This window comes from Zea mays, chromosome 2 (genome assembly GCF_902167145.1).
Source record: "Zea mays cultivar B73 chromosome 2, Zm-B73-REFERENCE-NAM-5.0, whole genome shotgun sequence".
Classification (NCBI taxonomy): Eukaryota; Viridiplantae; Streptophyta; class Magnoliopsida; order Poales; family Poaceae; genus Zea; species Zea mays.
Genome location: NC_050097.1, coordinates 197,746,166 through 197,890,344, shown reverse-complemented (window position 1 = coordinate 197,890,344; position 144,179 = coordinate 197,746,166). Strand labels below are relative to the sequence as shown.

The window sequence follows — 144,179 nt, the reverse complement described above, 5'->3', positions numbered from 1 at the left end:
GCCCGAGGCCAGGCACTCCCTCTCAGCACTCCTCTCTGTCAGTCTGCTCTCTGAGATCTCTCCGACGATCTCCACCCCTCTCTCTCTCTCGCCAGCGACCTTCCACCGCCGACCACCGTGCTCCGGCGACCTCCAATGCTTGTGCCTGCCCTCCTCCTCTCGGTGAGCACCTCCCTCCATTGTATTCCCTCTCTCTCTCTCTATTTCTCTGGTCAGTGAGCCTGAATTCCACCTCTTTGATCCAATCTCAAATTCTTGTGAATTCCTGTGAATCCATGTGGTTGGAGGTGTTCCTATGTGCTTCTTGAATACCCCAGCAGGTTCCTAGCTCCTTCGGGAGGGTTTCACAGTCCAAAATGGTCATATCTCCAAAAACCTAACTCACCGCATACCACGTGTTCGGTGAAATGCCCACACCAGCCAAAAATTCTCCAATCAATCCCAAATTTTTCAGGCACCTTCACAACACCTCCAGTAACATATTCGCCAAATTTCACGCCAATCCAATATACCAGGCTTCAATTTCACTCAAATCCCCGTTTCGAGCGATCAATTCCGAGCCAAGTGCCCAAATTCCATTTTCTTCGCCTCAAATCAAACCAAGCGCACACTTCACTCATATTTACCCATATAAACCTATTTGTGAAGTATTGGCTCAATTCCATGTCATTTCATACCTCAATTCGAATTTCAAACCTCCTATGACACTATTTCTCGTTCAAACGTCGTTTGCGTGTCGTTTGACCTCTCGATCGCCATATCTCTCGTTTTCTGTGCAATAATCCTCTGTGTATGTATTTATTCACATTTCATATACTTATGACTATGTGACTAATACGTGCTCACCTCTTCTGTCATTTCAGTGACCTTGCCTGCCCGTGAGCCGTCTCCTGTCCTGCATGGATTTTCATCTCTCGTGTGAGCTTTCCAGGTAGACATCCACTCTTTTGACATTCTATCGGCTGTTATCGACTTGTGCTTAGCTTCGCTCTCTCACTTGCAGTCGTCAGGTCAGGATGCCGCGCACGAAGAATGTGTCGGCGCAAGGGGGAGGAGATGACGAGGATCCTCCTCGCCCCTTCAGGCAGGTCAAGGGAAAGACCAATTATTTGGAGCAGTAGGAAGGCCGCAAGAAGCGGCGTCTGGACAGAGCAGTCCGAGCAGCGGCATCAGCCGCTGAGCAGGCAGAGCAAGGAGCTCAGTTGCAGATTCCTTCAGATCAGATTGCCTATCGAGTTCGTCGCCTCGCCTCTCGTCCTCGCTCCTCCGCTCCTACCACTCCCACCACTGCTACCACTCCTCCACCCACTTTGCCTGCCCCCGTCACTCCTGCGCCATCCACCACCTCAGCCATACCCACCACCTCCACTACTCTAGCTTCCACTGTTCCTCCTCCCGCTTCCGCTCCTCCTATCCCACCTGCTCGCTTTCGGGAGCGTGATGAGACAGAGGTGCGACCACTTGCTACAGATCCCAGGCTGTTTGATCTTCAGCGGGCTACAGCGGCACGAGTACGTCGGTTCAGATATGTACCTGTGGAGTCTTGGTTACCTGCACAGAGAGACCCTGCAGCGGCAGATCCATTCAGCAACAGGATTCAAGATTCTTTCTACAGAGCACAATTGTCAGCTTAGATTGCTCTGCGAGCGCACCGGCTCTTGGATCTCCCTGCCTTCCTGCTAGCAGCTGGTGCTGACTCTGAAGTTCACCTCTCCTATCTGCCTGGACTTCTCACTCTTTTGACCACCAGCGATAGATATGTTGAGGAATGGGTCCGAGTTTTCTATGCTACTGTATGGATCGATCCTGATCACCACTGGATGAGATTCCGATTTGAGCGAGAGGATGTTACCATTCATGCCAGTCAGATTCGTCAGGTGTTTGGATTCCACGAGTCATCGACTCGTCTTCACAGCATGTGCTATGGCACCTCTGACCCTCTGATAGTCGCCTAGAGGGGGGGTGAATAGGGCGAAACTGAAATTTACAAATATAAACACAACTACAAGCCGGGTTAGCGTTAGAAATATAAATGAGTCCGCGAGAGAGGGCGCAAAACAAATCGCAAGCGAATAATGAAGTGTGTGACACGCGGATTTGTTTTACCGAGGTTCGGTTCTTTCAAACCTACTCCCCGTTGAGGAGGCCACAAAGGCCGGGTCTCTTTCAACCCTTCCCTCTCTCAAACGGTCCCTCGGACCGAGTGAGCTTCTCTTCTCAAATCAAAGCTGGGAACAAAACTTCCCCGCAAGGGCCACCACACAATTGGTGCCTCTTGCCTTGATTACAATGGAGTTTTGATCACAAGAACAAGTGAGAAAGAAAAGAAGCAATCCAAGCGCAAGAGCTCAAAAGAACACGGCAAATCTCTCTCGCTAATCACTAAAGCCTTGTGTGGAATTGGAGAGGATTTGATCTCTTTGTATGTGTCTAGAATTGAATGCCTAGCTCTTGTAAGTGGTTGAGAAGTGGGAAAACTTGGATACCATGAATGGTGGGGTGGTTGGGGTATTTATAGCCCCAACCACCAAATGTGGCCGTTGGGAGGCTGTCTGCTCGATGGCGCACCGGACAGTCCGGTGCACACCGGACAGTCCGGTGCCCCCTGCCACGTCATCACTGCCGTTGGATTCTGACCGTTGGAGCTTCTGACTTGTGGGCCCGCCTGGGTGTCCGGTGCACACCGGACAGGTACTGTTTGCTGTCCGGTGTGCCAGCATGGGCGCGCCTGACAACTGCGCGCGCTGTGCGCGCATTTATTGCGCCGCAGGGAGCCGTTGGCGCGGAGGTAGCCGTTGCTCCGGAGTCGCACCGGACAGTCCGGTGCACACCGGACAGTCCGGTGAATTATAGTGGACGAGCCGTTGGTTTTTCCCGAAGCTGGCGAGTTCCTGAGGCCGACCTCCCTTGGCTCACCGGACACTGTCCGGTGTACACCGGACAGTCCGGTGAATTATAGCCGAGTCGCCTCCGGAAATTCCCGAAGGTGGAGAGTTTGAGTCTGAGTCCCCCTGGCACACCGGACATGTCCGGTGGCACACCGGACAGTCCGGTGCGCCAGACCAGGGGTGCCTTCGGTTGCCCCTTTTGCTCCTTTGTTGAATCCAAAACTTGGTCTTTTTATTGGCTGAGTGTGAACCTTTTACACCTGTATAATCTATACACTTGGGCAAACTAGTTAGTCCAAAGATTTGTGTTGGGCAATTCAACCACCAAAATTATATAGAAACTAGGTGTAAGCCTAATTCCCTTTCAATCTCCCCCTTTTTGGTGATTGATGCCAACACAAACCAAAGCAAATATAGAAGTGCATAATTGAATTAGTTTACAAAATGTAAGTGTAAAGGTTGCTTGGAATTGAGCCAATATAACTACTTACAAGATATGCATGGATCGTTTCTTTCTTATTTAATATTTTGGACCACGCTTGCACCACGAGTTTTGTTTTTGCAAATTCTTTTGTGAATCCATTTCAAAGATCTTTTTGCAAATAGTCAAAGGTAAATGGATAAGAGTTTGCAAAGCATTTTCAAGATTTGAAATTTTCTCCCCCTGTTTCAAATGCCTTTCCTTTGACTTAAACAAAAACTCCCCCTAAAGGAAATCATCCTCTTAGTGTTCAAGAGGGTTTTGATGATTCAATTTGAAAAACTATTTTCTCCCCCTTTTGAACTCAATAAGATACCGATTGAAAAATACTCTTGGAAAACACTGAGTTTTTGAAATTGGTGGTGATGCGGTCCTTTTGCTTTGGGCTCATAATTTCTCCCCCTTTGGCATGAATCGCCAAAAACGGAATTATTAGAGCCCTTGAAGTGCTATCTTCCCCTTTGGTCATAAATGAATGAGTTAAGATTATACCAAAGATGAAGTCCTTTTCTTTGATGCTCATTTCTCCCCAAAGAATAGAGAGTTGCTTGGAGTGATGGCGAAGAATGAGTTACGGAGTGGAAGCCTTTGTCTTCGCCGAAGACTCCAATTTCCTTTCAATATACCTATGACTTGGTTCGAAATACTCTTGAAAACACATTAGTCATAGCATATATAAAAGAGACATGATCAAAGGTATACTTGAGTGCTATGTGTGCAAACTAGTAAAAGAAATTTCTAGAATCAAGAATATTGAGCTCATGCCTAAGTCTGGTAAAAGATTGTTCATCAAGTGGCTTGGTAAAGATATCGGCTAATTGATCTTTAGTATTAATGTAAGAAATCTCGATATCCCCCTTTTGTTGGTGATCCCTAAGAAAATGATACCGAATGGCTATGTGCTTAGTGCGGCTATGCTCGACGGGATTGTCGGCCATTTTGATTGCACTCTCATTATCACATAGCAAAGGGACTTTGGTTAATTTGTAACCGTAGTCCCGCAGGGTTTGCCTCATCCAAACCAATTGCGCGCAACAGTGACCTGCGGCAATATACTCGGCTTCGGCGGTAGAAAGAGCGACCGAATTTTGCTTCTTAGAAGCCCAAGACACCAAGGATCTTCCCAAGAACTGGCAAGTCCCCGATGTGCTCTTCCTATTGATTTTGCACCCTACCCAATCGGCATCCGAATAACCAATCAAATCAAATGTGGATCCTCGAGGGTAACAAAGCCCAAACTTAGGAGTATAAGCCAAATATCTCAAGATTCGTTTTACGGCCGTAAGGTGGGATTCCTTAGGGTCGGATTGGAATCTTGCACACATGCAAACGGAAAGCATAATATCCGGTCGAGATGCACATAAGTAGAGTAAAGAACCAATCATCGACCGGTATACCTTTTGATCCACGGACTTACCTCCCGTGTCGAGGTCGAGATGCCCATTGGTTCCCATGGGTGTCTTGATGGGCTTGGCATCCTTCATTCCAAACTTGCTTAGGATGTCTTGAGTGTACTTCGTTTGGCTAATGAAGGTGCCCTCTTGGAGTTGCTTTACTTGGAATCCTAAGAAATACTTCAACTCCCCCATCATAGACATCTCGAATTTCTGTGTCATAATCCTACTAAACTCTTCACATGTAGACTCGTTAGTAGACCCAAATATAATATCATCAACATAAATTTGGCATACAAACAAGTCATTTTCAAGAGTTTTAGTAAAGAGTGTAGGATCGGCTTTTCCGACTTTGAAGCCATTAGCAATAAGGAAATCTCTAAGGCATTCATACCATGCTCTTGGGGCTTGCTTGAGCCCATAAAGCGCCTTAGAGAGCCTATAGACATGGTTAGGGTACTCACTGTCTTCAAAGCCGGGAGGTTGCTCAACATAGACCTCTTCCTTGATTGGTCCGTTGAGGAAGGCACTTTTCACGTCCATTTGATAAAGCTTAAAGCCATGGTAAGTAGCATAGGCCAATAGTATGCGAATTGACTCAAGCCTAGCTACGGGTGCATAGGTTTCACCGAAATCCAAACCTTCGACTTGGGAGTATCCTTTGGCCACAAGTCGAGCTTTGTTCCTTGTCACCACACCATGCTCATCTTGCTTGTTACGGAAGACCCATTTGGTTCCTACAACATTTTGGTTAGGACGTGGAACTAAATGCCATACCTCATTCCTAGTGAAGTTGTTGAGCTCCTCTTGCATCGCCACCATCCAATCCGAATCTTGAAGTGCTTCCTCCACCCTGTGTGGCTCAATAGAGGAAACAAAAGAGTAATGCTCACAGGAATGTGCAACCCGAGATCGAGTAGTTACCCCCTTATGAATGTCGCCGAGGATGGTGTCGACGGGGTGATCTCTTTGGATTGCTTGGTGGACTCTTGGGTGTGGCGGCCTTTGCTCTTCATCCTCCTTATCTTGATCATTTGTATCTCCCCCTTGATCATTGCCGTTATCTTGAGGTGGCTCATTTGCTTGATCTTTTACTTCATCAACTTGAGCTTCATCCTCATTTTGAGTTGGTGGAGATGCTAGCGTGGAGGAGGATGGTTGATCTTGTGCATGTGGAGGCTCTTCGGATTCCTTAGGACACACATCCCCAATGGACATGTTCTTTAGCGCTATGCATGGAGCCTGTTCTTCACCTATCTCATCAAGATCAACTTGCTCTACTTGAGAGCCGTTAGTTTCGTCAAACACAACGTCACAAGAAACTTCAACAAGTCCTGAGGACTTGTTAAAGACTCTATATGCCCTTGTGTTTGAGTCATATCCTAGTAAAAAGCCTTCTACAGTTTTAGGAGCAAATTTAGATTTTCTACCTCTCTTAACAAGAATAAAGCATTTGCTACCAAAAACTCTAAAATATGAAACGTTGGGCTTTTTACCGGTTAGGAGTTCATAGGATGTCTTCCTGAGGATTCGGTGAAGATATAACCGGTTGATGGCGTAGCAGGCGGTGTTAACCGCTTCGGCCCAAAACCGGTCCGGTGTCTTGTACTCATCAAACATGGTTCTTGCCATGTCCAACAGAGTTCGGTTCTTCCTCTCCACTACACCATTTTGTTGTGGAGTGTAGGGAGAGGAGAACTCATGCTTGATGCCCTCCTCCTCAAGGAAGCCTTTGATTTGTGAGTTCTTGAACTCCGTCCCGTTGTCGCTTCTTATTTTCTTGATCCTTAAGCCGAACTCATTTTGAGCCCGTCTTAAGAATCCCTTTAAGGTCTCTTGGGTTTGAGATTTTTCCTGTAAAAAGAATACCCAAGTGAAGCGAGAATAATCATCCACAATAACTAGACAGTACTTACTCCCGCCGATGCTTATGTAAGCGATCGGGCCGAATAGATCCATGTGTAGGAGCTCCAATGGCCTGTCACTAGTCATGATGTTCTTGTGTGGATGATGATTGCCAACTTGCTTCCCGGCTTGGCATGCGCTACAAATCCTGTCTTTCTCAAAATGAACATTTGTTAGTCCTAAAATGTGTTCTCCCTTTAGAAGTTTGTGAAGATTCTTCATTCCAACATGGGCTAGTCGGCGGTGCCAGAGCCAACCCAAGTTAGTCTTAGCAACTAAGCAAGTGTCAAGTTCAGCTCTATCAAAATCTACCAAGTATAGCTGACCCTCTAACACTCCCTTAAATGCTATTGAATCATCACTTCTTCTAAAGACAGTAACACCTACATCAGTAAATAGACAGTTGTAGCCCATTTGACATAATTGGGATACGGAAAGCAAATTGTAATCTAATGAATCAACAAGAAAAACATTTGAAATGGAATGGTCAGGAGATATAGCAATTTTACCCAAGCCTTTGACCAAACCTTGATTTCCATCCCCGAATGTGATCGCTCTATGGGGATCTTGGTTTTTCTCATATGAGGAGAACATCTTCTTCTCCCCTGTCATGTGGTTTGTGCACCCGCTGTCGAGTATCCAACTTGAGCCCCCGGATGCATAAACCTACAAAACAAGTTTAGTTCTTGACTTTAGGTACCCAAATGGTTTTGGGTCCTTTGGCATTAGACACAAGAACTTTGGGTACCCAAACACAAGTCCTTGACCCCTTGTGCTTGCCCCCAACATATTTGGCAACTACTTTGCCGGATTTGTTAGTCAACACATAAGAAGCATCAAAAGTTTTAAATGAAATAGCATGATCATTTGAAGCATTAGGAATTTTCTTCTTAGGCAACTTAGCACAGGTTGATTGCCTAGAGCTAGATATCTCACTCTTATACATAAAAGCATGGTTAGAACCAGAGTGAGACTTCCTAGAATGAATTTTCCTAATTTTGTCCTCGGGATAACCGGCAGGGTATAAAATGTAACCCTCGTTATCCTGAGGCATGGGAGCCTTGCCCTTAACAAAATTTGACAATCTTTTAGGAGGGGTACTAAGTTTGACATTGTCTCCCCTTTGGTAGCCAATGCCATCCTTAATGCCAGGGCGTCTCCCATTATAAAGCATGCTACGAGCAAATTTAAATTTCTCATTCTCTAGGTTGTGCTCGGCAATTTTAGCATCTAATTTAGCTATATGATCATTTTGTTGTTTAATTAAAGACATGTGATCATGAATAGCATTAATATCAACATCTCTACATCTAACACAAATAGAAGTGTGCTCAACGGTAGATGTAGAGGGTTTGCAAGATTTTAGTTCTACAACCTTAGCATGCAATATTTCATTCTTACTTCTAAGGTCGGAAATAGTAACATCAAAATCTTTAGTCTTAGCAATCAAATTTTCATTTTCTAATCTAAGACTAGCAAGAGAAATGTTCAATTCTTCAATCCTAGCAAGCAAATCATCATTATCATTTCTAGGGTTGGGAATTGAAACATTGCAAACATGAGAATCAACCCTAGCTAACAAATTAGCATTTTCATTTCTAAGGTTGTCTATTGTTTCATGGCAAGTACTTAGCTCACTAGATAATTTTTCACATTTTTCAACTTGTAGAGCGTAAGCATTTTTAACCTTAACATGTTTTTTATTTTCCTTGATTAGAAAGTCCTCTTGGGAGTCCAAGAGATCATCCTTCTCATGGATGGCACTAATTAGTTCATTTAATTTCTCTTTTTGTTCCATGTTAAGGTTGGCAAAAAGAGTACGCAAATTATCTTCCTCACCACTAGCATTATCATCACTAGAAGACTCATATTTAGTGGAGGAGTTGGATTTAACCTTCTTCTTTTTGCCATCCTTTGCCATGAGGCACTTGTGGCCGACGTTGGGGAAGAGGAGTCCCTTGGTGACGGCGATGTTGGCGGCGTCCTCGTCGTCGGAGGAGTCGCTTGAGCTTTCGTCGGAGTCCCACTCCCGACAAACATGGGCATCACCGCCCTTCTTCTTGTAGTACCTCTTCTTCTCCTTTCGCCTCCCCTTCTTGTCGTCACCTTGGTCACTGTCACTAGATATAGGACATTTAGCAATAAAATGACCGGGCTTACCACACTTGTAGCAAACCTTCTTGGAGCGGGATTTGTAATCCTTCCCCCTCCTTTGCTTGAGGATTTGGCGGAAGCTCTTGATGACGAGCGCCATTTCCTCATTGTCGAGCTTGGAGGCGTCTATTGGTTGTCGACTTGGTGTAGACTCCTCCTTCTTCTCCTCCGTTGCCTTGAATGCAACGGGTTGAGCTTCGGATGTGGTGGCATCATCAAGCTCGTTGATCTTCCTCGAGCCTTCGATCATGCACTCAAAACTCACAAAATTCCCGATAACTTCCTCGGGGGTCATTTTAGTATATCTAGGATTACCACGGATTAATTGAACTTGAGTAGGGTTAAGGAAAATAAGAGATCTTAGAATAACCTTAACCATCTCGTGGTCATCCCACTTTACGCTCCCGAGGTTGCGTACTTGATTCACCAAGGTTTTGAGCCGGTTGTACATGTGTTGTGGCTCCTCCCCTTTGCGAAGCCAGAACCGACCGAGCTCCCCCTCGATCGTTTCCCGCTTGGTGATCTTGGTGAGCTCGTCTCCCTCGTGCGCGGTTTTGAGCACATCCCAAATCTCCTTGGCGCTCTTCAACCCTTGTACTTTGTTATACTCCTCTCTACTCAGAGAGGCGAGGAGTATTGTTGTTGCTTGAGAGTTGAAGTGCTCGATTTGGGCTACCTCATCCTCATCATAGTCCTCATCCCCTACTGACGGTACCTGTGCACCAAACTCAACAACATCCCATATACTTTTGTGGAGCGAGGTTAGATGAAACCGCATTAAATCGCTCCACCTAGCGTAATCTTCACCATCAAAAGTTGGTGGTTTGCCTAATGGGACGGAAAGTAAAGGTGTATGTTTGGAAATGCGAGGGTAGCGTAGGGGGATCTTACTGTACTTCTTGCGCTCTTGGCGCTTAGAAGTGACGGAGGGCGCATCGGAGTCGGAGGTCGATGTTGATGAAGTGTCGGTCTCGTAGTAGACCACCTTCCTCATCCTTTTGTGCTTGTCGCCTTTCCGATGCGGCTTGTGGGAAGAAGACTTTTCCTTCTTCTCTTTGTGGTGAGAAGAGGAAGACTTTTTCTCCTTCCGTTTGGAGGAGTCCTTTTTCTTCTCCTTCCTCTTGGTGCGGGACTCTTCCGATGAAGTGCTCCCGTGGCTTGTAGTGGGCTTTTCGCCGGTCTCCATCTCCTTCTTGGCGTGATCTCCCGACATCACTTCGAGCGGTTAGGCTCTAATGAAGCACCGGGCTCTGATACCAATTGATAGTCACCTAGAGGGGGGGTGAATAGGGCGAAACTGAAATTTACAAATATAAACACAACTACAAGCCGGGTTAGCGTTAGAAATATAAATGAGTCCGCGAGAGAGGGCGCAAAACAAATCGCAAGCGAATAATGAAGTGTGTGACACGCGGATTTGTTTTACCGAGGTTCGGTTCTTTCAAACCTACTCCCCGTTGAGGAGGCCACAAAGGCCGGGTCTCTTTCAACCCTTCCCTCTCTCAAACGGTCCCTCGGACCGAGTGAGCTTCTCTTCTCAAATCAAAGCCGGGAACAAAACTTCCCCGCAAGGGCCACCACACAATTGGTGCCTCTTGCCTTGATTACAATGGAGTTTTGATCACAAGAACAAGTGAGAAAGAAAAGAAGCAATCCAAGCGCAAGAGCTCAAAAGAACACGGCAAATCTCTCTCGCTAATCACTAAAGCCTTGTGTGGAATTGGAGAGGATTTGATCTCTTTGTATGTGTCTAGAATTGAATGCCTAGCTCTTGTAAGTGGTTGAGAAGTGGGAAAACTTGGATACCATGAATGGTGGGGTGGTTGGGGTATTTATAGCCCCAACCACCAAATGTGGCCGTTGGGAGGCTGTCTGCTCGATGGCGCACCGGACAGTCCGGTGCACACCGGACAGTCCGGTGCCCCCTGCCACGTCATCACTGCCGTTGGATTCTGACCGTTGGAGCTTCTGACTTGTGGGCCCGCCTGGGTGTCCGGTGCACACCGGACAGGTACTGTTTGCTGTCCGGTGTGCCAGCATGGGCGCGCCTGACAACTGCACGCGCTGTGCGCGCATTTATTGCGCCGCAGGGAGCCGTTGGCGCGGAGGTAGCCGTTGCTCCGGAGTCGCACCGGACAGTCCGGTGCACACCGGACAGTCCGGTGAATTATAGTGGACGAGCCGTTGGTTTTTCCCGAAGCTGGCGAGTTCCTGAGGCCGACCTCCCTTGGCTCACCGGACACTGTCCGGTGTACACCGGACAGTCCGGTGAATTATAGCCGAGTCGCCTCCGGAAATTCCCGAAGGTGGAGAGTTTGAGTCTGAGTCCCCCTGGTGCACCGGACATGTCCGGTGGCACACCGGACAGTCCGGAGCGCCAGACCAGGGGTGCCTTCGGTTGCCCCTTTTGCTCCTTTGTTGAATCCAAAACTTGGTCTTTTTATTGGCTGAGTGTGAACCTTTTACACCTGTATAATCTATACACTTGGGCAAACTAGTTAGTCCAAAGATTTGTGTTGGGCAATTCAACCACCAAAATTATATAGAAACTAGGTGTAAGCCTAATTCCCTTTCACCCTCCTTGTCGCCCTCACGGCGGAGTTGCTCCTGGTACAGCTCACGTCGCGACTTTGTTCTGACCGCCCTTCTCAGATGGGTCGCGACGTTCTCCAGCAGACTTCACCACAGCGGCCAGGTTTCTATATCAGCTCATGAGACGGACGCTTCTGCCACGGATGGGTTACAGGGAGGCTGCCACTCATATTCAGCTTTGGCTCCTTGGTGCCCTTATTTCTCACTCAGAGTTTGATGTTGTGGATTTTCTCATTTGTGAGATCGAGGACACCGTACTGGATGGTCTACGTGCTCGTCGACAGCTGCCTTATGCTCACTATCTGTATCACATCTTTGCTCAGGTGATTCGGCCCACACAGTTCCAGGGTACTCTTGAGGCCTCTCGCCTCATCTTTGGGTCATAACGTCCAGCTCCAGAGGATCCTGTGCCGGCACCTGCTCTAGTGATTGATACTCAGGCCGAGGATACCACCTTCCATCAGTTTGAGACTCCGGGCGCAACAGTCCATGATGATGATGATGATGATGACTTTGGGGTTCCACCTTCGCCTCCGCCTCCTATGCCTCCACACACTCATGATCATGAGACTGGGAGTTCCAGTGATGCTGCCCCTGCTGCCATTGACCCTGCTCTTGCTGCGATCCTCTAGACTCTTACTCAGTAGGCTCACTTGGCAGTCGAGCAGGCCCGTCAGGCAGTGGTCTAGCAGCAGATGTCCGAGAGGATGCTCTCGATGTTTCAGACGATTCAGGACAGGCAGGATACTTTGCAGCAGCAGCTTCTTCAGGACTAGGCTGAGAACAGGGCATTCATGACTCTCATGCTTCAGCATACTGGTGTACCGATTCCCCCAGTTCAGTCAGCACCGCCTCCACCTCTTCAGGCTCCTGTTGTGCCAGCTATTCAGCCAGGACCCCCTATGCCTTCAGTTGGTCCTTCTTCCTCCCCGCTCCGGCCGGTCACCCTGGTTTTCACATCACCAGTCATCAGCTCCGTCAGCCCTCAGCCGCCAGTGCCACCAGCTTCTGCTGTTACCACTGCTGCTGTGGCGGTGTCTGTGACTTCTTTGGCTCCGGTAGCTCCTGCAGCGCAGCCTCCATCTGAGTCAGTACCAGCTCTAGCTTCTACAGCAGATCCTAGATCCGAGACTGACTCTGACCCACAGCTAGCGTTCGCTCTACTGCCTCGACCACGACCGGATGCGCCCCCGCCACCTCCTCCCTCTTCTGATGTGTAGGTTCGGGTTCCCTTTTGGTGTTTGACGCCAAAGGGGGAGAGATATGAGTTGTGAGAGCTAGGGGGAGTTAGGGAGTTAGTAGAGAGTCATTTTGATATAATATATGTGCTTGTTACTCTCAGTACTAGCTCCACTTTTGTATGATGCTTTTGGCTCACAAACTCTATTATATACTCTCGATGCTTATGTTGACTGTGTGTGTATTATGTTTCACCTTATATGTTATCACCAATCTTCTAGTTCTTGTTCATCGATTTGATTTCACTTTTATATATGAACAAGAAACTTACGATGTGTATGCGCTCATTCATATTATTATGTTACACACTTTTTCTTTCAAAGATTACTGAGTACAACTAACCATCTTCTCTATTGACAGAAATTTCAAAACAAACTACTCTCACAAAACTTGTAGGGTTGTCATCAATCACCAAAAAGGGGGAGATTGAAAGCATCTAGGCCCCTGGTTGGTTTTAGTGATTAATGACAATGTAATGTTATATGTGACTAACGTATGTTTTGCTGAGACAAATGATAAGTTAGGTCGCATTACAGGTAGAAGCACTACAACGGTGAAAACAATGAACTCGAAGCGACGGCTAAATCGACGAATCGAAAAGTGAAGGTCTACGTAGTCCGAGTGTCAAGGAGTTGTGGACACTCGTGATTTAGTTAGGTCTTTTATTTTGTTTTAGCCGTACTATAAAGAGGGGTTGTCGATTAGTAGTTTGACCAAGAGAGTTCTAGTGTAGTGTTGGTGCATATTCACACTCACATATAGTGCTAGGTGACACTCTAGAACACACTCACAAGTTAGAACGAAAACCAATTTGAAAAATAGCATAAAACAGAAAATAGGGTTTCTGGCCTTGGGGCACCGGACTGTCCGGTGCGCCCTCTGCCAGGTGGGGCCAGTCTGGCCCAGGGGAAGGGTTTCCCCACGCAGAAACCCGAGAGCGCAAGGTTCTCGAGTGGAATTTTAGTGGCGCACCGGACAGCGCATCGGACTATCCGGTGTGCACCGAACAATGGCTGTTCACTGTCCGGTGTGCCATCTGCCCAACGGCTAGCTGTCAGAACTAGTCGTTGGAGTCGACCGTTGGCGCACCGGACTGTCCAGTGCGCCCATGCGCAGAACAGTGCTGGTAACGGCTAGTTGGTGGGTGAGGGCTATTTATACCCCCTCCACCCACCATATTCAATGTCTTGCTACCCACATTAATTCCAGCACATTGGTAGAGCATTGCAAGCACCAAAATCCTAGTGAGGAGATTAGAGAATCTTAATCCCGCATTTGGTCCTCATTAGCGCTAGCGAGAGCCACCTAGAGCACACACCACTTGCATTAGGCTTCTCTTGGTCAAGCGAAAGTCTATAGCTTGTTACTCTTGGTGATCGGCATCACCTAGACGGCTTGGTGGCGTTGGGAGCTCGATGATCACCGTGGAGATCTTGTTGGTGACCCGACTTAAGTTTGTAAGCGGTCGTGAGGGATCCACCGCGCCGGAGTGGCAAAGAATCATCTCGTAGTGAGCACTTGGTTCTTACGAGGACCAAGGGGGAGCGATACCCTTGCGCGGGTGCTCCAACGAGGACTAGTGGAGAGTGCCGACTCTTCGATACCACGGAAAAAATTAGAAGAGTCTTCTAAACCTTATTTTACATTCCGCACTTAATTCAAGCATTTTACATTGTGTATTTGTTTAGCAAGTATTTGAAGTATTGACTTAGCATTGTTGTATTTCTAGTATTATTCTCTTAGTGCTAGTTGTTGGGGTGAAGTTGGGCTCTTGCTTAGGGTTTAATTAGTGTTGATTTTTAGAAAAGCCCAATTCACCCTCCTCTTGGGCATCGTGATCTTTTCAGTTCCGCTTTTTTTATGTGCTCTATACTTCCATCTAACTTCCTTGAGTCACTCTTTCCACGTATTTCTTAGTGAAAGTTTTGACATCATCATTTTGCTAACAAAGGAAAAATAACGGAATATAACATTGTTCAGGCCAAGGATTGTGACTCAAATCTAACTGCTTTCATGGTGGTGTCCTAGGCAAGGAATAGGTTCCTATTGTCGAGGCTATGATCAAAACACAGAAAGTATCGACTTTTGATATATTGCATGTTCTTAGTTCACCAATCCATCGATCGATGCACTTCTACGAGAAACTCTTGGCAACACAATAAATATCGTTTGATTTTTGCCACGAGAGGAAACAAACGTGGTCATAGCACGGTCAACGACACTGCTATGGAGAAACATGGGGTCAGTGACGATTTCATGATTTGATTGACCTTGAGGTATTAATGGACGTTGGCACAATGATATGGCCGGTCATGACTGCTTCATACAACAGTGGCTCTGGTGAACATGGATAGCATTGTGATGAATTTAAAGATGTTTTAGGTATGAAAGATGACTAAGATAATCTAAATTTTAAATTTACAAGAGGTAGAAAGTGGACAAAAGAAGAGTTGGGAGAGACGATAATAGTTTTAAGGTAATGATTTGAGGTGCATGGAGGGAGTAAGATTACATTTGAACACATAAGTGAAACTATTTACAAAAAAAATTTAAAATCTCAAACATAGCAAAAAAATCTAGCTACCTGGTGCTATTTGTGTGAGCCGTCTTGCTAGTGTACACTATCTGACAAGTAGATAAGGATGTGAGAATACAGTAGCTTTTTGGTAATTTATTAAAAGCCCTTATCTTGTTGGCAATTACTCCTGTGTAAAGTGTTAGATTGTAATTGAATTTGTTTTCATATCTATGAAAGATTGTCATCAATTGCCAAAAAGAGCCTAAAAGTGAGCCTAAATCCACTCTTTTCTTGAGTGAAAAACTACTTGGGATCGGATCTCTAGCACCCCAACAAAGCATGAGTGCCTGATCATTCTACTTTAGGCCAGTGTTATTAAAAATATGCTTAAACGATGTTTAAACTACGTTTAAACGTTAAAACTTTAATTAGAAATTGAAACTGTGTTTTAGCGTTTTGACGTTCTAAACTGTAAAACATAGTGTTTCATGCGTTTTAGACCATTAGCTACTTTTGGGTCCAGCCTGTTAGTTACTTTTGGGGTCCAATTTAGTTCATGGTGAAGTTTTGGTAAGCCACTAACCTTTCTGTTTTGATATTTAACTTGTTATTGTCTGAAATTATGATATATTGGTATTTTTCTATGTTGTTTAAAACTATGTTTAAACTTTGTATAAACGTTTAAAAGTTAAAATTTCACACATGAGCATTTCAACATTTGTTAGATAGATCGGAGATATACTCCACTGGGACACCCTAATAGACAATCAAACGTAGTTGTTTATGGTTGTTAAAGTGATGCATGTGTCTCTTTGTGACCCAAAACATTTTGCTATGATCAAATGCATTAATGCATTATGGTGTCAAAGAACTCAAAAAAATCTTGCTTCTGTAATGAGTTGTATGGATTTTTTTTCGAGGACATATATCCGGTGTATATAAAAGTTTAGTGTATATGGTGCACATATTAAATCATCACTATCCATCTTAGGTCAAATGTCTCTGGTTGATCATTATAATTTGTAAATAACATACCTCTTACCACTACAACCCACCACGTCGGAGGATATCCTTAGCAAAATATAACAAACAACTATAGATCTTAGATATAAAATGAGGGATGTTGATTTAATATGTGCATCATATATACTAGATATGTTCTCTCTTTTTTTCACCTGTGTGGCAACTGGCAACGCACTTGCAAAATACTAGTAGTAGTGCCATAATTTTACACGTTATACTGATGGCCGGGTGCAATGGGAGTACTTAAGAAGCTGAAGGATCTCAGAACCAGCCACGAACCCGTCTCCCCCGCGTCGGCCGCCCAGGGGCGGCACGGGCGGACCTGCACCTGCCGCCCCAGCCCTCCATCGCCGGCCTTCCCCGTCCTCGCCGCCGCCCGAGACCGTGGCTGGGATGCCCACGCAGAGGGCAAGGACGGCGGCGGGTGATGTGCGTGCTGCTGGGTCCTTTTCGCCGGTGCCCGTGGGGGCCTGCTTCGAGATCCCTTGTCTGGATTAGTCCGGCACTGGCGCAGATCTCGCCTCCATGGCTGGGGTGGGGGCGTCTTTGGTGGTGCGGCGCGGCAGCTCCCGGCGGCGCTTTCCGGTGGCAGACAGTCGGTTGGAGACCAGTTTCGTGGCCTTCCTCGTCTTCCATGGCTGTGGTGGACGGTCCGACGGTGCTGGTGGTGAGCGGCGGGCTGGTGGTGCGGGTGTTGCTGCTGGCGCCAGTGAGATGCGCGGGCTAGATCTGGGGCAGTGGGTTGGTGCTCGGCTTGCCCATCTGTGCTCCGACCTCCCTTCCCGTGGGCACGTTCCGGCGCCGGCATCTTGGCGGATCCGGCCGAGGAGGATGACGAGGGTGTCGCTGCCGGGGGCAGGCACAACGGCGTGTTTGGCGGGCCGCAGGTTAGCTCGGCGCGCGGCCATGGATGCGTCGGCTTGGAGCGGCGGTGGGCCAGCGGGGTGGCCCCTGCGGCGCCTGCTGTGGTGCGCTCGCCAGCACCTTAGATCCGCCGCGTCGCAGCTGCTCCTGTCAGATCTGACTGACGGGGGTGCGGCGCCATTTGTCGTTGGCGGCGAGTTGCGTGACACTCACGTCTAGCGTCTGCTTGCTTCGGGGCCACGTCTGCCAGGGCCGGCAACGGTTCCGGTGCGTGGCAGTGTGTTGCTCACGGCTCGGTGGTGCTCGGTTTCTGTGTGCCTTAACAGAGGGGATGGTGGCCGACGGAGGTGTGCGGCTGCTGCGCAGTCGGCGCGTCGATGCCCCTCTGCAAGGGTTTATGTGGGGTTTCAGGACAATGACGATGTCGGAGGTCGCTTGCTTTGATCAGGGTCTTGGCCTGACATTGTGCTAGGGGCTTTTTGGGTAAAAGACTTGACGACGGTGACGCCCGTGGGCGCCGTTGCCCTGTTGAGGGCATCGCATTCTTCAGCACTGTTTTCTATGGGCGAAAGCCTGGTCCATCTCGGACATACGATGGTGGCGTCCCCAACGTCACTCCCTTCCTGAAGGCGTCGCTTTTGTCGGCCACGACGTCGCCCTCGGTTTGTTGCTTTCGCTTCTCGGCACCTGGTAGGCGGGTGAAGGTGCGGGCTTGCAGCATGAAGTCGGAGCTGTTACGTCAGGGCATGTGGCTCGGCAACGATGACGTGCGGCGATCCCCCCTTCTTCGTGAACTGGGATGCTTCGGAGGTTGGGCGTCTGTCGGGGGCGAAGCAGAGGATCTTGTTTGGAAGTCTCGTTGGTGAAGAATCGAAGCTACTCCGCGTGGGGTGTCTCGAGGCTTGGCAACGACGGCGCACCGCGGTCTTCCTCCTCCTGTGTTGGTGTTGTGGGTTTAGACGTCGTCGGCTTTCCTTTGGTCATGTGCTGCCTGTCTTGGGGAGTCGGAGCTGCTCGTTCTTTGTGTTGAGCTCGGCAACGATGACTTTAGAGGGGCTCTGTGTGTGAGGCTGTTGTCGTCTGCGTCGCTTGTACATCCTGTATAGGTTTTAGGCCCGGTTTTACCTTAAAATTGAATCATTTCTACTCTTCTTAATTGAAAGGTAGAGCTCCTGCCAACGTTCAAAAAAAGCACACAACGACGACAATATGTCCATGTAGAGCAGGCTAGGGATGGTAATATATCGAAATCTAAATATTTCTTTATAATAAATTACTCTTAATTAATTTTAGTTCAAAAATAAATAAAAATATCCTAATTCGATTCGATTCTAAATTTTATATATAGCACATTGTCAGGTGTCCTAACTCGCTTATGTTTGGGCGACAGTGGGCTTGATCCCTATATATGCGGCTAGGCAGTGCAAGCAGCTGCCTTGCTACGACAGTTGTCCTTGTCCGGATATATTTTCGTCATTTCTATCAGACCCTGTTTAAAATCATAAAGCTAATAGTTAACCAGCTAATAAATTATTATTAGTTGTGTTAAACCACCTAATGAATTAATCACTACAGTAAACGGAAGAACTTTCGACGGCTAAAGTCGTCGGACATAAGCTTTGGACCGTCGGAGATAGGTTATGTCCGACGGCATTAACCTATCTCCGACGGCCGCCGTCGGACATAAGCTATCTCCGACGGCCCCATCGGACCGTCGGAGGTAAGGCGTGGCAACCGTTTTAACCGTCGCCTGTGGGCCCACTGTTGTTATGTCCGACGGTTTTAAGCCGTCGGACATAACATATACCTTATGTCCGACGGTTTTAAGCCGTCGGACATAACATATACCTTATGTCCGACGGCTTAGCCGTCGGACATACCATATTTCAGAAATTGCACAAAATTCTGAATTTTAAAAAATCTGACATTTGCAAATATAATACAGATTTCATACACATATACACATTCACAATCACAAATATACTCACATAAGTATACACATTCACAAATATAGTCACATAAGTATTCACATTCACAAATTTAACATAACGACATATAGTTCCAATTGGTTGCAACAAGTGTTTACATCAACATAGTTGTCCAAAATCCAAAATGAACATTGTTCGACGGATAGTCTTTCACATGAAAGGTTGCAACAAGTGTTTTACATCATTATCACTCATATCCATCGCCACCTCCTCCGGCTGGACTCTGCGTGTTGAAAAGGTTGTTCACCCACGAATGTGTTGTGTCGTCTTTACCAGACCCATCTCCAGGTGCGGCAACTGAAGCGGGTGGTGTCTGAAATCCCTATAACACAAGCACATGAAATAGTAACCACTCAGTTGTTCATTTAAACACATAAGACATCTATGAACATGTCACACACACATATTTGTACATACCATAAGGAATTGTGACGGAGGCGGAGGTGGAGGCGCCAACATTGGCATTGGCAGTGCAAAGTCCGGAGGCGGCATCCCATATGTCGGCATCGGGACGCCCGCTTGTTGGGCTAGTTGCTACAAATTATATACAAGTCATTGTTGAGCAAATAAGATACACATCATGTGTTTTGCAAAATAAGCTACAAAATGTTACTTCAACTTACCGAGAGAAGAGCTTGATTTTGGGCCTGGAGGCTTGCATAATACTCATCCCTCTTCTTCTGATACTCGACTTGTTGTCTCTGGTATTCAGATTGTTGCCTCTGGTACTCCAATTGTTCCCTCAAGACTGATTGATGGTATTCTGCCTGTTGACGCAACACTTCAAGCTCTATCTCATGGGCGGATGATCGTGAACGGGACGACTGTGAAGACGACGATGTGGATTGTCGTCCACGGCGTCTCAGCTCTCTGGAATCAGTCGTAGAATCAAAAATACCCAACCTACAAGAGTGAACCATGCACTTAGTATAGTAACTCATGGCTCAGTTGAATCGCAAGCATATGATGACAATTTTGAAAACCAAATCAAATAATCTCACCGTCCATGGGCTTGTCCTCCTGCGCTAGCATATGCTGCCTGAGGGTCGATTGGCTGACTCCTCCAATCGTACTCCTCCCCATGGCGTTGAACCATCTCCTGCTCATACGAAGCCTGGAGGCAAACAATATCAAATATAAGTGCATAACCCCTATGCCCTTGCAAACAATATCAAACACATAATAGAGTATCAAAAACTCACTAGACGGTCGGTGGCCGTCTGAGTGCATAACACATCAGGATTCTGAGGATCAGAACCCCTATGCCCTTGCATATACACCTCCACATCCATGGGCGTACGACCGGATTTGACTTCCTGTACATAAAAGTTATAATGACACATTTCTATGTGATTCAAAGTTACGACAAACTGTGACTTACCATTCGCTTAGCCAAGCGCACATGACCATCACCGCCGTAGTTGTGGAACGACTCAGTCCCACGGTTTCCCCTGTTCCTTTCGGAAATGGCACGAAACTCAGGGGAAGCCCACCATCTGCACAATGCCCGATAACCGTCTGATCGGGTGGCCATCCACGGCACCGACACCTACATGAAATTTTTTAAATAAAGCAAGAAAATACATGGCTTCGTGCGATATGAGAGGCAACAACCTGTTTACCTCTAGGTATTGCTCCTCCGTCAAGTAAATTGATGACCACTCGGCCTTGGTATTTGGCATCGGTCGATCATCACTATTTGCTCTGTACCATGCCTTTATAGCCTGAATTCGTGCATAGTACATTGCATCTGCAACGACATCGTTCGCGTTATACTCAAACACGTAACGAGCGTTCATATCATATGATCCATCGTCCGACAACTTGTACCGTTTCTGCAAAAAAATAGTGTTATCATAAAAGCAAACATATATGGAATAACTAAAATAGTATAAACAATTCATACCCAGAATGCATCCCAAACTAGTGCCTGTGTGTTGCCAAACGTTCTACAGACACCATAGCGATAATGCTCCCAAGTGGTGGCGGGGATAGACTCGCCAGTAGGCAAAGTCACAAGACCAGGCCAATGCAGACGAACAAGATTACCAAGGACCATGTTCATCTGCCTGTAGTGTCCTATGCCTGTGAACGAGTCGTCGATCCAAGTCCTGCAAATAGAAAACAATGTAGAAATTAAAACATAACTTTCAATAACATTTAAGCAAAGATATGTCACTCACTTTCCACTAGGCTTTATCAAAACCCGAGATTCGGGTGGAAGCTCTGGAGGTGGTCCAACAAAATGCAGCTTCCTCGTTCTCCTAACTCGAGAAGTTCCAGACCCAGCTGCGGAATCTCCACCAGCCCTAGAATCCCCAGCCCCAGAATCCCCACCAGCGTCGTCTCCAGCATCATCTCCCACATTATCTCCACCATCATCTTCAACATCATCTCTTGCATGATCCTCTACCACTGGTTCCTCAATTTCAGCATCCTATGAAACAAATAACTTACATCATACAATATTAAGTAACTCAAATAATGTAATTTAACAACTAACTTACATCTTGTGGAGGCAAATGTTCTGTCAGCGCTCTCCGTCTGCTCATGGTAGAACCTGTGCCCTGAAAAACTGAATCCTCACCCCTCGAGCTGCTCCTCGAGCTACTCCTCGTCCCAAGCAAACTACGAGCAAAAGACTTCATTTTCTTTGACAGCATATTTTAACAAAAACAAGTTAGTACATAAATCGACAATAAAATAATAAAATATGCAATAAAATCATAAAATATGCAATAAAATCATGATCCATACTCGTCAATCGTAATCGTAATCAAAATCAGGATCTAGTTGCTTTCGTCGATTTAATGGACGCCAAGTAGCTTTCTTCTTTCTCGTCACTCGTTTTCTTTTTGGAGGAACCTCTACATCATTTTGATCGCCTAATAAAGATTCTTCCAACATTTTAGTTTGTACATTAAACGTGCTTGTAAGTTCTTCGTCTTGGAAAATCTCAGCAGCCCCCACTTCCTGCTCGATTTGACTTTCAACATAACCAGCATCACCAGGAGCATATAGTCGTTCACGAGGATTAACTTTGTACACCACCCTCCAATCAACCAAACCGTTTTTCTTAGATGGATATGTCATATAATACACCTGCTCGCATTGGTGGGCAAGGATTATAGTGTCGTGGCCTTTTAATCTATCGTTGTGTTTGACTTCCACCATGCCATATTGATTTTCTCGCGTTGTATTTGGAGAAAACCAATCACAATCGAAGAACACCACTTTGAGTTGTTTATCTCCAAAAAACTTGTACTCGATTATATCATTAATGACTCCATAATAATTAGTCACCTTCCCTTCATCATCGACAACTCTAGTTACAACTTCGGAGTTTGTTGTGGCTGCTAGAGGATGATCATCTTCGAACCTTGTGGAACGGAATCTAAAACCATTGACATCATACCAACCATAACATCTGCCAGTTACTGCTCCTAGGGATAATTGTCGAAGGTCCGGGTGTATATTGTCATTTTTACCTACATAATCTCGAAACCAACACAAGAATATAAGTCCCCCATCTTTTCCCTCTCGACGAATCTGGTCACGTTCACAGCCAGAGATGCAATTTTGAGAATCAAATTCCCTGTTAGTACAAGGAAACAAACCTTTTAGTATCACAACAAAAATTCTAGCGGCAATGACTAAAATAAAGTTTACACTTACAGGAGAAACTGACTCATCTCTTCCATGTTGTTATACATGTAGAGTAAAGCAGTCTTCCATTCATCGTTGGTGAAACAGTATGTTGTGCTGGGTCCTACAGTTTTGCCCCTCCATTGAAAAATTTCAATATCACTAATAGGGGGCTTGTCGACATGATACCGTAACGTATGGGCATTGACATTGTGTTCCTCTACAAAGTACAGGCCCGTGAACGATGCTATCTCTTTGTATTTGAGTTCTTCAGCGATGCACCCTTCAACTCGTCTCTTATTACCAACCATTGCACGTAGCTTCTTTAGTGTCCTTTCGATGTGATACATCCATCTATATTGCACAGGACCTCCTACCTTAGCTTCGTATGGTAGGTGAACAAGTAGATGTTGCATCGGATTGAAGAAACCTGGTGGAAATATTTTTTCAAGTTTGCATACCAAAATCGGTATTTGTTGCTCAAGCTTCTCCATCATCTCTTTCTTTATTTCTTTGGCACAAAGATGTCTATAAAAGTAGCTTTGCTCCGCTAATGCTTTCCAGACATCATTTTTTACAAAACCACGAAACATAACAGGAAGGAGTCTTTCCATTATTATGTGGTAGTCATGACTCTTCAACCCAGAAAACTTGCCCGTCTTCAAATTCACAGACCTTCTAAAGCCCGCGGCGTAACCATCTGGGAACTTTAAGTTTTTCAACCATTTCATCCTTTTAGGTTTAATACTGAAAGGAGCATGTGGCTTCTTCTGATTCTCTCCTATCTCCATAGTTGGTCTTCTACAGATTAAGGCCAAGTCTTTCCTTGCCTTAGGGTTGTCTTTTGTTTTGTCAGTGATATTCATGCAAGTGTTGATAATGCTTTCACCCATATTTCGTTCCTGGTGCATGACATCAATGTTATGCATTAAAATCAAGGCTTTCATATAAGGGAGATCCCATAGACCACATTTGTGAGTCCAATTATGCTCGATTCCATAACCTTCAAAACGATTTCCATGTTCGTTTAGTTTCAAATCATTAAGTCTCGCGAGAATCTCTGGACCACTTAGACGCTTGGGTGGTCCCCTCGTCACAATCATGTCCTTTTTAAAAGCGTTCCTATCGAACCTGAACGGGTGATCCTCTGGCAAAAAAACATCTATGGCAATCGAAGTAACATATCTTTCCACCAAACTTTAGTCGAAAGCATAAAGTGTCTTCAACGCATATCGGACATGTCAAAATCCCATGACAACTCCATCCAGCAAAGATACCATAAGCCATAAAATCATGAATAGACCATAAAAACGCGGCTCTCAGGTTGAACTTCTGTTTCTTGTAACAATCGTATGCCTCGACTCCTTCCCACAAAATTTTCAATTCTTCAATCAGGGGTCTCATCATCACATTGATCTTTGTTCCAGGATGATCCGGACCAGGTATTACAAGACACAAGAAAATAAATTCATATTTCATGCAAAGAGCTGGTGGAAGGTTGTATGGAACAGCAAAGACGGGCCAACATGAGTAGGACATTGCAGTTAGATTGAATGGTGAGAAACCATCTGTTGCCAAACCGAAGCGGACATTCCGCACTTCATCAGCAAAGCTGGAATCAAAAGCATCTAGTGCCTTCCATGCACCTGTATCAGCTGGGTGCACCATGACATTTGGATTCTCACGTACCTCTTCTTTGTGCCACCTCATGTGTCTGGCTGTATTCTTGGAGATGAACAAACGTTTCAACCAAGGTATAAGAGGCATGTAACGAAGCTGCTTACGTGCAATCTTCGTAGTCACGGTCAAACCATCGTCATTTTCAACCTCAACGAATCTACGCTCACCACATACAGTACACTTCTTCGCACCCGCGGTCTCCTTCCAGAAAAGCATACAATTATTTTCACAGACATCGATTTTTTCGTAGTCCATACCGAGCCCAGATAACAACTTTTTAGACTGATACATGTCCTTTGGCATCTTGTGATTCTCCGGAAGTACATCACTGATCAAGTTCAAAAGCTCCTTGTAACAGTTGTTTGAGAATGCAAACTTAGACTTAATAGCCATAAGTCGAGTCACAAATACAAGGACGGTCACTTTTGTGTGCTCATGCAACGGCTCTTCGGCAGCTTTAAGGAGCTCGAAGAACTTCTGAACCTCAGGTGTAGGTGGATCCTCAAACTCGGTGGGTTGACCGGGGTTCTCCGAATCGACGGTTAGAAGCTCATGGCGTACATCGTCAAGCATCTCTTCCATCCTATCGTAGTCCTCCTCTTCATGTGACTGAACTTCCGATACAATACGAGGAGGTGGGTCCTCACCGTGGTGCACCCACACCTCATAGCCTGGCATATAACCGTTCTTGCAAATATGTATTGTCGGCCTTTCGACCCCGGGGGGTCCCTGGACCGACGAGTAAATTGTCGCCACGTGCCCCAGCCCAGATGGGTCGGCGCGAGACGGAGCGCGAAGGGGGGAAGATGCCGGAGGGAGACAGGCGTAAAAGGGGAAACCCACGGCCTTCGTGTTTGTCCCGCGCCAGGTCGGGTGCGCTTGCAGTAGGGGGTTACAAGCGTCCACGCGGGAGGGAGCGAGAAGCTTACGCGAGCGCCGTCCCGTCCTTCCCCGCGCGGCCAACCCTCTGTAAGAGGGCCCTGGACCTTCCTTTTATAGACGTAAGGAGAGGATCCAGGTGTACAATGGGAGGTGTAGCAGTGTGCTAACGTGTCTAGCGGAGAAGAGCTAGTGCCCTAAGTACATGCCGTCATGGCAGCCGGAGAGGTTTTGGCACCCGGTTCGTGTGGTGTCGTGGCTGTCGGAGGAGCGCTGGAGCCTGGTGGAAGGACAGCTGTCGGGGCTGTCGAGTCCTTGCTGACGTCTCCTTGCTTCCGTAAGGGGGCTGAGAGCCACCGTCGTCATGGAGCATGCGGGACGCCATCATTACTTGTTTATCGGGGTGAGCCAGATGGGACGTCGGTCTTGTTCCTCGTAGCCTGAGTTAGCTTGGGGTAGGGTAATGATGGCGCCTCCTGTGACGTGGTCGGTCCGAGCCCTAGGTTGGGTGAGGCGGAGGCTCCTCCGAGGTCGAGGTCGAGTCTGTCTTCCGAGGCCGAGGTCGAGTCCGAGCCCCTGGGTCGGGCGAGGCGGAGACTGTCGGCTGAGGCCAGGGCTGAGTCCGAGCCCTGGGGTCGGGCGAGGCGGAGTTCGTCGTCATCCGGGGCTGAGCCCGAGTCCGAGCCCTGGTCGGGCGAGGCGGAGTTCGTCGTCTTCCGGGGCTGAGCCCGAGTCCGAGCCCTAGGGTCGGGCGACGCGGAGTTCGTCGTCTTCCGGGGCCGAGCCTGAGTCCGAGCCCTGGGTCGGGCGAAGCGGAGTTCGTCGTCTTCCGGGGCCGAGCCCGAGTCCGAGCCCTAGGTCGGGCGAAGTGGAGTTCGTCGTCTTCCGGGGCCGAGCCTGAGTCCGAGCCCTGGGTCGGGCGAGGCGGAGTTTCTTATGGCGCCTGAGGCCGAGCTTGGCTGCTGTCAGCCTCACTCTGTCGAGTGGCACATCAGTCGGAGTGGCGCAGGCGGCGCTGTCCTCTTGTCAGACCGGTCAGTGGAGCGGCGAAGTGACTGCGGTCACTTCGGCTCTGTCGACTGAAGGGCGCGCGTCAGGATAAGGTGTCAGGCCACCTTTGCATTAAATGCTCCTGTGATACGGTCGGTCGGCGTGGCGACTTGGCCAAGGTTGCTTCTTAGCGAAGACTGGGCCTCGGGCGAGGCGAAGGTGTGTCCGTTGCTTGAGGGGGCCCTCGGGCGAGACGTGAATCCTCCGGGGTCGGCTGCCCTTGCCCGAGGTTGGGCTCGGGCGAGGCAAGATCGTGTCCCTTGAGTGGACCGAGCCTTGATTTAATTGTACCCATCAGGCCTTTGCAGCTTTGTGCTGATGGGGGTTACCAGCTGAGATTAGGAGTCTTGAGGGTACCCCTAATTATGGTCCCCGACAGTAGCCCCCGAGCCTCGAAGGGAGTGTTAATACTCGCTTGGAGGCTTTTGTCGCACTTTTTTGCAAGGGGACCGGCCTTTCTTGGTTGCGTTTTGTTCCGGTGGGTGCGCGCGAGCGCACCCGCCGGGTGTAGCCCCCGAGGCCTCGGAGGAGTGGTTTGACTCCTTCGAGGTCTTAATGCGTTTCGCGATGCTTCGGCCAGTCTGGTTGTTCCCTCATGCGAGCTGGCCATAGCCCGGGTGCACGGTCGGGTCCTAAGTTCTCGGGCTGGTATGTTGACGCTGTCAACGGTTTGGTCGGAGCAGGGTTTGCGAGAGCAGCCCCCGAGCCTCCGCACAGAGCGAGAGGACGGTCAAGGACAGACTCGACTTTTTTACATACGCCCCTGCGTCGCCTTTCCGCAAGGAGGAGGGGGGAAAAGCGCCATGTTGCCCTTGGAGGGCGCCGAACATGGTGTCTCCAGTGAGCTGCTAACGGGTAATCCGAGTGGACGCCCATGCCCCATTTGTTAGGGGTCGGCTAGAGGCCCGGAGGCGCGCTCCAAAAGTACCTGCGGGTGATTTGCCGGACCCGGTCCCCTTTTGACGGGGTCCGAGGGCTCGATGCCTCCCTCTGATGGGATTTCGTTACAAGATCGTTCCCGCTGGTCTCGAAAATGTCCTAGGGTACCTCGGGAGCGTAGCCCGAGCCTTGGTTATGTATCGAACGTACCCAGGGTCATCCCTCGCTCTGCGTCTGAGGCGGCTGTGAACCCTTTGAGGGCCAGCCTACGAACCCCTGATCAGTAGTGGGCACGGAGCCCGAGTGGCCTGAGGCGACCGTTGAACCCTTCCGAGGGGCCGGCCTTCGAACCTCTGACCAGTAGCGGGCGCGGAGCCCGAGCGCTCTGAGGCGGCTGTTGAACCCCTTCGAGGGGCCAGCCTTCGAACCTCTGATCAGTAGGGGGCTCGGGGCCCGTTTCCTTCGCGGAGAAGGATCCCTTTCGGGGTATCCCCTTTCCTGGTCCCTGTTGTAAGAGAGAGAAAGAGGAAAAGGAAAAGGATGCGAAATTGAATGATGTGGCGCACCTTTTTTGACGCGGTCATTATGGCGAAGGCGAAGCGTCGCCCGCTTCTCCTTCCAAAGGTGCCGCTTGTCCTGCCGCAGAGTTAATGCGACGGGACGAGTGGTTCGCGGGGCAGCCGTTGCGCGTGTGCGAGCCGTTGGAGGAACGGAACACGGGCGCGCCGTCTTCACGTCGTGAGAGAGGGTTCTCTCACTGCCCCAGGAGTGGACGTGAGCTTGGCTGACGACTTGACCGCCGCTTCCGTTCGCCTGCCACCGCCATTACTGCCCGCCCATTTTTGGCTGTATCGTCCGTCGCGCCTTTTCCCATGGCAGACTGACCCGTGACCGATGTGCCTGGCTGGCACTGTTGGGTCATACACAGGGTTGCCTCGAGTCGCGGTACTGGTTCCGCTATCGAGGAGGCGCGGTAGTGGCGCGAGTGGCGGTGCAATTTCTTGCACGTAGCAAACGGCGCGCCGGTTGCATGACGTGTGGGCCTGGGCCCCCATGCTGGATGCGTTGGAGTCGAAAGGGCGTGCTCACTTGGTGCGGTTGCATGCCGCCTGCATGGCGGTCCGCCCTTTCACCCGCTGGTCTGGGCGAAAGTGGAGGAATGCTTGTAACCGCTGGGCAGTTGCGCGCACCGAGCGTGGCGGTTTGGCTTCTTCTGCCCTGGGCCAACTTGCATGACGCGTGGGACCCAGCCCCCGTGTCGTAGGGGGAGGACCTTGGAGCGTGTTGGAGAAGACTTAGCCCATGATGGCTGAGGACGCAAGTGGGGAGAGTTGCCTTTAAAAGGAGGGTGACCCCCTTGAAAGGCAACCATGTCCTCGCGCTCCCCTCATGCATCGTGTCTTTCCACCTTCTAAGCCCCCGGATGGGGGACAATCGCAGTTCTTCCGCCTTATCGTCGGAGGAACGCAACTTCGTGGAAGTTGGTACCTTTCAGCCATCGTTCGGCTTCAAGGATTTTCATCAGGCAGCCTGGCCGCATCCCCTCGCCGGCGGTCACCCAAGACGGTGACCACCAGTTCGGTGGTGGGGAGAAGCGAGCCGGGCTGCGATCTCTGCCCCTCCCTCAGCTTCAAGGATGTTCATCATCAGTGCTGGGGAGGGGAGTGCGCCGAGTTGGGGTCGGTCTCCGCGCGGGCAGCGGCCCGCTCCTTCCCTCAACGATCGGGGGGAAGGGCGTTCGCCGTTCGTGGCGCTGGCAGCTGCCGCGTGTCTGGCTCTCCGATCCGGGTGGCTTCGGTGCCGCTTCCGGTGCCACCTTCCGCCGCGGTAGCCGGAAGAGGTTTCTCCGCCGACGAGATAGTCGTTGCCGCCCGCGGACTGACCTCCAACTCTACGGCCTTCTGCTCGTCCTCGCCTCTCGAGTGAGGACGTGGGCGAGGGCCTTATGGCAGCAGCATCCGCCCTGAGGTCATCGCTGCTGCTGTTCGGTCCCTCGTAGCAGAAGTCGTCGTCATCGCTGTTGGAGCGGGCGGCGGCGAGCCATCTGTCGGCCTTCTGTTGCTCCGCAGGCCCTCCAATCGTGTGGGGTTGTTCGTACCTGCGGAGGTGGAACCGGAGTTCCGTTTGTAATGGCACCTTGAGTGCCGGTGTCTTGTTCATTGTGGCTGTCGGGGCCTGAACATGTATGTATTTTTGGCACGGAGCCGTGTCTTTTCCTTATTTCGAGCACTAGGACTCGCCTGTCGGCTATCTGAACCGCTTCACCAAGCGTGAGTTGCCTCGTGCGAAGGTGACGAGTGAGGTATTCGTATCCCGGAGGCGTAGGAGTCCCTCGGCTCGGTCGGCCTTGCTGCTCGAGGCTTCTCTTGCTTAGTTAAAGGAACCCTCGGCCGCTCTTCAATGAGCCGAAGCCGGGAGCAGCGGTGTCAGCACGGACAGAGGCGGAGTTGGCTCGAAAAGAAGACTTCGTCGGTCGGAGCCTGGCCGGGCCATCCACTGGCGGGACCAGCGCCAGAGTCGAGTTGTCGAGGCCACGAGCCGGGCTGGTGTCCTTGGGGGACAGCTGGCTGAGGCTTCGGGGTGGCCGGCCGAGCCGTCTGCTCGGGCCTGATTCCTGGAGAAGACCCTAGCGGCGATGGCCCGGGGCGTGGTGCTGATGTCGTCCTTCGGAGCGAAGATCCTTCGACCGCGTTGCCGTCCGAGGCTAGGTCGGACTTCGCCGAAGGTTTAGTTGACGCCGAGGGTGCCGCTACTCCCTTCAACTGTCAAGGTCCGAGCCTGCAGGATCGGTTTGTCTTGTAGTGTGCGTATGTTTTCCGCGGCCGCCGAGGCCCAAACACACTGTCGTCATGTTGTAAAGCTGTGTTTCTTTTCCTCTTGTTTCGAGTATCTGGACTTATTTATCGGTAACAGAATTGTTTGTCCGAGCGAGAGTTACTTTTCACGGAAGGTGATGAGTGAGGTATCCGTATCCCAGAGGCGTAGGAGTCCCTCGGCTCGGTCGGCCTTGTCGTTTACGTGTACTCTTACTCGTCCATAAGGTTCTGCTATCGATATAGTCGAGAAGGCCCAAAAAATCGTTTCGGCAGAAGAGTTTTCGAGCGTGAAGACTTGTTCGGTCCGCGGAATCACTTATCCGAGTGTGAGTTACTTATCGCAGAAGGTGATGAGTGAGGTATCCGTATCCTAGAGGCGTAGGAGTCCCTCGGCTCGGTCATCCTTGGCTGCTTACGTGTACTCCGTCGTTTTCAGGATCCCACTTTCGAAGTAGTCGAAAAGCACGAAAGATATTCTGGCAGAAAAGATCTTTTTCCGAGGAAAAATTTTGGCGCAGAGGGGGTTCCCCCCTTCTAGCCCCTGAGGGAGGGTCGGGCTTTGTCGAGGCAAGGCTGACCCTTCCTTGATGGTTAGACTTCGTGTGTGAATGAGGTGTACGAACAACTTGAAAGCATCTTAAGGGTAGAAGCGACGTAGCTGTCGGATGTTCCAAGCGTTGCTGTAGACCTCGCCTTGACTGTTGGCCAGCTTGTACGTCCCGGGCTTCAGAACTTTGGCGATGACGAACGACCCTTCCCAGGGAGGCGTGAGCTTGTGCCGCCCTCGGGCGTCTTGTCGCAGCCGAAGCACCAAGTCGCCCACCTGGAGGTCTCGGGACCGAACCCCTCGGGCATGGTAGCATCGCAGGGACTGCTGGTACCGCGCCGAGTGTAGTAAGGCCATGTCCCGAGCCTCTTCCAGCTGGTCCAATGAGTCTTCTCGGTTAACTCGATTGCTTTGGTCATCGTAGGCCCTCGTCCTCGGGGAACCGTATTCTAAGTCTGTGGGCAAGATGGCCTCGGCCCCATAGACTAGAAAGAACGGTGTGAAGCCCGTGGCTCGGCTCGGCGTTGTCCTCAGACTCCAGACCACCGAGGGGAGCTCCTTCATCCATCACCTGCCGAACTTGTTGAGGTCGTTGTAGATCCGAGGCTTGAGCCCTTGCAGAATCATGCCATTGGCACGCTCTACTTGCCCATTCGTCATGGGGTGAGCCACGACGGCCCAGTCCACCCAGATGTGGTGATCCTCGCAGAAGTCTAGGAACTTTCTGCCAGTGAACTGGGTGCCGTTGTCGGTGATGATGGAGTTCGGGACCCCAAAACGATGGATGATGTTGGTGAAGAATGCCACTGCCTGTTTGGACCTGATGCTGTTTAGGGGTCGGACCTCGATCCACTTGGAGAATTTGTCGATGGCGACCAGCAGGTGCGTGTAGCCCCCGGGTGCCTTCTGCAAGGGGCCGACGAGGTCTAGACCCCACACAGCAAACGGCCAGGTGATGGGTATGGTCTGCAGAGCCTGAGCGGGCAGGTGTGTCTGCTTCGCATAGAACTGACACCCTTCGCAGGTGCGGACAATTCTAGTGGCGTCGGCCACCGCGGTCGGCCAGTAGAAACCTTGTCGGAAGGCGTTTCCAACAAGGGCCCGAGGCGCTACGTGATGGCCGCAAGCCCCTGAGTGTATCTCTTGTAAAAGCTCCTGGCCTTCGGCGATGGAAATGCATCGCTGGAGGATGCCCGAGGGGCTGCGGTGGTAGAGCTCCTTCCCGTCTCCCAGTAAGACGAACGACTTGGCGCGCCGCGCCAACCGCCGAGCTTCAGCTCGGTCGAGGGGTAGCTCTCCTCGGTGGAGATATTGCAGGTAAGGGGTCTGCCAGTTTCGATTAGGCGTGACCCCACTCCGCTCCTCCTCGACGCGCAGTGCCTCACCTTCGGGGGCCGAGGGTGCCTCGGGCTGGGCCGAGGGTGCCTCGGGCTCGGGCGTGTCGTCGGTCATGACGGAGGGTTGATGCAGGTCTCGGGAGAAGACGTCCGGGGGAACCGTTGTTCGCCCCGAGGCTATCTTAGCCAGCTCGTCTGCAGTCTCGTTGTAGCGTCGGGCGATGTGGTTGAGCTCGAGCCCGTAGAACTTGTCCTCCAGGCGCCGAACCTCATCGCAGTAGGCTTCCATCTTCGGGTCACGACAGTGGGAGTTCTTCATGACTTGGTCGATGACGAGCTGCGAGTCACCGCGAGCGTCGAGGCGTCGGACCCCTAGCTCGATGGCGATGTGCAACCCGTTGACCAGAGCCTCGTACTCGGCCACATTGTTGGACGCCGGGAAATGGAGACGTAGCACGTAGCGTAGGTGCTTCCCGAGGGGCGAGATGAAGAGCAGGCCCGCGCCTGCTCCTGTCTTCATCAGCGACCCGTCGAAAAACATGGTCCAGAGTTTCGGTTGGATCGGAGCTGTTGGGAGCTGGGTGTCGACCCATTCAGCCACAAAGTCCACCAAGACCTGGGACTTGATGGCCTTCCGAGGGGCGAACGAGATCGTCTCGCCCATGATTTCCACCGCCCACTTTGCAATTCTACCCGAGGCCTCTCGGCACTGGATGATCTCCCCCAGGGGGAAGGATGACACCACAGTTACCGGATGAGACTCGAAGTAGTGTCGCAACTTCTGCCGCGTCAGGATCACTGCGTACAGTAGCTTCTGAATTTGTGGGTAGCGGATCTTGGTCTCGGACAGTACCTCACTTATGAAGTAGACTGGCCTCTGGACGGGCAATGCATGCCCCTCTTCTCGTCTCTCAACCACGATCGCGGCACTAACCACCTGAGTGGTAGCGGCGACGTAGATCAAGAGGGCTTGTCCAGCGACGGGAGGCACCAAGATGGGCGCGTTCGTGAGGAGCGCCTTCAGGTTCCCGAGGGCTTCCTCGGCCTCAGGGGTCCAAGTGAAGCACTCGGCCTTCCTTAAGAGGCCGTACAAAGGCAGGCCTCTTTCGCCGAGGCGTGAGATGAAACAGCTCAGAGCCGCAAGATATCCCGTGACCCTCTGTACGCCTTTCAAGTCCTTGATGGGCCCCATGTTGGTGATGGCCGCGATTTTCTCCGGGTTGGCCTCGATGCCCCGCTCGGAGACGATGAAACCCAAGAGCATGCCTCGGGGGACCCTGAAGACACACTTCTCAGGATTGAGTTTTACGCCTTTCGCCTTGAGACATCGGAATGTCACTTCAAGGTCGGAAAGGAGGTCGGAGGCTTTCCTCGTCTTGACTACGATGTCATCGACGTAGGCCTCGACCGTTCGACCAATGTGTTCGCCGAACACGTGGTTCATGCACCTTTGGTATGTCGCACCCGCATTCCTCAAACCGAACGGCATGGTAACATACACTACTACAGCACACCTCTGTACAGGCGGTCTGGTTCGCCACTACACAGGCGGTTTCAGGAACCGCTTGTGGTGCACCGCCTGTGATGTAAAACAACATCACAGGCGGTCAATCAAAAACCGCCTGTGAAAAACACAGATCACAGGCGGTCCAGTTCAACGGAACCGCCTGTGATAGACACACATCACAGGCGGTTCAGTTCAAAGGAACCGCCTGTGATAGACACACATCACAGGCGGTTTTAATTATAAGCCGCCTGTATTTCCCAGATTCATATACAGAAGCAGATTCATATATATTTTCCAGATTCATATATAGAAACAGAATTAATAACAGATTCAAACACAGATTCAAACACATATTCATCATACAAAGATTCAAACATCCCCATATATAGCAGGTTCCATACACAGATTCATCCACATATATATCAAGTTCCATCATACACAGATTTATACACATCAAGTTGCATAACAACTCAACATCTCAAAGTTCCATAGACATCTCAAAGTTCCATAAACATCTAAAGTTCCTAACTAAAGACCTAAACACTGTGTGATATTGTGTACAAACTTAGTTCTGGGAATTTTTGCAAATCTCCATTTACATTGTAGAATAGCCCTTGTTGATGAAGAACTTCACGGCGCATAAAGTAAAGCAAGTCTCTTACAACCTTAGCCACGCCGGTGGAAACCATATCTCTTTCTAACCATTCAGCATTGATCTTAGATTTAGGAACCTGCAATGAAAGCAAAAAGCAATCGGTGCTAAGAGTAATGTGATGAGCAACAATATAACATAAAAATTGCAATATAGACAATGATAGCGAACTTACATCCTCACGATTGACCATGTAATGGAAGGTGACACAACACCATTCGCATACATAATAACCGCACAGGACAGTACCCAGAGGTTGTTTGTCACCATATGGAAATAATGATATTGACAAATTAGGCTTGTCCTCTGGATGTTCGCCGCCAAGATCTTTCCAATAAAAACGATATGCACTGCATATAAGAATAGCATTGTGAGATTAAGAATACATTTGTTAAGATGTAATAAGTACAAGTGTGCAATAATAATCATACTTCTCTAAAATCTTCAAGAAGTCATTATACGTAGCCTTTTCCATTCTCAGTGAGTCGAAGACCACGACTTTACCATCCTTTGGCCAGATCATGATACAAATGTAGTGGTCACTATATAGACATAGACGAAAACACATGTTAATATCACGATTGCCATAATTTATAGTTCAAAATTAAACCATGTCGATAACTTACTTAAAGTGGTGCGGAGCTATTATTAAGTCCTTGCCATGTTGTACATGATTGTACATGGCTCGTCCAATGTATGTCGCCATTACCTTCATTTTCTTTCTCTGATTCTGTTTGACGGCTTTCTCAAATTCAGCATCGTCCAAGTCTTTGTATTCTTCTCCTTGCCTCCGAGCAACTACTTTGTAGCGAGCTTGGGATATCATCAACGGGTCAAGAAACCCTGTCTTAAGTTGTTTCTTCTTATCATCCATGTATTGCATCCTACGTGTAATAGTGTTAATCGTTAGACTCTCGTTTATGTGTGAGTGTACAAAACTAACAAATATGAAAGTTTAGAGGTACTTACAAGCAAAAGAGGGTTAAGTAGTTCGTTTCCATCCTTTGTCGGTGGTACAACGACCAGAGATCGTCAAAGAATAAATGCCGCACAGGATTTATATGATCATTGCTCCAAAATGCATCTTCTGGCACAACAAATGTGAATTCCTCGAGTTTGTATTTGTTGCTAGCCACCATGTACCACTCATTCATTCTAATCTCCGGAGTCGACAACTTAGAATGTTGCACCGTCGTTAAGAACGGCCACCCATTCACAAATTTAGGAGGAACATCCTCCTTCTTGTATACCGAGATATTGGTTTTAAGACGTAATGATTCTCGAGTATGAATCATTCCATCTTCTTCCCATACTTCGAAATTGTCTATTTGGGCCGGCCGTGTGCCTACTCCATGAGATGTTGATACTGCTTTTGATTGATTAGTCATAACTCTCTGCAATTTATGCAGGTAGCGTGCCACTGATTCTGACGGTTTCTTGACATCGTCTGTGGCGATTCGCTTATGAATCTTCTTTGAAATAGTTGGCCCTTCAACATTGGTGCCAACCTTTGGTTCCTTTTTTATGTTGACGTCGACATTCTGAGGAACAATTTTGTCTACGCCCCCCTCGTCGAGTTCCTTCGCAAGAGGCGATATGATTGTTTCAACAATTTTTTTGGAGGTCGGTGTCATATCTTCCTGCACCATGGGGTGTGGAATGATCGAACTAGCTTTTTGTTGCATTGGTGTTGAATTCGGCTCATCACCAAACTTGATGTCGCGTCGATGCCAAAGGACCAACTCGTTAATTGCCTCATGCAAAGTTATGATCCCCTCAACTGGAAAATCTATCTCCCAATCTTCACAACCATTGTCTGTGATTTCTAGAACTTCGACCACAGCATAGTGTGGCGGGACAGGATTGTCCTTGTAGTTAACAAGTCCTGGTTTTACCAAACCAGTAGCAGCTTGCTTTGTTTTTGTCCCAGATTGATTGATTGGAATATGAAGAAAGCAAGGCTTGTCCTCAACAATATCGTCTACAGGGTACTTGGTCAAGTCTTGCACAGATCCAACGCTGCTAGGGACTATAGGTGGACTCATGTGGCTTGGCTTGAGTTCAAATGATATGCATTCTGTTTTCTTCATTTTGTTCATCACGTCATTAATAGCCTTTTGTACCCTTTCATCAATAGTCTCTTCAAGGGTCCTTTTCGACTTCTCGTGTTTCCTATATGACGACGCATACTCTGGAAACGCCTCTCTCCAGGAAATCTTAGAAGAGATTCCCCGAGCCCGTCCAGTGTGTTCAGGATTGCCTAGGGCTGCAGTTAGTATGTCATTCTCCCTCCGAGGCTTAAATTCTCCTTTTTTCTCTTATCTGCATATTCTTGAATTTTTGACGAAACTTCGCCTACCAATTCTGGATGCACAAGTTTGCCGTCCTCACTCAAACCTGCTCGACCTAAGATCCAACGAATAGCTCTCTCATCGATATCTTTTAATATTGGGTCCAAAGTGCCGTTAGTTATAGCTTCCTCGATAATCTTGTTCCACTGCACAACTTTATGGTGATATCCGCTTGACCCCAGGCGATGGGGGTGTTTGTTCATCTTCGCTCTCTGAGAATTAGTTTCGCCCAGTTCTTTGGCCTTCAGTTCGGTCTTCTGACGAACAAATTCCTCCCACTGAGCTTGAGTGATTTTCCCCATTTTCTTGGGCGGAGGAACCTTATTCTTCTTAACAAAGTCCCTATTCATCTCCGCCTTCCACCCACGAAACATCTTGGCCATAGCAGAGAGCATCGACTTCCTTACTGCATCCTCTGTGCCTTTTGGGAACTTGAATGACTCAGACAACTTAGCCCATAGCTTGTTGCGGGTGTCTTCATCTAAATCCTTCCATTTTTGAAGTGTGATTGGCACTATATCTCTAACAGTAGCCCCGCAGGAATTTCGAAACTTTGTAACCACGTCAAGTGGTTCTTCAGGAAATCCCTCTGCATTTAGTTTTGTTACATACATAACTGCACCTTCTTTCATCTGATTTGGACCTCGTCGCCCTCGTTTCCGCTTATGTGAAACGGATGATTCAGGCATCGGAGCATCCTCCGTGTTTTGTGTAGAAGATGCATCCTCTTTCTTCTCTTCATTTGAAATCTATATAGTGAAAAAATTAATGGCCTTTCATATATGAACATTATTTTACAATATAGTCGACATATTTCTATTTACCTCTTCATCGTTGGGAATATAGTCGGCATCAAGCTCATCTGATGTTTTTTTCTTCCTTGGAGGTATAGGAGTACAAGGATTGTCGTCACTAGAACTATCCTCCCCGCTCCCTTCACTGGAGCTGCTCGTTGTCTGCCATTCAAGTTTGGTCGCGTCTTCATCAACTTTGTTAGACGCACCGGTGCAGACCACATCCATACTAGGCTGCTCGTTGTCTGCCATTCAAGCTGGTTCCATCGATAAAGGGATATACTGTTAGTCTGATATACTGGTTCCATCAATAAGGGAACTTGGAGAAAAGGCACTTTCCAATGCAGTTAGACAGAGAAGGCATGGCTGTGATGTTATAATGCTGAAGGACCCCAAGAAGAGATTATGCCCTATAGTCTACCACCTCTCGTTATTTGTGGGCTTCACCGAGGGCGAGAAACATTTGGTGACATCAAACGACCTTCGGGCTGGGGACGTCTACGAGCTTGTTAAGGGGCCAGACGATGGTGAGCCGTTGTACGATGTCCGGATGTGTGGTCACAAAATTTAAAGCCGCCCCGGCTTCATCTGTGCGCTTCTCTTCTCTTATGTCGGCTACTAAGATCACTTAGCACCCCACCTAAGAGAAGAGAAGCACACACATGCAGCCGGGGCAGCTTTTAATTTTGTGACCACACATCCAGACATAGTACACCGGCTCAACATCGTCTGGCCTCTTAACAAGCTCGCAGACGTCTTCAACCCGAAGGTCATTTGCTATCACCAAATGTTTCCAGCCATCGGTGAAGCCCACAAATAACGGGAGGTGGTAGACTACAGGGCTTAATCTCTTCTTGGGGTACTTCAGCATTATAACATCACAGCCATGCTGAAGGACCCCAAGAAGAGATTAAGCCCTGTAGGACCCCAAGAAGATATTAAGCCCTGTGGACTACCACCTCCCGTTACTTGTGGGCTTCACCGAGGGCGGGAAACATTTGGTGACATCAAACGACCTTCGGGCTGGGGGCGTCTGCGAGCTTGTTAAGGGGCCAGACGATGGTGAGCCGGTGTACTCTGTCCGGATGTGTGGTCACAAAATTTAAAGCCGCCCCGGCTTCATCTGTGCGCTTCTCTTCTCTTATGTCGGCTACTAAGATCACTTAGCACCCCACCTAAGAGAAGAGAAGCACACACATGCAGCCGGGGCAGCTTTAAATTTTGTGACCACACATCCGGACATAGTACACCGGCTCACCATCGTCTGGCCCCTTAACAAGCTCGCAGACGTCTTCAACCCGAAGGTCGTTTGCTATCACCAAATGTTTCCAGCCATCGGTGAAGCCCACAAATAACGGGAGGTGGTAGACTACAGGACTTAATCTCTTCTTGGGGTCTACACACTTAAGATTGTAGGAGCTAGTGCTCAACTACTAGCATCTATAGATATGGACACAAGTCCAAATTTGGTGCTACTCGGCACCATCGATATCACTAGAAAAAAAATACATCAAAGAGATACACTTCCCAATAGTACTCGAAGATAGTTCATTGACTTGACACTCTCTAAGAGGTTCATACAAAATACATTATCTCTAAGAGTGAAACCTACGATACTCATATCGTGTTGTTTAGGACTAAACATCAACAACCCCTTGACTGGTCGCTATCATACTCAATTCCAAAATATTTTTCCAATATGTCGGCTTGAGTAAGGAGATCTGGGCTTGGGAGTTCCTCCAAATCATCTGCAGCTTCATCATCTTCAGCATATTGCAGGGCTTCATCTTGAATAATTTTAGCCCTCTTGGAGTCAGCATACTTTTTGATGGACAGAGCACACTTCTCAAGCATGTCGCATACATCTCCAATTTGAAACAAAGTGGTCTTAAGTGTGTACACTGATTCCGGTTCACTAGTATCCACAACCCCATCAGTCACTAGACTGCGAATGATGTCAACATGTGTCTCGATGACTCGAACTGAGCTCTCAACCATGTCAAGTGGCTCTTTTTCCATCTCTAAAACTGAAAATGGCCAAGCCTCACAATCAACATTGAGATCGCAACAAAGGCAGGGATCAGAGGGAAAACAAGGATGTGGCTTATAGGTCAAAAAGAGGGGTCCAAATAACATTGTCATGGCTATGAACAAGTCAAAGATGGGAGATAAGAACAAGTCTTATAACATAGGGTTGGGAAGCAAAGATAGGTAGTCAAAAAACTAAGAAGGGAGATAAGAACAAGTCTTATAACATAGGGAGATAATAACATTGCCATGGCTATGTACTTCCATGATGTATGTGGCCATAAACACTAAAAATAGACTTGTTTCCCCAATCACTATGGAGATTTTCTACCAAGAAGGGGTCCTAGTAGTTGCATCAACTATCCATGACAAAATTCTTCATAAGCATAATTACCAACATTTAATCACAAGGGATACAAGCTACTAAAGCAAAAATGATGACCTTAACAAAATATGTAAGTGAAAACACCAACAATATAAGCATAATGACCAACATTAACAATATAAGATTAACAATAATTAAGGCAGGACTAGCAAAAACAAGTAATCAAGGCATGAATTTTTAACAAGTAATTAAGGCATGATCAAGGAGTGCACCGAGGGCTCGGAGATGGGCACGGCGGCGCACTCGGCGCTCGGGCTCGGCGGCGCTCGGGCTCGAGGACGGGGACGACGGCGCTTGGCCTCGGAGACGGTGGCGCTTGGGCTCGGGGACGGGGAAGGGGACGGTGGCGCACTCGGAGATGGGCACGGCGGCGCGCTCGGGCTCGGGGACGGGGAAGGGGACGGTGGCGCACTCGGAGATGGGCTCGGCGGCGCTCGGGCTCGGGGACGGGGAAGGGGACGGTGGCGCACTCGGAGATGGGCTCGGCGGCGCTCGGGCTCGGGGACGGGGTGGAGGGCGCCTCGGAGACGGTGGCGCTCGGGGACGGGGACGGGCGCTCAGCTCGGAGACGGTGGCGGTTGGGCTCGGGCTCGGCGACGGCGTGGAGGGCGCTCACGGCTCGGAGACGAGGACGGGAACGGCGGCGCAGCAGCCTAGCGGCGTAGTATCAGCTCCGGGCGAAAACACTAAACCCTAAGCCACCGTACCGACACTTTTATATAGTAAACACATCACAGGCGGATTTTAAGAAAAACCGCTTGTGATGTATAACATCACAAGCGGTTTTCTATGTCGACCGCCTGTGATATGTAAACATCACAGGCGGTCGGAATAGAAAACCGCTTGTGATGTTATACATCACAAGCGGTTTTTTTTAAAATCCGCCTGTGATGTGTATGTAGTATAAAAGGCTCGGTTCCAGCGCAGGAACCCTAACTTCCGGAGCCCGACGCCGCTAGGCTGCACACTACTGTAGCGGCGGCGGATTTTTTTGATCTACGGGGAGAAGGTTTTGTTTTTGATTTTCGGGCTTGATTTCAAGAGTTTATGCATATATATGATCTCCGTTTGTTTTATTTCTTATTTTGATACGATTTTTTGCCTCAATTTTGTAATATAGACCGGAATTGAAGAAAAACTCAGGAATTCCAAGATTTAGACTTGTAGTTGATCTGATTTAAAGATTTTTTTTGAAGAGTTGTCTCACCTCAAGGTACCTATATTGCTGCAATCTTGTTTCATTTTCATGCACATTAATTCGTTCATGATTTAGGGATTAAATTCAATTAATTAGGGATATTTTAAAAAAAATTGTCTTATGTACTAGGTACATCTCGATATGATCTTGTTTCACTTTCATGAACATTTATTTTTCATGTTACATCTCGATATTGACGTTAATCAATATAGGGATAGGTAATGGCGGACCGAGGTTGGATGTACAATGTGCCAAGACCACATCCGTCGTACATTCGAAATTTGAGAAGCTTTATTGAAGCGGCCAACAAGCACGCGAATTTGCGAAAGAGCAAGGAGATATTATGTTTGTGCATCGATTGTGATAATAAGATAGCTTGGAGAGATATAGGAGTAATCCAATCACATCTGCTAAAAAGAGGGTTTAAAAACAATTACACGATATGGTCAGAACATGGTGAGTTGGATCCGTGTGAAGTGTCTGGTAATGACGAGAGAGTTGTCGGAATTTTAGATCTTAAAGTTGATGGTGAAGTGGATAATGTGGATGCTAATCAAGAATTTGAAGAATTTGATTGTGAAGAGATGTTGCGCCATATGGAACCAGAAATGTTAAGTTCTGTGGGATCGCAGAAAGGGCTATCTAAAATGGAGGGACTGGAAAGTGCCTCAAAAGAACCTTTATATGATGAATCAAAGGGTTGTGACAAAGAGTTTACTACACTGCGTACAGTTCTAGAACTTCTGAAGTTGAAGGCTAGCGCCGGATGGTCTGATACTAGCTTCACAGATCTTTTGAATTTTCTGTCTCAATTACTACCAAAACCCAACAAACTACCAACAAGCACTTATAAAGCGAAGAAGCTTATATCTCCCATAGCTCTGGGTGTGCAAAAAATTCATGCATGTCCGAACCATTGTATTCTGTATCGTGGCGATTTTGAGAACATCAAGATGCCCAGTTTGCAATGACAGCATCATTGGAACCTTGTTGGGCATGCCGAGTAAGACAAAAGACGGACTTAAATCACGCAATGATCTAGTAGATCTTCAAATCAGACCGGAACTCCATCCAGTGGATAGTGGCAAAGGGAAGCCTTACCTCCCCCCAGCTAGCTACAACTTGTCAGTTGAGGAGAGAACAAAGATTTGCAAATGTTTGCGTGGGGTCAAAGTGCCCACAGGTTTCTCATCCAATATCAGCAGACTAGTCAGGATGAAGGACTTGTCTCTATTTGGCTACAACTCTCATGACTGTCATGTGATGATGACGGTGTTCCTCCCAATTGCGGTAAGAGCCCTCAAAACAGAGCATGTCAAAGTTGTCATCACACGCTTGTGTTACTTTTTCAATGCGGTTTCACAAAAAGTAATAGCTTTAGAAGACTTGGACTATCTAAAGGCATACATCATCGAGACTATGTGCAAGCTTGAAATGTGTTTTCCTCCATCATTTTTTGATATGCAAGTACACCTAATCATACATCTCGTGGATCAGATAAAAATATTAGGGCCACTATATTTACATCATATGTTTCAGTTGGAGCGATACCTGGGAGTATTAAAAGGTTATGTGCGAAATCGCGCTCACCCAGAGGGTTCAATCATGGAGGGATACACTACAGAAGAAGTGATTGAGAGCTGTATAGATTACATCAGTGACGAAACAATGATAGGTGTGCCTGTACCTAAACATGAGGGTAAACTATGTGGGAGAGGGAGAATGGGCAAGAAAACTTTTCGCGTTGAGGATTACAAGCTAGTACATTGTGCTCATGGTAGTGTACTACAACATCTCACGATAGCCGAGCCTTACATAGAGGAACACCTGAATGAGCTTCGTAAAGAAAATCAGAACCGCACAGAGGACTGGATCATGAGGGAGCACAAACATCGTTTCAGTGAATGGTTAATGGACAAAAACATCCCATTCGGAGACTCTTCGGATGAGAAAACAATGAAGAATTTGGCTTCTGGGCCATCGTGTTTTGTGACATCATGGCAAGCATATGACATCAATGGGTACACATTCTACACTAAATCAAAAGACATGAAAAGTGTTGCACAAAATAGCGGTGTTCGTATCGATGCTTTTGACCTACATGGACAGAAGACCACATATTTTGGATTCATAGAGGAAATATGGGAACTTGATTATGGCCCAAGCATGAAAATACCCTTGTTTAAGTGCCAATGGGTACAACATCCCGTGGGGGTGATAGTGGATAACTACGGACTCACACTGGTAGACTTAAAGAAAGTAGGATATAAAGATGACCCGTGGGTTCTCGCCGAATGTGTTGCACAAGTGTTCTATGTACTCGATCCAGCAGATGAGAAGATGCATGTAGTTATTTCTGGAAAGCAAAAAATTGTTGGAGTTGAGAATGTGGGAGACCAAGATGAGGAATACAATAAGTATGAAGAGATGTTCGTCTTTAACGGTCCAGAGAGAATCAAGCGTGTGGAAAAGAAAATTGATAAGAACTTAAAGCCATACATGCGGAAAAATGGTAGTTCATGAAAAATTGTATGAATCAAATTGTATTTGTTATCATGTATGATCGACTATGAATTGTGGTTGCCAATTAATTTAAAATCTCTCTAGTTATCTATGTGTGCTATTATATTTCATTTAAATTGTATTTGCATATTATTGTTAAAAATTAAATATTAATTCATTTAAATTGTATTTGCATATTTCTGTTAAAAATTAAAATTATTTTCATATTTAAATTGTATTTTCATAATTTTACAATCACAGGCGGTTTTGTCTTAGGGTCCGCTTGTGAAAAGGATAGAGCATCACAGGCGGTCCTAAACAAAAACCGCTTGTGATACTATTACATCATAGGCGTACTAAACCGCCTGGGACATCACAGGCGGTTTTCTAACCGAACCGCCTGTGATGTAAAAATCCTACCGCTTGTATAGAGCCAAATTGTACTAGTGATAGTAGTACATGCCGAAGGGTGTGATGAAAGAAGTCGCGAGCTGGTCAGACTCTTTCATCCTGATTTGGTGATACCCTGAGTAGGCATCGAGGAAAGACAGGGTTTCGCACCTAGCAGTGGAATCCACGATTTGATCGATGCGAGGCAGAGGGTAGGGAACTTTTGGACATGCTTTGTTTAGACCAGTGTAGTCTACACACATCCGCCATTTCCCTCCTTTCTTTCTGAAAGGGAATTAGGCTTACACCTAGTTCCTAATTGATTTTGGTGGTTGAATTGCCCAACACAAATAATTGGACTAACTAGTTTGCTCTAGTGTATAAGTTATACAGGTACCAAAGGTTCACACTTAGCCAATAAAAAGACCAAGAATTGGGTTCAACAAAATAGCAAAGGGATAACCGAAGTGTGCCCTGGTCTGGCGCACCGGACTGTCCAGTGCACCACCGGACAGTGTCCGGTGCACCAGGAGACTTCACGCTGAACTCCTCACCTTCGGGAAAATCCAGAGGTGCTCCGCTATAATTCACCGGACTGTCCGGTGTACACCGGACAGTGTCCGGTGCTCCAAGGAAGAGCGGCTCTGGAACTCGCCAGCTTCGGGAATTCACAACGGCTAGTCCGCTATAATTCACCGGACATGTCCATTGTACACCGGACTGTCCGGTGTGACATCGAAGCAACGGATATTTCGGCACCAACGGCTACCTGCAGCGCATTGAATGTGTGCCAGCGCGCGCAGAAGTCAGGCACGCCCATACTGGCGCACCGGACACTCTACAGTACATGTCCGGTGCGCCACCGGACATCCAGGCGGGCCCAGAAGACAGTGCTCCAACGGTCGAATCCCAACGGCTTTGGTGACGTGGCTGGCGCACCGGACTATCCGGTGCACCATGCGACAGACAGCCCCACCAAACGGCTAGTTTGGTGGTTGGGGCTATAAATACCCCCAACCACCCCACATTCAAGTCATCCAAGTTTTCACACTTCCAACCACTTACAAGAGCTCTAGCATTCAATTCTATACACACTCAAGAGATCAAATCCTCTCCAATTCCACACAACGCCCTAGTGATTAGAGAGAGAGATTTGCTTGTGTTCTTTCGAGCTCTTGCGCTTGGATTGCTTTCTTCTTTCTTGATTCTTTATTGCGATCAAACTCACTTGTAATTGAGGCAAGAGACACCAATCTTGTGGTGGTCCTTGTAGGAACTTTGTGTTCCAAGTGATTGAGAAGAGAAAGCTCACTCGGTCCAAGGGACCGTTTGAGAGAGGGAAAGGGTTGAAAGAGACCCGGTCTTTGTGACTACCTCAACGGGGAGTAGGTTTGCAAGAACCGAACCTCGGTAAAACAAATCCGCGTGTCACACTCTTTATTTGCTTGCGATTTGTTTTGCGCCATCCCTCTCGGACTCATTGTTATTTCTAACACTAACCCGGCTTGTAGTTGTGATTATTTTTGAGAATTTCAGTTTCGCCCTATTCACCCCCCCTCTAGGCGACTTTCAATTGGTATCAGAGCCCGGTGCTTCATTAGAGCCTAACCGCTCGAAGTGATGTCGGGAGAACAAGCCAAGAGGGAGATGGAGACCGGCGACAAGCCCGCTACAAGCCGCGGGTCGACTTCATCGGAAGAGTCCCGCGACAAAAGGAGAAGAAAAACTCCTCCAACAAAGGGAAGGGGAAGGAGAAGAAATCCTCCTCCCACAAGTCGGATCGGAGAGGCGACAAGCACAAAAGAATGAGGAAAGTGGTCTACTACGAGACCGACTCTTCATCACCATCGACCTCCGACTCTGATGCACCGTCCGTTACTTCTAAGCGCCAAGAGTACAAGAAGTATAGTAAGATTCCTCTACGCTATCCCCATATTTCAAAACGTACTCCTTTGCTCTCCGTTCCATTAGGCAAACCACCGGTTTTTGACAGTGAAGATTATAATATGTGGAGTGACAAAATGAGGCATCATCTAACCTCACTCCACACAAGCATATGGAATGTTGTTGAGTTTGGTGTACAGGTACCATCCGTAGGGGATGAAGACTACGACTCGGACGAGGTGGCCCAAATCCACCACTTTAACTCCCAAGCAACCACTATACTCCTCGCCTCTCTAAGTCGAGAGGAGTATAATAAGGTGCAAGGGTTAAAAAGTGCAAAGGAAATTTGGGATGTAATCAAGACCGCGCACGAAGCGGGAGACGATCGAGGGGGAGCTCGGTCGTTTCATGCTTCACCAAGGGGAGGATCCACAAGCTATGTACAACCTCTTGAAGACCTTGGTGAACCAAGTGCGCAACCTCGGGAGCGAAAAATGGGATGACCATGAGATGGTCAAGGTCATTCTTAGATCCCTTGTATTTCTCAATCCTACACAAGTTCAATTAATTCGAGGTGATCCTAGATATAAGCTAATGTCTCCCGAGGAAGTTATAGGAAAATTTGTAAGCTTTGAGCTAATGATTAAAGGCTCAAAGAAAATCATCGAGCAAGGCACCTCCTCCACACCCGAAGCACAACCGGTCGCATTCAAGCCGACGGAGGAGAAGAAGGAGGAGTCTACATCGAGTAGACAACCCATCGACGCTTCCAAGCTCGACAACGAGGAGATGGCGCTCATCATCAAGAGCTTCTGTCAAATCCTCAAACAAAGGAGGGGGAAGGACTACAAACCCCGCTCCAAGAAAGTGTGCTACAAATGTGGTAAGCTTGGTCATTTTATTGCAAAATGTCCAATATCTAGTGACAGTGATAGGGGCGATGACAAGAAGGGGAGAAGAAAGGAGAAGAAGAGATACTACAAGAAGAAGGGCGGCGATGCCCATGTTTGTCGGGAGTGGGACTCCGACGAAAGCTCTAGCAACTCCTCCGACGACGAGGACGCCGCCAACATCGCCGTCACCAAGGGTCTTCTCTTCCCCAACATCGGCCAAAAGTGCCTCATGGCAAAGGACGGCAAAAAAAAGAAGGTTAAATCTAAATCCTCCACTAGATATGAGTCGTCTAGTGATGAAAATGCTAGTGATGAGGAAGATAACTTACGCATTCTTTTTGCCAACCTCAACATGCAACAAAAGGAGAAACTTAATGAATTGGTTAGTGCTATTCATGAGAAGGATGATCTCTTGGACACCCAAGAGGACTTCCTTATTAAAGAAAATAAGATGCATGTTAAGGTCAAGAATGTTTACGCTCTAGAAGTAGAAAAATGTGAAAACTTTCTAGTGAGCTAAGCTCTTGCCATGAAACTATAGACAACCTTAGAAATGAGAATTCTAATTTGTTAGCTAAGGTTGATTCTATTGCTTGTAATATTTCAATTCCCAATCTTAGAAATGATAATGATGATTTGCTTGCTAAGATTGAAGAATTGAATATGTCTCTTGCTAGCCTTAGGATTGAAAATGAAAAGTTGCTTGCTAAGGCTAAAGAACTAGATGTTTGCAATGTTACAATTTCCGACCTTAGAACTAAAAATTATATATTGCATGCTAAGGTTGTAGAATTGAAATCTTGCAAACCCTCTACATCTACCGTTGAGCACACTTCTATTTGTACTAGATGTAGAGATGTTGATATTAATGCTATTCATGATCACATGACTTTAATTAAACAACAAAATGATCATATAGCAAAGTTAGATGCTAAAATTGCCGAGCATGAACTTGAAAATGAAAATTTTAAATTTGCTCGTAGTATGCTTTATAGTGAGAGACGCCCTGGCATTAAGGATGGCATTGGCTTCCAAAAGGGGGACAATGTCAAACTTAATGCCCCTCCTAAGAAATTGTCTAATTTTGTTAAGGGCAAGGCTCCCATGCCTCAAGATAACGAGGGTTACATTTTGTACCCTGCCGGTTATCCTGAGAGCAAAATTAGGAGAATTCACTCTAGGAAGTCTCACTCTGGCCCTAACCATGCTTTTATGTATAAGGGTGAGACATCTAGTTCTAGGCAACCAACCCGTGCTAAGTTGCCTAAGAAGAAAACTCCTAATGCATCAAATGATCATGACATTTCATTTAAAACCTTTGATGCATCTTATGTTCTAACTAACAAATCCGGCAAGGTAGTTGCCAAATATGTTGGGGGCAAGCACAAGGGATCAAAGACTTGTGTTTGGGTACCCAAAGTTCTTGTATCTAATGCCAAAGGACCCAAAACCATTTGGGTACCTAAAGTCAAGAACTAAACATGTTTTGTAGGTTTATGCATCCGGGGGCTCAAGTTGGATCATCGATAGCGGGTGCACAAACCACATGACAGGGGAGAAAAAGATGTTCTCCTCCCATGAGAAAAACCAAGATCCCCAACGAGCTATCACATTCAGGGATGGAAACCAAGGTTTGGTCAAAGGATTGGGTAAAATTGCTATATCACCTGACCATTCCATTTCCAATGTTTTTCTTGTAGATTCATTAGATTACAATTTGCTTTCTGTTTCTCAATTATGCAAAATGGGCTACAACTGTCTATTTACTGATGTAGGTGTCACTGTCTTTAGGAGTGATGATTCAGTAGCATTTAAGGGAGTGTTAGAGGGTCAGCTATACTTGGTAGATTTTGATAGAGCTGAACTCGACACTTGCTTAATTGCTAAGACTAACATGGGCTGGCTCTGGCATCGCCGACTAGCACATGTTGGGATGATGAATCTTCATAAGCTTCTAAAGGGAGAGCACATTTTAGGATTAACCAATGTTCATTTTGAGAAAGACAGGATTTGTAGCGCATGCCAAGCAGGAAAGCAAGTTGGTGCCCATCATCCACACAAGAACATCATGACGACTGACAGGCCACTAGAGCTCCTACACATGGATCTATTCGGCCCGATAGCTTACATAAGCATCGGCGGGAGTAAGTACTGTCTAGTTATTGTGGATGATTATTCTCGCTTCACTTGGGTATTCTTTTTGCAGGAAAAATCTCATACCCAAGAGACCTTAAAGGGATTCTTGAGACGGGCTCAAAATGAGTTCGGCTTGAGGGTCAAGAAAATTAGAAGCGATAATGGGACAGAGTTCAAGAACTCTCAAATTGAAGGCTTCCTTGAGGAGGAGGGCATCAAGCATGAGTTCTCTTCTCCCTACACTCCACAACAAAATGGTGTAGTGGAGAGGAAGAATAGAACTCTATTGGACATGGCAAGAACCATGCTTGATGAGTACAAGACTTCGGATTGGTTTTGGGCCGAGGCGGTCAACACCGCCTGCTACGCCATCAACCGGTTATATCTACATCGAATCCTCAAGAAGACATCATACGAACTCCTTACCGGTAAAAAGCCCAATATTTCATATTTTAGAGTCTTTGGTAGCAAATGCTTTATTCTTGTTAAAAGATGTAGAAAATCTAAATTTGCTCCTAAGACTGTAGAAGGCTTTTTACTAGGATATGATTCAAACACAAGGGCATATAGAGTCTTTAACAAGTCCTCCGGACAAGTTGAAGTTTCATGTGACGTTGTGTTTGATGAGACTAACGGCTCTCAAGTAGAGCAAGTTGATCTTGATGAGATAGGTATTGAAGAGGCTCCATGCATCACACTAAGGAACATGTCCATTGGGGATGTGTGTCCTAAGGAATCCGAAGAGCCTCCAAGTGCACAAGATCAACCATCCTCCTCCACGCAAGCATCTCCACCAACTCAAAATGAGGATGAGGCTCAAGTTGATGAAGTAGAAGATCAAGCAAATGAGCCACCTCAAGATGATGGCAATGATCAAGGGGGAGATGCAAATAATCAAGACAAGGAGGATGAAGAACAAAGACCGCCACACCCAAGAGTCCACCAAGCAATCCAACGAGATCACCCCGTCGACACCATCCTCGGCGACATTCATAAGGGAGTAACCACTAGATCTCGGGTTGCATATTTTTGTGAGCATTACTCTTTTGTTTCCTCTATTGAGCCACACAGGATAGAGGAAGCACTTCAAGATTCGGATTGGGTGGTGGCGATGCAAGAGGAGCTCAACAACTTCACTAGGAATGAGGTATGGCATTTAGTTCCACGTCCTAATCAAAATGTTGTAGGAACCAAATGGGTCTTCCGCAACAAGCAAGATGAGCATGGTGTGGTGACAAGGAACAAAGCCCGACTTGTGGCCAAGGGATACTCCCAAGTCGAAGGTTTGGATTTTGGTGAAACCTATGCACTCGTAGCTAGGCTTGAGTCAATTCGTATATTATTAGCCTATGCTACTTACCATGGCTTCAAGCTTTATCAAATGGACGTGAAAAGTGCCTTCCTCAACGGACCTATCAAGGAAGAAGTCTATGTTGAGCAACCTCCCGGCTTTGAAGATAGTGAGTACCCTAACCATGTTTATAAACTCTCTAAGGCGCTTTATGGGCTCAAGCAAGCCCCAAGAACATGGTATGAATGCCTTAGAGATTTCCTTATCACTAATGGATTCAAAGTCGGAAAGGCCGATCCTACGCTCTTTACCAAAACACTTGAAAATGACTTGTTTGTATGCCAAATTTATGTTGATGATATTATATTTGGGTCTACTAACGAGTCTACATGTGAAGAATTTAGTAGGATCATGACACAAAAATTCGAGATGTCTATGATGGGGGAGTTGAAGTATTTCTTAGGATTTCAAGTAAAGCAACTTCAAGAGGGCACCTTCCTAAGCCAAACGAAGTATACTCAAGATATTCTAAGCAAGTTTGGAATGAAGGATGTCAAACCCATCAAGACACCCATGGGAACCAATGGGCATCTCGACCTCGACGAGGGAGGTAAATCCGTCAATCAAAAGGTATACCGGTCGATGATAGGTTCTTTGCTATATTTATGTGCATCTCGACCGGATATTATGCTTTCCGTATGCATGTGTGCAAGATTCCAAGCCGACCCTAAGGAAGCTCACCTTACGGTTGTAAAACGAATCTTGAGATATTTAGTTTATACTCCTAAGTTTGGGCTTTGGTATCCTAGGGGATCCACATTTGATTTAATTGGTTATTCGGATGCCGATTGGGCAGGGTGTAAGATTAATAGAAAGAGCACATCGGGGACTTGCCAGTTCTTGGGAAGATCCTTGGTGTCTTGGGCTTCAAAGAAGCAAAATTCCGTCGCTCTTTCTACCGCCGAAGCCGAGTATATTGCCGCAGGCCATTGTTGCGCGCAATTGCTTTGGATGAGGCAAACCCTTAGGGACTATGGTTACAAATTAACCAAAGTTCCTCTTCTATCTGATAATGAGAGTGCAATCCACATGGCGGATAATCCCGTTGAGCACAGCCACACTAAACACATAGCCATTCGGTATCATTTTCTTAGGGATCACCAACAAAAGGGAGATATCGAGATTTCATACATTAATACTAAAGATCAATTAGCCGATATCTTTACCAAGCCTCTTGATGAACAAACCTTTAACAAACTTAGGCATGAGCTAAATATTCTTGATTCTAGGAACTTCTTTTGTTGATTTGCACACATAGCTCATTTATATACTTTTGATCATGTCTCTTTCACATGCTATGACTAATATGTTTTCAAGTCTATTTCAAACCAAGTCATAGGTGTATTGAAAGGAAATTGGAGTCTTCGGCGAAGACAAAGGCTTTCACTCCGTAACTCTTCCTTCGCCATCACTCCGAGCAACTCTCCATCTTTGGGGAGAAACGGACTCCATCTTTGGTATAATCTTCACTCATTTATTTATGACCAAAGGGGGAGAGAGTAATTCAGGGCTCTAATGACTCCGTTTTTGGCGATTCATGCCAAAGGGGGAGAAAGTATCAGCCCAAAGCAAACGGACCGCACCACCACCCAATTTTAAAAATGATTTTCAATTGGAAATTTCTCATTGGTATCTTTTGAGTTCAAAAGGGGGAGATAGTAGAATTTTCAAAATTGATATATCAAAACCCTCTCGAACACTAAGAGGAATATTTCATTTAGGGGGAGTTTTGTTTAGTCAAAGGAAAAGCATTTGAAACAGGGGGAGAAAATTTCAAATCTTGAAAATGCTTCGCAAAATCTTATTCATCTACCTTTGACTATTTGCAAAAGAACTTTGAAAAGGATTTACAAAAGAATTTGCAAAAACAAAACATGTGGTGCAAGAGTGGTCCAAAATGTCAAAAATTGAAGAAACAATCCATGCATATCTTTTAAGTATTTATATTGGCTAAATTCCAAGCAACCTTTGCACTTACATTATGCAAATTAGTTCAATTATGCACTTCCATACTTGCTTTGGTTTGTGTTGGCATCAATCACCAAAAAGGGGGATATTGAAAGGGAATTAGGCTTACACCTAGTTCCTAATTGATTTTGGTGGTTGAATTGCCCAACACAAATAATTGGACTAACTAGTTTGCTCTAGTGTATAAGTTATACAGGTACCAAAGGTTCACACTTAGCCAATAAAAAGACCAAGAATTGGGTTCAACAAAAGAGCAAAGGGATAACCGAAGTGTGCCCTGGTCTGGCGCACCGGACTGTCCGGTGCACCACCGGACAGTGTCCGGTGCACCAGGAGACTTCACGATGAACTCCTCACCTTCGGGAAAATCCATAGGTGCTCCGCTATAATTCACCGGACTGTCCGGTGTACACCGGACAGTGTCCGGTGCTGCAAGGAAGAGCGGCTTTGGAACTCGCCAGCTTCGGGAATTCACAACGGCTAGTCCGCTATAATTCACCGGACATGTCCGGTGTGACATCGAAGCAACGGATATTTCGGCGCCAACGGCTACCTGCAGCGCATTGAATGCGCGCCAGCGCGCGCAGAAGTCAGGCACGCCCATACTGGCGCACCGGACACTCTACAGTACATGTCCGGTGCGCCACCGGACATCCAGGCGGGCCCAGAAGACAGTGCTCCAACGGTCGAATCCCAACGGCTTTGGTGACGTGGCTGGCGCACCGGACATGTCCGGTGCACCATGCGACAGACAGCCCCACCAAACGGCTAGTTTGGTGGTTGGGGCTATAAATACCCCCAACCACCCCACATTCAAGTCATCCAAGTTTTCACACTTCCAACCACTTACAAGAGCTCTAGCATTCAATTCTAGACACACTCAAGAGATCAAATCCTCTCCAATTCCACACAACGCCCTAGTGATTAGAGAGAGAGATTTGCTTGTGTTCTTTCGAGCTCTTGCGCTTGGATTGCTTTCTTCTTTCTTGATTCTTTATTGCGATCAAACTCACTTGTAATTGAGGCAAGAGACACCAATCTTGTGGTGGTCCTTGTAGGAACTTTGTGTTCCAAGTGATTGAGAAGAGAAAGCTCACTCGGTCCAAGGGACTGTTTGAGAGAGGGAAAGGGTTGAAAGAGACCCGGTCTTTGTGACTACCTCAACGGGGAGTAGGTTTGCAAGAACCGAACCTCGGTAAAACAAATCCGCGTGTCACACTCTTCATTTGCTTGCGATTTGTTTTGCGCCATCCCTCTCGGACTCATTGTTATTTCTAACACTAACCCGGCTTGTAGTTGTGATTATTTTTGAGAATTTCAGTTTCGCCCTATTCACCCCCTCTAGGCGACTTTCACTTTCTCACAAGCACGGGGTTGGCAAGCCATTCGGGATGGAATACCTCTTTGATGAACCCCACCGCCATTAGCTTGTGAATCTCCTCGCCTATGGCTCTATGCTTTTCTTCGTCGAATCGGCGCAGAGGCTGCTTCACGGGTCGGGCTCCAGCTCGGATATCCAGCGAGTGCTCGGCGACATCCCTCGGTATGCCAGGCATGTCCGAGGGCTCCACGCGAAAACGTCGGCGTTTGCGCGGAGAAAGTCGACGAGCACTGCTTCATATTTGGGGTCGAGCTCGGAGCCGATCCGGATCTGCTTGGAGGCGTCGTTGCTGGGGTCGAGAGGGACGGACTTAACCGTCTCCGCTGGCTCGAAGTTGCCGGCGTGGCGCTTGAAAGGGAATTAGGCTTACACCTAGTTCCTATATAATTTTGGTGGTTGAATTGCCCAACACAAAACTTTGGACTAACTAGTTTGCTCTAGTGTATAAGTTATACAGGTGCCCAAGGTTCACTCTTAGCCAATAAAAAGACCAAGTGTTGGGTTCAACAAAAGAGCAAAGGAGCAACCGAAGGCTCCTCTGGTCTGGCACACCGGACTGTCCGGTGTGCCACCGGACTGTGTCCGGTGCACCAGAGGACTCCAACTCCAACTCGTCACCTTCGGGAAAATCCAGAGCCGGCGTGCTATAATTCACCGGACTGTCCGGTGTACACCGGACAGTGTCCGGTGCTCCAACGGGACGCGGCTCTAAACTCGCCAGCCTCGGGATTTCACTAAGGCTGCTCCGCTATAATTCACCGGACATGTCCGGTGTGCACCGGACTGTCCGGTGCGTCTTCGAAGCAACGGCTACTTCGCGCCAACGGCTACCTGCAACGCATTAAATGCGCGCGCAGAAGGCAGGCGCGCCCATACTGGCGCACCGGACACTGAACAGTTCATGTCCGGTGCGCCACCGGACATCGAGGCGGTCCCAGAAGTCAGAACTCCAACGGTCAAATTCCAACGACACTGGTGACGTGGCTGGGGCACCGGACATGTCCGGTGTGCACCGGACTGTCCGGTGCGCCATCGAACAGACAGCCTCACCAAACGGCTAGTTTGGTGGTTGGGGCTATAAATACCCCCAACCACCCACCATTCATTGCATCCAAGTTTTCCACTTCCCAACTACTTACAAGAGCTCTAGCATTCAATTCTAGACACACCAAAGAGATCAAATCCTCTCCAAATTCCACACAACGCCCTAGTGATTAGAGAGAGAGATTTGCTTGTGTTCTTTCGAGCTCTTGCGCTTGGATTGCTTTCTTCTTTCTTGATTCTTTCTTGCGATCAAAACTCACTTGTAATTGAGGCAAGAGACACCAATCTTGTGGTGGTCCTTGTGGGAACTTTGTGTTCCAAGTGATTGAGAAGAGAAAGCTCACTCGGTCCGAGTGACCGTTTGAGAGAGGGTAAGGGTTGAAAGAGACCCGGCCTTTGTGGCCTCCTCAACGGGGAGTAGGTTTGAGAGAACCGAACCTCGGTAAAACAAATCCGCGTGTCTCACTCGATTATTCGCTTGCGATTTGTTTTGCACCCTCTCTCGCGGACTCTATTATATTTCTAACGTTAACCCGGCTTGTAGTTGTGATTATTTTTGAGAATTTCAGTTTCGCCCTATTCACCCCCCTCTAGGCGACTTTCAATTGGTATCAAAGCCCGATGCTTCATTAGAGCCTAACCGCTCGAAGTGATGTCGGGAGATCACGCCAAGAAGGAGATGGAGACCGGCGAAAAGCCCACTACAAGCCACGGGAGCACTTCATCGGAAGAGTCCCGCACCAAGAGGAAGGAGAAGAAGAAGAGCTCCTCCAACAAAGGGAAGGAGAAGAAATCTTCTTCTCATCACAAAGAGAAGAAGGAGAGATCTTCCTCTCACAAGCCACATCGGAGTGGGGACAAGCACAAGAGGATGAGGAAAGTGGTCTACTACGAGACCAACACTTCATCAACATCGACCTCCGGCTCCGATGCGCCCTCCGTAACTTCTAAACGCCAAGAGCGTAAGAAGTTTAGTAAGATCCCATTACACTATCCTCGTACATCTAGACATACTCCATTACTTTCCGTTCCATTAGGCAAACCGCCAACCTTTGACGGTGAAGATTATGCTAGGTGGAGTGATTTAATGAAATTTCATCTAACCTCACTCCACAAAAGTATATGGAATGTTGTTGAGTTTGGAGCATAGGTACCATCCGTAGGGGATGAGGATTATGATGAGGACGAGGTGGCCCAAATCGAGCACTTCAACTCCCAAGCCACAACCATACTCTTGGCCTCTCTAAATAGAGAGGAATACAACAAGGTGCAAGGGTTGAAGAATGCAAAGGAAATTTGGGACCTCCTCAAGACCGCGCACGAGGGTGATGAATTAACAAAGATCACCAAGCGGGAAACGATCGAGGGGGAGCTCGGTCGCTTTCGACTTCGCCAAGGGGAAAAGCCACAAGACATGTACAACCGGCTCAAGACTTTGGTGAACCAAGTGCGCAACCTCGGGAGCAAGAAGTGGGATGACCACGAGGTGGTTAAGGTTATTCTTAGATCACCATTTTCCTTAACCCCACTCAAGTTCAATTAATTCATGGTAATCCTAGATATACTCAAATGACCCCCGAGGAAGTTATCGGGAATTTTGTGAGCTTTGAATGTATGATCAAGGGCTCCAAGAAGATCAACGAGCTTGATGAACCCTCCACGTCTGAAGCACAACCGGTGGCATTTAAGGCGACGGAGGAGAAGAAGGAGGAGTCTACACCGAGTAGACAACCAATTGACGCCTCCAAGCTCGACAATGAGGAGATGGCTTTAATCATCAAAAGCTTTCGCCAAATCCTCAAGCAACGGAAGGGGAAGGATTACAAATCCCGTTCCAAGAAGGTTTGCTACAAGTGTGGTAAGCCCGGTCACTTTATCGCTAAATGTCCATTATCAAGTGACAGTGACAGGGATAACGACAAGAAGGGAAAGAGGAAAGAAAAGAAGATGTACCACAAGAAGAGGGGCGGCGATGCCCACGTGTGTCGCGAATGGGACTCCGACGAGAGCTCCACCGACTCCTCCTCCGACGAGGACGCCGCCAACATCGCCGTCACCAAGGGACTCCTCTTCCCAAACGTCGGCCACAAGTGCCTCATGGCAAAGGACGGCAAAAGGAAGAAGGTAAAATCAAGATCCTCCACTAAATATGAAACCTCTAGTGATGAGGATGATGCTAGCAATGAGGAGGATAACTTGCGCGTTCTTTTTGCCAACCTTAACATGGAACAAAAGGAAAAATTGAATGAGCTAATTAGTGCCATCCATGAAAAGGATGATCTCTTGGACTCCCAAGAGGACTTCCTAATCAAGGAAAATAAGAAACATGTTAAGGTTAAAAATGCTTATGCTCTAGAGGTAGAAAAATGTGAGAAATTATCTAGTGAGCTAAGTACTTGCCATGACACTATTACCAACCTTAGAAATAAAAATGCTAGTTTAAATGCTAAGGTTGATTCACATGTTTGTAATGTTTCAATTCCCAATCTTAGAAATGATAATGATGATTTGCTTGCTAAGATTGAAGAATTGAACATTTCTCTTGCTAACCTTAGAGTAGAAAATGAAAGTTTAATTGCTAAGGCTAAAGAACTAGATGTTTGCAATGGTGCAATTTCCGATCTTAGAGATAATAATGATATCTTACGTGCTAAGATTGTTGAACTTAATTCATGCAAACCCTCTACATCTAATGTTGAGCATGTTTCCATTTGTACTAGATGTAGAGATGTTGATATTAATGCTATTCATGATCACATGACTTTAATTAAACAACAAAATGATCATATAGCAATGTTAGATGCAAAAATTGCCGAGCATAACTTAGAAAATGAAAAGTTTAAATTTGCTAGAAGTATGCTCTATAATGGGAGATGCCCTGGCATCAAGGATGGCATTGGCTTCCAAAGGGGAGACAATGTCAAACTTAATGCCCCTCCTAAGAACTTGTCTAACTTTGTTAAGGACAAGGCTCCCATGCCTCAGGATAACGAGGGTTACATTTTGTACCCTGCCGGTTATCCCGAGAGCAAAATTAGGAAAATTCATTCTAGGAAGTCTCACTCTGGCCCTAATCATGCATTTATGTATAAGGGTGAGACATCTAGCTCTAGGCAACCAACCCGTGCTAAGTTGCCTAAGAAGAAAACCACTAGTGCATCAAATGAACATGGCATTTCATTTAAGACTTTTGATGCATCTTATGTTTTGACTAACAAATCCGGCAAGATCGTTGCCAAGTTTGTTGGGGGCAAACACAAGGGGTCAAAGACTTGTGTTTGGGTACCCAAAGTTCTTGTATCTAATGCCAAAGGACCCAAAACTGTTTGGGTACCTAAAGTCAAGAACTAAACTTGTTTTGTAGGTTTATGCATCCGGGGGCTCAAGTTGGATACTAGACAGCGGGTGCACAAACCACATGACAGGGGAGAAGAAGATGTTCTCCTCATATGAGAAAAACCAAGATCCCCAACGAGCTATCACATTCGGGGATGGAAATCAAGGTTTGGTCAAAGGATTGGGTAAAATTGCTATATCACCTGACCATACTATTTCCAATGTTTTTCTTGTAGATTCTTTAGATTACAATTTGCTTTCCGTATCCCAATTATGTCAAATGGGCTACAACTGTCTATTTACTGATGTAGGTGTCACTGTCTTTAGAAGAAGTGATGATTCAATAGCATTTAAGGGAGTGTTAGAGGGTCAGCTATACTTGGTAGATTTTGATAGAGCTGAACTCGACACTTGCTTAATTGCTAAGACTAACTTGGGTTGGCTCTGGCACCGCCGACTAGCCCATGTTGGAATGAAGAATCTTCATAAGCTTCTAAAGGGAGAACACATTTTAGGACTAACAAATGTTCATTTTGAGAAAGACAGGATTTGTAGCGCATGCCAAGCCGGGAATCAAGTTGGCACTCATCATCCACACAAGAACATTATGACTAGTGACAGGCCACTGGAGCTCCTACACATGGATTTATTCGGCCCGATTGCTTACATAAGCATCGGTGGGAGTAAGTACTGTCTAGTTATTGTGGATGATTATTCTCGCTTCACTTGGGAGTTCTTTTTACAGGAAAAATCTCATACCCAAGAGACCTTAAAAGGATTCTTGAGACGGGCTCAAAATGAGTTCGGCTTAAGGATCAAGAAAATTAGAAGCGACAATGGGACGGAGTTCAAGAACTCTCAAATTGAAGGCTTTCTTGAGGAAGAGGGCATCAAGCATGAGTTCTCTTCTCCCTACACCCCACAACAAAATGGTGTAGTGGAGACGAAGAGTCGAACTCTATTGGACATGGCAAGAACCATGCTTGATGAATACAAGACACCGGATCGGTTTTGGGCCGAAGCAGTCAACACCGCCTGCTACGCCATCAACCGGTTATATCTACATCGAATCCTCAAGAAGACATCCTACGAACTCCTCACCGGTAAAAAGCCAAATATTTCATATTTTAGAGTTTTTGGTAGCAAATGCTTTATTCTTGTCAAAAGAGGTAGAAAATCTAAATTTGCTCCTAAAACTGTAGAAGGCTTTTTACTAGGATATGACTCAAACACAAGGGCATATAGAGTCTTTAACAAGTCCTCAGGACTAGTTGAAGTTTCTTGTGACGTTGTGTTTGATGAGACTAACGGCTCTCAAGTAGAGCAAGTTGATCTTGATGAGATAGGTGAAGAACAGGCTCCGTGCATCGCGCTAAGGAACATGTCCATTGGGGATGTGTGTCCTAAGGAATCCGAAGAGCCTCCACATGCACAAGATCAACCATCCTCCTTCACGCAAGCATCTCCACCAACCCAAAATGAGGACGAGGCTCAAGTTGATGAAGGAGAAGATTCAAGAGATGAGCCATCTCAAGATGACGGCAATGATCAAGGGGGAGATGAAAATGATGAAGAAAAGAAGGATGAACAACCAAGGCCTCCACACCCAAGAGTCCACCAAGCAATACAACGAGATCACCCCGTCGACACCATCCTCGGCGACATTCATAAGGGGGTAACTACTCGATCTCGTGTTGCTCATTTTTGTGAGCATTACTCTTTTGTTTCCTCTATTGAGCCACACAGGGTAGAGGAAGCACTACAAGATTCGGATTGGGTGATGGCGATGCAAGAGGAGCTCAACAACTTCACGAGGAACGAGGTATGGCATTTAGTTCCGCGTCCTAACCAAAATGTTGTAGGAACCAAGTGGGTCTTCCGCAACAAGCAAGACGAGCATGGTGTGGTGACAAGGAACAAAGCTCGACTCGTGGCCAAGGGGTATTCACAAGTCGAAGGTTTGGATTTTGGTGAAACCTATGCACCCGTAGCTAGGCTCGAGTCAATTCGCATATTATTAGCCTATGCTACTTACCATGGCTTCAAGCTTTACCAAATGGACGTGAAGAGTGCCTTCCTCAATGGACCAATCAAGGAAGAGGTCTATGTTGAGCAACCTCCCGGCTTTGAAGACAGTGAGTATCCTAATCATGTCTATAAGCTCTCTAAGGCGCTTTATGGGCTCAAGCAAGCCCCAAGAGCATGGTATGAATGCCTTAGAGATTTCCTTATTGCAAATGGCTTCAAAGTCGGCAAGGCCGATCCTACTTTATTCACTAAAACTCTTGACAATGATTTGTTTGTATGCCAAATTTATGTTGATGATATCATATTTGGGTCTACTAACGAATCTACTTGTGAAGAATTTATCAGGATCATGACACAGAAATTCGAGATGTCTATGATGGGGGAGTTGAAGTATTTTCTAGGATTTCAAGTCAAGCAACTCCAAGAGGGCACCTTCATTAGCCAAACGAAATATACTCAAGACATTCTAACCAAGTTTGGAATGAAAGATGCCAAACCCATCAAGACTCCCATGGGAACTAATGGGCATCTCGACCTCGACACGGGAGGTAAATCCGTCGATCAAAAGGTATATCGGTCGATGATTGGTTCATTACTTTATTTATGTGCATCTCGACCGGACATTATGCTTTCAGTTTGCATGTGTGCAAGATTCCAATCCGACCCTAAGGAATCCCACCTTACGGCCGTAAAACGAATCTTGAGATATTTGGCCTATACTCCTAAGTTTGGGCTTTGGTACCCTCAGGGATCCACATTTGATTTGATTGGTTATTCGGATGCCGATTGGGCGGGGTGTAAGATTAATAGGAAGAGCACATCGGGGACTTGCCAGTTCTTGGGAAGATCCTTGGTGTCTTGGGCTTCAAAGAAGCAAAATTCGGTTGCTCTTTCTACTGCCGAAGCCGAGTATATTGCCGCAGGCCATTGTTGCGCGCAATTGCTTTGGATGAGGCAAACCCTGCGGGACTACGGTTACAAATTAACCAAAGTCCCTTTGCTATGTGATAATGAGAGTGCAATCAAAATGGCCGACAATCCCGTCGAGCATAGCCGCACTAAGCACATAGCCATTCGGTATCATTTTCTTAGGGATCACCAACAAAAGGGAGATATCGAGATTGCATACATTAATACTAAAGATCAATTAGTCGATATCTTTACCAAGCCACTTGATGAACAATCCTTTACCAAACTTAGGCATGAGCTCAATATTCTTGATTTTAGCAATTTCTTTTGCTAACTTGCACACATAGCTCATAAATATACCTTTGATCATGTCTCTTTCATATGCTATGACTAATGTGTTTTCAAGTCTATTTCAAACCAAGTCATAGGTGTATTGAAAGGGAATTGGAGTCTTCGGCGAAGACAAGAGGCTTCCACTTCGTAACTCATCCCTCGCCGTCACTCCGAGCCGCTCACTATCCTTGGGGGAGAAAGCAAAACAAAAGGACTCTTACTTTGGTATAATCTTCACTCTTTTATGTATGACCAAAGGAGGAGAAAGTAATTTAAAGGGCTCTAATGATTCCGTTTTTGGCGATTCATGCCAAAGGGGGAGAAAGTATGAGCCCAAAGCAAAAGGACCGCACCACCACCAATTTCAAAAACTTAGTGTTTTCAAAGAGTATTTTTCAATTGGTATCCTATTGTGTTCAAAAGGGGGAGAAAGTAGTATTTCAAAATTGATTCATCAAAACCCTCTTGAACACTAAGAGGAGGATTTCATTTAGAGGGAGTTTTGTTTAGTCAAAGGAAAAGCATTTGAAACAGGGGGAGAAAATTTCAAATCTTGAAAATGCTTTGCAAACTCTTATTCATTTACCTTTGACTATTTGCAAAAGAACTTTGAAAAGATTTACAAAAGATTTTGCAAAAACAAACTTGTGGTGTAACCGTGGTCCAAAATGTTAAAAATAAAGAAACAATCCATGCATATCTTGTAAGTATTTATATTGGCTCAATTCCAAGCAACCTTTGCACTTATATTATGCAAACTAGTTCAATTATGCACTTCTATATTTGCTTTGGTTTGTGTTGGCATCAATCACCAAAAAGGGGGAGATTGAAAGGGAATTAGGCTTACACCTAGTTCCTATATAATTTTGGTGGTTGAATTGCCCAACACAAAACTTTGGACTAACTAGTTTGCTCTAGTGTATAAGTTATACAGGTGCCCAAGGTTCACTCTTAGCCAATAAAAAGACCAAGTGTTGGGTTCAACAAAAGAGCAAAGGAGCAACCGAAGGCTCCTCTGGTCTGGCACACCGGACTGTCCGGTGTGCCACCGGACAGTGTCCGGTGCACCAGAGGACTCCAACTCCAACTCGTCACCTTCGGGAAAATCCAGAGCCGGCGCGCTATAATTCACCGGACTGTCCGGTGTACACCGGACAGTGTCCGGTGCTCCAACGGGACACGGCTCTGGAACTCGCCAGCCTCGAGATTTCACTAAGGCTGCTCCGCTATAATTCACCGGACATGTCCGGTGTGCACCGGACTGTCCGGTGCGTCTTCGGAGCAACGGCTACTTCGCGCCAACGGCTACCTGCAACGCATTAAATGCGCGCGCAGCGCGCGCAGAAGGCAGGCGCGCCCATACTGGCGCACCGGACACTGAACAGTTCATGTCCGGTGCGCCACCGGACATCGAGGCGGGCCCAGAAGTCAGAACTCCAACGGTCAAATTCCAACGACACTGGTGACGTGGCTGGGGCACCGGACATGTCCGGTGTGCACCGGACTGTCCGGTGCGCCATCGAACAGACAGCCTCACCAAACGGCTAGTTTGGTGGTTGGGGCTATAAATACCCCCAACCACCCACCATTCATTGCATCCAAGTTTTCCACTTCCCAACTACTTACAAGAGCTCTAGCATTCAATTCTAGACACACCAAAGAGATCAAATCCTCTCCAAATTCCACACAACGCCCTAGTGATTAGAGAGAGAGATTTGCTTGTGTTCTTTCGAGCTCTTGCGCTTGGATTGGTTTCTTCTTTCTTGATTCTTTCTTGCGATCAAAACTCACTTGTAATTGAGGCAAGAGACACCAATCTTGTGGTGGTCCTTGTGGGAACTTTGTGTTCCAAGTGATTGAGAAGAGAAAGCTCACTCGGTCCGAGTGACCGTTTGAGAGAGGGTAAGGGTTGAAAGAGACCCGGCCTTTGTGGCCTCCTCAACGGGGAGTAGGTTTGAGAGAACCGAACCTCGGTAAAACAAATCCGCGTGTCTCACTCGATTATTCGCTTGCGATTTGTTTTGCACCCTCTCTCGCGGACTCTATTATATTTCTAACGCTAACCCGGCTTGTAGTTGTGATTATTTTTGAGAATTTCAGTTTCGCCCTATTCACCCCCCTCTAGGCGACTTTCAGCGCTTCACGTCTGGCACCTCCTTAGAGAGGCTCTCCAGGTCGGCGATGAGGGCCTCAGATTCGGCGAGGGCCTCGGTGTACTCCACGCACTCCACGTCGTATTCGTACGCGTGTCGGTACGTGGGGCCGACGGTGATGACCCCGTTGGGGCCCGACATCTTGAGCTTGAGGTAGGTGTAGTTGGGGATGGCCATGAACTTGGCGTAGCATGGCCTCCCCAGCACTGCGTGGTAGGTTCCTCGAAACCCGACCACCTCGAACGTGAGGGTCTCCCTTCGGAAGTTGGAGGGGGTCCCAAAGCAGACCGATAGATCGAGTTGTCCGAGGGGCTGGACGCGTTTCCCGGGGATGATCCCGTGAAAAGGCGCATTGCCTGCCCGGACCGAGGACAGATCGATCCGCAGGAGCCCGAGGGTCTCGGCGTAGATGATGTTGAGGCTGCTGCCTCCGTCCATGAGGACCTTGGTGAGCCTGACGTTGCTGATGACGGGGTCGACAACGAGCGGGTACTTCCCCGGGCTCGGCACGCGGTCAGGGTGGTCGCCCTGGTCGAAGGTGATGGGCTTGTCGGACCAGTCTAGGTAGACTGGCGCCGCCACCTTTACCAAGCAGACCTCCCGACGCTCTTGCTTGTGGTGCCGAGCCGAGGCATTCGCCACTTGCTCACCGTAGATCATGAAGCTGTCGTGGACCTCGGGGAACTCTCTTGCCTTGTGATCCTCCTTCTTATCGTCGTCGCGGGCCCTGCCACCTTCCGCAGGTGGCCTGGCCTTGTGAAAGTGGCGCCGAAGCATGGCGCACTCCTCAAGGGTGTGCTTGACGGGCCCCTGATGATAGGGGCACGGCTCCTTGAGCATTTTGTCAAAGAGGTTGGCACCTCCGGGAGGTTTCCGAGGGTTCTTGTACTCGGCAGCGGCGACAAGGTCTGCGTCGGCGGCGTCGCGTTTCGCTTGCGACTTCTTCTTGCCTTTCTTCTTGGTGCCGCGCTGAGTGGACGCCTCGGGGACGTCTCCCGGCTGGCGGCCCTGGGGCTGCTTATCCTTCCGGAAAATGGCCTCAACCGCCTCCTGGCCGGAGGCGAACTTGGTGGCGATGTCCATCAGCTCGCTCGCCCTGGTGGGGGTCTTGCGACCCAGCTTGCTCACCAGGTCGCGGCAGGTGGTGCCGGCGAGGAACGCGCCGATGACATCCGAGTCGGTGACGTTGGGCAGCTCGGTGCGCCGCTTTGAGAATCACTGGATGTAGTCCCGAAGAGACTCTCCCGGCTGCTGGCGGCAGCTTCAGAGATCCCAGGAGTTCCCAGGGCGCACGTACGTGCCCTGGAAGTTGCCGGCGAAGGCTTGGACCAGGTCGTCTCAGTTGGAGATCTGCCCCGGAGGCAAATGCTCCAGCCAGGCTCGAGCGGTGTCGGAGAGGAACAGGGGGAGGTTGCGGATGATGAGGTTGTCATCGTCCGTTCCACCCAGATGGCAGGCCAGCCGGTAGTCCACGAGCCACATTTCCGGTCTCGTCTCCCCCGAGTACTTTGTGATAGTAGTCGGGGTTCGGAACCGGGTCGGGAACGGCGCCCGTCGTATGGCCCGGCTGAAAGCCTGCGGGCCGGGTGGTTCGGGCGAGGGACTCCGATCCTCCCCGCTGTCGTAGCGTCCCCCACGCCTGGGGTGGTAGCCTCGGCGCACCTTCTCGTCAAGGTGGGCTCGACGGTTGCGGTGATGGTGCTCGTTACCGAGGCGACCCGGGGCCGCAGGCGCTGTGTTGCGTGTGCGCCCGGTGTGGACCGAGGCTTCCCGCATGAATCGGGAAGTCGCGGCGTGATGTTCCAAGGGGTACCCCTGCCTTCGGGAGGCAGAGCTTTCGGCCCGTCGGACCGCGGCATCCTCCAGGAGATTCTTGAGCTCTCCCTGGATACGCCACTCCTCGGTGGTAGATGGCTCCGGCATCGCGCGGAGAAGTATTGCCGCTGCAGCCAGGTTTTGGCCGACCCCTCTAGAGGCCGGTGGTGGTCTTGCCCTGGCATCATCGGCGATGCGGTGCTGGGTGCCCTGGGGTAGATGACGTGCTTCCCCGGCCGGAGGTTGGCCTGCCCATTCCTGCCCGATGTGCCGGCGGAACGGCTCAAGTGTTCCTGCTCTCTCGTCGAGCCTGGCCTGCATCTCGCGGATTTGCTCGAGCTATGGGTCATGACCCCCCGTCGGGACGGGGACCACAGCTAGCTCCCGAAGGATGTCAACGCGAGGCGCAGGCCTAGGGGGATCACCGTTCTCCGGTATACCAAGATGGTTGCCTTTGTCGGGACCCCCTAGATCGGCGTGGAAACATTCATGACTTGGGCCGCAGTCCTCGTCGCCGAGGCTGCGGCTACCGTCGGAACAGTCGGAAAGGCAGTAGTCGCATGCGGTCATGAAGTCCCACATGGCACTGGGGTTGCCAAGTCCGGAGAAATCCCAACAAAAGTCGGGCTCGTCATCTTCCTCGGAACCTGAGGGCCCGTAGGTCGAGACGGCTGTCAGCCGGTCCCAGGGTGACCGCATACAATTCCCCGGAGGGTTTGGACTTGCCTCTATGAAAGCGTCACCAAAGCGAAGTCGCTTGGTGGGTCGAGGCTGAATCCAAAAGGCATGAGATGGGAATCGGTCGGTACCTCTTGGTCGACGGGCGGTGACGAAGTCGCGTCAGGGGCGGACTGCACCGTCGTCTCAGGTACGAGGGTGACGCCCAGCAAGTCTTTTGCGAGCGTGCCGGCGTCGTCCGTTTGCTTGGAGTTGGCGTGTTGCGGGGAGACAGCGCTCGTCTTCGTCTCAAACGCGAAGTCGATGCCCCACGTGTCCCCCGTTGGGGCGCCGGCGCCGTCGACTTGCTCGACAGCCGATGAGGTGCCGCCTCCTGCTTGGCCTTGGTTGCCCAGCCTCCTCCTCCGTCGGCGGGGGAGGCGACGGGATAAACCCGAAAGTCGTTCTTCCGCCACGTGGGGAAGACGTCGTCGATTCCGCCGCCGTCGGGCGGGTTGTTGGCCGCCATTGTCGCTGTCGCACGGCAGGGAAAGGAGTATCATGTCGTAACTGCCGTCGAGGGACATGAACTCAAGACTCCCGAAACGGAGCACCGTCTCGGGCTGGAAAGGTTGCCGGAGACTGCCCATCTGGAGCTTGACGGGAAGCTGTTCGTCAACACGCAGCAGGCCCCTACCTGGCGCGCCAACTGTCGGCGTTTCGACCCCGGGGGGTCCCTGGACCGACGAGTAAATTGTCGCCGCGTGCCCCAGCCCAGATGGGTCGGCGCGAGACAAAGCGCGAAGGGGGGAAGATGCCGGAGGGAGACAGGCGTAAAAGGGGAAACCCACGGCCTTCGTGTTTGTCCCGCGCCCAGGTCGGGTGCGCTTGGAGTAGGGGGTTACAAGCGTCCACGCGGGAGGGAGCGAGAGGCTTACACGAGCGCCGTCCCGTCCTTCCCCGCGCGGCCAACCCTCTGTAAGAGGGCCCTGGACCTTCCTTTTATAAACGTAAGGAGAGGATCCAGGTGTACAATGGGAGGTGTAGCAGTGTGCTAACCTGTCTAGCGGAGAAGAGCTAGTGCCCTAAATACATGCCGTCGTGGCAGCCGTAGAGGTTTTGGCACCCGGTTCGTGTGGTGTCGTGGCCGTCGGAGGAGCGCTGGAGCCTGGCGGAAGGACAGCTGTCAGGGTTGTCGAGTCCTTGCTGACGTCTCCTTGCTTCCGTAAGGGGGCTGAGAGCCGCCGTCGTCATGGAGCATGCGGGACACCATCATTACTTGTTTATCGGGGCGAGCCAGATCGGACGCCGGTCTTGTTCCCCGTAGCCTGAGTTAGCTTGGGGTAGGGTAATGATGGCGCCTCCTGTGACGCGGTCGGTCCGAGCCCTGGGTTGGGCAAGGCGGAGGCTCCTCCGAGGTCGAGGTCGAGTCTGTCTTCCGAGGCCAAGGTCGAGTCCGAGCCCCTGGGTCGGGCGAGGCGGAGACCGTCGGCTGAGGCCAGGGCTGAGTCCGAGCCCTGGGGTCGGGCGAGGCGGAGTTCGTCGTCTTCCAGGGCTGAGCCCGAGTCCGAGCCCTGGGGTCGGGCGAGGCGGAGTTCGTCGTCTTCCGGGGCTGAGCCCGAGTCCGAGCCCTAGGGTCGGGCGAAGCGGAGTTCGTCGTCTTCCGGGGCCGAGCCCGAGTCCGAGCCCTGGGTCGGGCGAAGCGGAGTTCGTCGTCTTCCGGGGCCGAGCCCGAGTCCGAGCCCTGGGTCGGGCGAGGCGGAGTTTCTTATGGCGCCTGAGGCCGAGCTTGGCCGCTGTCAGCCTCACTCTGTCGAGTGGCACAGCAGTCGGAGTGGCGCAGGCGGCACTGTCCTCTTGTCAGGCCGGCCAGTGGAGCGGCGAAGTGACTGCGGTCACTTCGGCTCTGTCGACTGAAGGGCGCGCGTCAGGATAAGGTGTCAGGCCACCTTTGCATTAAATGCTCCTGCGATACGGTCGGTCGGCGTGGCGACTTGGCCAAGGTTGCTTCTTAGCGAAGACTGGGCCTCGGGCGAGGCGAAGGTGTGTCCGTTGCTTGAGGGGGCCCTCGGGCGAGACGTGAATCCTCCGGGGTCGGCTGCCCTTGCCCGAGGCTGGGCTCGGGCGAGGCGAGATCGTGTCCCTTGAGTGGACCGAGCCTTGATTTAATTGTACCCATCAGGCCTTTGCAGCTTTGTGCTGATGGGGGTTACCAGCTGAGATTAGGAGTCTTGAGGGTACCCCTAATTATGGTCCCCGACATGTATCGACATAGTCCTCCTGTCAAGGAAATTAATGTTCCGACACTTGCTACAAGGGCACCTAACATCGGTTCCAGACTCTGACCGAGCAAAAACATGGTCGAGAAAAGCATCAGTCTTGGCAACCCACTCACTTGATAGAGCACCTCTTTTCTTCCAACCTTCATACATCCATCGACGATTCTCCTCCTTACTAGATACGAGACGTTAACTTAATTAGTTATGATTACTAATTAACCACACTAATTGTCGGGGACCATAATTAGGGGTACCCTCAAGACGCCTAATTCTCAGCTGGTAACCCCCATCAGCATAAAGCTGCAGAGGCCTGATGGGTGCGATTAAGTCAGGGATCAGTCCATACGAGCGACTCGATCACGCCTCGCCCGAGCCTAGCCTCGGGCAAGGGCAGCCGACCCCGAGGGGTTTCCGTCTCGCCCGAGGCCCCCCTTTAAACGGCGGACACATCTCCGGCTCGCCCGAGGCCTTGCCTTCGCTAAGAAGCAACCCTGACTAAATCGCCGCGCCGACCGAGTCGCAGGAGCATTTAACGCAAAGGTAGCCTGACACCTTTATCCTGACGCGCGCCCCCCGGCAGAGCCGAAGTGACCGCCGTCACTTCGCCGCTCCACTGACTGGTCTGACAGAAGGACAGCGCCGCCTGCGCCACTCCGACTGCAGTGCCACTTGACAGAGTGAGACTGACAGGCAGTCAGGCCTTGCCAAAGGCGCCATAGGAAACTCCGCTCCGCCCGACCCAGGGCTCGGACTTGGGCTAGGCCCCGGAAGACGGCGAACTCCGCTCCGCCCGACCTAGGGCTCGGACTCGAGCTAAGCCCCGGAAGACGGCGAACTCCGCTCCGCCCGACCCAGGGCTCGGACTCGGGCTAGGCCCCGGAAGACGGCGAACTCCGCTCCGCCCGACCCAGGGCTCGGACTCGGGCTAAGCCCCGGAAGACGGCGAACTCCGCTCCGCCCGACCCAGGGCTCGGACTCGGGCTAAGCCCCGGAAGACGGCGAACTCCGCTCCGCCCGACCCAGGGCTCGGACTCGGGCTAAGGCCCCGGAAGACGGCGAACTCCGCTCCGCCCGACCCAGGGCTCGGACTCGGGCTAAGGCCCCGGAAGACGGCGAACTCCGCTCCGCCCGACCCAGGGCTCGGACTCGGGCTAGGCCCCGGAAGACGGCGAACTCCGCTCCGCCCGACCCAGGGCTCGGACTCGGGCTCAGCCCCAGAAGACGGCGAACTCTGCTTCGCCCGACCCTAGGGCTCGGACTCCGCCCTGGCCTCTGCCGAACGACCTCCGCCTCGCCCGACCCAGGAGCTCGGGCTCGGCCTCGGCCATGGAAGACAGACTCGACCCCGGCTTCGGAGGAGCCTCCACGTCGCCCGACCTAGGGCACAGACCCGCCACGTCAACAGGAAGCGCCATCATCACCCTACCCCGAGCCGACTCGGGCCGCAGAGAACAAGACCAGTGTCCCATCTTGCTAGCTCCGCCAGATAGGCAATGATGACGCCCCGCTAGCCCTGTGACGACGGCGGCTCTCAGCTCCCTTACGGAAGCAGGGGGACGTCAGCAAGGACTCAACCGCTCCGACAGCTGTCCCTCCGCCAGGCTCCGTTGCTCCTCCGACAGCCACGACATCACACCAGCAGGGTGCCAAGATCTCTCCGGCTGCCACATTGGCATGTACTTAGGGCGCTAGCTCTCCCCCGCTAGACACGTAGCACTCTGCTACACCCCCATTGTACACCTGGATCCTCTCCTTACGCCTATAAAAGGAAGGACCAGGGCCTTCTTAGAGAAGGTTGGCCGCGCGGGGACGAGGACGGGACAGGCGCTCTCTTGGGGCCGCTCGCTTCCCTCACCCGCGTGGACGCTTGTAACCCCCTACTGCAAGCGCACCCGACCTGGGCGCGGGACGAACACGAAGGCCGCGGGATTTCCACCTCTCTCACGCCCGTCTCCGGCCACCTCGCTTCCCCCCTTCGCGCTCGCCCACGCGCTCGACCCATCTGGGCTGGGGCACGCAGCACACTCACTCGTCGGCCTGAGGGACCCCCCGGTCTCGAGACGCCGACACTAATACAATAGCCACTAATTAACCAAACTAATACAATAACACTATAAAAAATTATTTCACGGGACCCTAAATCAAATAAAACAACCTTATTTCCGAGAGCTTAATAATTACCCTCAGAAATTAAAAGTTTAAATTATATAGCCACTAATAAATAAATTAAAACAAGCTAATTTAATTGCATAATTAAATTAAGCCGTCGGACATAACAAAACTAAACATTGCTACTAGTAAACAATATATATTTATACATAAAACTATACTAAAAATTTTAAAATTGCTCACTTTGCCGGACGATGAGCCGGTGAAGCGAGCTCCGGCGGGGTCGGGGCGGGCGCCGGTGGCGTCGGGGGACGGGGGCAGAGGCTCCGACGGCCGCGGGCTACGTCGGGGCGGCTCCGGTGGCGTCGGTGGCGTCGTGCTCGGGCTGCGCGTCGGGGCGGGATGGGAGGTCGTCGGGCACGGGCTGTGCTTGGGCGGTGGTGGAGCAACCTTGCAGCGGCGGCGGCGGAGTCACGGCGACGAGACGGCTACGGTGGCGGCGGCGGCGACTTGGCTGCATGGGCTGCGCGCGGTAGAATGAAACGATGCGGGCTCGGGGCGTCGGTTAAAATTCCTTATTTCCGACGGTGCCCTAGGAGGCCGTCGGATATAGGGTTATGTCCGACGGCTGTCAGACGGGCCGTCGGACATAAGCTTATGTCCGACGGCTAGTCTGACAGGCGTCGGCTGTTTATTATTATTTTCGACGGCAGCACTTGACCGTCGGACATAACCTTATGTCCGACGATTGCCTAGGGGGCCGTCGGACATAACGTGGCCGTCGAACGTTTCCTTTTTTACTATAGTGAATTGTTAGGCTAATAATTAGCTACAATATTAATTGATAGTGTTTGGAACCTAATAACTAATTTTTAATAGTTAACTATTAGTTTTAGAGGTTTCAAACGGAACCTTAATGGCCAGACATCTGATTTCTAGCTTCTTTAGCTATCTCACCGCCTCAGCTTTTCTCCCTCTCCTCTATATAAACACAAGCGAACGGCGGCACCTGACGCCCCACTAACAGACTGCAGCTTACTTGTGAGGCCGAGATACTCCAGCACCATACGTCCATACCGGTGCGGGCGGGGAGCCCGGGGGGTAGGTCTACGTAGTCGTGGGACGACGATGATAGGGTGGGGCGACGTGTACAAGGTGGTGGCGGCCATGGCGCCGCTCTACTTCGCGCTGGGGCTCGGTTACGGCTCGGTGCGGTGGTGGAAGCTGTTCTCGCCGGACCAGTGCGATGCCGTGAACCGCCTCGTGGCCTACTTCGCCGTGCCCTTCTTCGCCTTCGACTTCGCCGCGCGCATCGACCCCTTCGCGCTCAGCTACCGGGTCCTGGCCGCTGACGCGCTGTCCAAGCTTGCCGTCGCGCTCGCTCTCGCTGCCTGGGCCACCGCAGCAGCGTCCGCGTCCGCGCGCCGTGGCGGCGGCGGCAAGGGCAAGGACAGAGCCCTGTCGTGGTGCATCACGGGGTTCTCGCTCGCCACGCTCAACAACACGCTCGTCGTGGGCGTGCCGCTCCTGGACGCCATGTACGGCAAGTGGGCGCGCGATCTCATCGTGCAGATCTCCGTGGTGCAGATCATCGTCTACTTCCCCGCTTTGCTGCTCGCGTTGGAGGCCAGGCGCGCCGGCAAGCTGGCCGTCGTCGCGGAGGAAGCTGCAGGTGACGCTGACGAAAGCGGCGGCGGCGGCTCGGGTGGCGGGACGACGGCGGCTCAGTCGTTATGGCCGCTGGTCACAGCGGTCTGGAAGAAGGTGGCGAGGAACCCGAACGTCTACGCGGGCATTCTTGGCGTCTCGTGGGCTTGCGTCACCAACAGGTTCGCGTCATTTACGCAGGCACACACACGGACACACCTACGACCCGTTCCATGCATCATTTGCGCTGTGACGTAACGTGCATGGGACTGCTCAGTGCTCACTGCTCTAAATTAAAAGAACTTCCTGCCATTTCCATTGAAATCTAGCTAGGCTCCCCCAGTTCATTGTTTGTGGTGGATGTCGAAGACTTCTTTTTTTTCAAATTTATAGGAACAAAATCGACCTAAAATTTGTGGAGACCTATTAGACCACTAGCTTTACTTTCTTGGGCAACTAACTTTGTTTACCCTTGTACTAGCAGCTAGTCCGCTCCAAACAAGGTTGAAATCTGAAAGAAAACAGCGAATGATATTCGCCGTGCAGTGTAGTGGATGCCGCACCACCAATTAAACCGGCCAAAGTGGGAAAATGCCTTCTAGCTTGTTAGCGGAACGACAGTACAACACTACCAAAAAACAATATGGAATTAAAGCACATCGATGATTGATCATTAAGCATCCGCCTTAGGGCTACTTTGGGAACCTTAAATCCCCTTCGGAGTTGGAGGGGATTGAGGTAGAAATAAACTAATTTCTCTTTAATTCCGAAGGAGGTTTGAGTTTCCAAACTAACTTTTATTGTTTAACTTTAGCATACATTGAATCTACCAGTGAAATGTCTAGAGCATATTATACTCTGAATGATATAGTGCAGTCATGCATATCTATACTTCTATTAATCCACATGTTTAAATTTTATAATATCACGCCCCACACTCATAACCTCTACTAAATCCAACGAACAAATTGCACTTAAACTTAATATATCATTAAAATCAATGATTCAGATCGCTGAATAATCATTTTTCTCTTACTCACTTAAATTTAATCACTTAAATCTAATTAAATCTAATAAACAATATTATCTCTTTCCCAAAATATAATTCGTTTTAGACTAAACATACATCGATTAGTTAACTAATGAATATAGTTTGCATGTATTTCTATATTTATTGTCATCCATTCAAATGTGAACCAGAAAAAGAAAAAGGCTAAAAAGAACTATATTTTAGAACAGAGAAATTATTATTTAGATATCTCTTATTCCTCTCTCTTGTCTAGTGACCCCGTCGCCCTAGCCCCAACCCCTTCGAGTCTCTGACCTTGTCTTCCCCTCCGATCAGTCGCGCCACCGCCGTCGTCAACTCCTCTTTCTTTCCTGGCCCATCCCTGCCTCAGTCAAGCCATCGCCGTCGTCTCCTCTCCCTCTTTCTTTCCGGGGAGCCACTTTGGCTTTGGCATAAAGTTGGTGGAATGTCTGTCTGGTGCACTGCAGACAAAGCAGTTAAGCTCGGCTCTGCCGTTCTTTTCCGTTGCTCGATCAGTTCTCTCTTCAGGAGCCGTTCTTTTCCGCTCTGCTTAGTCCTGTTCAGGAACGGCACTAGCCTCTGTCTCTCCCTGAGCTCTGTTACAGCCACACGCCACTGGACTCTAGAGGCATGCTAGCTGTTGTTAGTCAAGTACTGGTGTTGCTGCGTACCGCGCAGTGCCACTTGCCACATAAATTCTGCATTCGTCAAACATTTTTTCCATGCATATGGGCGCACTTGGGCACCCGGCCGGCTCAGATTTTAGTTTCCACAACGCTAGCTGGTCCTGCACTTGAGCAGCAAGGTCAGGGCAGGGATCGAGCTGGGCGACCGTACAGGAACCCTAATAGTGTCGTCATTATACGTCGTCAAAGGACCGAACAGGACTGCAAACGTCGGGACACGCCACTAACGATCGACATTCGCACATACACTTATGTGTATACAATTGCAAGAGCTAGCTAATTGTGTTTACCATCGGGCCATCGAAATATATGTTTATAACTATATATATATATGCATATAGTTATTATATATATAGGATAAAAGGGTCTTCATATAAGTTTCCGCACAGGGCCCATGAAAGCTCCCTGAGTTTTGGTTAGTATGTGTTGTTTGTTGATCAGTGCGCGACCATGTCGACGCAGGTGGCACATCGAGACGCCGAGCATCATCGAGGGCTCCGTGCTCGTCATGTCCAAGACAGGCGTTGGCCTCTCCATGTTTAGCATGGGTACGTACGGAACTAGCAGCGACCGCGTCCTATATAAGAAAGAACAGTACAGCCAACAACACTGACTCTATATCTACATCTACTATATTGCGTTGATTGATGGTGCTGTGGCGGCAGGGCTGTTCATGGCGCTGCAGGAGAAGGTCATCGTGTGCGGCGCCTGGCCAACCGTGCTCGGCATGGCGCTGCGGTTCGTGGCCGGGCCGGCCGCCACCGCCGCCGGGGCCGTGGCTCTCGGCCTCCGCGGCGACGTCCTGCGCCTCGCCGTCATGCAGGCCGCGCTCCCCCAGTCCATCACCACGTTCGTGTTCGCCAGGGAGTACGGCCTGCACCCGGAGGTGCTGAGCACGGCGTGAGTATATATAGTTTGTTTGTTTGTTTGTCTGTCTGTTTTAAGCATGCTCTGGCTCGATCGGTGACTTGGCTGAAAACCATCATCAGCAACGAACTGAGACAGCTGAAAAACTTTGCAGGGTTATCTTCGGGACGCTGGCGTCGTTGCCCGTGCTCATCGTCTACTACATTGTTCTAGGCTTGATACGGTGTTAGTTAATTAGCCATGAAACGAGTAGAGTTACCTTCTTTTGTCAGTGATGTACCCCTTATTAGTCGTCGTCAGCAAACAATTAGAATATTAGCTGCCCATCAATGCAAGCTTGTGTGTTTGCTCTTCTGTAACAAATAATTAATGGCCACTGTGCCTGATTCCGGGAGGGCAGCGCCAGCTTAGTGATTTATGAGCAATTTGGGGGGGAGCTAGTTTGCAAGTCTACAATTCGGAGGGAATTGAAGGAGATGAAATCACCTTCTTATTTAAAATTAAATAAGGAGGAGGCTTTAGCCCCTTCAATCTTCTTCGGTTTTGTGACCCCAAACTAGTCCTTAGTGGGTAATAGTACTACTACTAGTGAGTCAGGTGAGAGTGGAAGCAGAGAACCACATGCCTCATTTCTCTTCCTGGATCCTGATAGATACGCTAGTAGCAAGCATCTCAAGACTCTCGAAAGGCTCACCCTAGCTAGAGGATCGATCGAAACTAGGTGCCCAAATTCTGCCGACGAATGAGCAGTCCTCAGGCTCAGCAGTCAGCAATGCACAAGTACAGAGGTTCTTCCACCGACCACCGATGGATCACAGGATCAGGCCGGGCCCGAAAACAGGAAGGAACAGCCGGTGTTTATTAACAGCACGCATAAAATACTATAGCTGACGACCGAGTGACCACGGCGGAACCCAGTCCCCATTTCCTCCAGATTCTCAGAAATGCTCCATGCATGAAGAGACCAGAAAGGAACAAAACCACGCACACGCAGCGCGCGGCATGTCCCTTCAGTCCAACTGCACGTTCATGGGTGTGGGAGGCAGCATGAAGCATCGGAGCTCCGGCAACTACGGGCGGCCATGGCACGCTAGCTATATTATTCCGAGCATCCATCCAATCCACCATGTTCGCGGTGGGGAGTGGGGAGTGGACGTCACGCGCCATTGCGGTGTGGGTGTCACCAATAATCCCACGGCAAAGAAACTGATCTGACAGCTCAAGGCCATGGAACCCCCTGCTTGTCCGGGAACCGATCTCTGTCACTGTCACAACCTTCATCCAGTTCCTGAATATATTATATTCCCGGTTCAAAGATGGAGTGGATGGCCGAATTCCATGTCCGCCGTGGAAACGGAACCGGGTACCTGAATCTGACCGGCTAGATGCAATGTGATATGATCTTCTCCGGATTTTTATGTCTGCGCATATATACATATAACTATGCGTTGTTAACGATATACTATTACAGTTGCAGCCATATCGTCGTCGTAATAATCTTGACAAGATGACAGGCAATAATCAAGTCCGGCGCGCGTTCAGAATAATGGAGTATACGTAAAATGATCAGGTCTGCAAGAACAAGGGCCTATTTTGTACATATTTTTTTTTCTAAAGAGCATTTCTAAGAATCCAGATTCCTAGATAATCTAGTTGTCACGAGAATCTGGACATCATGAGGCTTACATGTAGAGGCAGATAAGGAGGTCCGTATGGTTTAGAGTTTAGGAGGTGGTGGACTCCTCTCGTCGCGAAGACTCGTTGGATTCTATATTTACGTCGATTTAGGTGTTATTCACGTTCTCACATGGGCGTACTGAGAATCGAAACGTTTTGCTACCAGAAGTCGATTCTCACGGCCAGAATCTCAGAATCTGGCTAGAAGCCGAAACAAATAGGCCCAATATCATGCGAACCAAAAACTAGTGCCAATGAATCACATTTAACAACATATATATATTAACGATCATCCTATCAACATGTATACAAAGGCTAAATCGAGCATCCTTCCTCTTTGCAATGGAACTTAAAATCAACAAGGTACCTGTAAAATCATCATGAGAAGAAACACAACAATTTTAGGAAATTGAAGTTAAGGGGGGACGCAGATGTACTCACTGATAGGGGTTGTCTGGAAGAGATCGTTGATGGAGAAAGCAGGGAAATATGTGTGGTTAATTTTGTACTAGCCTACCTGTCGGTTTTACTGTAATCATTATATATAAAATAACGATTTTTTCTATTCCTTTTGTACTTTCACAGTATATTAGATACTATATATAGCAATCGTTTTCACGTTGAGATTCAGCATATTTGCTTAGATTTAATTTGTACCGATTTCTACTGTTTTTATAGGATTTTTATTTCTATAGATTACCGTTGCAGCAGTCTAAACAGCCGGTTTTATAAAACACATACATTAAATACTGTATGAATCTATTAAAATATTAAGATGACTAATATCTTAGGATAGAGAGTAAAAAACAAGGACAAAACAGAATTGCAGCCTTGAGCAGGGGCAACCATGTACGCAGTACATGTTTGGAGGAACCAGTTGGATTTTTGGAAAAACATCGAGTTTGATAGCTGAAATGGATTATCATGCAAATCGACGCTGAGAGCCATTTTAGATTATGGAGCATGTCAGCATGGAGACTTCACCCGACACGAGAGCCATTCCAAAACGTGCTCAGACCATCTTCTATGGTACCACGTAACCCTCCCTCCACCCCATAGTGGATTATGGGGTGACAACTGACAAACACCTCCAACCCCCCACTACACCATACCCCACATGGATGGATGAGAGAGGCAACTTCCCCATGCCTTGTTCGTTTGGGGCCTAGAATGGTCTGGATTGGGATCAAAACCATATGGATCAAACTCACTTGGATGAAAACCTAACCCACAAAATAACTGTGTTCATTTACGCCAACTCAGGTCTTAACCCCAGCAGTTCCCACCTCATCCCAGCATAGAAAAAATCCTCGTCTCGATGGCTTGGAAAGAAACCACGCGAAGACCACGGCACGGAGACAACAACGGCGGCACGAGCTCCATCTGCACAAGATCCAGTGGCGATATCTACATTGACGTCCACGAGGGAAACACCAATAGCTGACCGACGTTGTTCCGTCGGTGTCCGCTTCTCGCCGGTAGTACTTACTGAGAGCACCCAGAGGGGGGGTGAATAGGTGATCCTGTAACACTTCAAAATCTTAAGCCACAAAACTTGGTTAATCGTTAGCACAATAATTTCCAAGTGGCTAGATCGGAATCCTCAACAAAACACAACAACCAACAAGGATCAATCACAGAGATGACACGGTGGTTATCCCGTGGTTCGGCCAAGACCAACGCTTGCCTACTCCACGTTGTGGCGTCCCAGCGGACGAGGGTTGCAATCAACCCCTCTCAAGCGGTCCAAAGACCCACTTGAATACCACGATGTTTTGCTTTGCTTATCTTTATCCCACTTGCGAGGAATCTCCACAAATTGGAGTCTCTCGCCCTTACACTTAAAGTTCACAAAGAAGCACGGAGTAAGGGAGGGAAGCAACACACACAAATCCACAGCAAAATGTGCACACACACGGCCAAGAATCGAGCTCAAAAGACTATCTCAAAGTTCTCACTAGAACGGAGCTCGAATCACTGAGAATGACAAACGAATGCGCAAAGACTGAGTGTGGATGATCAAGAATGCTCTAAGGTTGCTTGGTGTATCCCTCCATGCGCCTAGGGGTCCCTTTTATAGCCCCAAGACAGCTAGGAGCCGTTGAGAGCAAATCTGGAAGGCCATTCTTGCCTTCTGTCGTTTGGCGCACCGGACAGTCCGGTGCACACCGGACACTGTCCGGTGCCCGATTTCCTTCCTTAAATAGCGAAGCCGACCGTTGGCGGCCTTGGAGCCGTTGGCGCACCGGACATGTCCGGTGCACACCGGACAGTCCGGTGCCCCCTTCTAGCCGTTGGCTCGGCCACGTGTCCCGCGCAGATCGCGCGGCCGACCGTTGGCCCGGCCGACCGTTGGCTCACCGGACAGTCCGGTGAATTATAGCCGTACGTCGCCGGTAAATTCCCGAGAGCGGCTAGTTCGCCCAAGTCAGTCTGGCGCACCAGACACTGTCCGGTGCACCACCGGACAATCCGGTGCTCCCAGACTGGGCAGGTTCTTGGCTGCTCGAGCCAACTCATTTCCGATCCGATTTTTCCTGTTTCCAGCACTTAGACACAATACATTAGTCCATAAAACAATGTACTAAGCCTGAGAAACATACCTTTAACCTTGATTTGTACTTTGTCCATCCATGGGCATAGATTCACATTTAAGCACTTGTGTTGGCACTCAATCACCAAAATACTTAGAAATGGCCCAAGGGCACATTTCCCTTTCAATCTCCCCCTTTTTGGTGATTTATGCCAACACAACATAAAGCAACTAGAACAAGTGCAATATCACTTCAAATAAAACTCAAATTTATTTTGATTCAATTTTGGCATATATGGATCATCCTTTGCCACCACTTGGTTTGTTTTTGCGAACCAACCTCAAATTTCTATCTCTAAGTCAAACACACATGTTAAGGCATAAAGAGAGTCATTCCAAGAGTATTTGATTCAAGATTTCAAAAACTCCCCCTTTTTCCCATAATCAATATTTCTCCCCACAAGAAGCCAACTTTTGACAAGAGAGACAATAAAAGAGTTTTGACAAAACAAAAAACTCTATTCTACTATTTTCAAAATCTCTTAAGTGGTAGCTGATCCATTTATCGCTTTGGCCTTTATTTTCTCCCCCTTTGGCTTCAAGCACCAAAACGGGATCAATCTTGGCCCTTTAACCCCATTGCTTCACCAAAATCTTCAATTAAGAGCAAATAGGCAATAAGAGTTTAAAGATGAACTTGGAATAAGTTACCCTCTCATCGGAGTGCAGTGGAAGTCTTTCACGGTCCAAGTCCACCTTTCCCTTTCAAACCTCCTTTGAGACTAAAACAATCAAACTCAAGCAAACGGTTAGTCTCAAAGGGTCAAGTTGTAACACATCTCCCCCTAAATATGTGCATTACTGGCACAAGGACTTGTGAGGTCCGGGGAGTGCTTGTACAACTTGAGCACCATAATAAGCAACACAATGCAGAATGAACATGATCAAAGGCATAAACACATGTATGCTACAATTCAATCCAAGTTCCGCGAATCTAAGACATTTAGCTCACTACGCAGCCTGCAAAAGGTCTTCTCATCTAGAGGCTTGGTAAAGATATCGGCTAGCTGGTTCTCGGTGCTAACATGAAACACTTCGATATCTCCCTTTTGTTGGTGGTCTCTCAGAAAGTGATGCCGGATGTCAATGTGCTTTGTGCGGCTGTGTTCAACAGGATTTTCCGCCATGCGGATGGCACTCTCATTATCACATAGGAGTGGGACTTTGCTCAGATTGTAGCCAAAGTCCCGGAGGGTTTGCCTCATCCAAAGTAGTTGCGCGCAACACTGTCCTGTGGCAACATACTCGGCCTCAGCGGTGGATAGGGCAACAGAAGTTTGTTTCTTAGAGTTCCACGACACCAGGGACCTTCCTAAGAATTGGCACGTCCCCGATGTACTCTTCCTATCGACCTTACATCCAGCATAGTCGGAATCTGAATATCCAATTAAGTCAAAGTTAGACCCCTTAGGATACCAGATCCCGAAGCAAGGCGTAGCGACTAAATATCTAAGAATTCGCTTCACTGCCACTAAGTGACACTCCTTAGGATCGGATTAAAATCTAGCACACATGCATACGCTAAGCATAATATCCGGTCTACTAGCACATAAATAAAGCAAAGAACCTATCATGGACCGGTATGCTTTTTGATCAACGGACTTACCTCCTTTGTTGAGGTCAGTGTGTCCGACGGTTCCCATCGGAGTCTTTGCGGGCTTGGCATCCTTCATCCCAAACCGCTTTAGCAAGTCTTGCGTGTACTTTGTTTGGGAGATGAAGGTGCCGTCCTTGAGTTGCTTCACTTGAAACCCAAGGAAGTAGTTCAACTCGCCCATCATTGACATCTCGAATTTCTGCATCATAACCCTGCTAAACTCTTCACAAGACTTTTGGTTAGTAGAACCAAATATTATGTCATCGACATAAATTTGGCACACAAAAAGATCACCGTCGCAAGTCTTAGTAAAAAGAGTTGGATCGGCTTTCCCAACCTTGAAAGCATTAGCAATTAAGAAGTCTCTAAGGCATTCATACCATGCTCTTGGGGCTTGCTTAAGTCCATAGAGCGCCTTAGAGAGCTTACACACGTGGTCGGGGTACCGTTCATCCTCGAAGCCAGGAGGTTGCTCCACGTACACCTCCTCCTTGATCGGTCCATTGAGGAAAGCGCTCTTCACATCCATTTGGTACAACCTGAAAGAATGGTGAGCGGCATATGCTAGCAAGATACGAATGGACTCTAGCCTAGCCACAGGAGCAAAAGTCTCCTCAAAGTCCAAACCTGCGACTTAGGCATAACCTTTTGCCACAAGTCGAGCCTTGTTCCTCGTCACCACTCCGTGCTCGTCTTGTTTGTTGCGAAACACCCACTTGGTTCCCACAACATTTTGCTTAGGACGAGGCACCAGTGTCCAAACTTCATTGCGCTTGAAGTTGTTGAGTTCCTCCTGCATGGCCAACACCCAGTCCGGATCTAGCAAGGCCTCTTCTACCCTGAAAGGCTCAATAGAAGAGACAAAGGAGTAATGCTCACAAAAATTAACTAATCGAGATCGAGTAGTTACTCCCTTGCTAATATCACCCAGAATTTGGTCGACGGGATGATCCCTTTGAATCACCGCTCGAACTTGGGTTGGAGGTGCCGGTTGCGCTTCTTCCTCCATCACGTGATCATCTTGTGCTCCCCCTTGATCACACGCCTTCTTTTGATGAACCTGTTCATCGTCTTGAGTTGGGGGATGCACCGTTGTTGAGGAAGAAGGTTGATCTCGTTCATCTTGTTCCTGTGGCCGCACTTCTCCAATCGCCATGGTTCGTATAGCGGCCGTCGGAACATCTTCTTCATCTACATCATTACAATCAACAACTTTCTCTCTTGGAGAGCCATTAGTCTCATCAAATACAACGTCGCTAGAGACTTCAACCAAACCCGATGATTTGTTGAAGACTCTATACGCCTTTGTATTTGAGTCATAACCTAACAAAAACCCTTCTACAGCTTTGGGAGCAAATTTAGAATTTCTACCCTTCTTCACTAGAATGTAGCACCTGCTCCCAAATACACGAAAGTAAGATACATTGGGTTTGTTACCGGTTAGTAGCTCATACGAAGTCTTCTTGAGGAGGCGGTGAAGGTAGACCCTGTTGATGGCGTGGCAAGCCGTGTTCACGGCTTCCGACCAAAAGCACTCGGGGGTCTTGAATTCTCCAAGCATAGTCCTCGCCATATCTATGAGCGTCCTGTTCTTCCTCTCTACCACACCATTTTGCTGAGGTGTGTAGGGAGCGGAGAACTCGTGCTTGATCCCCTCCTCCTCAAGGAACTCTTCCACTTGAAGGTTCTTGAATTCGGACCCATTGTCGCTCCTTATCTTCTTCACCTTGAGCTCAAACTCATTTTGAGCTCTCCTTAGGAAGCGCTTGAGGGTCCCTTGGGTTTCAGACTTATCCTGCAAAAAGAACACCCAAGTGAAGTGGGAAAAGTCATCAACAATAACTAGACCATACTTACTTCCTCCTATGCTCAGATAGGCGACGGGTCCGAAGAGGTCCATATGTAGCAGCTCCAGGGGTCTTGATGTTGTCATCACATTTTTGGTGTGATGAGAGCCTCCCACTTGTTTCCCTGCTTGACAAGCTGCACAAGGTCTATCTTTTTCGAAATGAACATTGGTTAAACCTATCACATGTTCTCCCTTTAAAAGCTTGTGGAGGTTCTTCATCCCCACATGTGCTAAGCGGCGATGCCACAACCAGCCCATGCAAGTCTTAGCCATTAAGCATGCATCTAGACCGGCCTCTTCTTTTGCAAAATCAACTAGGTAAAGCTTGCCGTCTAGTACACCCTTAAAAGCTAGTGAACCATCACATCTTCTAAAGACAGACACATCTACATTTGTAAACAAACAGTTATACCCCATATTGCATAATTGACTAACAGATAGCAAATTATATCCAAGAGACTCTACTAAAAACACATTAGAGATAGAGTGCTCATTTGAGGTTGCAATTTTACCTAACCCTTTTACCTTGCCTTGATTCCCATCACCGAATATTATTGAATCTTGGGAATCTTTGTTTTTGACGTAGGAGGTGAACATCTTCTTCTCCCCCGTCATATGGTTTGTGCATCCGCTGTCAATAATCCAGCTTGAACCCCCGGATGCATAAACCTGCAAGGCAAATTTAGGCTTGGGTCTTAGGTACCCAACTCATGTTGGGTCCTGCAAGGTTAGCACAAATATCCTTAGGGACCCAAATGCAAGTTTTGTCTCCCTTGCATCTTGCCCCTAATTTTCTAGCAACTATCTTCCTATCCTTTCTACAAATAGCAAAAGAAGCATTTAAAGCATGATATATTGTAGAAGGTTCATTTACTTTCCTAGGAACATTAACAACATTTCTCCTAGGCAAATTATGAACAGCATTTCTCCTACCAACATTTCTATCATGCACATAAGAAGAACTAGAAGCAAACATGGCATGAGAATCAAAGGCATTATATGCATTACAACTCCTATAAGCATTTCTAGATTGTCTCCTATCATGGTACATAAAAGCATGGTTCTTTTGCACACTACTAGCCATAGGGGCCTTTCCTTTCTCCTTGGCGGAGATGGGGGCCTTATGGCTTGTCAAGTTCTTGGATTCCCTCTTGTAGCCAAGTCCATCCTTAATTGAGGGGTGTCTACCAATCGTGTAGGCATCCCTTGCAAATTTTAGCTTGTCAAATTCATTCTTGCTAGTCTTAAGTTGGGCATTAAGACTAGCTAATTCCTCATTTAATTTAGAGATTGAAACTAAATGATCACTACAAGCATCAATGTCAAAATCTTTACACCTATTACAAGTTTCAACAATTTCTACACAAGAATTAGATTTACTAGCTACTTCTAGTTTAGCATTTAAATCATCATTAAAACTTTTTAGCTTAGCAATAGTTTTATGACAAGAAGATAATTCACTAGAGAGCATTTCATTCCTCTTAATTTCTAGAGCAAGAGATTTCTGAGCTTCTACAAATTTATCATGTTCTTCATACAACAAATCCTCTTGCTTTTCTAACAGTATATTCCTATCATTCAAGGCATCAATCAATTCATTAATTTTGTCTACCTTAGTTCTATCTAATCCCTTGAATAAGCATGAGTAATCTATCTCATCATCATCACTAGACTCATCCTCACTTGAAGAAGCATAAGTACTAGTATTAGGAGTGCTTACTTTCTTCTCCCTTGCCATGAGGCAAGTGTGACGCTCGTTGGGGAAGAGGGATGACTTGTTGAAGGCAGTGGCGGCGAGTCCCTCATTGTCGGAGTCGGACGAGGAGCAGTCCGAATCCCACTCCTTGCCAAGATGAGCCTCGCCCTTTGCCTTCTTATAGTTCTTCTTTTTCTCCCTCTTGTTCCCTTGATCCTGATCACTATCATTGTCGGGACAGTTAGCAATAAAATGACCAAGCTTACCGCATTTGAAGCATGAGCGCTTCCCCTTGGCTTTGGTCTTGCTTGGTTGTCCCTTGCGACCTTTAAGCACCGTCTTGAATCTTTTGATGATGAGAGCCATCTCTTCATCATTAAGTCCGGCCGCCTCAATCTGTGCCACCTTGCTAGGTAGCGCCTCCTTGCTTCGTGTTGCCTTGAGAACAAGGGGTTGCGGCTCGTTGATCGGACCATTCAAGACGTCGTCCACGTACCTCGCCTCCTTGATCATCATTCGCCCGCTAACGAATTTCCCAAGAACTTCTTCGGGCGACATCTTGGTGTACCTGGGATTTTCACGAATATTGTTCACCAAATGAGGATCAAGAACGATAAATGACCTTAGCATTAGGCGGACGACGTCGTGGTCCGTCCATCGCGTGCTCCCGTAGCTCCTTATTTTGTTGATAAGGGTCTTGAGCCGGTTGTATGTTTGTGTCGGCTCCTCGCCCCTTATCATCGCGAACCGTCCAAGCTCGCCTTCCACCAACTCCATTTTGGTGAGTAAGGTGACATCGTTTCCCTCATGAGAGATCTTGAGGGTGTCCCAGATCTGCTTGGCATTGTCCAAGCCGCTCACCTTGTGATACTCGTCCCTGCACAAAGAGGCTAGCAACACAGTAGTAGCTTGTGCATTTTTATGAATCTGTTCATTAATAAACACAGGGCTATCCGAGCTATCAAATTTCATTCCACTTTCCACAATCTCCCAAATGCTTGGATGGAGAGAAAACAGGTGAGTACGCATTTTGTGGCTCCAAAATCCGTAGTCCTCTCCATCAAAGTGAGGGGGCTTGCCAAGTGGAATGGGGAGCAATTGAGCATTTGAACTATGCAGGATGCGCGAATAATCGAAAGAAAAGTTTGAGTTAACCGTCTTTCGTCTATCGTGGTCGTCGTCGTCCTTTTGGGAGGAGGAAGATTCGTCGTTGTCGTAGTAGACAATTTCCTTGATGCGCCTTGTCTTCTTCTTCCTCCCGTCTTTTCTTTTGTGGCCCGAGCCTGTAATACCCAAATTGCAAGAGTAGTGAAATGTCCAAGAATTGAGAAATATAAAGGGTTCAATTGACCACTTGTGTTATTATTCTCATATTTGCATATTTCAAATCATGGAATTATCCTTGGCTAACAATAAATATACTAAATAAAAAGAATATGCATCATGTTGGAGTTTTATATGTTTGCACATTAAATAAAATAATAAGGATAATAACAATGAGATAATAATTCTAAAGGTTGGATCAAACCCTAAATGGAAATTAGAGTTTGGAAAAAAAGAAGGGATATAAAAAAAGTATATAAATAATATATATATAAATAAATATATTCAGAATTAATATCCCTAATTTCACAAATATAAGTAGAAGTGGTGAGCCATAGAAGTTTGAATTTAAATTTGAATTCAAATTTAACTTGGAAATGGAGAAAAGAAAATAGAAAATAAAATGGAAAAAAGATTAAAACCCTAACTGGGCCCTGATCTCCATTTCGGCCCATTTGCTTCATAGCCCTACGCAGCCCACCTCTCCTCCCACGCGGTCGATCACTTCCATGTGGGGCCCCTGGTCGGATCCCACCCGCGCGCGCCTGCTTTGCTCCGCCGTTCCACTCACATGTGGGACCCCCTTGTCAGCGCTTTCCTCTCCCTCGCGACCGCACGAACCCGCCGCGAGCTCCGCACGCTTCGCGGGCGCCGTTCCAACCACTATCCCGACTTCTTCTCCCTCGGCGCGGACTCGCTAGTCCATATGGTGCGTGCGCAGGCCCCTTTCCTCCCCCGTATTCCACTCCCCGAGCCGGTTCATCAGGAAGCCCTCCATTAACCCACCTGATTCGCAGAGAGAAAGAACGCCGGGAGAGAGAGATTGAGGAAGCGCCGCCGCCAGGGGACCATGTCCCTGTTGCCGTTCGAAGCGCGACCTTGGCCCCGGGGTGATTCAACTCGCTCCTAGGGTTGTGTCCGTGGCCTTCCCTGATGGGGAGACACATCTGGCTCACTATAATATCGTGCCGAAGACCCAGCGCCGCCGCGGACCGCCTAGTGCCGTGGACGAACGCTATCCTTGACGTTCGGAGTTCGGCTGCCGGACGGGGGAGAGTACGAGATCGTATCGATGCTCGTCGTGATGTCTTCGGGCGAAGATGGCCACCTGCTCCGGCCTGAGTGCTCGCCGTCGACAGCGCACAACCATGATCCCACTGGGCATCGCGACCGGCTTCACCTGTGTGCCAAACCTCGGTAAGAAGCCTTCCACTAAACTCGATTTCGCCCTCATTACGCGTAGCACCCAAACAGACTCGATTTTGTGCGTCGGTGCCTCGGGTTGCCTGCACTCCGGCGAGCTTTGCCGCATGGGGGCATGGCACCGTCGCCCAGCGCTGTAACGAGGAAGATGGCTCTCTGTCCGTAGAATTTGATGTCAACGGTTAAGATCGAATCCATCCATGCCGATGCGTCGAGGGAAGCTAAGCCGTCGGATGTTAAACGGAGGGGTAAGATTAGATCTCGGGGGAAGATTACCTCAGGGTCGTCCGATTCTTGTTCAACGGTAGAGATTAGTTTAGGAGTACCTTTTCGTGGGATCGGATCGTGTCCACAGATTGGTGGATGTGCGGTGTAGATCAGACCACGCCTTAATTGTGTCTGCGCCGTCGATGTTTGGTCTGACAGCCAGGATTGCATATCGTTTTCGGTGCACTCCAGATCTAATCCGTGCCCTCGGCTGGTGATCCAATGGCTGAGGTTTGCAAATACCCCTTCGACCGAACGATTTTGCAGAGAGGCCCTTAAAGTTTTTAGGAATCAACCCGCCGTCCATCTGGCTTGATTCTGAGTCTTAGGACTTTTATGCGTTAGACCCCTGAACTTCTCTGAAATTAGTGTCCAGTCCAGTCAGTGAATAAAACTTGTAAAATCATTTATAAAATGATTTTTATGTAAAAATAATTATTAAAACTTGTTTAAATCATATAAAATTCATATTAAGTCCAAATGAGTTTATTTTAATCTCTATAATTTTGTAATATTATTGTTCATCATTTAGTATCACTGTTTTCACATGAAAGTCACATTAAAATTTATATCCTATTTAATCTTGTACAAAACACATAAAATCATTAGAAATTCATAACTTAAAATCTATGATTCCGATTTGACCCGTTTAAGTTGTGTTAGTCTCGTACAAATATTTACTACGCATTAGCAACATTTACTATATCATGTCTCATTCTTTTATAATTAGGTCTTTATTTAACTGATGTTGGTTAGCCTGCATAAACTGCTTATCATTATATGATTTATGACTTAGATTTAAATTGAGATAATTATTTATAGAATAACGTCTCATAAGATTTATACTAATCAATTTATAATATAGTTTTATATCTTAATCACATAAATCCTCTGTAAAATTATAACTCCTTAACCATGACTCTGATCTTAGTAGTTATCGATCCCGCGATCTCGTAGCAACGCGTAGATTATTATTATTCAGTTTGTACTTATGTTTGGTGTGATGTTAATTTTATCTATACCATGTTTGTTTGTATTGCTATGACTAGCGGTGAGGTTTCGAGGATTTGAAGAATCACCCTGGTAACTGGAATCTCAAGTGTCAGGCAAGTTGTGCCCTTGATCACTTCTTTTTACCCACTCATGTTCTAATTAATCATAATGATCTGCATAGGTTAATTTTGATGGGACCCAATAGGTTACCCTAGTTTGTCTATCTTTATACCTTGTTTACCACTGAACTTTTTGGGTAGTACTTGCTAGTGCTTTATGTGGTTTTGGGTATAAAGATACATTATTCATGATTATACTTTTGTTATCCGTTGTTATTTACTATTCATGTCAAGATCATTAATGTTAATTGGAACATAGAGCTTAACTTGAGAACCACGTGCCACCACAAGGGTTTAATGGGACGCCCTTGGCTGACTAATTAGGAAAGCTAGTGGAGGACTACCTTACCCGAAAGGGGCAAGGGCAGTAGGGGAGTGGTCAGTGTAGGGAGGTCCTTGGATGATTTTGCTGCGATGGCGGTCAGACAAGAACCCTGCATTGGAGCTTCCTATAAACTGTAGCGGGTTTTCTGAAGCTAGTGGAACTTTGTAAAGGCCTCGTAGTGTTACCCTGCCTCGCCTCCTCGGTAGAGGTGTATGGGAAGTCGCGATCCCTTGGCAGATGGGTAACATGACTTGTGGGTAAAGGGTACCACCTCTGCAGAGTGTAAAACTAGTATACTAGCCGAGCTCACGGTCATGAGCAGCTCAGGACTCTCTGATGATTAATTTATGGAACTTAAATTCAATTTGTCATATGCATTGCATTGCAGGTGATGTTGTTACTTCTGTTCTACTATTTAATTGGGTTGGTATTTACTTATACTTAGTAATTGCTAATAAAATTTTGACCAACTTTAAAAGCAATGCTCAGCTTCAACCATCCTCTTTGGTAAGCCTTACACTTCACATGAGCTCCCACCTTTGGCGAGTTCATACACATTATTCCCCACAACTTGTTGAGCGATGAACGTATGTGAGCTCACTCTTGCTGTCTCACACCCCCCCCCACAGGTCAAGAACAGGTACCGCAGGATGAGGCGCTTGGAGGATGCTGTGGCGAGTTCGTGAGAGGTCTAGGCTGTCGTCTCCCAGTCAACTTTGGGTTGCTGGACCGTTGTCTCCTTATAATGTAATTATTTATTTATTTTGTACAAAACTCCGATTATATAGTAAAGATGTGACATTCAATCCTGTGCCATGATTCATCATATGTGTGAGACTTGGTCCCAGCACACCTGGTGATTATGTTCGCGCCCGGGTCTTGGTGCCCCTAAAACCCGGGTGTGACAGAGCCTGAGTCGGTGGGCTTGTCATCATTGGGCTCGTTGACGAAGGTCTCCTTCTCCTTGTCGTTGATCACCATCCCCTTGCCCTTAGGATCCATCTCTTCGGGCGGTTAGTCCCTTTCTTGAAGAGAACGGCTCTGATACCAATTGAGAGCACCTAGAGGGGGGTGAATAGGTGATCCTGTAACACTTCAAAATCTTAAGCCACAAAACTTGGTTAATCGTTAGCACAATAATTTCCAAGTGGCTAGATCGGAATCCTCAACAAAACACAACAACCAACAAGGATCAATCACAGAGATGACACGGTGGTTATCCCGTGGTTCGGCCAAGACCAACGCTTGCCTACTCCACGTTGTGGCGTCCCAGCGGACGAGGGTTGCAATCAACCCCTCTCAAGCAGTCCAAAGACCCACTTGAATACCACGATGTTTTGCTTTGCTTATCTTTATCCCACTTGCGAGGAATCTCCACAAATTGGAGTCTCTCGCCCTTACACTTAAAGTTCACAAAGAAGCACGGAGTAAGGGAGGGAAGCAACACACACAAATCCACAGCAAAATGTGCACACACACGGCCAAGAATCGAGCTCAAAAGACTATCTCAAAGTTCTCACTAGAACGGAGCTCGAATCACTGAGAATGACAAACGAATGCGCAAAGACTGAGTGTGGATGATCAAGAATGCTCTAAGGTTGCTTGGTGTATCCCTCCATGCGCCTAGGGGTCCCTTTTATAGCCCCAAGGCAGCTAGGAGCCGTTGAGAGCAAATCTGGAAGGCCATTCTTGCCTTCTGTCGTTTGGCGCACCGGACAGTCCGGTGCACACCGAACACTGTCCGGTGCCCGATTTCCTTCCTTAAATAGCGAAGCCGACCGTTGGCGGCCTTGGAGCCGTTGGCGCACCGGACATGTCCGGTGCACACCGGACAGTCCGGTGCCCCCTTCTAGCCGTTGGCTCGGCCACGTGTCCCGCGCAGATCGCGCGGCCGACCGTTGGCCCAACCGACCGTTGGCTCACCGGACAGTCCGGTGAATTATAGCCGTACGTCGCCGGTAAATTCTCGAGAGCGGCTAGTTCGCCCAAGTCAGTCTGGCGCACCGGACACTGTCCGGTGCACCACCGGACACTGTCCGGTGCACCACCGGACAGTCCGGTGCTCCCAGACTGGGCAGGTTCTTGGCTGCTCGAGCCAACTCATTTCCGATCCGATTTTTCCTGTTTCCAGCACTTAGACACAATACATTAGTCTATAAAACAATGTACTAAGCCTGAGAAACATACCTTTAACCTTGATTTGTACTTTGTCCATCCATGGGCATAGATTCACATTTAAGCACTTGTGTTGGCACTCAATCACCAAAATACTTAGAAATGGCCCAAGGGCACATTTCCCTTTCACTTACATCCTCCCCCTCTCAGGGGCGGATCTATAGTGTTGGTTGTGGTGCCTTATGACACCAATGGTTTATTTCTATCATGTGTGTACGTCATAAGATTTGATTATTAGGGAAACCATCAATAAAAAAACTGTGACACCATTAACCACATGCATCAGCCCATTATTTAATTATTTTCTAACAAGGTCCATTAGAAGACAGCCGTAGGAGGCCACAGGTAGCCCATCCGATAGCCTCAAATAGCTCATTATTTAATTATCTTCCTATCACGTCTGCCTACTCTCACGAAATCTCACAACCCTTGCCTTTCCTGTTCTCATCTACACGTCTATGTCGCAGCCGTTGGCCAAGCGAATAACCAAGTAACCAACAAAAAAAATACTCCCTTCGTTTCTTTTTAGTTGTTGCTGAATAATTTAATTTTGCACTATCCAGCGACAACTAAAATAAAACGGAGGGAGTAGTAAGCTAGAGCGGTCCACGACCAGCGTTCAGGCGAAAATCCCTTTTTCCTAATCCTCATCGGGATCCCCAAATCCATTTGCGATGGAGCGATTCTTCACAAAGTTCTTGTTCTGCCAGTTGCCACTGCATATGTGGACAGATGCTTTTCGGCAATAAAAATTATGAAGACAATACTATGTAATTGTATTCGTAATAATTTTATGGATGATTGTATCATTTGCTTTGTTGAGCCAACCTTTCTAGTTATACAATCGTGAACAATATGTGATAGATCGATTTCAGAAGATGGAAGATCGCAATAGTAAAATGTTTTTATGAGATTATGATAACTATGCTCCCATGTGAAGAAAAAAGAATTAAAATATAGACTGCTAGCCTATATTTAAATAAAATTTTATAACAATGTCAGTTATCTTTAAGGTTGCTTTCATATCTCAATTTTGATGTTTGCTTGGAGGCTGGAGTTTTCGAGTCATGGTAATTTGATTATCTATACGACAAATTAATCTAAATTTCTTGGATTTCTATTTTTTACGTAACATTGATATATCATTTTTTACCCAATTTTGATGTTTTCCAAAGAGCTACTATTGCTATTAATTTGTCAAAAAAACTACTACAATTAAATGATGATGACACCATCTCCCTCAAATCATAGATCCGCCCCTGCCCCCTCTCCTTTCCATCTTTTCAAGACAAATAGAGAAATGGTAGGGGCGAGATACAGGTATATGCTATACCTCGTTGGCTGTCATTGTGGCTGACGAGGGAGTGGAGGAGCACTGTGACCCACGAGGCAACGACGAGGGAGACAATAGCAGTATAATGCGTCTTCAGGTAGCGTCTTTAGGTAGTGCGCAGGTCGAGCGAGCGCACCACGGTGTCGAGCTCCTCGGCAGAGATGAACCCAGATCTGAGGGACGGGGGCTTGCCTGGAGATGAGAGGAGGGGCAACGTGTGCTGGAACGCGACCACCGCCGTGTACAGGGCGCGGCGTGGGCGGAGGCCGGGGACGACGATGCGGCGGCACGGTGGAGTGAGGCGTAGGGTTTGGAGGCGGTGCCACACGGCGGGCATGGTGGTGGTGTTCTTAGGTCACCCCTTGAGGAGGTGGGGCCGATGGAGTGGCGCCATCGGCTGTGGCATCGCCAAAGTCGTCGGAGTCGAAGGGCTGGGAGGTGATGCGCGGGAGGTCACCGTCGGAGGGGGGGAGAGGTGATGAATCCGGGAGCGGGAGGAGAGGTGGCGACGGGGAGAGGGAAGAGGTGCCGAGGATGGGGCGGGCGCGTGATGAGGACACGAGGGCGGCTGTCACGGCGGGGAGGCGGGCGCGGGCATGACAACGAGGGCATCGCGAGCAGGGGTGGGGAGCGGGGGCATGGTGTCACCTGCGGCGCCCACACTGGAGTCATCTCCCCACGCGATCCAGGATCCCGCCAGGTATGGAATGGGGGACTCGCCGGTGTTGCCTGCCCGGGATGGAGGAGGCCGTTGATGGCGGGGATCCTCGGCAACCTTCCGTTGATGGAGGAGGGCGGGGATCCTCCTCAGCATCTTCCATGCTGATATCGCGTATGCGTCCTCGGCCACCTTCCGTAGATGGAGGCGGGTGTTGATGGCGGAGATCCTGGATCGGCGTGGGGTGGAGGAAGGGGCAGATCGGCGTGGCAACCTTACATGTTGAGATCGCGTACGGGCTCGATGGCAGAACCGTGCACCATCCAGAGATATGGACGCCTACATTAGGCACTTAATTAGTAGTAGAGATAATATATACTAGGTGGGTGCCCGTGCGTTGCAACGGAACCGTATAATAATACGATAACCAAAGAATGAGATAGAGATTTGCCTGTTTCCATTATACGAGTGTACTGAATATACATGTAAATGAAACAATTCCTAAACTAATGGACCAAAAACTGGAACCTGTATCCTGTCCAAGAATTGTACACCACCAATCAAGTAATCCCTTCCCAACTCATCAATCACAACCTCCAACCTAGGGCCTAATGAATCAATCTGTATCATAGTGCAAAATGAACAAGAATTTGGCTCACTGTCTTGTACAGGGCATGGCGATTCTCTATCTTCTCTAATGCACAGGGCATGGCGTTTTAGTCACATACAACTGGACGATCGATCATCCACCAACGCGGTGTTGCACTGCACTGCGCGGTCATCTCTTCCACTGGGGTAGCCGTTCAGCCAGACTACCTGAGAATACAGCATATAGTACACAGAAATTGTAAAGAGAGCACTACAACAAGTATCTGCCTGTAACTATGTCATTGTCTCCACAGATGGTAATGAAGTAAGTGATTCCATACATGATATCTAACTTTTGGGCAAAATAACATGATATAAACATTCGCAAAGTTAACAGAACTTGTTAACAAGCATGATCAGAGAACACCAGTATCAGTGCTAAGACCAGAACTTGCTTTCCAAAATGCAGGCCACGGTTAAACATGAGTCATAGTAGTAGGTGACAATTTCAGCTGTCCAAGACAAGAACCAATTGATATCCAAGTCCAGAACCAAGACTAACTTCTACAAACATTTAGAATAAAACTGGGTTGCTACAAACATTTAGACTAAAAACGAGAACACACATTTGGAGTGAACCAAGTGGTATCCAAGTACAGAACCACACATTTTGAGTGAACCAACTGTTGTTGCATGGCACAGGATCACACATTTCAGATTTCAGGAACCAAATTGCAGTTGTACATGGCTTGGATCTACTGTGTACTATGTAGACAGTATATAAAAGTAGAAAAGATCGCTAACCAATCATTTTACCCCACAGCTAAGCTAACTGCTTGAAGTAGCGGTGGCGGTGGTCGAGCGTGGGCTGAGGCGGCAACAATGGCTAGGAATCAGATAAATAATTAAGATTGATAATGTTATTGTGTAATTACTACACACCTCTAATTAAGAGAGTTTCAGTATTCTCACCTCGAGAAGTCTCTTAGACAGTTTCGGTATTCTCACCTCAAGATTGTGAACAGGTGCACCCTTGTCTCCCTCTCTGATACGAGGCACCAACAATAGATTGCAGCCCATCCGTTCTCAATCCTGCTAGCAGCAACAGCAGCCCATCACCAAGCAAATAATATTCAACAAACAAAGCAATACAATAATTGTGCAACGAATAAAATCTTTCAGTTAAATTTGAATAATATCTTTTGAACAAACACAGTCTAGCGCAGATGAGCAGTCGGTGAGGTCGCGACTGGCCAGGTCAAGACGAAGGATGGCGTGGGGGAGGGTGTATCCCTCGTAGATGGGGACGGTGTGGCTCACACCATCTCCCGAGTCGAGCACGATATCTGAGAGAGGCCACAGATTTTAGAGATTACGGACTGCAGGAGAAAATCAGATTTGGAAATTGTTAAGCAGAGAACGGAATCAGCTCACCTGTGGTACGGCCACTGGCATACAGAGAGAGCACGGCCTGGATGGCGACGTACATAGCTGGGGTATTGAAGGTCTCGAACACGATCTGGGTCATCTTCTACCTACACCAGAGCTCGCCCGATGCCACGTTTGTTAAAACAAGCAGAAAGTATCCATGAGTTGCTCTACAGAATCCGTTCTAAAAGGCATCAATTGAAGCTATTCTCTGTTTCTATTTTGCTCCCAGCATAAGACAGTAATAAAAAAACATGGCATTGACCACCAAACCACAGATCGAGCCATTTCGTTAACGAAAGCAAGTGAAAAATGCTTCCTGATCAAAGGCAAGTATTTGTTTTTGCATACTTATGGTCAGGTCAAATAATTAGCTTACCGCTTGTCTCATGGTTCGAGGAAAGCCATCAAGGATGAACCCCAATTCACCCTTTTCTTCTCCCTCTTCCAGGCGTCTTGACAGCAGATTTATGATGATCTCATCAGACACCAGTTTTCCTTGATTGACAATCTCAGACATGGTGTGCGATCTTAACGCAGTCGCGCAGATGCCGAGATGCAGGTCCTATTCACTTGGCGAAAAAGAAAGATCACAAGTAAGCATATAAGCAAGATCAAACAGTCTTCTAGATTAAACCAAACATATTCCCACAAATGAATTGAAGCATCGAAAGTTCAGAAACGCATACATGAATAGATTGAAATTTTGAAGAATGCATGCGGAAAGTCTCATAAGATATGATAAGTACCTGAAGATTATTCATGCACCACAGAAATTGTCATTAACTTGCAGCTACATTTTCATTTAGTATAGTGTATATTAACAAATAATTAGTAAGCAAAAGAAAACCTGGAGACGGCTCAAGGGTTTTAAAAAACTTTCAATTCCGGAAAGAACACCAGCACGTGTGCTTTCACAGAGGGCCAGCACCTGCACTCTGCCTTTCAACCACTTAATTATCTCAGATTCCCAGTTGCTAACTAAGCTTGTGAGAAGAGTATCTATGTTTTAGGAGTTGCTGCGAAATTTTCTTTGGTCCTTGCAGCATTTTCATCTCCTCATCTTAGATCTTAAGAGCAGTTCTCTGAACAAACTGTTGCAGTGGTATTTCCTTGTTGATTTCCTTCATATATTTCCTTGGTTTTTGGCAGACCGCAGCCTGCAGGGCAGCAGCCTGTGCCCATGACTTCGCCTCCACCGCCACAGAAAACTAACATCAGCCGCAGTACAACCATGATGCAGACGCCAACTGATGCTGGAAACTGTACTTTACAGTGGTTAGTTTTTTCGCTGTGCGTCTCGTGTCTTGTATACGTGTAAGATCAGGTTAGATTCACAAGACAACTCTTGAACTACACGGAGAGAAGTTGATGAGGTGAAAGAATTAATTGAGATAGTGAGAGAGTATATTCTTGGTCTGAAGATGGAACTCAAGAGAAAGGAATTGAGGGATGAGGTGACCCGCCAAAAGGAGTTGGCTGCTTACTTCACAAATTGCGAGCTTCAGAGAATTCATATGAGGCTTGTGCTTTCTAGTGCCATGGCTCTTTTCTTATCTTTTCCATTAATCTGAACCTCTTTTTCCGCATATATAGGTGCATGTTTGTAACTGGACATTATCATCTATTTGCTACAATCAACCCATCTACTTTCTGAATGTGTGATTGTTAGTTTTATTAGAGAAGATGAGTAATGTTCCAATATTGGTAGATAACTTTTAAAATTACAGGTCTGAGAAACTGGTATCCAAAGCCATGAAGTATGTCTCATGTGAAGTGATATTTGTGCTAACCTTATTGATTGTTATATTGTAGATGAATCTAATTCGTGTCTACCAGCTGGGCCATCCAAAGCGAAAGGATTATGTCCCTTGGTTCTATGGCTTGACACAAACATTAAAGAGCATAAGGATTCAGGCTACATTTTGGGTTTTTTTATTGTCTTATAGTTCTCTCAGTCCAGTGTTTATTGCTTTGTCTAGGCTTGTCTCAATTTACCCTAACATTTCAGGGCTGGCCGTTACGAGGTGGATGGGTATGTGTACAGTGCAGCGGAAGAACCCAAAATCATGATTACAGGGAAGTGGAACAAGTCCCTGAGTTGCCAACCATGTGACCAAGAAGGCGATCCGCTTCCAGGCACGGAGCTGAAGGAGGTCGTACTTTCTTTCACATATTTGCGGATGACTGATGCACTGAACTGGTCATACTTGATTGACTGCAGATCTGGAGAGTTGCTCCTGCCCCACAGGGCGACAAGTATCAGTACACACAATTTGCACACAAAATAAACAGCTTCGACACGGCACCTAAGAAGCTGTTGGCATCTGATTCACGGTTGAGGCCTGATAGATATGCCCTCGAGAAGGGTGACATGTCTAAGTCTGGGGCAGAGAAGAGCAGGTACTTTCCCCATTCTCTGCTTTTCTGATTGTATATTGGAATTTCGAATGGCCCCTGACTTCTACATCCTAACCTTAGGCAATTCAGACCTGAACTGATGGATTTGGGCTGAGCACCCAACTCTATTGCAGCCTAGAGACCCTCCCTGAACTCAAAGAACTATGTCGCGCAGATGTGCTGCACCTGAGCAGAGGAGTGATGCCTCCCATGTGCTCAACCCAAAACCCTAGAAACCTCAGGCTAAGCTACTTGTGCCACTCACAGTGGTGCACCCAGCTCGACAACGACATCAACCCGACCCGGAGCAGAAGTACGAAGAATCTAGAGTGGGCGAGACGGGAGGGAAGGGCTTTTTCTCACCTCGTGCGTACCTAGAGCTCGATGAGCAGAGCCCCACGACGACGACCATGGATGGTGGGGAGGCGGAGTCCAATGCAGACGCGGGGTCGAGCACCAGTAACGGTGCGATTATCACAGTTGGAAGGCGAGGCCTGGAGCGTGTAGAAGCCGGCGAAGGAAGAGAAGGAGGCGGTGGACCTAACCTCGTCCTCGCTCACCTTGGGCCCTTACGAGCTCCACCGATCCGGATCTGTGCGACGTACGCATGGTCGGCAGGCTAGAGTCCAATGCAGACGCAGGGTAGGGCTCACCTTGGGCAAGATCATCGCGCCGGGGGGAAGCGGGCGTGGCGGGCACGGTGTAGATGGTAGTGCGCGTCGTAAGGTGGAGGGCGTGCAGGAGCAGAGGCGCACCCTAGCGTGTTGGTGCGGGGGGAGAGTTGGCGATGGGAAGAGGGGAAGAGGCGTCGAGGATGGGGCAGACGCGCGATGAGGAGTTGAGGACGCGGAGCGGCTGTCGCGGCGGGGGAGGCGGGCGGGGGCATCACGAGCGAGCGAGGGCACGCTGTACCTATCTGGGCCGCACCAAACATCGCTGCAATATGGACCATGAAGATTTTAGCCCAGGACACCAGCATTGTTTGTGGTGCTTTCTTTACTATTTAGGTTAGTGCCATACCGGCTAGTAAAACAGGCTGAGAACGGCTTATAAGCGTTGATGCAGCCCAAGTATCAAATTGTTTGTGGCACAATGGCGTTGGTAGGAAATGATTTAGGTCATGTAGGTAGTATTTGTTTTGCTTGGTGAGAAAATGGGCCCGCTGGTTAGAGGCTTGCATGCGTTGGGAGGGTGCGAGAGGGAGCAGAGTGCGTCTTGGCCCCACGACGTGGGAGGCAGAACCGTGCACCACACCAGGTTGTGAACGTCTACGCTATGCTCTTATATAGTAGTAGAGATTACATTACTATAAATATGATAGTATTTTTAAAACTCCAAAAACTGATATATATATAAAAGTTAAATAGTCCAGTTAAATGGTAAAAGGGAGTTGAATAGAGAGAGTGGTTGGAGATGGAGAGAAATAAGGAGGAGAATAGTTGAGTGAAAAATATTTGAATTTGAATAAAAAATATAATTTGGAGAATTTAAGAGGGGATGGTTGGAGAAAGCTTGAGGGAAATGGTTAGAGATGACCCGGGGCTAGTTTGGAAACTCAAATTTTCTTCGGAATTGAAGATGATTAGAGAGAAAATGAGTTGATTTCCATCTCCATCTCCTTCCATCACCACCGTCGTCGAGTCGTGGACCACCACCGGCGCATGCATCGGGTCCAGAGACTTCCCCGTTCCATCCTGCTCTCCACCGCCAGCAGGTCGTTCAGCCTGTCCTCGTTCCTATCGCCCCGTGCGCCCGGTCCACCGCCCGCTACCGTCCCTGGCCCCTCTTCATATCGACTTGGCAGTGCCCGCCTGCCCGCTACCGTCCCTGGCCCCTCTTCATATCGACTTGGTAGTGCCCGCCTGCCCGCCGCGCCAAGCCGCCAACCCCAGTCCGCTCCGCCCGTGTAAAACTCCAACCGCGCATCGTCGTCGTCGTCGGCTGCGGCGGCGGCCGGGCAACGAGCCTCCTCGAAACGACGCGCCCGCTCTCCCACATGCTGCGCTGTCACGCGCCACCGCAATGCGGCCGCGCGCCGCTCCGCCACCACGGAAGGTGGGAGTCGTCTCCCGCACCCGGGGTGGTGGTGCGGTGCACGCGGGGTGCGCCGCAGGTATCCGGGATCGAGGCGGCGTCGCCGGACCACGCAGCTGCCACGGCGGTGGCGGCTAAGGCGGAAGGGGGTGACGCGCGGCCCAGCCTGGCCGAGCGGCTGCGACTGGGGAGCCTCCTGGAGGACGGGCTCTCTTACAAGGAGAGTTTCATCGTGCGCTGCTACGAGGTGGGTATCAACAAGACGGCCACCGTCGAGACAATCGCCAATCTCCTCCAGGTATGCTTGCGAGCTCGCGCCGTGGGGGGCTCTGCTTCTTGACCCGGATTTGTGCTCTCCGGATGCCAGATTTGTAGCGTGAAACTTCTTTATTGGATTCGGGTTATGCCTGGATTCAAGAGATCGGATGACTGGAACTGAATTTAGAACGCTCCAAACTTGTGGTACAATCGGAGCTCCTCTTCTGTGCTAGGTTTTAATTGTGAAAGAGGAGTGTTGTTACTCCACAATTGTGTGCCATGCCCTTTGCTTAAGTTAGAGCTAGGGTGCCGTGTAGCTTAGTTCGTGTTTGGTGGATTAAAATGCTAACTGTCCCGGTATTGTTAGTGTGTTGCTAAGTGACAAATCGCCCACAGAAATTGGCCCCTAGTGTGCATGCAACAAATTGGGCACTGCCATACTAAAACATAGTGCAACTTTCTTTGTCTGCCAGCCCTGGGAGAAGCAAAGGAGCCTTGAATTAGCGTGCCGAATATCTCATAGGCAATGCCTATGCCTGTAGGCAGCTACGAATTAACTCATGAGGGGTGACTACTGAGATGAACATGATGTGGTTGTCGTGGACTTGCTGTCCCTAATTTTCTGGATGTGCTTGCTTTGACATGCACAAACGAAGTTTCATATATGGTACATATCGCTGGAGTTAGTGGTGGTGTAATTGGTTTGTGATCCAAGTTTAAAATTTAAAATCACACCAAATGGGACAAGGCCAAACTCTGTGTTCCCATTTTATCAATTGATTTAAGTATCAATATATAATGGTAAGCATTTTCATAAATACAGGAGGTAGGATGTAACCATGCACAAAGTGTTGGGTTCTCTACTGATGGCTTCGCCACAACTACTACAATGAGAAAACTTGGACTTATTTGGGTGACGAACCGAATGCACATTGAGATCTACAAGTACCCAGCTTGGTAGTTTTTCAACCCTAGATTGAACATTTATTTCTTCCTTTTCTCTTTTTTGTAAGATTCGATCCTGACTGGTAACTCTGCTGCTGGTAGGGGTGATGTTGTTGAGATCGAAACATGGTGCCAAGAAGATGGAAAAATTGGTACTCGTCGTGATTGGATCCTCAAGGACCTGTCTACTGGTGAAGTTACTGGCAGAGCTACCAGGTACTTGCTGAGCCTGAGTGCTTCTTGAGTGTAATGCAGGACCTAAAATTTGTCTGTCACTATGTCATACTACTTCGGTTCTCGAATATTTGTCGTCCGCTAGTTCATTTTTGAACTAAACCATGGCAAATAAAAAAGAACAAAGGGAGTAGTCTGATTAGTAGTGTAATCGGATCGGATACGGACGAATATTACTCGTTCCATATTTGTTTTCATATTTTTTTTCTCCGGATTCGGATCAGATACATTTATTATCAAGTTGTGCCGGAAAGATTTGAATGAATATCGACATCTTAAATATCCGATTTTGAGAATTCGGATACAGATTGAATACTGAGTACTCGGACTCGGATGCGCATCGGATCTTAGCCCTCTTAGACGAATGGAATACTGACGGATAATATCCATTCCGTACCATTTACACATAGCATGCTAGCCATCAGATTTCACGCCCATTTCTATCTCCTGGCAACAAAAATCATTTTCATATCCTTAGGTGAGTGGTGTAGACCTTTAGGTGATCGGTGTGAATCGTAAACTTCTGCAAATTTTATTGTGCTTGCTCCTTAGGTGAGTGCTGAGCATATTTGTTTTTGTTGTCCCTACTGAAAGCCGATTATATTTAGGAAATGGGATCAATTTATGTTGCTTTAGCAGCATAGCAGTGTTGGGCATATCAGACTCATTATTTGTTATCTTTATGTTCAATTTGTTGTATACTTTTATCATAGTGTACAGTACAAGTAACTGAGCCATATTGCTTATTCTCTAGCAAGTGGGTCATGATGAACCAAAATACACGGAGACTTCAGCGAGTCAGTGATGACGTGAGGGATGAGGTGTTTATACATTGTCCAAAGACTCCAAGGTAAAGCTACTCACTTTTGTCCTCGACATTCTGCATGGACATGCGCTCTTGTTTTTTTCATACAATCCATGCATCCAAAGTGCCCAGGTACTCTGCCCTTTTCAAACCAGGGTCTATTTGAAGTTTTACACTCAGCTGGGTCATTTAAGTGTTGTTACCTGTAGTTCATTGAATGAATGCATGTTAATCTGAATATTTGAAATAGCTTGAACAACTTTTATGTATAATCAGAACAGAAATTATTTTGGTTATTGAGTTTGTGTAATGATTGTCATTGTATTCTCATACTGTATGTAGTTATAAGAGTTGCAAATTATCATTGTCCATTTGTCCAGATTAGCATTTCCAGAGGAAAATAATGGCAGTTTGAAGAAGATTCCAAATCTTTCAGATCCTGCACAATATTCAAGACTAGGACTAGTGGTCAGTTCTCCTCCCCTTCGTGTATAATCCAGTTCTTAGCGTGCCAATACTACTATCTTAGTGCTGACAGACATTGATTTTCAAACTGCAGCCAAGAAGAGCTGATCTGGACATGAACCAACATGTCAATAATGTTACTTACATTGGTTGGGTCCTTGAAGTAAGTGTTCCACTAGACTTTTCTTACTCGTGATCCCACTTTTTAGATTTATGTGGGGATATCTAATCTGATGACTAGTTCCTTACCGTTACTGTTCTTCTAGATGGAAGTTAACAACAACATTGATTTGTAATGGTTTCTAATAGTTCTTTGTCTACCTACTAAATTGCAGAGTATACCTCAAGATATAATTGATACACACGAGTTACAAACAATCACTCTCGACTATAGAAGAGAATGTCAACATGATGACATAGTTGATTCTCTTACTTACGTAGAGGAAGGAGAGGAGAGAAGCATGAACGGCTCTGCTTCCTCAGTGCCGCACACAGAACAGCGGCGGCAGTTCTTGCATTGCTTGAGATTTGCAGCCAATGGGGATGAGATCAACCGTGGCCGTACCGTGTGGAGGAAGCTAGCTAGATAAAAAGTGGTTTTTGGTCATCAATATTCTGCTCCATTTTGCTTCTCGCGGTTGGCGGCCCTTGTACCACAATTTTGTGATTTGGGGTGCATTCTGCCATGCATCGATGGCGATTTCTGACATTTCTTGCAGTTGTAACCGTCTGTCCGTTTTGTACCGGTGGACAGTGTCTGTGCGATATGTAATAACCTGCGTTTATCCGGCAGCTCCCAACTTTGCGTCGACATGAGATGCGAACCTATCCATGTGCCATGTGTTTGGTTGCGCGTATGATGGTACCCTGGCCAAGGTTCATAGAAATCTGGCTAGCCGACCGATAAATCGGTGCTTGCTGGTTCAACCGTATCGTCGATTTTAGATTTTAAATTTGAGAAAATTGTAAATTTTGATAACATTTGATGCTAATTTTCTTACAAATACTATAGATTATTCTAAGACTTTTCATTGAAACCAAATTTAAAATACGCATCCAAATCAAACTAAAATTCAATGAAGTTTGTAAAAAAACAATAAAAAAGAAAACATACTAAATGGGTTGACTGTTCACTTGGCCCAAACGACCCATTTTAAACTCTACGCCAACACATGCAAGCCAAACCCTCCTTCAGCAACACCGACCGCCCGAACACAATGTGTCGCTCCAAAGCACCGACTAGCCACTCAAGTGGACCGACAAGCCGACTCCGATTCTTGCAACTCGCTGAGATCGGTAAGCTGCCTAGTTCACCTGTTTAATCGACATAGGTAGCGATAAATCGATCCGGTTTACCCTACCAGGCGTTCCATCGGTTAGGACTGGCTAATCGACTCCGTTTACCGATTAACCAAGCTGAGTTGCCAATTAATCGGCCAGGATCACCAATTAGCCAACAGGCCGAGTAGGAGCTAGGTTTTGGGGATTTTCCCCCTTTTCGTTTGAAATCTTTTAAAATAGCAATGGCACTTGCAATATATGGTAGTAATACTTGTAACAACAATTCATTTTATTGCTATTTTTAGGGATGTCGGGTCGGATGGATCTGGTTTGGGAACATGGGGACAACATATGTCCTAGTTTCAAGTGAAAATATTGCAAGAAAAAAGTGGAAGGGGGCAGTACTACACGTTTCAAGCAACACCTTGCATCGCGTGGGGGGATGTGCAAGGTTGTCGCAACGTTCCACTGGACTTTGTCGATTTCTTTCAGCGGGAGATTAACAAGGTCCACGATAAAAAGGAAGCAAGAGCAATGGAAGAGGCATGGAGGTCGGCATCGGTGGGTTCGTATCGTGGTTCCGATGATGATGCTGAGTTACAGGTCGCAATGTGTGTGTCGAGAGACAAGGAGGAGCTTAGGAGGCATGCTCGCGCGAGCAGTGGCACATATGAGATATGTGGTGGCTCGTCCCAAGGTGTTGTTCGTGTCGCATTTGGGAGAACACCTTCTAAGAAGGAGAAGCCACAAATGGTGTAGACAAGGATTGATACAGGTTCGTTCTCTAAGGCGGAAAAGAATGTGGTCCATTTTGTTGGTCAGCAGTGGGCTAAGTGGTTCTAAACATAGGCGATTCCAGGGCATAAAGCTAACAATCCATATTTGTGAGTGCAACTAGAGCACTTTTGCTTTGGTGCACACAAAGGTGAGAAATCGGTTGTCGCATCAGAAGCCCCATAAGCTTGTGTATGTGAACTACAACTTGAGGCTAAGCCTAAAGGATGCAATTGGGTTCACAAGTGTGCAAGGGGAGGAGGATCCATTTTGACAGTTGATAGAGTTGTCCTTATATGACACAAACAATCCAATCTGTCATATGATGGAAATAGGTCGCTCAAACGTGCATTCAGTGCTATATGAGGAGGACACCAAGAGTGACACAGCGTTACCAATGCGGATCCAGTGCTAGATGAGGACACTAAGAGTGACACACCGTTACCATCAAGCATCGTGGCTCAAGGCATTCAAAAAGAAAATTTGGTTGAGTGGACAAAGAAGAATGTGGGGGACACTCACATTGGTTAGCGAAAGACGCAATTCGTCTTACAAAAAATATGTGATTGGCCATTCTCGCAAACTTGATGTCCTCAGTAGGCATCTAGCATGTGAGTATGTGTGTAACACCCTGAATTAGGGGTATAAAATTTCTTCTCTAATATCCACCAAATTTTGGTGTTACCTCTCTCTTCTCCTCTCTCTCTCAATCTCCTTTTTCTCTTTCCTATAGAAGAGGAGTGGTTATTTTATTTAGGAATGTAATTATACTCTAGTAAGCAAAACTCCAAGAAAGTATGAAATGTTGCATAATGCTGAACCTCAAACTTCACTTTTGTTTGATGCATATGTTTGAGGTGTTCTAATTTGAGTTTGTGGCATATTTGATTTTGAGTCCAAAGGAGAAAATAAAAAAGAAAAGGGAAAATAAATTCAGAAGAAAATAAAAAAGGGAAAGAAGCCAGCAGCCCCCCTCTCCCTCGCCCTTTAGGCCCACTCCCGGCCCATCTTCCCCTCACCCGCACGCCCTCCCCTCTCTCACTGACAGATGGGCCCACCCTGTCAGCACCGCCTCGCTCGCCCCCGCGCCCCGCCCTTTCTCTCTCTCCCTCTCTCTACGTTGTGGGCTGCCCTGTTGGCGCCCGTTGCCCGCGCGCCTGCTGACGCCCCGACCCCACCCGTCAGCCCCATCCCCTCCAATCGCTTGCCCACTCGTCCCGCACGCACGCCGAGGACTCCACTCCCACATCGCCCGTCGAGCCCGCAACCGCCCCGCCCTCGACCACTTGAACCCCCCCAAGAGCCCCACTCCCTCTCTCCCTCCCTCATTTGTACGTCCGCAGAGCCCCCACCCCAGTCCAGCACCATGTGCATGCCCTAGTCCATTTGAAATATTGGATGGTTTCAATGATATCTTTGTTGTCTCTCTAAAGGATATTATGAAGAATCACCTCAAAAAATAGTTGGGGCTTTGGTGGTTGCAATACATATCTGTCAAATAAAACAAATCTTTCCAAACTGATCCGAGCATGCCAAGGCAAATGAAGCAACATTGCAGGCCCCATACACCCTTGAAGTGGAGCACCAAGTTCACTGAATGTTTTTAGCGTGGTAATCACGTGGTGCTGTGAGATCTCAAAACCATTGCCTAAAAGCACACGAAGTTTCTTGTCAATTACTGAAAGGGAATTAGGCTTCCACCTCTTTCCTAATTGATTTTGGTGGTTGAATTGCCCAACACAAATAATTGGACTAACTAGTTTGCTCTAGTCTATAAGTTCTACAGGTGCCAAAGGTTCACAATAAGCCAATAAAAAGACCAAGAAAAGGGTTCAAACAAAGAGAGCAAGGAACAACCGAAGTGTGCTCTGGTATGGCGCACCGGACTGTCCGGTGTGCCACCGGACAGTGTCCGGTGCACCAGGGGACTCCAAGTTGAACTCTTCACCTTCGGGAAATCTCAGAGGCACTTCGCTATAATTCACCGGACTGTCCGGTGTACCACCGGACAGTGTCCGGTGCCCCAGGGGAGAGCGACTCTGAACTCGCCAGCTTTAGGAATCCGCTCCGCTATAATTCACCAGACTGTCCGGCGTGACAGCGGAGCAACGACTACTTCGAGCGCAACGGTCGTCTGCAACGCATTAAATGCGCGCCAGCGCGCGCAGAGGAGCAGAGCACGCGCGGGTGGCACACTGGATAGCCTACAGGGCCTATCTGGTGCACCACCGGACAGCCAGGCGGGCCCACAGGTCAGAGCTCCAACGGTCGGAACCCAACGACCTGGTGACGTGGCTGGCACACCAGACAGTGTCCGGTGGCGCACCGGACTGTCCGATGCGCCCGTCGACTGCAGCCTCCACCAACGGTCAAGTTTGGTGGTTGGGGCTATAAATACCTCAACCACCCCACATTCAAATCATCCAAGTTTTCCACCTTCCAACTACATACAAGAGCTCTAGCATTCAATTCAAGACACACCAAAGAGATCAAATCCTCTCCAAACTCCACACAAAGCTTTAGTGATTAGAGAGAGAGATTTGCTGTGTTCATTTGAGCTCTTGCGCTTGGATTGCTTCTTTTTCTCATTCTTTCTTGCGATCATCTTAATTGTAATCAAGGCAAGAGACACCAATTGTGTGGTGGTCCTTGCGGGGAAGTTTGGTTCCCGGTTGATTGAGAAGAGAAGCTCACTCGGTCTAAGGGACCGTTTGAGAGAGGGAAAGGGTTGAAAGAGACCCGGTCTTAGTGACCACCTCAACGGGGAGTAGGTTTGAGAGAACCGAACCTCGGTAAAACAAATCCTTGTGTCTCACCTCTTTATTCGCTTGCGATTTGTTTTTACGCCCTCTCTCGGACTCGCATTATATTTCTAACGCTAATCTGGCTTGTAGTTGTGATTAACTTTGTAAATTTCAGTTTCGCCCTATTCACCCCCCCCTCTAGGCGACTTTCAATTGGTATCAGAGCCCGGTGCTTCATTAGAGCCTAACCGCTCTAAGTGATGTCGGGAGATCACGCCAAGAAGGAGATGGAGACCGGCGACAAGGCCACTACAAGCCATGGGAAGACCTCATCGGAAGAGTCCCGCAACAAGGGGAAGGGGAAGGAAAAGAAATCCTCTTCCCACAAGTCGCATCGGAGTGGTGACAAAAAGAAGAAGATAAGGAAGGTGGTCTACTATGAGACCGACACTTCATCACCATCGACCTCCGGCTCCGACGCGCCGTCCGTTACTTCTAAGCGCCATGAGCGCAAGAAGTATAGTAAGATTCCCCTACGCTACCCCCGTATTTCAAAGCGTACTCCTTTGCTCTTTGTTCCATTAGGCAAACCACCGGTCTTTGACGGTGAGTATTATAATATGTGGAGTGATAAAATGAGGCATCATCTAACCTCACTCCACACAAGCATTTGGAATGTTGTTGAGTTTAGTGTACAGGTACCATCCGTAGGGGATGAAGACTACGACTCCGACGAAGTAGCCCAAATCCACCACTTTAACTCTCAAGCCACCACTATACTCCTCGCCTCTCTAAGTCGAGAGGAGTATAATAAGGTGCAAGGGTTAAAGAGTGCGAAGGAAATTTGGGACGTACTCAAGACCGCGCACGAAGGAGACGAGGTGACCAAAATCACCAAGCGGGAGACGATGGAGGGGGAGCTCGGTCGGTTCCGACTCAACCAAGGCGAGGACCCCCAAGCCATGTACAACCGCTTGAAGACCTTGGTGAACCAAGTGCGCAACCTCGGGAGCACAAAATGGGATGACCATGAGATGGTCAAGGTTATTCTAAGATCCCTCGTATTTCTTAATCCTACACAAGTTCAATTAATTCGAGGTAATCCTAGATATACTCAAATGACCCCCGAGGAAGTGATAGGTAATTTTGTGAGCTTTGAGTTGATGATCAAAGGCTCAAAGAAGATCATCGAGCTAGATGGCCCCTCCGCGCCCGAAGCACAACCGGTTGCATTCAAGGCGACGGAGGAGAAGAAGGAAGAGTCTACATCAAGTAGATAACCAATCGACGCCTCTAAGCTCGACAATGAGGAGATGGCGCTCATCATCAAGAGCTTCCGCCAAATCCTCAAGCAAAGGAGGGGGAAGGATTACAAGTCCCGCTCCAAGAAGGTTTGCTACAAGTGTGGTAAGCCCGGTCACTTTATTGCCAAATGTCCTATTTCTAGTGACAGTGACAGGGGCGACGACAAGAAGGGGAGAAGAAAGGAGAAGAAGAGATATCACAAGAAGAAGGGCGGCGATGTCCATGTGTGCCGCGAGTGGGACTCCGACGAGAGCTCCACCGACTCCTCCTCCGACGAGGACGCCGCCAACATCGCCGTCAACAAGGGACTTCTCTTCCCCAACGTCGGCCACAAGTGCCTCATGGCAAAGGACGGCAAAAAGAAGAAGGTTAAATCCAAATCCTCCACTAAATATGAGTCCTCTAGTGATGATAATGCTAGTGATGAGGAGGATAATTTGCGTACCCTTTTTGCCAACCTAAACATGCAACAAAAAGAAAACTAAATGAACTAATTAGTGCCATCCATGAGAAGGATGAACTCTTGGACTCCCAAGAGGACTTCCTAATCAAGGAAAACAAAAAGCATGTTAAGGTTAAAAATGCTTATGCTCTGGAAGTTGAAAAATGTGAAAAATTAACTAGTGAGCTAAGCATATGCCATGATTTGATTGCCAACCTTAGAAATGAAAATGCTAGTTTAATTGCTAAGGTTGATTCTAATGTTTGTGATGATTCAATTTCCAATCTTAGAGATGATAATGCTAATTTGCTTGCTAAGATTGAAAAATTGAATGATTCTCTTGCTAGCCTTAGAAATGAAAATGAAAAATTAATTGCTAAGGATAAAGATTTTGATGTTTGCAATGTTACTATTTCTAACCTTAGAAGTGAAAATGATATATTACATGCTAAGGTTGTAGAATTAAAATCTTGCAAACCCTCTACATCTACCATTGAGCATGTTTCTATTTGCACTAGATGTAGAGATGTTGATATTGATGCTATTCATGATCATATGACTTTAATTAAACAACAAAATGATCATATAGCAAAATTAGATGCTAAAATTGCCGAGCATGAACTTGAAAATGAAAAATTTAAATTTGCTCGTAGTATGCTTTATAGTGGGAGACGCCCTGGCATCAAGGATGGCATTGGCTTCCAAAAGGGAGACAATGTCAAACTTAATGCCCCTCCTAAGAAATTGTCTAACTTTGTTAAGGGCAAGGCTCCCATGCCTCAGGATAACGAGGGTTACATTTTATACCCTGTCGGTTATCCCGAGAGCAAAATTAGGAGAATTCATTCTAGGAAGTCTCACTCTGGCCCTAATCATGCTTTTATGTATAAGGGTGAGACATCTAGCTCTAGGCAATCAACCCATGCTAAATTGCCTAGAAAGAAAACCCCTACTGCATCAAATGATTCTAACATTTCATTTAAGACTTTTGATGCTTCATATGTGCTAACTAACAAATCCGGCAAGGTAGTTGCCAAGTTTGTTGGGGGCAAACACAAGGGATCAAAGACTTGTGTTTGGGTACCCAAAGTTCTTGTTTCTAATGCTAAAGGACCCAAAACCGTTTGGGTACCTAAAGTCAAGAACTAAAATTGTTTTGTAGGTTTATGCATCCGGGGGCTCAAGTTGGATCATCGATAGCGGGTGCCCAAACCACATGACAGGGGAGAAGAAGATGTTCTCCTCCTACGAGAAAAACCAAGATCCCCAACGAGCTATCACATTTGGGGATGGAAATCAAGGTTTGGTCAAAGGTTTGGGTAAAATTGCTATTTCACCTGACCATTCCATTTCCAATGTTTTTCTTGTTGACTCATTAGATTACAACTTGCTTTCCGTTTCCCAATTATGTCAAATGGGCTATAACTGTCTATTTACTGATGTAGGTGTCACTGCCTTTAGAAGGAGTGATGATTCAATAGCATTTAAGGGAGTGTTAGAGGGTCAGCTATACTTGGTAGATTTTGATAGAGCTGAACTCGACACTTGCTTAATTGCTAAGACTAACATGGGTTGGCTCTGGCACCGCCGACTAGCCCATGTTGGAATGAAGAATCTTCATAAGCTTCTAAAGGGGGAGCACATTTTAGGATTAACAAATGTTCATTTTGAGAAAGACAAGATTTGTAGTGCATGCCAAGCAGGGAAGCAAGTTGGTGTTCATCATCCGCATAAGAACATCATGACGACTGACAGGCCACTGGAGCTCCTACACATGGATTTATTCGGCCCGATCGCTTACATAAGCATCGGCAGGAGTAAGTACTGTCTAGTTATTGTGGATGATTATTCTCGCTTCACTTGGGTGTTCTTTTTGCAGGAAAAATCACAAACCCAAGAGACTTTAAAGGGATTCTTGAGACGAGCTCAAAATGAGTTCGGCTTGAGGATCAAGAAAATCAGAAGCGACAACGGGACGGAGTTCAAGAACTCACAAATCGAAGGCTTCCTTGAGGAGGAGGGCATCAAGCATGAGTTCTCTTCTCCCTACACGCCACAACAAAATGGTGTAGTGGAGAGGAAGAATAGAACTCTATTGGACATGCCAAGGACTATGCTTGATGAGTACAAGACTTCGGATCGGTTTTGGACCGAGGCGGTCAACACCGCCTGCTACGCCATCAACTGGTTATATCTACACTGAATCCTCAAGAAGGCATCATACGAACTCCTAACCGGTAAAAAGCCCAATATTTCATATTTTAGAGTCTTTGGTAGCAAATGCTTTATTCTTGTTAAAAGAGGTAGAAAATCTAAATTTGCTCCTAAGACTGTAGAAGGTTTTTTACTAGGATATGATTCAAACACAAGGGCATATAGAGTCTTTAAAAAGTTCTTTGGACAAGTTGAAGTTTCTTGTGACGTTGTGTTTGATGAGACTAACGGCTCTCAAGTAGAGCAAGTTGATCTTGATGAGATAGGTGAAGAAGAGGCTCCGTGCATCGCGCTTAGGAACATGTCCATTGGGGGTGTGTGTCCTAAGGAATCCGAAGAGCCTCCAAATGAACAAGATCAACCATCCTTCTCTATGCAAGCATCTCCACTAACCCAAAATGAGGATGAGGCTCAAGTTGATGAAGGAGAAGATCAAAAAGATGAGCCACCTCAAGGTGACGGCAATGATCAAGGGGGAGATGCAAATAATCAGGACAAGGAGGATGAAGAAGCAAGACCGCCACACCCAAGAGTCCACCAAGCAATCCAACGAGATCACCCCGTTGACACCATACTCGGCGACATTCATAAGGGGGTAACCACTAGATCTCGTGTTGCACATTTTTGTGAGCATTACTCTTTTGTTTCCTCTATTGAGCCACACAGAGTAGAGGAAGCACTTCAAGATTCGGATTGGGTGATGTCAATGCAAGAGGAGCTCAACAACTTCACGAGAAATGAGGTATGACATTTAGTTCCACGTCCTAATCAAAATGTTGTAGGAACCAAATGGGTCTTCCGCAACAAGCAAGATGAGCATGGTGTGGTGACAAGGAACAAAGCTCGACTTGTGGCCAAGGGATACTCCCAAGTTGAAGGTTTGGATTTTGGTGAAACCTATGCACCCATAGCTAGGCTTGAGTCAATTTGTATATTATTAGCCTATTCTACTTATCATGGCTTCAAGCTTTATCAAATGGACGTGAAGAGTGCCTTCCTCAATGGACCAATCAAGGAAGAGGTCTATGTTGAGCAACCTCCCGGCTTTGAAGACAGTGAGTATCCTAACCATGTCTATAGGCTCTCTAAGGCGCTTTATGGGCTCAAGCAAGCCCCAAGAGCATGGTATGAATGCCTAAGAGATTTCCTTATTGCTAATGGCTTCAAAGTCGGCAAGGCCGATCCTACTTTATTTACTAAAACTCTTGCAAATGATTTGTTCGTATGCTAAATTTATGTTGATGATATTATATTTGGGTCTACTGACGAATCTACATGTGAAGAATTTAGTAGGATCATGACAAAAAAATTCGAGATGTCTATGATGGGGGAGTTGAAGTATTTCTTGGGATTTCAAGTAAAGCAACTCCAAGAGGGCACCTTCATTAGCCAAACGAAGTGTACTCAAGACATTCTAAACAAGTTTGGAATGAAGAATGCCAAGCCCATCAAGACTCCCATGGGAACCAATGGGCATCTCGACCTCGACACAGAAGGTAAATCCGTCGATCAAAAGGTATACCAGTCGATGATAGGTTCATTACTCTATGTATGTGCATCTCGACCGGACATTATGCTTTCCGTATGCATGTGTGCAAGATTCCAAGCCGACCCTAAGGAAGCTCACCTTACGGTCGTAAAACGAATCTTGAGATATTTGGCTTATACTCCTAAGTTTGGGCTTTGGTATCCTAGGGGATCCACATTTGATTTAATTGGTTATTCGGATGCCGATTGGGCAGGGTATAAAATTAATAGAAAGAGCACATCGGGGATTTGCCAGTTCTTGGGAAGATCCTTGGTGACTTGGGCTTCAAAGAAGCAAAATTCTGTGGCTCTTTCAACCGCTGAGGCCGAGTATATTGCCGCAGGCCATTGTTGCGCGCAATTGCTTTGGATGAGGCAAACCCTTAGGGACTATGGTTACAAATTAACCAAAGTTCCTCTTCTATGTGATAATGAGAGTGCAATCCGCATGGCGGATAATCCCGTTGAGCATAGCCGCACTAAACACATAGGCATTCAGTATCATTTCTTAAGGGATCACCAACAAAAGGGGGATATCGAGATTGCATATATTAACTGAGAGCACCTAGAGGGGGGGGGTGAATAGGTGATCCTGTAAAATCTTAACTTATAGCCACAAAAACTTGTTAGAGGTTAGCACAATAGTTGCCAAGTGGCTAAGGAGGAGATCTTGCACAAAATGACAATCACAGAAAAGACACAGAGATTTATCCCGTGGTTCGGCCAAGTACAAAACTTGCCTACTTCCACGTTGTGGCGTCCCAACGGACGAGAGTTGCACTCAACTCCTCTCAAGTGATCCAATGATCAACTTGAATACCACGGTGTTTTTCTTTCCTTTGATCTTTTCCCGTTTGCGAGGAATCTCCACAACTTGGAGTCTCTCGCCCTTACAATTGAGTTCACAAAGAAATACGGAGTAAGGTGGGAATGAGCAACGCACACAAGACTCAAAAATCAGAGCAACAACACGCACACAAGTCGCAACAAGAGCTCGCAACGCAACACAAAGAGTTCACAACTCCACAAGAGCTCTATATGCTATCACAATGAAACGAATGCGTGAGATTGATGTCTTGGTGCTTAGAAGAGTTGTAGGAATGCTTGGTGTTGCTCCTCCATGCGCCTAGGGGTCCCTTTTATAGCCCCAAGGCAGCTAGGAGCCGTTGAGAACACATCTGGAAGGCTATCCTTGCCTTCTGTCGTCGGGCGCACCGGACAGTCCGGTGCACACCGGACACTGTCCGGTGCCCGATTTGTTTCCATAAGAAGCGAAGCCGACCGTTGCCGACCGTTGCAGATCTGGCGCACCGGACAGTCCGGTGCACACCGGACAGTCCGGTGCTTCCTTCCGACCGTTGGCTCGGCCACGTGTCGCGCGCCGATCGCGCGGCCGACCGTTGGCCCGGCCGACCGTTGGCTCACCGGATAGTCCGGTGCACACCGGACAGTCCGGTGAATTATAGCCGAAGTCGCCGGAGAAAAACCCGAGAGCGGCCTCTTCGGTCGAGGCAGCCTGGTGCACCGGACACTGTCCGGTGCACCACCGGACAGTCCGGTGCCCCAGACCGAAACAGCCCCTTGGCTGCACACAGCCAAGTCTTCTCTTCTTCTTCTTCTTTCTGTTTCTAACACTTAGACAAATATATTAGTACACAAAACCAATGTACTAAGACTTAGAAACATACCTTTTCTCTAGATTTGCACTTTGTTCATCTATGGGCGTTGATTCACATTTAAACACTTGTGTTGACACTTAATCACCAAAATACTTAGAAATGGCCCAAGGGCACATTTCCCTTTCAATCTCCCCCTTTTTGGTGATTTATGCCAACACAACATAAAGCAACTAGAACAAGTGCAAAATCACTTCAAATAAAAACTCAAATTGGTTTTGATTCAATTTTGGCATATATGGATCATCCTTTGCCACCACTTGGTTTGTTTTTGCAAATAAAACTCATATCTCTAACTCTATGTCAAACACACATGTTGAAGCATAAAGAGAATCATTCCAAAAGAGATTGATCAAAGATTTCAAAAACTCCCCCTATTTCCCATAATCAACACTTCTTCCCACAAGAAGCCAACTTTTGACAATAGAGACAATAAGAGGCAATAAAAGCTTTTGACAAAACAAAAACTCTATTCTACTATTTTCAAAATCTCTCAAGTGGTAGCTGATCCATTTCACTTTGGCCTTTATTTTCTCCCCCTTTGGCATCAAGCACCAAAACGGGATCAATCTTGGCCTCTTAACCCCATTGCCTCACCAAAGTCTTCAATTAAGAGCAAATGGCAATAAGATTTCATGAGATGAACTTGGAATTAGTTACCCTCTCATCGGAGTGCAGTGGAAGTCTTTCATGGTCCAAGTCCACCTTTTCCCTTTCAATCCTCCTTCGAGACTAAATTATCAAACTCAAGCACATAATTAGTCTCAAAGGGTCATGTTGTAACACATCTCCCCCTAAACATGTGCATCACTTTGCAACGGACTTGTGAGGTCCAGGGAGTGTTTGTACGACTTGAGCACCATAATAAGCAACAAAATGCAAAAAGGAACATGATCAAAAGCATAAGTACATGTATGCTACAATTCAATCCAAGTTCCGCGAATCTATGACATTTAGCTCACTACGCAACCTGCAAAAGGTCTTCTCATCTAGAGGCTTAGTGAAGATATCGGCTAGCTGGTTCTCGGTGCTAACATGAAACACTTCGATATCTCCCTTTTGCTGGTGGTCTCTCAAAAAGTGATGCCGGATGTCTATGTGCTTTGTGCGGCTGTGCTCAACAGGATTCTCCGCCATGCGGATAGCACTCTCATTGTCACATAGGAGTGGGACTTTGCTCAGATTGTAGCCAAAGTCCCTGAGGGTTTGCCTCATCCAAAGTAGTTGCGCGCAACACTGACCTGCGGCAACGTACTCGGCCTCAGCGGTGGATAGGGCAACGGAGGTTTGTTTCTTAGAGTTCCATGACACCAGGGACCTTCCTAAGAATTGGCACGTCCCCGATGTACTCTTCCTATCGACCTTACATCCGGTATAGTCGGAGTCTGAGTATCCAACTAAGTCAAAGGTAGACCCCTTTGGATACCAGAGCCCGAAGCAAGGCGTAGCAACTAAGTATCTAAGGATTCGCTTTACCGCCACTAAGTGACATTCCTTAGGATCGGATTGAAATCTAGCACACATGCATACACTAAGCATAATATCCGGTCTACTAGCACATAAATAAAGCAAAGAACCTATCATGGACCGGTATGCTTTTTGATCAACGGACTTACCTCCTTTGTTGAGGTCGGTGTGTCCGTTAGTTCCCATCGGAGTCTTTGCGGGCTTGGCGTCCTTCATCCCAAACCGCTTTAGCAGATCTTGCGTGTACTTCGTTTGGGAGATGAAGGTGCCGTCCTTGAGTTGCTTCACTTGGAACCCAAGGAAGTAGTTCAACTCGCCCATCATCGACATCTCGAATTTCTGCGTCATCACCCTGCTAAACTCTTCACAAGACTTTTGGTTAGTAGAACCAAATATTATGTCATCGACATAAATTTGGCACACAAACAAATCACCATCACATGTCTTTGTAAAAAGAGTTGGATCGGCTTTCCCAACCCTGAAAGCATTAGCTATTAGAAAGTCTCTAAGGCATTCATACCATGCTCTTGGGGCTTGCTTAAGTCCATAGAGCGCCTTAGAGAGCTTACACACGTGGTCGGGGTACCGTTCATCCTCGAAGCCAGGGGGTTGCTCTACGTACACCTCCTCCTTTATTGGCCCGTTGAGGAAAGCGCTCTTCACATCCATTTGGTACAACCTGAAAGAATGGTGAGCGGCATATGCTAACAAGATACGAATGGACTCTAGCCTAGCCACAGGAGCAAAAGTCTCCTCAAAGTCCAAACCTGCGACTTGGGCATAACCTTTTGCCACAAGTCGAGCCTTGTTCCTTGTCACCACTCCGTGCTCGTCTTGTTTGTTGCGGAACACCCACTTGGTTCCCACAACATTTTGCTTCGGACGAGGCACCAGCGTCCAAACTTCATTTCTCTTGAAGTTGTTGAGCTCTTCCTGCATGGCCAACACCCAGTCCGGATCTAGCAAGGCCTCCTCTACCCTGAAAGGCTCAATAGAAGAGACAAAAGAGTAATGCTCACAAAAATTAACTAATCGAGATCGAGTAGTTACTCCCTTGCTAATGTCACCCAGAATTTGATCGACGGGATGATCCCTTTGAATCATCGCTCGAACTTGGGTTGGAGGTGCCGGTTGCGCTTCTTCCTCCATCACTTGATCATCTTGTGCTCCCCCTTGATCAAGCGCCTCCACTTGAGGTACCTGTTCGTCATCTTCGGTTGGGGGATGCACCATAGTCGAGGAAGAAGGTTGATCTCGTTCATCTTGTTCCTGTGGCCGTACTTCTCCAATCGCCATGGTTCGTATAGCGGCCGTCGGAACATCTTCTTCATCTACATCATCACAATCAATAACTTGCTCTCTTGGAGAGCCATTAGTCTCATCAAATACAACGTCGCTAGAGACTTCAACCAAACCCGATGATTTGTTGAAGACTCTATACGCCTTTGTATTTGAGTCATAACCTAACAAAAACCCTTCTACAGCTTTGGGAGCAAACTTAGAATTTCTACCTTTCTTCACTAGAATGTAGCACTTGCTCCCAAATACACGAAAGTAAGATACATTGGGTTTGTTACCGGTTAGTAGCTCATACGACGTCTTCTTGAGGAGGCGATGAAGGTAGACCCTGTTGATGGCGTGGCAAGCCGTATTCACGGCTTCCGACCAGAAACACTCGGGGGTCTTGAATTCTCCAAGCATTGTCCTCGCCATATCGATTAGCGTCCTGTTCTTCCTCTCTACCACACCATTTTGCTGTGGTGTGTAGGGAGCGGAGAACTCGTGCTTGATCCCTTCCTCCTCAAGAAATTCCTCCACTTGAAGGTTCTTGAACTCGGACCCGTTGTCGCTCCTTATCTTCTTCACTTTGAGCTCAAACTCATTTTGAGCTCTCCTGAGGAAGCGTTTGAGGGTCCCTTGGGTTTCGGACTTATCCTGCAAGAAGAACACCCAAGTGAAGCGGGAAAAATCATCAACAATAACTAGACCATACTTACTCCCTCCTATGCTCAGATAGGCGACAGGTCCGAAGAGGTCCATATGCAGCAGCTCCAGGGGTCTTGAAGTGGTCATCATATTCTTGCTGTGATGTGCTCCTCCCACTTGTTTACCTGCTTGACAAGCTGCACAAGGTCTATCTTTTTCGAATTGAACGTTAGACAAACCTATAACGTGTTCTCCCTTTAGAAGCTTGTGAAGGTTCTTCATCCCTACATGTGCTAAGCGGCGATGCCACAGCCAGCCCATGCTAGTCTTAGCTATTAAGCATGCATCTAGACCAGCCTCTTCTTTTGTAAAATCAACTAAATAAAGTTTGCCGTCTAATACACCCTTAAAAGCTAGTGAACCATCACTTCTTCTAAAGACAGACACATCTACATTTGTAAATAGACAGTTATACCCATATGACATAATTGACTAACAGATAGCAAATTATATCCAAGACTTTCTACTAAAAATACATTAGAGATAGAATGCTCATTAGAAATCGCAATTTTACCTAACCCTTTTACCTTGCCTTGATTCCCATCACCGAATATAATTGAATCTTGGGAATCCTTATTCTTGACGTAGGAGGTGAACATCTTCTTCTCCCCCGTCACATGGTTTGTGCATCCGCTATCAATAATCCAGCTTGAACCCCCGGATGCATAAACCTGCAAGGTAAATTAGGCTTGGGACTTAGGTACCCAACTCTTGTTGGGTCCTACAAGGTTAGTCACAATTTCCTTAGGGACCCAAATGCAAGTTTTATCACCTTTGCATTTTGCCCCTAACTTCCTAGCAATTACTTTTCTATCCTTTCTACAAATTTCAAATGAAGCATTCAAAGCACAATAAATTGTAGAAGGTTCATTTGCTATTTTCCTAGGAGCATGAATAACATTCCTTCTAGGCACATGATGAATAGCATTTCTTTTAGGAACAACATTTCTCCTAGTAACATTTCTATCATACACATAAGAGGAACTAGGAGCAAACATGGCATGAGAATCATAAACATATGAATCAAAAGCATCATGACTTACATTTCTAGTTCGTCTTCTATCATGATACAAAAATGCATGGTTCCTTTTAGCACTAGTAGCCATAGGGGCCTTCCCTTTCTCCTTGGCGGGAATGGGCTCCTTATGGCTTGTTAAGTTCTTGGCTTCCCTCTTGAAGCCAAGCCCATCCTTAATTGAGGGATGTCTTCCTATTGTGTAGGCATCCCTTGCAAATTTTAACTTATCAAATTCACTTTTGCTAGTCTTAAGTTGGACATTAAGACTAGCCACTTCATTATTTAACTTTGCAATAGAGGCTATGTGTTCACTACAAGCATCAATATCAAATTCTTTACATCTATTGCAAATAGCAACATTTTCTACACAAGTTGTTGATTTACTAGCTATTTCTATCTTAACATTCAACTCATCATTAATGCTCTTTAATTTAGAAATTGTTTCATGGCATGAAGATAGTTCACAAGTAAGCATCTCATTTCTTTTAACTTCTAGGGCATGAGATTTTTGAGCTTCTAAAAATTTATCATGCTCTTCATACAATAAATCCTCTTGTTTCTCTAAGAGTCTATCCTTCTCATTCAATGCATCAATTAATTCATTAATTTTGCCAATTGTAATTCTATCTAGACCTTTAAATACACTAGAATAGTCTATTTCATCATCGTCACTAGAATCATTATCACTAGAAGAAGCATAAGTAGAGTTTCGAGTACTTACTTTCTTCTCCTTAGCCATGAGACACGTGTGACGCTCGTTGGGGAAGAGGGCCGATTTGTTGAAGGCGGTGGCGGCGAGTCCCTCATTGTCGGAGTCGGAGGAGGAGCAATCCGAATCCCACTCCTTGCCTAGATGCGCCTCGCCCTTGGCCTTCTTGTAGTGCTTCTTCTTCTCCCTTTTGTTCCCCTTTTCCTGGTCACTTCCATTATCAGGACAGTTAGCAATAAAATGACCAAGCTTACCGCATTTGAAGCATGATCGCTTCCCCTTGGTCTTAGTCTTGCTCGGCTGTCCATTGCGACCCTTTAGCACCGTCTTGAATCTCTTGATGATAAGGGCCATTTCTTCATCATTAAGACCGGCTGCCTCAATTTGCGCCACCTTGCTGGGTAGTGCTTCCTTGCTCCTTATGGCTTTGAGAGCAAAAGGTTGCGGCTCGTTGATCGGTCCATTCAAGGCGTCGTCCACATACCTTGCCTCCTTGATCATCATTCGCCCGCTGACGAATTTTCCTAGGACTTCTTCGGGCGACATTTTGGTGTACCTGGGATTCTCACGAATATTATTCACCAAATGAGGATCAAGAACGGTAAAGGACCTGAGCATTAGTCGGACGACGTCGTGGTCCGTCCATCGCGTGCTTCCGTAGCTCCTTATTTTGTTGATAAGGGTCTTGAGCCGGTTGTATGTCTGAGTTGGCTCCTCGCCCCTTATCATCGCGAATCGTCCAAGCTCGCCTTCCACCAACTCCATTTTGGTGAGCAAGGTAACGTCATTCCCTTCATGAGAGATCTTGAGGGTGTCCCAGATCTGCTTGGCGTTATCCAAGCCGCTCACTTTGTTATATTCATCCCTGCACAATGAAGCTAGAAGAACAGTGGTAGCTTGTGCATTCTTATGGATTTGCTCATTAATGATTGAAGGGCTATCCGAGCTATCAAATTTCATTCCACTTTCCACAATCTCCCAAATGCTTGGATGGAGAGAAAATAGGTGAGTACGCATTTTGTGACTCCAAAATCCGTAGTCCTCTCCATCAAAGTGAGGAGGCTTGCCAAGTGGAATGGGGAGCAAATGAGCATTTGAGCTATATGGAATGCGCGAATAATCAAAAGAAAAGTTTGAGTTAACCGTCTTTTGTTTGTCGTGGTCGTCGTCCTTTTGGGAAGAAGAGGACTCATCGCTGTCGTAGTAGATGATCTCCTTGATGCGTCTTGTCTTCTTCTTCTTCCCATCTTTTCGCTTGTGGCCTGAGCCCGGGTCATTGGACTTGTCATCCCTTGGCTCGTTGACGAAGGACTCCTTCTCCTTGTCGTTGATCACAATTCCCTTCCCCTTAGGATCCATCTCTTCGGGCGGTAAGTCCCTTTGTGAAGAGAACGGCTCTGATACCAATTGAGAGCACCTAGAGGGGGGGGGGTGAATAGGTGATCCTGTAAAATCTTAACTTATAGCCACAAAAACTTGTTAGAGGTTAGCACAATAGTTGCCAAGTGGCTAAGGAGGAGATCTTGCACAAAATGACAATCACAGAAAAGACACAGAGATTTATCCCGTGGTTCGGCCAAGTACAAAACTTGCCTACTTCCACGTTGTGGCGTCCCAACGGACGAGAGTTGCACTCAACTCCTCTCAAGTGATCCAATGATCAACTTGAATACCACGGTGTTTTTCTTTCCTTTGATCTTTTCCCGTTTGCGAGGAATCTCCACAACTTGGAGTCTCTCGCCCTTACAATTGAGTTCACAAAGAAATACGGAGTAAGGTGGGAATGAGCAACGCACACAAGACTCAAAAATCAGAGCAACAACACGCACACAAGTCGCAACAAGAGCTCGCAACGCAACACAAAGAGTTCACAACTCCACAAGAGCTCTATATGCTATCACAATGAAACGAATGCGTGAGATTGATGTCTTGGTGCTTAGAAGAGTTGTAGGAATGCTTGGTGTTGCTCCTCCATGCGCCTAGGGGTCCCTTTTATAGCCCCAAGGCAGCTAGGAGCCGTTGAGAACACATCTGGAAGGCTATCCTTGCCTTCTGTCGTCGGGCGCACCGGACAGTCCGGTGCACACCGGACACTGTCCGGTGCCCGATTTGTTTCCATAAGAAGCGAAGCCGACCGTTGCCGACCGTTGCAGATCTGGCGCACCGGACAGTCCGGTGCACACCGGACAGTCCGGTGCTTCCTTCCGACCGTTGGCTCGGCCACGTGTCGCGCGCCGATCGCGCGGCCGACCGTTGGCCCGGCCGACCGTTGGCTCACCGGACAGTCCGGTGCACACCGGACAGTCCGGTGAATTATAGCCGAAGTCGCCGGAGAAAAACCCGAGAGCGGCCTCTTCGGTCGAGGCAGCCTGGTGCACCGGACACTGTCCGGTGCACCACCGGACAGTCCGGTGCCCCAGACCGAAACAGCCCCTTGGCTGCACACAGCCAAGTCTTCTCTTCTTCTTCTTCTTTCTGTTTCTAACACTTAGACAAATATATTAGTACACAAAACCAATGTACTAAGACTTAGAAACATACCTTTTCTCTAGATTTGCACTTTGTTCATCTATGGGCGTTGATTCACATTTAAACACTTGTGTTGACACTTAATCACCAAAATACTTAGAAATGGCCCAAGGGCACATTTCCCTTTCATTAACACTAAAGATCAATTAACCGATATCTTTACCAAGCCACTAGATGAACAAACTTTTAACAAACTTAGACATGAGCTAAATATTCTTGATTCTAGGAATTTCTTTTGATGTCTTGCACACATAGCTCATAAGTATACCTTTGATCATGTCTCTTTTATATATGCTATGACTAATGTGTTTTCAAGTGAATTTCAAACCAAGTCATAGGTGTATTGAAAGGGAATTGGAGTCTTCGGCGAATACACAGGCTTTCACTCCATAACTCATCCTTCGCCGTCGCTCCGAGCAATTCTTCATCTTTGGTATAATCTTCACTCATATGTTTTATTTGCCAAAGGGGAGATAGTAGTTAAAAAGGGCTTATATTTCACTCAAACATCCGTTTTTGGCGATTCATGCCAAAGGGGGGGAGTATTAAGCCCAAAGCAAAAGGACCGCACCACCACCAAATTTTAAAATTTATGATTTTCAAATTTAGTATCTCATTGTGTTCTAAAGGGGGAGAAAGTAGCACCTTCAAAAATTGGTATCTTAAAACCCTCTTGAACACTAAGAGGAGAATTTTATTGAAAGGGAGTTTTGTTTAGTCAAAGGAAAAAGCATTTGAAACAGGGGGAGAAAATTTCAAATCTTGAAAATGCTTCTCAAAATCTTACTCATTTACCTTTGACTACTTGCAAAAGAACTTTGAAAAGAATTTACAAAAGAATTTGTAAAAACAAAACATGTGGTGCAAGCGTGGTCCAAAATGTTAAAATTATAAAGAAACAATCCATGCATATCTTATAAATTTCTATTGGCTCAATTCTAAGTAACCTTTGCACTTACATTTTGGAAACTAGTTCAATTATGCACTTCTTTACTTGCTTTGGTTTGTGTTGGCATCAATCACCAAAAAGGGGGAGATTGAAAGGGAATTAGGCTTCCACCTCTTTCCTAATTGATTTTGGTGGTTGAATTGCCCAACACAAATAATTGGACTAACTAGTTTGCTCTAGTCTATAAGTTCTACAGGTGCCAAAGGTTCACAATAAGCCAATAAAAAGACCAAGAAAAGGGTTCAAACAAAGAGAGCAAGGGACAACCAAAGTGTGCCCTGGTATGGCGCACCGGACTGTCCGATGTGCCACCGGACAGTGTCCGGTGCACCACCGGATAGTGTCCGGTGCACCAGGGGACTCCAAGCTGAACTCTTCACCTTCGGGAAATCTCAGAGGCGCTTCACTATAATTCACCGGACTGTCCGGTGTACCACCGGACAGTGTCCGGTGCCCCAGGGGAGAGCGACTCTGAACTCGCCAGCTTCGGGAATTCGCTCCGCTATAATTCACCGGACTGTCCGGTGCACACCGGACTGTCCGGTGTGACAGCGGAGCAACGGCTACTTCGAGCGCAACGGTCGTCTACAACGCATTAAATGCGCGCCAGCGCGCGCAGAGGAGCAGAGCACACGCGGGTGGCACACCAGACAGCCTATAGGGCCTGTCTGGTGCACCACCGGACAGCCAGGCGGGCCCACAGGTCAGAGCTCCAACGGTTGGAACCCAACGGTCTGGTGACGTGGCTGGCACACCGGACAGTGTCCGGTGGCGCACCGGACTGTCCGGTGCGCTCGTCGACTGCAGCCTCCACCAACAGTCAAGTTTGGTGGTTGGGGCTATAAATACCCCAACCACCCCACATTCAAATCATCCAAGTTTTCCACCTTCCAACTACTTACAAGAGCTCTAGCATTCAATTCAAGACACACCAAAGAGATCAAATCCTCTCCAAACTCCACACAAAGCTTTAGTGATTAGAGAGAGAGATTTGCTGTGTTCATTTGAGCTCTTGCGCTTGGATTGCTTCTTTTTCTCATTCTTTCTTGCGATCATCTCAATTGTAATCAAGGCAAGAGACACCAATTGTGTGGTGGTCCTTGCGGGGAAGTTTGGTTCCCGGTTGATTGAGAAGAGAAGCTCACTCGGTCCGAGGGACCGTTTGAGAGAGGGAAAGGGTTGAAAGAGACCCGGTCTTAGTGACCACCTCAACAGGGAGTAGGCTTGAGAGAACCGAACCTCGGTAAAACAAATCCTTGTGTCTCACCTCTTTATTCGCTTGTGATTTGTTTTTACGCCCTCTCTCGGACTCGCATTATATTTCTAACGCTAACCCGACTTGTAGTTGTGATTAACTTTGTAAATTTCAGTTTTGCCCTATTCACCCCCCTCTAGGCGACTTTCAATTACTGATTCAATCATAATCTCAACGGCCTTCAACTTTACAATCTTTATCAAAGAGGCAAGTCTTGCAAACACATTTTCATACATTGCTCATTTTCTGCAACAAGAGATCTGCAATTTGATCCATGGGAATTCTTGCCAAATTTTATCAGCAATCGTGCCATCAATATGCTTAGATATCTCGGCCAGAACAGAAGAGAAGTTGGCTAGAGTTGAAGTATCTTCACTGGCACCAAGAAGATCAATTAATATATCTATGGAACCTACTATTTCAAGAGAGCAAGTAAGATTTATGTAGTCCGCTGAAACAAATATATCTACAATTGCGGTAGTGACTGTAAAAATAAGATCTGGTGATCCTATGAAAATTATCTCTGCTATTCGAGGGACAAGTACTTTACTGAACCTAATTCTGCTTGCCTCAAATTCAGATAGGGATATGCATGCTATGAGAGCTTGAGTTGTGTTTGCCAATTAAATATCAATGTCCATGAATTATGGCAGAGAAAAGAATGATCACATCTTCCATTCAGCTGGTCTTTTCATACACTATTTGAAAAAAACAAAATGCCAAAGAGTTATAAATGCCGCATAATATGAAATCGAATCAGATAAAAGAGCACGAGTAACATCTTTTGTTTTGTTCTCATGGTACACCTACATCTTTCTCATTGACGTATGAAACTAGACCAGGTGCACAAGTTGTATATGTTGGAAGGTTGGATATGGTTTCTCCCATTTTTTCCACTATGGTTTCCTTCGTCAGAGCTTGTCCATGATAGCTAGCAAGACTTCTGCGACGGGCTGTGAAGTATAGAAAAGTTAAACGCGCAAAAGCCATGTTGTATGGGATTTTTAGTTATTCTATTTTTCATGATGTATCTTCCTCTAACATGCCTTAATTTGCAAATTTGGCATTACTAATGATTGAAAAATATATGTATGTAAAAATATACTAAGCATATTTTTGAAGCTAAACACGATGTTACTTAAGAAAATATGTTGTTAACAATATATGCTAATATTCAAATGGAAACATATGTAAATTAGAATCATCCGACAAATCTAAGAGATGTCCATGCTTTGAAAACCTTCTTTAGATCACGACATCAGAAGTAGCTCTCCAAGACTCAGCGAAGGTTGCCACAATTCCACAAATACATGGCATGCATCCACATGGCCGTCGTCGCCGCCATGAACACGGACAACTCAATTCCCCACTTCATCAATTTAGAAACGAGCAAGTGAGCAACCGATCGCTGACCCCATACGCACCAATCTGATTCCCAAGCTCCATTCTTATCAGTATCGCCAGCACTCCACCTGCAGCTACCAATCGAGACCTCCCCAGTCTAAGCAAATCGATTAATCGTTGGAGTCAGAGAATTGGTGGTACGAGTACCTTAACTACCATGGGACGATGGGGCACGATGTAGAGCAGACAGTGCCTCCCTACCGGTAACGGCACCCGCGCCACGCCACTCGACTACAACCTCCTCGTCGCCGGTGCCACAACGAGGGTGCTCGTGGCCGCAGTCACCGACCAACATGTCTCCGCGTCCTCGTTCGACCTTGACGTGTCATGGCAAGCAGTCAGACGCCAGCACCAGACCGATAACACGGGTCTCTGAAGAGCCTGCCACCTCGGGAGATCCGAACCCTGCTAGTGGTGGTGGTAACCATTATCGTTGCGCTAATGCGGAGAGCGAGAGGCTAGAAATTTATAGCGACGGTGGTCATGGCAAGCACGCTATCTGAAGGTTGCGGCGTGGCGGGTCACTCGACGCGGAGTTCACGGGGCCTATCCTCGCATCGCTCGGCACAAAGTTTGTGGGGGTTTATCCTCACGACGCGCTCCGAGGTTGCGACAGCGGGCGGAGGAAGGCGCGTGGCGTGCGGAGGCGGTTTCTGCGTGTGACGTGCGGGAGTTCGTTTCAGAGATGCGGGGAAGCACGACGACGTACGATGGTCACTTGAGAGGGACAACGCACGAAAACCAGGATGCATGAAACTCTCCTATATATCATATTAGTAGAGGAGAAATTATAGAAGTGTGGGTTAATTCTAAAAATGTAGGTTTTTTTGAAAAATATTGACGCAGGACGATCGTTGAAATTGATGTTTTAATATAGTAGAGATTCTTTGTATGGTACATCCAAACGTTTTGTTTTTTAAAGTGTCGTGCAACTCTATTTCTATTTTTTAATTCCTAAGTTTTAACAATTTTGCATTCTGAAGGGGCTTAACCTTGTTGTGAGACTTTATCCACTGTGAGGTGACAAATTGACAAATTTTAGTAGATCTGTGGTATTTGCATTCAAGCTTATTTACGGTGATGTCATCGATTTGTTTATGCAAGTGCTGATCTAATTTCAAAGTCCGACAATATGTACGGTCGTATATGAGCCGAACTCGGAGGGGAGGGAGGGGACTGACCGAGCGAGAATCGGAGAGCCCTTTCGGCTTTGGCTCTTTTAGTAGAAGTAGAGATACTCAGGTTCAGTTCAGCACGCGTGCGCTGTCTCCCTCTCTCTTCGCGACGACTGTGCGACCGCCGCCGCCGACCTACGCCAGGTTCCCCGATCTTCGTTGGGCGCTTCGCCGGCGACGAGCACCCATCAGGTACGCGCAACTCTTCTCTTCTCTTGCCGCTTTGCGAAACCGAGGACCCAAACCCTAACTTAAGCTATTTGGCTACTTGTCTCCGGATCCGATCTAATTACAACTGAATACATGTATCATCATGAATACTAAATTCGACCTCTTTTTGCGAAATTTGTCAGGTGTATATTTGTAATCCTATGCCCTTTACTGGGTCCGCCCCTGGTTGATTCTAGCCCTGTTCAGGAGTGATGGGGAAGAACGAGAAGGCTAAGCGCAAGAACCCTCGGAAAGCGCATGAACGGGATCTTCCAGCCTCGTCCTCGGAGGTTGGACCTGGTGATGCAGCATCGCAGGATGCAAGCCACTCAGCAGAGGAAGCAGCTGCTTCGGCTAATGGCCGGGAGCATTGCGGCCACTATGGCCGTGACAATGCCCACTTAGATAAGGTCCTCCTGGAGATCTTGTCTTCCAAGCACGTTGCTTCATGTGAGCACTGCCGAGAAGATGCACCAAGAAAGAAAGGGGGTGCTGGTAGCAGGGAGAAAGGGGGTAAGCAGAAGAAGAAAGGAGGCGCCTCCAAAGGCGCTACTGCCAAGGCACAGGCAAAGGCAGACACAAGTCATACATGGGTCTGCTTGGACTGTGGTCGGCATTTTTGTGGTGGTGCAGCAGATGATACCAAGCCCTATGGCCATGCCAGACGGCATGCTAAGCAGGACCGGCATTGGTGGGCCGCAAGGTATGATGACCCAACAGTTGCTTATTGTTTGTCATGTGAAAAGGAGGTGTCAGTTGAGATGCCCAAATTAGAGACAGTTGTTGCACCAGCAGTGGAAGATAAGGTGGCCGGTGCAGCGGATACTGATTTATGTGGTTTGGTTAACCCGGATGCTAATGTGATCAAAGGACTTCCAAATCTGGGAAATACATGCTTCTTCAATGCAGTGCTGCAGAGCATCCTCGCGGTTGATAGGTTGCGCAGGAAGATGTTAGGACCAGATGTTCCTACAGGAGCCCTTGCTATGTCACTGAAGAAGCTTTTTGCAGAGACAAGTGCTTCAAACCATGCAGGAGGCATGCTAAGCCCGAAGAACCTCTTCTCAAGCATTTGCTCAAAATATCCACAGTTCAGGGGCTACCAGATGCAGGATAGCCATGAATTGCTCCGTTGTTTTCTTGATGGTTTACGCATGGAGGAAACTGAAGCACGGAAGCTAGCAGAGGAAGCTTCAGATGCAGGTGTTCCCACAATTGTGGACTCCATTTTTGGTGGTCAGCTATCTAGTACTGTGTCCAGCACAGAATGCTCACACAGTTCCGTTAAACATGATCAATTCCTTGACCTCTCACTACCAGTTCCATCAAGGAGACCTCCAACCAAGAGTGTTTCATCACCACCAGTTAAGAGGACCAAACAGTCCATACGAGATAGGAACAAAAACCGCAGATACGGGAAGGTTCCAGCTCGAGCATCTCCTTCAGTAGAGAGTAACAAAGAACAAGTTCATTCAATTGCTGAGCGCAATTCCCAAATTCCTGGTTCAGAACTTGAACAGGTAGTCAGCGAAAAAGATGCTGAGCCCTCTGGATGCAGTGAGTCATGTGGTTCTGTGCCTAATCAAGAACAAAATGCCACTACAAATGTGGAGAATAGCATCTGCTGGTTGGATTATGTCGCTGATGCGGATGAAACAAAATCTGAGATTCTTGATTCTGCAGATTCTACTGAAACAGGACAAATTTGGGAATGCAGGGATGCTGCACATGGTCCCTTGCACCCTCAGGATGATGCCCTACCCAAAGAGCAGATCTTGGGTTCTGAGCACTCAGGCGAAAACACTGTTGATGATGATGCCTCCTTACAGACTGTTATCTTACTTCCTTACAAAGAATTTGGTACTACTGCCAAGGAAAGGGATGAAGCCATAGAAAATCCATATAATTCAGAGTGTACAGTTCCTCCTTTAGTTGTTTCTCCAGTAAGAGAAAATAATACACAACCTGAATATTGTGGAGATGTGGAGCAAGATGACTATGTTGGTCTTGGTGATATGTTCAATGAACCAGAAGTTACTTCTGAAGTCAAGAAAGAAGCTGGTAAAGTAGAAGATATTGATGTAATGGCTTGGAGTAGTAACAGTGCTGATGATGAGGTAGATGATAGTAATGCTCCTGTATCAGTTGAGGGATGCTTGGCTGTGTATACTGAACCAGAGCTGCTTTCTGAACCATGGCTTTGTGAGCACTGTACTAATGCTGCACGCATAAACTCTAATGAAAGAGAAAATGTCATGGAGATGAAGGACCGAGCTAATGAAATAAAGGATGGTGAGGAGATGATGGCAGATGGCGATGGAAAAAAAGATGGTGAGAAGTTGATCGTGAGCTGCAGCAAACAGGTGGACATTGATCAGGTTATGGGAACTGATGGTTGCAAAAAGCACATTGACCAGATTATGGCAACTGGTGATTGCTCTGACAATATGCATTCTGATATGCATTGCAAGGAAGGTGGGTGTGTTAATCCTTCTTCGGCTGACCCTGAACAAAAATGTGATGGCAATTTTCCAGATATAGAAAATACTTCTATGCAGAGAACTGATGTAGTCTTCACTATGAATGAGACTGAACAATCAAGCAGTCAGACTAGCCACAAGGAACAGTGTATGGATTTGAAAAGCTTAGAACCGGAGTCCTCATCTTTGAATAACCAACAACATGATTCATCTGTCCAATATAATGATTGTCATAACGTGGATATAACCGTTAAAGGAGCAAGTGCACCACTGAGTTGTGGCGATTCTGTGTCTTGCAATGCAACTAACAATGTTGAAGCTCAACCTGTTGGTGGTGCTGAAGAAGTTGTGTCGAGTAGCCTTCCATCAGATGCACAAAAAACCTTGCTGGGTGCAAAAGATAATGAAGATGCCATCACAAAGAATCAGGGCAGGAGGAAGCGAATGAAGATGGTTGGTAAGGCACAGCTAGTGCAAGGTAACCAAAATAAGCAGAAAGAGGACGAGACAAAGGTTTTCAGAGCTGCATTGAGAAGAATTCTTATAAGCAAATCTCCACCTGTATTGACGATTAACTTGAACAGATTCAGCCAGGATTCTCATGGTCGATATAAGAAACTGAAAGGGCATGTGCGCTTTAATGAGATGCTTGATATACAACCATTCATGGACCCAAGGTATTGTCTACTTTTGAAAGTATATATTTTTTCTTTAATGAGTCAACTATTTCCTGCTTTGCTGCAATTCAACGCTATGGTGAAATTATCGTACAAAATGATATGAAACCATATACAATCATATTGTACACACTACAGCTCTCATATTTTTATCAACAATAATGGAAATACACAAGTAAACAGTGACCATCATGCTGAATTCATGTCTAGTTGTCTACACGTGCTTATGTTATAACTAAATTCGTGCTGTATGGTAACTTTTTGTCAATAAGTTATGCAATTTGTGCTGTAAGGTCAAAGTAATAGCTACAATGAACTTAACATGCCGAATGCAAGGTTCTTTACCATCCTGTGTCTTTACAATGATTATCTCTGAGACATTGGGGAGCAATGTCAAATCACAAACATACAGGAATATTAAAACTATATTAGCATAAAGATTTAACTTGATACACATGATCTGCTTTAGGCCATAAGCCTACTTACTGAAACAGAAGAGTAAAAGGAATAAATGATACATCATGATGTACTTGTGAAAATCCATCCATAGTAGCACGAGCAAAAAGGGAAAGTTCCAATGACCCCTGGAGGTAATCCGGGGTATTCTAGATATCTTTAGATTCATTAATAGATTCAACAGACATAGGAGATGCTTTCCCGCACTATGAGCTGGCATAGTATGGATACATCAGCATAAAAATCATTACTTAAGCAAGATAGGAGTAACCAAACTATAAATGTTAAGCATCCGAGAACGAATACTACCGAAACAAACATGTAAGCTGACCTTTTCAGCATGCAAATCAGAAAATATATAACACCTATTACTCTTTTGCTACTTTCTCTGAAGACACCTATTACAAATATATCCATGTTCAATGTCCATAATAATTATGTCATATAACTTCATCAAGCTAGCTAACCAATTAGGCTCGGTTTTGAGTTACCTGAAATATTTTCTGAAAATATGATTCAAAAGGGGTTCAGTTTGGGTTACCCTGGTCAAATGCTTGGTTATTAAGGTGTCGCTTAGACGTTTGGGTGATTTCCAATCGAGACATCATGCCTGTGTGACCTCCTTCCTTATGACACTGCAAGAGCGAAAAGGTGGCTGCAGGCACAGGGAAAAGTGTGCGGATTGATGCATGCAGGGAGAAAACGAGAGGGAGCTGCACGCGATGCAGGAAAACAAGAGGGAGCTGCGTGTTCAGCGGAAATTGCCCGCCTATACTTTCTGCTGGAACGTGCCTCACTCTGCAGCTCGTCAATTGAGAGGGAGGAGGAGATAAGGGAAGAGAAGGTGGCGGTGCTAGCATCTGGAATGTGCCCCATCTCATCCAACAGCTCCCACCCCTTCTGCTCCACAGATTTGTGGCTCCTGATGCTGCTCCACAGCCTCCAGACCTCTGATCTGTCAGCTCATCATGTCCTCGCCCTCTGATCTGTGCCTCCAACCTGTGGTTATTCCCTGTTGAGGTGTGCCTGCTTCTGCTTTTACATGGGCTCAGCAACTCCTGCTTGCTTCCCTGCCAGTAGGCCAGGCCCAGCACCCTTCACGTAGTCTCACAATTACCTATTCTCCCTTCGTCTGCTCTTCCTCCCCTTCCTCTGTTTTCCTCTCCTGTTCTTCTGTTCAGAAGTCTGGACTATATTGCTTATTTGCTTATGCTTTGGATCTTGGACTTGGATATGGATATACTCCTGTGATGTGGTATGCTGCTAGTGCTTGGATAGTTGGGTATGGTACTAGGGTATAAACTGCTCTGTCTAGTGAGTGGAGGCTGCATAGACTCTAAAATGGACAGCATAAAGGTGCACATCAATGTATGTTTGTCTTACTCTAATGTAGGTGAGGGTATGTGTATGGTGTTGCCTCGCGGTTCACCTTATTCACTTAGGCGTCTGGAAGGGGATCAGTTGCCACGCCTCAACTTACTGCCTTAATAACCATGCTCAAATGTTAAGAACATATAATCACATTCCAGGGTGCTATGACTATTGACTAATCATATTCTATGATCCCACTTTGCTCCAATGCTCAAATGTGAAGGGCACCTGATGGAGTTGAGGGGCAATCTTTTATGTTAGAGTTTCTCTATTGCAAGTTTGCAACTACTCAGCATCGAGTATGACTGAGATTTTAAGTACTTAGCATACAAATATGCCCACATTTATGTTCTTTCAATTTACTGTAGTTTGACTAGGAACTTTTGTACTTAGGATATATAGTCATTTTGAGGGCATATAATGCGGAATATCCTTTATTGGTGTCCTAATCAATCTACACATTAAAATTTCCTTGAACATTCTGGTCCTTACTACCCAACTTTTCTAAATTTATGCTTGGTGAGGGATATGCTCTGCATATTTTATTACCTAAGCCTTATAATATTTACATCCTATCTTATTGAACATGTGATATTTAGATATCTTGGGTTTTAGTACCCATAACCTTTGATGAGACCTTGATGATCGTTGCTTCTTCCATGACCTTCCGATTCTATATGATAGAAGTGTGACATTCTTGCGATTTATCAGTAGCAACAGCTCTTTGCAGCCTTGGGATTGGTCTGTTCATCAGTATTTTCTGTTATTACCTGCAGGTGTAAGGTGAACAACTCCAGCACTTATCGTCTAGTTGGCGTTGTCGAGCACTTGGGAACCATGACGTCAGGTCATTATATTGCATACGCGAGAGCTTGCAAGATTGGAGGTCGGCAGCAGCAGAGCAGTGGCTCAAAGTCTTGGTTTTACGCAAGCGATGGGCAAGTCAGAGAAGCCTCTCTGGAGGAGGTGCTAAACTGCGAGGCCTACATTCTCTTTTACGAGAGGGTGGGCGACTAAGACAAGCTCTGTGCCAGCCTGCTCTTCAGTCAGTCAGTCATTTATCAGAGCAAGATCACTGGGGGGGGGGGGGGGGGGGGGGGGGGGTGGCAAACTGGGAATTGAAGACAACATTTTTTTTGTGGGCACAGCCCAATGAGTTTGCATACTAATGTAGCTACCCACCAAGTCCATTCTGTTCCTTCGACCGAGTCATTCCATGGCCCGAGGTGGCTCCATTACCATTCATCTGCTCGGTCGAAGAGATTTTCGCAATTGGACTTGCACAGCAGAACTGTTCATACTCGCCTACATCCATTCTTTCTTTTCCCCCCTTTTTGGCCTTTGAAGAACATAGCTGGTGGTGCGGGGATTGGTCAAAATTGGCAGGGTTTTTTTGTCGAACGGTTCATGGTCAGCTTGAGACATTTCTTCGGCATGTGGATGCCCCTAGATTTTGAGTGATGGGGGCACTGTAAAACGGCTTTAGGAGCTATCCTGTAGTTGCAACAATCGCAGTCGTTTTCACACAGCGTCGCCCGAAGTGATTGTATCTGAGAGATGTTTATATATATGATCAGATTCTTTTTTGTTATGGATTTCCCGCTTGAGATTTTATTTTTCTTCAGATTTTGCATCCCGTATCATTTGAGCCTGGATACACGTTGGATTGCAAAGGACTCTGCACGACTACGGTGTCTAGCACTCCAGCCTGGTTGGCGTGCAACTGCAAAAAAAGCAAAATGGGGAGCCGCTGACAGCGTAACCTGCATCGGTCGTTGTTACTGGAACCACGCTTCCCTGCTGCCAGCCAGCGTTGATCCGTTAAAACTACGGCAGCAGCTGGCGCAAATCGGGCAGGAGCCCAGAAACCGAGGGGAGGAACGCACCTGCCCAGGATTCCATGGTTTGATTGTTTCAGTTTTTTTTTCTTCTGATTCTGGTCACAAAAAACCATTAAATGCCTAGCTTTTCGTCCGCTTCTATAATCATCATTTTCGTAAAAATCATCTCAAATCAACGTGAACATATAATCAGTTAAATTATCATAATAAAAAAAATCTGTCACTTTCTAGATTATAAACTATATAAATTTGTTTATCTTTCTAATATTTCTAGAGTTAGATTTTTAGAAAAGCTTGTCACAGGGGAAAAAACGAAAGAAACAGACTCCATGATACCTATCCGACAATGCCGGACCTGTTTGAAGGTTAAAAAGAAATCCGGGACCTGAACGTCCACAAGCCCGGTCGGGTCGACGCACCAACCCGTGCCAAACGCCGCAAAAGTAGAGAACCCGTGCCTATCCTGCCATCTACGATCCACCAATATGACCTACTGCTAGGACTACCCGGCCGTCTCGAGTCCCGAGTCCCATCCATCACACGAGGCAACGGCGGCGCACGACCGCGGCGCCAGTCAGCTCCCGCTGCTGCCGGCTGCTCCCGTCCCGAGTCCCGCCCCCCCAGAAGTCCGCGCCTCGTGGTGGAAAACGGGAGCGGCAGGGCGAAAGCGTCAGACGTCGCGACCCTCCCGTGCAGGCGCTGCTAACGCGACGCGACCAGCCGAGCCCAACCAGCGCGCGGCCGCCAAGTGGCGGCCGTAACCGCGCACGACGCCTCTCGCGCCTCGCCTCGCCTACAGGCTGCAGGACAAGAGGAAACCGGTTGCCAAAACAAGAGTGGCGCCGGAGCGGGCAGTGGCACGCGGTATAAACTGGGGTAGCGGGTTGCTGCGCCAACAGGCGTCGTCAGCGGGCTCCTCCAGTCCCGAGTTGGTGGCGCGAGGGATGGAGGTCCGGGTGCCGCGGCCGACGCGAGAGCGCGGCATGACGCTGGCCGAGCAGCTCGCCGCGTCGTCCAACCTCCGCGACCTACTCAAGCTCCGGGACGACGGCGTCGGTGGCAGTGAAGGGGAAGACCGCCCCGCCACGGCGCCGAGGCGCCGCACGCTGCTCGACGCCATCCGCGACGCGGACGAGGGCCGCCGCCCTCCTGCCGTGGCCTCCCGCCGTGCCACCGCCGTGCGCCCCGCGCCAGGCGGCACGGCCACCGCGGCGCCGGCGGCCGCCGCGCGGGGGCAGAGCCAGAGGGTGTCCCTGCTGGCGCTGCTGGAGCGGGCGGAGCAGCAGTGGGCGTGGAGGCGCGCGGGTGCGGAGGAAGCGGCGCCGGAGGAGGAGGGGGAGGAGGAGGAGAAGGGCGGCGGCGTGGGCGGTCGGTGCTGCGTGTGCGTCGCGCGGGGCAAGGGCGCCGCCTTCGTCCCCTGCGGCCACACCTTCTGCCGCGCCTGCGCGCGCCAGGTCCGCGCCGGCCGCGGCCGCTGCCCGCTCTGCAACGCCACCATCCGCGAGGTCCTCAACCTCTTCTGATTCCGTTCCGACACCTCCGCTGCCTGCCTACTGCATTGCATATTTGCATTCGACGATCGATTCCACAAGTCATCCGGTGTACATAAGACCTCTGTTTTTTTTTTGTTTTGTTTCCCTTCTTTTGCTCCATTTCTTGTTTCTCCTTGTTGGACTCGAACGAGATTCAACACAACAACACATGTACTAGTACTTCTGAGTATGGATCGAATTGAATCCTGCAATCCCCAGGACGCCGTGCTATTGTAGCAAAGATCTCTCTCGGTCCAAATGAGAGGAGAGGCGTCACTGCCCGGCATCGAGCAGTACACGCGCATCGATCATCCGAGTGTCGTGCGCCGCCCGCCAGGCCGCTGGACAGACTCGAACTGCACTGAAGTCTGTGATGTCACGAGCAGAGAAAGATAAGCGGCGGGCGACGAGTCAAAGTGCTGAGTTGCAGGCGCCACCTGCCTGCCCACCTGAACACGTTAGGCCGATGTTGACTCGCTCGGCCGAACCGAACAGCTTTGTGCCTTCTTCCAAAAGCCATTCAGGCGCTGGCATGGCGGCGCCGTCTTCGGCTCTGAACCTTGCTCGCCTTTCACCTTGATGCCATCCATCCACCCCTCGCCGCCCCCAACAACAATCATCCCGCGCCCCGAGCCGAGGGACAAGGCGCGGGACGGGCCGTCGGCGAGGTCAGGCCCGATCGGTGCGGCGACCCCGGCCGGAGCCGGACAGAGACAGACAGAGACAGGGTTGTCTTTGGGGACGGCAGACACGGACGGGGGGGCAATGGACAATCGCGCATCGCTGGGAGGAATTGCCGTGTAGTTCGCAAGATTACAATCCCCGATCCATGGACTGTAGCGCCTGTTGTTTAAAGGCCTGGCCTGCGGGACGATTCCGATGCGGTTAGGATCCCATTCCCAAATATACATGCGTATCAGATTAGATTACGATGGGGGCTCCGACCCACATCTGTGGAGCCTCTCTCTCTCTCTCTCAGCGATGGCCATGTGAACAAGTTCCTCTGAAGAACACACTGGCTGGTGTATATAGCTTGCACACACGCACGCACGGTCTTAGGGAAACCACGTTGTAGCTAGATCGGTGGTTGAGCTGCATCGTCCGTCTGCATGGGCTGCAGAGGGCCCCCAGCATGGTCCAGCAGTCCAGCACCCCCCACAGCGTTGAGATGGAGATCGCCTCTGTCCGCAGGGAAGAAAGCGACGTCCTCTGCAGATACAGTTCGATCCTATCCACGCCGCCACCCGACCTCGCCTCTCCCCACGCATCTGATCAATCTCTCCGTGCATCCCACTTCCACACCCGTACGTGTTTTTAATCTACCAAAGAGAACTTGGCTTGCCTGGTAGGTAACATTAGAGTTAGACTGCTGGTGTTTCAGAAGCCTATGTGCGATACTGAGGGTAGCTCTTCCGCTTAGAACAATGCTCATGCATGACTCATAACAAGTAGTACAGGCTTTAAGGCTATCCGTGTATTTTGGACTAGGGTCCAAAAGCATCGCAGAAAGATGGCCCCCCCAGCTGGACAGCCTGTTATTACGCAGGGAGAATTGGAAGTGTTTCTCTTGGCTTTTGTCCCTAGGCACTGCGGCCCTTCCATTTGGATGGCCACTGCGTGTAGTGTAGTGCACATCTTGGAGCTCCACGACTTGGCAGTTGGCGCCAAGGTTTTGATCGCGCGTAGTTTTGTAGATTCAAGAAGGATCCCAGGGAACACGAAAGAGGGGCTTTCGGCTTCCTGCTGCTTGCGCGTACCTCGCTCGCTGTTCAAGAAGGCACCAGCCAGCCACCACTCACGCAGTGCCGACCCTGAGTAAATTAAGATCTGCTACTGCAAGTGTAAAATCTTCGTACATTATCAGCCTTTAAGGGCGTGTTTAGGAGGGTGACCCAGTAGCCCGGTTGCACCCGTGGGCTGCAAGTAGCCTTGTTTGCAAGGTTGGCCCGTTTCGCGGCCTGGCTGAAAACAGCCAAAAGGCTGGCTTCTGGATGGCTCCCAGGAAACGCGGCTAGGGTTCGTTTCCTGGGAGAACAGTTGCGCGCGGCGCACTGGCGGAATCTGGCGGCGGGCGAGGTGGCTGGCGGGAGCTCGCGCGGGAATGGTGAGGATTTCGCGCGCGTGGGAAGGAGCGCTCCGGTGAATCCTCTTGCGGCTATATATGGCGACGGTGCTCCCTCCTTTTTCCCTCCTCTCGCTGCTCGTTCTTCTTCCACCCCTCCCCCCCTCGTGAGAGACCGGCGGCTCGCGGCTGCGTCCAGTCCCGCCTGGTGCCGGGACTCCATGGCATTGGGCATCTGCTTCGTCGCTTCGTCTCTGGTCGATCTGATCTGCTCCGTCTCCGTTGCTACGACCTTGACCCCAAGGTGAAATCAACCCCAATCGTTCTATTTTCTGGTTCATGCTTCATGAGCTAGGGTTTGGTACAGTGTGTTGTTCATGTTATACCTGCTGCGATTTTGATTTTCATGTGGTTTGCTTTGGATTTATATTAAAATGGTCGATGATGTTGTCCTTTACGTTCACTTGGAGGTATCATATAGATGATGCAGCCGTGTTCTTTTTCCTTACTGATTCATTTTGCAAACATGCTGAGGCCAAGCAGGGTATGATTAGATTAATTCTTGTATCATTGTTATATGCATGTAGATGGATCCCTCTTTGAGCCGTGAGCTGTTGTGTAAGCAAGCAGCTGCCTTGACAGTAGTGATGGTTTCATTTGTTACAACTAGGCTTAAAAGAAAAAGGTTTGATCCTGAAGTAGAGCCTGACCCTCTAGTCTATGTACTTAGGGAACAAAGTGAACTTCACAGATAGAGGACCCTCAACATGATTTACAACTCCACTGATGTAGAGTGCATTTCCATGCTTAGGATGAAGAGAGCCCCTTTTTTTGCTTTATGCACGACCTTTAGAGAGGGGACTGGTAACTGATAGGGAGGGGGTGTCAGTAGAGGAGCAAGTTGCCATGTTATTGCATGTTGTTGGTCACAACCTGAAAGGGAATTAGGCTTTCACCTATTTCCTAATTGATTTTGGTGGTTGAATTGCCCAACACAAATAATTGGACTAACTAGTTTGCTCTAGTTTATAAGTTCTACAGGTGCCAAAGGTTCACAATAAGCCAATAAAAAGACCAAGAAAAAGGGTTCAAACAAAAGAGCAAAGGGACAACCGAGGCACCCTGGTCTGGCGCACCGGACTGTTTGGTGTGCCACCGGACAGTGTCCGGTGCACCAGGGGACTCCAAGCTGAACTCTTCACCTTCGGGAAATCTCAGAGGCGCTTCGCTATAATTCACCGGACTGTCCGGTGCACCACTGGACAGTGTCCGGTGCTCCAGAGGAGAGCGACTCTGAACTCGCCAGCTTCGGGAATCCGCTCCGCTAAAATTCACCGGACTGTCCGGTGTGACGGCGGAGCAACGGCTAGTTCGCGCGCAACGGTCGACTGCAATGCATTAAATGCGCGCCTGCGCGCGCAGAGGAGCAGAGCACGCGCGGGTGGCACACTGGACAGCCTACAGGGCCTGTCCGGTGCACCACCGGACAGCCAGGCGAGCCCACAAGACAGAGCTCCAACGGTCGGAACCCTTCGGCCAGGTGACGTGGCTGGCGCACCGGACAATGTCCGGTGGCGCACCGGACTGTCCGGTGCGCCATGCGACAGAAGCCTCCACCAACGATCAAGTTTGGTGGTTGGGGCTATAAATACCCCAACCACCCCCACATTCAAGTCATCCAAGTTTTCATCTTCCAACTACTTACAAGAGCTCTAGCATTCAATTCTAGACACACCAAAGAGATCAAATCCTCTCCCAATTCCACTCAAAGCTTTAGTGATTAGAGAGAGTGATTGTTGTGTTCATTTGAGCTCTTGCGCTTGGATTGCTTCTTTTTCTCATTCTTTCTTGCGAACATCTCAATTGTAATCAAGGCAAGAGACACCAATTGTGTGGTGGTCCTTGCGGGGAAGTTTGTTTCCCGGTTGATTGAGAAGAGAAGCTCACTCGGTCCGAGGGACCGTTTGAGAGAGGGAAAGGGTTGAAAGAGACCTGGTCTTTGTGACCACCTCAACAGGGAGTAGGTTTGAGAGAACCGAACCTCGGTAAAACAAATCCTTGTGTCTCACTTCTTTATTCACTTGCGATTTGTTTTTACGCCCTCTCTCGGACTCGATTATATTTCTAACGGTAACCCGGCTTGTAGTTGTGATTAACTTTGTAAATTACAGTTTCACCCTATTCACCCCCCTCTAGACGACTTTCAATTGGTATCGGAGCCCGGTGCTTCATTAGAGCCTAACCGCTCGAAGTGATGTCGGGAGATCACGCCAAGAGGGAAATGAAGACCAGCGACAAGCCCACTACAAGCCACGGAAAGGCTTCATCGGAAGAGTCCCGCAACAAAGGGAAGGGGAAGGAGAAGTGTTGGGGGCCTTCGGCTTCCGAAGGTCCTCAAAAACATGATTTGACAATGTTTTCCAAGTGAAATATGTGCAGGTACCTTCGGAATCGGGTCACGAGTATACAAGAGTATGGTCAAGACGAAGCTTGAGTAGGACGAAAGGCGATCGTGACGAAGGATAAGATGATCACGAAGCTATGCGCAGAAAAGCTTCGGTATGACAGCAGAAAAGGGGAACCGACTTATATGATGAAAAGCCAAGTTAGACCTCGAAGAATCACTATAGAGTTATTGATAAATGTAAAGGGCATTAATGTAATTTTCCACGGGCTGCATCCTGTGCCTATAAATAGATGAACAGTACTCCCGTACTGTTCATGCTGATTTGGCATCTTGCTTTTCGCATCACGCCTGTACCTTACTCTTCGTCAATCCGAAGGTACATTTGTAATTTGTTATTATGATTTTGATAATGCAAAATAAAAATAAATTGATGATAATATCTGTATTATTATTCATATTTCATATATGTATTCTTCTTCATCATCTATCGGACTTACGAAGGTCTCTTCTTTCATAACCTTCGTCCGGAATTCATTATATCCGAAGGGACATAATGTCTTGAAGGACGAAGGACTTTAACATTTAACACTTTTTATGTTGCCTTGTTCTTAACTCTTAGCATTTGAGAACAAGTCCCCAACATTGGCGCCCACCTCCGGTGAACTCACGTCCATTTTTTGAGTTTTGAACATCTTCGGCAAGCATCACCTTCGTCATGCCACCGAGGAAAGCTTTAGCCACAGGGGCTACCACTCTGCAGCCGCTGGATCCCAATCAGGATGTCCTTTCTCTCAGGGAGGCCCGAAGCCAGAAGAGGAAGGCCACCAGTCCAACGCCTCCGGAGGACGACTTGGATCAAGAAATCCAAAACTTAGAGATGCTCCATCAACAGGTCCAACGGAAGAAGGAAAAGATGGCTCGTCTAGCTGACCTACAAAGACAGATAGACGAAGCCTCTGAAGAACTTCGTCATCTTGCTCAAGATGACCAGAACCGAAGGCCTCCGCGCAGAGAGCTTCATCAGGAGGGCTTCTACAACGAGGATGACTGGTATGAAGATTTCCATCATGGAAATTTTGCTTTTGATGATTCTTCTCCTCTGTCAACAGAACTACAGGCTACACCTTGGCCATAGTCTTACAAGCCACCCCAGCTCCCCATGTACGACGGTCATTCAGACCCGAAGCAATTCTTGATGAGCTATGAGGCAACCATATCTTCGTATGGTGGCAACACGGCGGTCATGGCAAAGTCTTTCGTCATGGCTGTCAGGAGTGTTGCACAAACCTGGTACTCCTCTCTTAGGCCAGGGACAATCACCTCATGGCAAAAGCTGAAGGATATGTTGATAACCAGTTTCCAAGGGTTTCAGACGAAGCCAGTCACTGCTCAAGCTTTATTCCAGTGCACCCAGGACCACGAAGAATACCTTCAGGCGTATGTTCGAAGGTTCCTGCGTCTGAGGGCACAGGCACCAACAGTGCCCAATGAAATTGTCATTGAGGCCATGATCAAGGGGCTTCGGCCGGGACCTTCAGCTCAGTACTTTGCCAGGAAGCCTCCTCAAACTTTGGAGAAGCTGCTCTAGAAGATGGACGAGTATATTCGAGCTGACAATGATTTTCGCCAAAGAAGGGAGGAAGCATTCAGGTTCTCTAAAATGACCAGGGGCTTCGGAGGAAGATTCCATCCGAGGCACGTCAGGTCAATTCACAACTCTACTCAAAGTGATGACAGAGGGAATCAACAGCAAAGGCCACAGTGCTCCTCGCAAGCTTTAGGGCAGCAGCAAAGCTCTTTCCGGCCGCCAGCGCCAAGGGGCAGAGGCGCCAGGGGCTTCGGGGGAAGATTTGGGGATCAGCCAAGAAAAATTTATTGCCTATTCTGTGGTGAAGACAAGGGCCATACCACCAGGATGTGCCATGTTACCATCCAGAAGCAAAAGGAAATAGCAGAAGCTGTAGCGCAACAGAGTCAGCTGTAGCAAGTCATGCATACTGCTTCGTACCATTCGCCTTACATTCCAGAATATGTAGGCAATCACCCTGCAGCTTCTGTTGCTTCGGCAAGTCAACCCCAAGCATCTTGGCAACAGCTTCCACCGCCACCACCAATACAACGAGGTCAGCAGCCAGAAGGGAGTCAGCACACTCACCTTCAGCGGGACTTCAGAGAGGAGTCCGAAGCTCGCACAGTCAATAGCACTGTGCTGGAGTCGAAGCATATTTACTGACAAATATCCTACTTCGACAGCGGTTTTTTGCATTTTCGCATTTCAGTCTTACTTTCTTTTTAATAAGGAATAATTGTGGGAAGTTTAAGTGCTTTTTATCGTTTTTTAATCTCTTGTAACAGTTTCGTTCTCTACCATAATAAAAATATGTCTTCTCCATAGGCTTAAGTTGCCGAAGCATAAGAATTTATGGTGGCAAGGAGGACCTTCGAATTATCAAAAATTTGTTCTAAGGAATACAGTGAAATTTTTTCGAAGCAGCAAAAAGTCGTTCCTAAGGGAGTGCAGCGTAAGTTTTTTGCTCAAAAGTCGTTCCTAAGGGAGCGCAGTGTAAGTTTTTTGCTCAAATGTCGTTCCGAAGGGAATGCAGAGCTTACAGCGAAAAATAAACGCTGATTCCGCTGAAAGTAAAAGGCGAAGAAGCTCCTAAGGGAGGCTTACAGCGAAAAATAAACGCTGATTCCGCTGAAGTAAAAGGCGAAGAAGCTCCTAAGGGAGGCTTACAGCAAAAAATAAACCTTGATTCCGCTGAAGTAAAAGGCGAAGAAGCTCCTAAGGGAGGCTTACAGCGAAAAATAAACGCTGATTCCGCTGAAGTAAAAGGCGAAGAAGCTCCTAAGGGAGGCTTACAGTGAAAAATAAATGTCGACCTTCGGCAAATATCATTTTGCATAACATCACATCATTACATCATTTGCATAGCATAACATCATACATCATAGTGCATCAACAACGCAAGAAGGGGGTCTCAATATTGATATTCGAAGATCGTTTTGAAGAAATAGTGACACGGTACAAACAATAGCCATTGAAGAGTTATATCTTCGTCAAACTCTGAGATGGAAAGATTTATTGATTATTGATTTTACGAGGATTGGCTACTGATTTTATGAGAACACGGATATTATTTACGAAGCATGAAAAGAAGGGAAGGTGTTTTTTCGCCGAAGGCTCAAAAACGGTATGTATATAATGTTTCATGCATCGTAAAGAATAGAACTATAAACATCTAATATATTACATCCTAAGTTACACAATATTACACATGATTCTCAACAAACATTACATTCTAAATGTTTTTGCAACAGCATCTAATCTTCCCTTAAGACTACTTCTGCAGCTTCGTTTAGAAGCTGATCAACAACTCTATCCATGATGGCTTCGGCCATTTGTCTAATTTCGTCATCCCCCTTCGTGTGGGGGCCCGCAGATGACTCAGCAGGTTCTGAGGGAAGAGTAGCTACAGATTTATTACTATTACAAACCGTGAACAAGTTCGAAAACAAAAAATTACAACAAAGAGTCAAAAACCACTAGTTAATACCTATTTGCCCTTCGGGCTCTGCGCTTTTCTCAGCGGCCTCTGCTACTTTCCTAGCATCATGAATGCCTTTTTCACTCTTTTGAATAATTTCTTGGGCCATTTCTTGGCCACCATTGTCCCAGATGTTGGTGAAAAATTTTCCACCAACCATGCTTGCTTCGGCCGAGGGGTCTTTTATATCTTCGGAGGATAAGGCAGTTTCGGATTGTGCCAAAGATTTTACATGTTCACAGCCTTTCCTCTCCAAAATAGTAGCAATCCCCCTGGCACCCGAAAAGGCACATATGTCTCCGCGGCTATTCAAAATTTCCTCAAAGTCCTCAGCTTCGTGATTGATCCATTCAATCGGGCCTTCGGGGTTACCCCTTGTGAAGTTTTCCTCGCTCGAGAATGCGCCAACGCTGGCGAAGCTAGTTTTTATTTTCTTAACGCATTCTATAGATTTGTCATAGCACCTTTTCTTGGATGCACGAAGCTCTTCAACGTTTCCTTCTAAATGATTTGTCCATTGATCGCTAAGTTCTCATTTCGTTTCTTCAAATATGCGTTCTTCTTTAGCTCGGGCTAATTGTTTCCGAAGATCCTCGATTTCGTGCTTCTGAGCTTCAGCTTGAGCTTTAGAAGTAGCTTCGTCTTCCTTTATCTTATCCACCAATGTAAGCAAAATTTCGTCTTTTTCCAAGGCTTCGTTTCTTAGCTTGATAACCTCTGTTCGAAGGTTATTGAGAGCAATAGTGCAGCTCTCATCTTCAGCATTCTTTTGTGCCCTTAAGGCATTGCTGAGTATTAAGCCCTATACAAAAGAATGAATGGATTAACATAAGAACAAAAGACTAATTCAAAATTCATAAACTTCAAAATTCACAATTTTTGTACCTTCAGACTATTGTATGCAAGGCTATCCGCAAGATCGTCCATCGTCATGGCGCAGAGGCCAGCTTCGAGCTTCGGGAACCCCATACTTCTAGCCATCTCTCGGCAGACGGATAATTCCTTGTTATCTGGGAGACAGTATAAGAAGTCGTCTTCGTTTGTGCCATTGAATACTAAGGCCCCTTTTGGATACCTCAGTTCTCGGGCATAGTGATTAGCTTCAAAAATCTCTTCTTCAGATAATCTTTTTCCTGAAGCATGTCGTACAATATATTCGGGGGCTTTGGAGGATGCTTCGGGGGCAGCAGTGCCAGTTTCTTCAACTAAAATTGGCTCTGTCATTTTTGTTTCTTCGACTTCCAAGGATTTTACCTTGGTGGGCTCTGAAGGCCCAGCTTTAGTTTCAGATTGTTGCTTTGAAGCTTCGGCAACAAAGGCTTCAGTATGCACTTCGGAAGTTTCAACAATTTTCTTCGGAGTTGTGCTTGAAGACTTAATTGTCTCCAAAACATCCAGCACATTAACCATCCTTTTGCTTTTCGGGGTCACTGCTGGACCCTTTTGGCTTTTTGCTGCCTCAATTTTTGCTGAAGGACTTAAAATTTCTGATGTCTTTGTTTCTTCAGTCCTTGGTTCTTCTGTTTTTTCTGTTGCTGGCACTTCGACCAGCTCTTCGATTTTTGGCAGTGGAGTTGGTTCTTTAGCTTCGGTGGCCGAAGAGGTCTCACCAATAAACTCAGGCACTGTGGCCGGTTCAATATAACATGGCCGGTGTGTGAGAACCTTTACCTTTTTCCTCTTCGGCGCCGGCTCGCTAGGAGCGGCTGAAGCAGTTTCCTTTGCAGAAGATGTATTCTTTCTTTTTTGACCCCGCGTTGGATAATGGTAGTCGGGGTAAACAAACCCAATTGCATCAAATACTCGGTTGAGTCTCTTCTTCTTTCGGCCTCCAAAGGCCGCTGATAATGCAGTATCTTCGGCCTTTGAGTATACCCCAAGCAATTCGTCACTTATGGCCTCAATACTTTTCAACCAGTCATCGTCTGGCTCAACGAACTTATCTCCGTATTTGAATGTGTATTTTAGCCTGACTAGTCCACC

At 47.5% G+C, this 144,179-nt stretch overlaps 5 protein-coding genes and 1 pseudogene across 5 annotated transcripts; 4 read left to right on the top strand and 2 right to left on the bottom strand.

Moving 5' to 3' along the window:
* The first annotated feature begins 16,085 nt into the window (after positions 1–16,085).
* LOC109944060 (uncharacterized) lies at positions 16,086–18,214 on the top strand. The gene has a single exon (XM_020548525.3). The coding sequence runs from the start codon at positions 16,720–16,722 to the stop codon at positions 17,275–17,277; it is 558 nt and encodes a 185-aa protein (XP_020404114.1). The 5' UTR covers positions 16,086–16,719; the 3' UTR covers positions 17,278–18,214.
* A 52,776-nt stretch (positions 18,215–70,990) lies between these two features.
* LOC100273056 (uncharacterized) lies at positions 70,991–74,585 on the top strand. Its single transcript, NM_001147505.1, has 4 exons — positions 70,991–71,791; positions 73,788–73,873; positions 73,991–74,225; positions 74,347–74,585. The coding sequence occupies exons 1-4, from the start codon at positions 71,091–71,093 to the stop codon at positions 74,420–74,422; spliced, it is 1,098 nt and encodes a 365-aa protein (NP_001140977.1). The 5' UTR covers positions 70,991–71,090; the 3' UTR covers positions 74,423–74,585.
* Positions 74,586–92,969: 18,384 nt separating this feature from the next.
* Positions 92,970–94,117, bottom strand: LOC118476407 (actin-85C-like). Its single transcript, XM_035965432.1, has 2 exons — positions 94,023–94,117; positions 92,970–93,934 (listed from the first exon to the last, which is right to left on the bottom strand). Exons 1-2 carry the CDS (start codon positions 94,114–94,116, stop codon positions 93,771–93,773), a joined length of 258 nt encoding a protein of 85 aa, XP_035821325.1. The 5' UTR covers position 94,117; the 3' UTR covers positions 92,970–93,770.
* Positions 94,118–98,236: 4,119 nt separating this feature from the next.
* LOC100284340 (uncharacterized) lies at positions 98,237–101,946 on the top strand. Its single transcript, NM_001157235.2, has 7 exons — positions 98,237–98,748; positions 99,532–99,665; positions 99,756–99,869; positions 100,642–100,737; positions 101,073–101,160; positions 101,252–101,320; positions 101,493–101,946. The coding sequence occupies exons 1-7, from the start codon at positions 98,413–98,415 to the stop codon at positions 101,745–101,747; spliced, it is 1,092 nt and encodes a 363-aa protein (NP_001150707.2). The 5' UTR covers positions 98,237–98,412; the 3' UTR covers positions 101,748–101,946.
* Positions 101,947–104,537: 2,591 nt separating this feature from the next.
* On the bottom strand, positions 104,538–124,732 carry LOC103649199 (uncharacterized; annotated as a pseudogene).
* A 679-nt stretch (positions 124,733–125,411) lies between these two features.
* LOC103647570 (ubiquitin carboxyl-terminal hydrolase 2) lies at positions 125,412–132,397 on the top strand. Its single transcript, XM_008672085.3, has 3 exons — positions 125,412–125,804; positions 125,966–128,979; positions 131,583–132,397. The coding sequence occupies exons 2-3, from the start codon at positions 126,035–126,037 to the stop codon at positions 131,821–131,823; spliced, it is 3,186 nt and encodes a 1,061-aa protein (XP_008670307.1). The 5' UTR covers positions 125,412–125,804; positions 125,966–126,034; the 3' UTR covers positions 131,824–132,397.
* The last annotated feature ends 11,782 nt before the right edge of the window (positions 132,398–144,179 follow it).

Coding starts and splice junctions, on each gene's coding strand:
- LOC109944060 (XM_020548525.3), top strand. CDS start 16,720: ATGGCTGGGGTGGGGGCGTCTTTGGTGGTGCGGCGCGGCAGCTCCCGG.
- LOC100273056 (NM_001147505.1), top strand. CDS start 71,091: ATGATAGGGTGGGGCGACGTGTACAAGGTGGTGGCGGCCATGGCGCCG. Junction 73,874..73,990: donor CCTCTCCATGTTTAGCATGG/GTACGTACGGAA, acceptor CTGTGGCGGCAG/GGCTGTTCATGGCGCTGCAG. Junction 74,226..74,346: donor CCGGAGGTGCTGAGCACGGC/GTGAGTATATAT, acceptor AAAACTTTGCAG/GGTTATCTTCGGGACGCTGG.
- LOC118476407 (XM_035965432.1), bottom strand. CDS start 94,116: ATGACCCAGATCGTGTTCGAGACCTTCAATACCCCAGCTATGTACGTC. Junction 93,935..94,022: donor TGCCAGTGGCCGTACCACAG/GTGAGCTGATTC, acceptor GGCCTCTCTCAG/ATATCGTGCTCGACTCGGGA.
- LOC100284340 (NM_001157235.2), top strand. CDS start 98,413: ATGCTGCGCTGTCACGCGCCACCGCAATGCGGCCGCGCGCCGCTCCGC. Junction 99,870..100,641: donor GTTACTGGCAGAGCTACCAG/GTACTTGCTGAG, acceptor CTTATTCTCTAG/CAAGTGGGTCATGATGAACC. Junction 100,738..101,072: donor CATTGTCCAAAGACTCCAAG/GTAAAGCTACTC, acceptor CCATTTGTCCAG/ATTAGCATTTCCAGAGGAAA.
- LOC103647570 (XM_008672085.3), top strand. CDS start 126,035: ATGGGGAAGAACGAGAAGGCTAAGCGCAAGAACCCTCGGAAAGCGCAT. Junction 128,980..131,582: donor CAACCATTCATGGACCCAAG/GTATTGTCTACT, acceptor TATTACCTGCAG/GTGTAAGGTGAACAACTCCA.